Below are 135577 nucleotides of genomic sequence, written 5' to 3' on the forward strand. Positions count from 1 at the left end.
AGATAGGAATCCACCTCTGGAAGGAAGACAAGGGGGAAAGAGGAAAATAATATCAGTCATCTCTTCATGAGGGCTGGGTCTACCAGCCAACCCCCATTCCCCCCCTTTTTTGGCCAAAATTTGGCTAGAAGGGCTAATTTTTGTTTTCTTCCAAATGCCATTTTGTGGCAGCCATTAGGGGGAAATGCAGAGCTTTGACAGACCAACCATATAAACATTACACATCTCCAAAGATAGACAATGAGAAAGCCAGGATATTTGGTACAACACCCAGGCAATTAGGTTTTTTCTATAAAAATAGAATGCTTTTTTAAAAATACTAGCATAAAGCCTGGCATGACAGTTCACTCCTGTAATCCTAGCTACTCAGGAGGCTGAGATCTAAGGATCTCGGTTCAAAGCCAGCCAGGGCACTAAAGGACCTGAGACTCTTTTCTCCAATTAACCTCTAGAAAACCAGAAGTGGCATTGTAGCTCAAGAGGTAGAGTGGTAGCCTTGGGCTGAAGAGCCCAGGGACAACACCAGACCCTGGCATAGGGTAGTAGCCTTGAGCTGAAGAACTCTGGGACAGTGCCCAGGCCCAGAGTTCGAGGCCCAAAACTGGTCAAAAGAAAACAAGAAAGGATAAAAGAAATTCCAGACTTACTATTTATGCTATTATTATTATTATTATTATTCTGTTGGTCATAGGGCCTGGACTCTGGGCCTAGGCACTGTTCCTAAACTCCTTTTGCTCAAAGTTAGTACTCTACCACTTGAGCTACAGCACCACTTCCAGCTTTTTCTATGACTAATCGTAGATGAGTCTTCCAAACTTTCCTACATAGGCTGGCTTCAAAGTTCGATCCTCAGATCTCAGTCTACTGAGTAATTAGGATTACAGGAATGAACCACTAGCACTCAACAAGTCTGTAATTTCTATTCATAGCAATGTGATACATAATTTCAAAATATTTTTAGGAAGTACAAATATTTTGCTTTTTTCTTAACCAGTCCTGAGGCTTGAACTCAGTGCCTTGGGCACTGTCCCTGAGCATCTTTTGCTCAAAGCTAGCACTCATTTACCAACATATTAGAAATAAATCTCTTCTTTTTTTCCATATATTTTTATTGTAGTTAACAGAAGGGTTACATTATATTTACGAGACAGAAGGTGCATTACTTCACAAACATTGATACCCTTTCTCATGACATGGTCCCCATTTCCCTCCCCCCTAAATCTCTTCTTTTATCCAATACCCTCAATCTCCCTCCCCCCTACACACACACCTCATTGCACTTACACATAGAGTGTATACTACAAAGAGTATATGTTCCAGGGCCAGGAGTTTGGCCTAGTGGTTAAAAGTGCTTGCCTAGCATGCATGAAGACCTGGGTTCGATTCCTTGGTACCACATACATAGAAAAAAGCCGGAAGTGGTGCTGAGGCTCAAGTGGTAGAGCTCTAGCCTTGACAAAGTCCAAGGACATAGCTCAGGTCCTGAGCTCAAACCCAGGATTGGCAAAAAAAAAAAAAGAGTATATGTTCCAGAAATTGACCAGTCTCTTTAAATGTAGCTCCTCTACTTACCAGCTATTAGAGCTTATGCAAATTACTTGCCCTCTCTGTGCATTACCTTCCTCATCTGCAAACACCACCACCCAGGGTGTTGGGAGAATTCAATGAAATAACACATGAAAAAGCACCTGTTTCACATGTTTCACAAATGGTCTTCTTCCTTTCTTCCCTGTTCCCTGTTTCAGCCAAATCATAGCCACTGATCAGCATTCAAATTTTATCTACTAAAAGATTGTAGCAAATAACTTGGCATGAATTTACTTTCTCATCTGAACCTGAATTCTGGGGGCCCTACTCCTGCAACCAAAGCATTTCAGCTTTGTTTATTTCTTCTGCTCAGATTCCTTCAAAACAGACAAGCTAGCCATCAGTCCAAGTCTGCCTAAATGTGCTAATATGTGCCCCACCCACCCCAATCTACCATATCCACACTCAACTCTGTGCTGCTACACCCTTTCTGCTCTCTCATGATTAGTAAAGCCCTAGATTACCCAAACTGCTTTCATAGCTCCATCGCTGCTTTACTTTGATATCTAGACCTCTCTGGATTCCTGGACATTAACTCAGCCTGACAACCTTAACTTATTTTGTGGCCATTTTTCCAGCACAAATTGAAACCCCAGGCTCTGACCACAGTTTTAACTTTTGGATTCATAGCATCTCTATATGTCACTGGTTCTAAATTATTATCCAATCGTGAGTTTTGCTTTCATTGTTGCTGTCTGCCCACGGGGCTTATACTCAGTACCCACCAAGAAGAAAACAAGGTCATGGCACATTCTATAGTGCGAATGGCTACTTTTAACCATCTGACAATTCCTGGCATCTTCCACGTCTTTTTTTAAGAAATCATTACAGCAGAACTTCAAATCAACTCATTGAATGGGCTGGCGGCATGCGATGTCGACAGTGCACAGAGGGAGCAGGAAATAGTGAGGAAGTCAACGGGTAGACGTGAATTTCAGAATGAGCAGATGGAAGCCGGTGCCTAAGATGTGAAGGCACTGGGAAATGGAGTGGGAAGGCTAGGAGCAATGCAAGAGCCGCTTGGATGGGAGGTTGAAGACTTGAGCTGACGAGGGAAATGAAACTGACAGAAATCCTGGTGGGCAATCCAAGTGGGCAGTTAGAGTAGAATGGGGGGGGGGGAGAAGAAGAAATGAGAGGTTTAGACGTAAATGGGCTTTAGTGAAGGGAAATGAAGCAGAAAGGACTTGGAAATCGACAGCCTCTGGCAACCTCCCATGCCTTCCCTGGACTTCAGAATCTGAGGGATATGAAAAGCAGGTGCTGCAGAAGCAATGTGGGTGTGCCGTGGGAGCCGAGGATGGAGGCCCAGGGTGGGGATGGGATAAAGCAGCATCCAGTCAGGGTCTCCTCGGATCCCGGTGGGGCGTGGGCACCGCGGCACGCCCAGCGCGCTCCACCGAAGACCCCTCCACCACCACCACCACCACCACCACGGTGCAGCAGCTCGGGTTAGGAAGGCAGCTGCGGGCGGAACCTGAGCACGGTGCAAATACCTGAGGGCGAGGACAGCCAACCTTACCGGAGCAGGGAATGGAGGTTCTGGGCACCGAGCGGGGTACGTGGCCAGACACCGGGCCGCTCAGCACGGCCGCCAGCAGCAGCAGCGGGAAGGGCCAGGCCCGAGGCGACCCGCGGCCGGCGCGGAGCCGCGCGTGACGGGCCAGCATCTTTGGCTCCGCCTGGCTGCCGGGTGGGGCGCGTCCAGCCACCTCGGCCCAGGGCCCAGGCGCCGCTGGCTACAACCCCACTCACATCCCCGCGGCCTGCAGAAGCTGGATGAAAGCAACCAGGCTCCGCCCGCTAAAGAAAGGACCACGGAGGAGCGTCTCTTTCCACTGGCCAATCAGGATCGAGGAGAGGCGGGACGAGGAGAGGCCCCGCCCACGCGGAGGCGGCGCTAGATCCAGGTGTGAGGAGACCTTTCTACCCGGAAGTGGGAGGCAGGCCCTTAGGAGACAAGATTTGCTCTGCCTCCAAACTTGAATGTCTGGATCTGTATACATCAGATTTCTTAGAATCATCATGCCAGCTATGTCAGATTAGGTGGGCACGCTTGTGTCCACAAGGTCAGACTTTAATGAGTCACAAGAAATTCCCAAGCTATGTCAGTTTCATTGGCTTTTCTACCAGAAATTCTAATAATTTCACTTGATAGCAATTGGCAATCACAGGGTCTTTCATTCCAGTCTTAACTGATATGTTATAATAAGGTGTTTGTTGGGGGAAGGGCTAAGAAAGGATGAAAGAGATTGCAGAGTTCAGAGAGCTGTGGGAGAGGCACAGGCAGAGAGCTGATAGGAAGGCGAGGAAAAGTCCTTGTAGGGAATTAAATAAGAAGTATGGCCTTTAATGCACAGTTGATAAATGCAGAGTCTTTGCACAGTGTCATTAGTTCTAAGTGAGTTTTGTGCCATGGGCTCTCCAGCATGGGAGCAGAGTCTGAAGATAGAGGCAGGCTCTTCACTGTGGCCATTTGCTTCACTGTGGCTCATGGCTGTTTTTCTGACGATAGGGTCTGCGTGCCTGTCACCTCTCCATCTTGAGGTGTTCCTTGATATCTTTACAGGTATAATTCTGTGTTGGCACAAATCTCACGGTGTGCTGGCAAATGGTGGTTGGCCACTTTTCTAAGCAAAATGTAGAGTCATTCTATCTTCGCACTTATACTCAAAGTGTAACTTAGGTCAAACTATTGCTTAATGAAATAGTGCATTCGATAGGAGCTGGTAGCTCGTGCCTGTAATAGCTACTCAGAAGGCTGAGCAGAAAAGTCCATAAGACTCTTCACTCCCATTAACCACCAAAAAGCCAGTTCCCAGGCCCTGAGCTCAAGCCCCAGTACTGTCAAGCACACACACACACACACACACACACACACACACACACACACACACACACACACACACGGCCTGATATTGGCCTTTGCTATAACATATAACAAAATCTTCTGACTGAGATGTTTTTTTTCTTTCTCTTGCTAGCATAACATTTGGTTTGTTCATCTTTATTTGAGATGGAATAGTGCTTGTAGCCCAAGCCAGCCTTGAACTCAAGATCCTTCTGCCCCCACATTCTGTGTTATAGAATTAAAAGTTTGCACCATAACACTTAGCAGAGAATTGGGTTTTGAATTTGGGGATATTTGTTTGTTTCCTGGCTTACTTGCTTTTTGCCAGTCCTGGGGCTTGAATTCAAGGCCTGGGCACTGTCACTGAGCTGTCCCTGAGGTTAATGCTCAACTGCTTGAGCCACAGCTCCACTTCCAGGTTTTTTTTTTTCTTCTGTTTAATTGAAGATTGTGTGTATGTAGAAAAGCAATCAAGGCAAGAAGTGATTTTCTTGTTTATATCATTATGTTTTAAGAACAAAAAGACTAAGCCTCATTCGTAATTTTTTAAGGTTGACATCTTGAAATGCAAATGAAGCCCATCTAATTTCATTTATATAGACTTTGTTTAAAAACAGTTATGTAAAACAGCTTTCTTTTTAGTAGTACTTATTTTCCTTCCATTATAAACTATTTTGTCCTTAAAAAGACATAAAGGATGAAAAGACATTTAAAAAAAATCTCTCTATATACCTATCTAGCTTAAGAGAACATTGACAAATACTGTTGGGTATGATGGTGGGCATCTATAATCCTTGTTCAGGAGGATCATGAGTTCCAGGCCAGCCTGGGGAACATAGGAACCCTGGGAAAACCTGTCTCCACAACAACAAAATGCCATTCATATTTTCAATGTCCCCTTTCTCCAACTTATCTTTTTACTTCTCCTGTACTGAACCCTGCTCTTCAGTAAGATTTTGAATTTCATATAAATGGAATAATATGATGTATCTTTTTGAAAAATGCATTTTTCATTATTTTAGATCTTTGAGCTTCTATATAGGCAGTTTTAGTTTCTTTATTGCTATTCTAGTATCTAGTCTTCTGTGGGTAAGGCAATGCTCTGCTATTATGAACAATGACAAGGTATAATACCTATTATACAGGGTTTTACTATGGATTACATGAAGCAATGCTCATAAAGAGCTTAGGAGAATGTGTTATATGCACTCAATAACTGAAAATCATTGTTATAGTATAGCAAGAATTGATAGAACTCTCAGATTCATGAATTTACAGACTGATTAAAAGTTTCCTTGAAAGCTATTCTTGGGTGATATAGCTTACTATTTGGCTTACCTCAATTTTGGGGGTTGGGTCACTATGCAGGTTTGAATTCATGGCCTGTGCTTTCTCATCTTGCTTGCTTGGCTCAGATCTACCACTTGAGCCATGCCCCCAACCCTGAATTTTACTGATTAATCACTTTTACGGTTTTTAATTATTATCTTTAAATAGTTGTACATCAGGGTTTCAATTTAACATGCCTATTTATGTGTACAATGTGTCTTGATCAGAATCGCCCCTTCCATCGATCTTCCACACACACCATTTTGCTAGTTATTTGTGTTTGGTAGGGTTATGTACGAACAGCCTAAACCTCGTTAAATAAGATCTAACACCTACCATGTCATATTTCATCATACTATCATTGAGACCACAGCCCATAATAGATTTTTTATAGGCAAACAGCTGCAGAGCATCTTGCCTCATTTCTTGTGGCAAAATGTCTGATATCTGCCCATCTTTAGTTTAGATGATGCTCTAGACTTAGATTACAGAGTTGATGCTGAAATGAGTTAAAGCTTTGGGGATGGAATAAATGGAGCCTTTTGCATGGAAGAAGGACTGAACTCTGGTGATCAGGGGAAGAATGCTATGGCCTAAATACTTATTCTCTCCAAAATTCATATGCTGAAAATTATGAAATTTGGAGATAGTCGCTTTAGAAGGTAATTAGGTCATGAAGGTGGGCCCCTTATGAGCCCCCAGAAAGCGATCTGGGGACATGGAGAAAAGGCACCATCTGTGAACCAGAAAGCAGGCCCTCACTAGACACAGAATCTGCCAATGCTTTGATCTGTAACTTAAGCTCCAGAGCTGTAATATGTTTTTGTTCATTATAACAGTACAAATACATTGAGACAGCCATCATATCTTAGCTTGCTATAGTATATAATGGCCCTTTATTCCTTCCCTATTTTCCATGGCCTTGGCAGCCTTAAGAAGTACTTGTTAGATGTTTTGTTGGTAATACCTACATTCGGGTTTGTCTGGTTTTCTTGTGATTATACTGGGGTTTTAGATTTGGGAAAAGAATATCATAGCGACAAAGTGCCACTCTTTCCAGTCATCCCTGGTGATGTCAGCCTTCATCACTTGGCTAAAGTAGTGTTTGCCAGTTTTCTCCTCTGTGAAGTTACTGGGAAGGCAGACTATGATGTAAGTCTGACCTAAGTGAAGAAGAAACTGAAGGAAGCATCCTGGACTGTGGATATACAGCAAGTGTTGAATGATGGAGTCAGAGTGCCCATCTTAGAATTATTGTGTCTCCCAGGAGCAGATCTGCTGTAGTATCCCATCACACTCCTTCACTGGCTGGGAGCACCTTGTGAGAAAAGCAGCCTCCAGTGAACATGGTAGTGGATTTCTAAGCAACTGATGCTCTTTGCAAGATACTTTTTCATAACAATTACCATTACAATTCAAAGAATATCTTCAGGAAATATGTCACAGTCTCCCATATCTGGCACAGTCCTTTGAATATTAAAAAAAATCTATTTCATATGAATGGACTCTCTTACAGAGAGTCCAAAAGGAAATGTATTAGGGAAGGGGAAACAGTGCCAACAGGGCCATCCCCACACATCCCTGAAACTTCCCCTCCAAATCAACCCAAGTGAAGCCTAGATGATTCAGGGCCAATCTTGCCAGGGTTTTAATCTATGTTAACAATTGTTAATAGGTAAGGAGTAAGAGTTTCACAGTATTAAAAAAAAAAGAATCAATATATGGTTACTGGGAATAATGAGAACCATTTTAGAGTAAGGGTAGTGTTGAGGTTTGTCTGTTAAGGTAGGTGGATTACTTATAATAGACCCTTTATCCAAAAAAGAAACATAAACAAATTTTTAAGCCAAATAATAATTAAAATGCTTATTACAACAATAAATCTAGTACCAATGTAAAGGATAACCTGGAGATTACAGGCAGGAAGAAGAAATGGGAAAGAAGAACTGTTGAAAAGCTATCATTTAAAATGAAATGCTGACAGGGCCGGGAGTTTGGCCTAGTGGTAGAGTGCTTGCCTAGCATGCACAAAGACCCGGGTTTGATTCCTTGGTACCCCACATACACAGCAAAAAGCCGGAAGTGGTGCTGAGGCTCAAGTGGTAGAGTGCTAGCGCCTTGAGAAAATCCAAGGACAGTGCTCAGGCCCTGAGCTCAAGCCCAGGACTGGCAAAAAAAAAAAAAAAAAAAAAAAAAAAAAATGAAATGCTGACATTCTATTGCATATCAAACTTAAATATTTGGAATTTTGTGTTTGTGTTGTATGGTGTTGTTTTGCTGTGGTTTGGTTTGTTTGTTTTTTGGGGGTTTTTTTGTTTTGTTCTGTTTTTGCCAGTCCTGGGTTTGATCTCAGGGTCTGAGCACTGTCCTTGGACTTTCTCAAGGCTAGAGCTCTAGCCTCAGCACCACTCTGGCTTTTTTTTCTATATATGTGGTACCTAGGAATTGAACCTGGGTCTTTGTGCATGCTAGGCAAGCACTCTACCACTAGGCCAAACTCCCGGCCCAGGTTTATTTTCTTTGTGCAGGTACTAGGGCTTGAATTCAGGACCTTATCTTTTTTTCTCAGAGATGTGGAGCCCCAGGCCCAAGCCAGCTTTTTTTTTTTTTTTTTTTTTTTTTTGAGTAGTTTATTGGAGATCAGAGTCTCATGGACTTTCCTGCCTGGCTGGCTTCAAACTGGATACTCAGATCTCAGCGTCCTGAGTAGCTAGAATTACATGTGTGAGCCACCAGCACCTAACAGATTGAAGTGTTTTGTTTTGTTTTGTTTTGTTTTAGAAGTTAAACAGTTTTATTCTGTGCCTAGCATTGAGAAGCATACTGACCCGTGAGTGAGAGAGCTACCCCGCCTAATCTTTCAGGCTACTTTTTGAAGTGTTTTTTGTTGTTGTTTTGTTTTTTTGTTTTTAAGTATATTTACGATGTCAGGCATCACTGGATCACACTTGTGATCCTAGCTACTAAGGGAGGCTGAGTTCTGACAGTCACGGTTCAAAGCTAACCTGGGCTGGAAAATCTGTGAGACTTTTATCTTCCATTAACCACCAAAAAGCTGCAAGTAGAGCTGTGGCTCAAATGGTAGGGTGCCAGACCAAGCCGGAAAGTCCTATCTCCAATACATTACCAAAAGGCTGGAAGTGGAGGTGTGGCTCAAGTGGTAGAGCACTAGGGTTGAAGGGTCGGTGTCCAGGCCTCGAGTTCAAGCCCCAGGACTGGGACGTGCGGGCACACACACACACACACACACACACACACACACACACACACACACACACGCCCCAGTGGCTCATGCCCAGGCAGGTAAGCCCATAAGACTCTCCAACAAACTACTCAGAAAAAAAAAGAGGCTGAATGCTAGAGAGAAAATAGAGGATTGGCCCATTCCGGGCTGCGGCGGGGGTCGAGGGGGGTTGGCCCCCTTGGGGGGGGGACTCCCGCGGTGGTGGGAGGGGCGCTGACGTGCGGGGAGGGGGGCTGGGGGCGAGTCCTGAGGAGGACCAGGCAGCGCCTGAGGACTACCTCAGGGCGCCCGCCCGAAGGAGACTGGCTGGCGAGAGAGGTGCTTCGTCGTCGTCGTCGAGCAGGACGCCTGAGGGGCGAAGCCCGAGGCGGGGACCCATGACTTCCTCCACGGGAAGGCCTGGTGTCCAGGTAGGAAGCGCGGCCGGCCCCACGCCTCGCGGAAGGAGACTTGCTGGGGATCCGCTCTGTCAGTCGGCCCGCGGGGCAGGCCCGGGGGTCAGGCCAGGGCGCGGGCGGCGCAGGCCCGGGGGTCAGGCCAGGGCGCGGGCCGCGGGGCAGGCCCCACGCCAGGCCGAGGCACAGGGCGCGGTGCAGGCCGCTGTGCAGGCCCAGGGCCAGGCCCGCTCAGCATCCGCGTGCGCGCCCTCGGGGCTGAATGGCCCAGAGGCCCTGACACTGAGGAACACCGCCATCGCACTTACTTTACTCACAAGAAAAAAAAAAAAAAACAAAACATGGTGGTCCTCAACCCGTAACCTCACCACTCAGCCGAGGCCGGAGAGTCCCGAGTTCGAGGCCAGCTGGGCCTTGGGCAACAACAGAATAAGATGGTGGGGGAAAAAAAGCACACACCCAACACAAAACAAGTTTAAGTGGAAGAGAATGTTTTAATATTGCCCCCTTTCAGAAGAAAACTTGAAATTTTAGGACCAACAAAAAAAAAACTATTAATTTAATAATTAAAATGAAAGGGCCAGGAGTTTAGCCTAGTGGGAAAAGTACTTACCTAGCATGCATGAAGACCCGGGTTCGATTCCTTGGTACCACATACATAGAAAAAGCTGGAAGTGGTGCTGAGGCTCAAGTGGTAGAGCGCTAGCCTTGAGAAAACCCAAGGACAGAGCTCAGGCCTCAGTTCACGCCCCAGGACTGGCAAAGAAAAAAAAAGGGGGGGGGCAATACATGCTCTGGAGGTGCATTTTGTTCTGTTTTGTTTTGTGTGCGCTGGGGATGGGCCTGTCACTTGCTAGGTCAGCATTCTACTACCTAATTGTACCCCAAGCGCCCCGCTTAAAGGACTTCAGAGGGGCCTTGGAATGGAGCAGGAACCATCCAATCATATATTAATCATTTATTACTGGAAGAAGCCTAGGGACCATTAAAGGCGTGAGGGCCAAAAAGGATAGTGTTTTGTTGAGGGCAAGTAAAGGGGCCCTAACCTGTCCTTTTAAATGCAGATGGGAGAGGAGCAGAGTCCTGTTTGGGAACTGTGGGGCTGCAGTTGGGCAGCCTATAGCCTAGCCTGAAAATGGGCGGAAGACAGATACAGAACTTGGAGGCCAAGTTGAGAAGTACGGCCTGTGTTTCGGAGGTGTAGTCAGAAGTCTCTGGAGAGTTTTTAGTGCTGGAGTGACTGGGTTTTTCATGGTTCCAAGCCCAGTTCCAGATTTAACCAGTTTTGCAGGGAAGAACTACTCAGTGATTTTGGCAAAAGTAGAGAGTACTGGGTCAAAACTAAGGTCAGATCCTGTGTAGTATTAGTAGTATATCCAAGCATAACTGTCTTGCTTGATCCTGTTTGAGTACAGAAGGAAAATTACTGCCTATTTAGGGACTCTTCCATTTAAAGGAGTTTCACAATTACATATTAGTACTGAAACCACATAGAAATCCTAACCAAGGGGAAATTTTGAACACTGTCAAACATTGAAAGCCAGGGCATGTCATCATAGCTAGTCAGAAGGCTGAGATTCAGAGATGAAGTTTCAAAGCCAGCATGGGCAGGCAAGTGGGTGAGACTCTTACCTCCATCGAACCACCAAAAAGCCAGAGTGGAATTGTGACTCAAACTGTAGAGTGCTAGCCTTGGATGAAAAAGCTGGAGGACAGCTCCCAGAACCTAAGTTCAAGCGCAAGTAGGGACACAAAAAATAAGTTTCCAAGTATCAAATTGATTGTAACGGGCCGGGAGTTTGGCCTAGTGGTTAAGGTGCTTGCCTAGCACGCATGAAGACCCGGGTTCGATTCCTCGGTACCATATACATAGAAAAAAGCCGGAGTGGTGCTGAGGCTCAAGTGGTAGAGCTCTCACCTTGAGAAAGTCCAAGGACAGTGCTCAGGCCCTGAGTTCAAGCCCAGGACTGGCAAAAAAAAAATTGATTGTAACATGCAGAAATTGGTTCTATGCACTCGATGTAAAAATACCACAAGAGATTTTTATAGGAAGTGGAGGCATGGCTTATGACTGGAGGGTAGGACATAAACAAAAACAAACAGAAACAACAACAAAAAAGCAAGAGCTCAAGACCTGAGTTCAAGCCTCAGTACTGACAAAGAAAGAGAGAATTTATACTGTTGCTGTCTTGGTAAATAATTAGGTATTGATTGAATTTCTGGTTCAAGAATTCTTTCAACAAATTGCTATATTCATGTCTTGACCTTATGAAGGACCCTCTGTTATCTTTTTTTCTTTCTTTTGGGATGTGTGTATGCATTCAAAGTCAGTTGAATGAACTCAACTCGTGGCTTGCTAGGCAGGCACTTTGGCACTGAAGCTATACCCCAGCCCCTACAAATGATTCTTGAAGAGAGTTTAAATACTTTATATGAGATAGAAATCAATCCAAAATTCTCACCATGAGAGAAGTATAGTCATATTCTCACTTTTAAGGGTTACCGTTACCAATCAATATGCTAGACACTGAGAGAAAAGACTACATGGCAATTTTCCACCCATAAGAAGTTCATATGATGGGAGATATATCGTAGAAACAAATTACAATATAATACAATGACTACTAATCCAGAAACAAGGCTTCTGAAAACAGCTTACTTTGAAGTTTGGCTTTTATACAGCTTCTTTATTAATTCCACATAGCATCTCTAAGTATTCTCACATTTATAGTTAGACATCTGGATCCAGGGGCCACTGCTAATATGATAGCCTAGTTTAGTATCCAATCTCACTTCTTTCTGAACTTAACCCCCACAAATTGTGTCATTTCTTTCAACAAACATTTAATCCAGTTTCCTTAAAGCCAATGATTTCTCTTTCCTTTACCATAGGTATAGACAATATCCTTTTTCCAGATTCTGGCTACATCTCCACCTCTGGTTAGACTGTCATGCATCACAGGCGATCTCTTGGTTCAGGCTTCTCCGCTGCCACTAAGATTAACCAGCAACCTCCTCGGCTTCTCATTGTGCACATCCCCTTACCGTCCTGGGCTGACATCTGCTCCAACCTCTGTGAGGCTCTGCAGAACTTTTTCTCTCTAGCCTGTAGTTTGATGGGCCCCAGCCGCATGTCTCTGTTCAGCTTATACATGGTACAAAATCAGCATGAGTGTATCCTCCCTTTTGTGGTGAGTATATCTATATTTATTCAATTTCTCCTGAAAACAAATATGAGATTTCTGGATCAGAGATTACAAGTTTTTGTTTAAAGCGCTCACTCCTCATATCTAATAGGCCACAGATAATCCCCATATCATCCTGTCTGCATGAGAGCTGGGACTGCGCAAGAGAATTATTAAGAATTTTAATAGGGTGGGGATGGGGGGGAGAGGGAAATGGGGACCAAGACATGTGAAAGGGTATCAATGTATGGGAATTAATGCACCATCTATCTGGCAAATATCATGTAACCTTTCTATTAATTACAATAAAAAATATATGAAAAAAAGAATTTTAATAGGATATACTACTTCCCTGGACCTTGACATTTACAATTCTTTGAATAGTAATTCTTTTTGTCTCCTATGAATTGTAAATGCTAAGGCAGTAAGTCTCTAAATGTCTTCAGAGGTTTGTCAATTAAGTCATGGTTTTATTTCCTAGCTTATCTTTTGCAATTTCCTTTGCTCAGAAAATGCTGAGCTCAGGAACAGAGCTATAATACTATAGTCTGAGATTATTAGGAGGTGGAGATCCAAGACTCACAGTTCCAAGTCAGCCCAGGCAGGAAAATCCATGAGATTCTTATCTCCAATTAACTACCAAAAAAAAGAAGAAGAAGAAGAAGCCTGAAGTGGAGCTATGGCTCAAGGGGTAGGACATTATCCTTGAGCGGAAGAGCTCGAGCACAGCACTCTGACCCTGAGTTCAAGCTCCAGAATTGGCACCAAAATAATAGTAAACAAATAATTATCATCAGCATCAGCATCATAAAATAAAATTGCAGAATAGCTCAAAGGTAAGTATTAATATAAACACTAGAGAAAAGACAAAGGCAATACTAACAGAAATACTCATATACTTAAATTATGTTAATGTAATTTAAAATACATTTTTAAAAAGAAAGACAAAATAAATGAAGCAAAGAAGGCAATAAAAACATTTAAGGAAAGTGAAGAGATGAAATAATAAAGATTAAAATGCTGGGCACTCACAGTGGCTCATTCTGCAATCCTAGTTCAGAAGGCTGAGATCTGAGAGTCGAGACTCAAAGTCAGCCAACTAGGATTACAAGCCTGAACTGCTACACCCAGCAAAACATCATTATTAATAGAAAAATCTTAGTGAATGTCTGAGAAATTAAGATAATGTCTAATGCTAACCCTGCTAAGCAACCAGTTTGCAGATGACTAACGTAAAACTAAGTAGTCATAACTAGATTAGTATTAGGTGAGTGAATGAATGAGTTAAAACACTTTCTTGCGCCGGGAGTGTAGCCTAATGATATAGTGCTTGCCTAGCATGCATGAAGCCCTGGGTTCAATTCCCTAGTACCACATAAACAGAAAAGGCCATGAAGGTGCTATGGCTCAAGTGGTAGAGTGCTTGCCTTGAGAAAGCTCTGTGATGGTGCCCAGACCCTGAGTGCAAGCCCCAGGACTGGCAATGCAACATCAGACAAAAACTCTCTTTTGTATTTCTGAAAAAGCCACACAAATTTTCTTTCTTCTAGTACAGGGTAGTTTTAGTGTTTTCCTGGAACATATCTGGCAGTATACATTTGTCAACTCAATTTTCAAGAAAAGAAAGATCTAAAGAGTAATTGTTAATGAAATTAGACTGTCAATTAGTCTGAAACCCAATTCGAGCTTTATATCTTTGATTCATTTTTCTCTGCAGCAAGTGAAAGAGAACTTTGTTAGGTTACAAGCCTGCATCTCTGAGCTCCGCATGCTGCAGAGGGAAGGTTATTTCAGACCACAGAGCATTTCTCTGAAGTTGGCAGTAGAGGATGGGCTACAACAGTTCAAACAATACAGCAGACATGTGACAGGTGCCACTCTGCCTTATACTTTCCTGGAGGTAAGAAATGCTGGCCCTTAAGACTAAAAGCCGACTTCCCATTTCATCCCATATAGATGTTGCATTATTTATCCTTCTTACGTTATTCATGTTTCATATATGTTGAATATAATTTTCAAGGTTAAATTTATAGCTCCTTGAAGACAAAACAAATGTTTTTCTCCATGCTATAACCTAAGTAATTTTTTTTGCCAGTCTTGGGGCTTGAACTCAGAGCCTGAGCACTGTCCTTGGGCTTTTCTCAAGGCTAGCGCTCTACCACATGAGCCACAGCTCCACTGCCAACTTTTTCTATGTATGTGGTATCAAGGAGTCAAACATGGGTCTTCATGCATACTAGGCAAGCACTCTACCATCACTTGGCCAAATTCCTGGCCCCTCAAGTAATTCTTAAGATTTAAGTAGGTATGCAAAGAACCTGGAATAATAGGGACTGAGGAAGAAGAAGAAGAAGAAGAAGAAGAAGAAGAAGAAGAAGAAGAAGGAGGAGGAGGAGGAGGAGGAGGAGGAGGAGGAGGAGGAGGAGGAGGAGGAGGAGGAGGAGGAGGAGGAGGAGGAGGAGGAGGAGAAGGAGAAGGGAAAAAAAAGGCAGGAATAGCCAGACTCTGGTGGGTTAAGCCTATAATTGTAGCTACTCAGGAGGCAGAGATCTGAAGATCACCATTGGAGGGCAGCTCAGGCAGGAAAGTCTAAGAGTCTCTTATCTCCAATTAAGCACAAAAACAAAATAAGCTGTGACTCAAGTGGTAAATTGCTAGCCTTTAGCAAAAAAAAAACTTCACCCAGGCCCTGAGTTCAAGCTCCAGGACTTGGAAAAAGGAAGAGGAGGAGGAGGAGGAGGAAAGGAAAGAAGGAAATTGTCTTTAATCAAATCTTGCTATCAATTGAATAACTTTTTCTTAGAATTTACAAGTATAAAACCTGCTGCTCTCCCAGTACCAAACCATGACAATTTAAAAAATATGCGTAAGTCATGATTAGATGCTCCAGTTGCACTAGTTAATGTGAGTTAAAACACTTTCAGCGTCTCATAACCTCACATGAAAACAGATGTGTTGAAAGTAAACTTGTGACACTTCTGGCTTCTAGTTTCACATGTACAGAGTTTAGAAGTCTCTGAAACAACTGTTTGGATACCAAAGAGAAGTTAAATTACCGGGGAAACCACTGCCTCCAAAATTAGAGAGGACATCAAGCCTAAGCTTGTTAACTTGATAAATTGCTGAAGGCTATGTAGACAAGTCTAAAAGTTACAAACTCCAGAGGGAACCAGTCAACCTCCACACTTTTCTGAGTTTTGCCTCTAGTAGTTCAACTGATATTCACAATATATTTACAAGAAAGCCCAGGAAATTTCCTCAGGGAAAAGGAAAACATTTTATAATATATCAGAAAATTGTGTTGTTTTTGACAAGTTGTGTCCTCTGGAAAACTAGTTAAACAGAGTCTAGCCTGCTTGGGTTTCAAAAGAGCCTAACTGATCTGGGGGATAAGAAATACCATACTATAACTTTCTATCTGTGTGTGTGTGTGCGCGTGCACGCATGTATGCACAGTGGATGGACAGATACTAAGGTTTGAACTCAGGTCCTCATTCTCTCTCTCTTTTTTTTTTTTGCTCCTCTACCACCTGAACCATGCCTTTAGTTCCCTTAAATATTAATATTTTTCAAAAGTCAGAGGTCAGCAGTCAAATCTCAAAGGTCAGAGAGGGGTCAAGAGTCAAGGGTTAAGACAAGGTTAGTGTTTAGGGTCAGGGTGGAAGTTGGGGGTTAGGGTCAGGGTTAGGGCTAGAGTTCGGCCTACAGCTGGGGCTAGGATTAGAGTTAGTGCTGGGCTAGCATTAGTGCTGGGGCTAGGGTTAGGGCGAGGGTTGGGTTGGGGTCAGGGTGAGAGTGAGTAAGGGTTAGGGTGATAGGGTTAGGGTTAGAGTGGGTTAGGAAAGGTTGGAGTTGGGGTTAGGTTTAGAGTCAAGGTCAGGATGCAGTGGTCAAAGGTCAGGGGTTAATGGATCTTTTTTTAAAGGTCTCACCAGAATCTGCCAAATGAAATTTGATTTATATAATTCTTTAGCATTTTGGTTAAGATCAAATAAAATTAGATTTGTAAGTTGCAGTTAAATATTCCTCTTTGCATTGAGCACAATAACTACTAGTACAAATTTGTGTGTTTATCCTCTAGACACATTATGTACCTCACTCTACACATCATGGAGAATAGACCCAATAATTCTTGGATTTATTTTCAGATTACTGTCCTGACTTCTCATCCTGGAAAAGAAGTGGTCAAACAATTGGAGGAAGGGTTGAAAGATATTGACCTAGGTAGGGTCAGAAGGCTTCAGGTTGTTGAGGTCACGAAGGGAATCCTGGAGCAAATGGACTCTGAGTCTCCTGATGAGGCTGGCAGTGATGGTAAGATTTTTAAAAATTGAATCTCATTATGTTTTCGAGCTGGCTTTGAATTCAAAATCAAGTTGGCTAAAGAATTTCGTCTGTGTGTGTGTGTGTGTGTGTGTGTGTGTGTGTGTGTGTGTGTGTACACGTGTGTGCGTGTGCCAGTACTAGAGCTTGAACTCAGAGCCTGGGCACTGTCCTTGAGCCACAGCTCCACTTCTGGCATTTGGTGGCTAATTAGAAATAAGGGGCCTGCTCCGACTGACTTCAAAACACATCCTTCACATCTCAGACTCCTGAGTAGTTAAGATTACAGTCATGAGCCACTGATATCTGGTAAGAATTCTTTTAATATAAATTTGTTGTTACTATTAAGGTATTGTTGGGAGAGGGGTTACCATTTCATAAGTCAGGTAATGCATTTACCTGATAAAATTTTAAGTAAATATAGTTCGTTTTTTTAAATGAACATAAATTTATTTGACTCACAATTCTGAAATACTGAGAAGTCTAAGATTCAGGGGTTTTCTGCTGAGGGTCTTCCCACTGTGTCATAATATTGTGGCAGGTACCACAAGGTAAAAGAGTGAGACAGAGACAGAGATGAGAGGAAATGACTTCATGAGAAGGAATCAAACTTTGTCCTTTTACTTCTTTGTTTTCTTTGTACTAGTACTGAGACTTAAACTCAGGTCCTTGCATTATCACTTGGCTTTCTTACTTACAGCTGGCCTTCTCTTGAGCCATGCCTCCAGTCCATCATTTTGTTGGTAATTGGACATAGAGTCTTGTGGACTTTTCTGTCAGAAAATTTAAATACTTCAAGTCTAAGTAGCTAGGATTTCAGATGTGAGCCAAGAGGGCCTGTCAAACTGGGCCTTTTATAAGGATCCCACCTTATACTGTTTTTTGGCAATTTTTTTTGTCAGTCATGGGGCTTGAACTCTGGGCCTGCGCAATGTCCTTGAGATCTTCAGCTCAAGGCTACTGCTCTACCCCTTGAGCTACAGCACCACTCTTACACTTTTTGTGTGTGAAAGTTCTCTCACACAGAAGAAGTTTTCTACTTCAGTATTTGTCTTTAATGCTGAAGCTGTTTCTGTTGTTCTGGGCCTGTCATGAAGCAATATATCATCACAGCAAGACAGTAGAGCAATGCAACTCTACTCTTGATAGACAGGAAATAGAGCAAAAACAGTTTAAAATTTTTTTTGATCAGTTATGGGGCTTGAACTCAAGGCCTAGGCACTGTCCCTAAGCTTTTTTTGCTCAAAGATAGCATTCTACCACTCTGAGCCACAGCTCATTTCCAATTTTCTATTGGCTAATTGGAGATAAGAGTCTCACAGACTTTCCTGCCCAGACTGTCTTGGAGCCACAATCCTCAGATTTCAGCCTCCTGAGTAGTTAGGATTAGAGACATGAGCCAATGGCATCCGGCTTCCACTTATATTTTAATGGGATCATTATAGAACTAATTTTCTTTAATGTTCTTCCTTTATATGTGTTAAAAATTATTTACAGGTAGAACTAATTTTAATGGTTTTATGATTTTTTTATTGTATGGTTGAACTATAATCACTTACTAGGGACCATTTTATTTATTACATTTCACTATAATAATCAGTGCTCTGAGAGGATATTTAGATGAAGGAACTAATGATCAATGCAGTTACCCAGGGTCTGGGGTGCAAAAAGGTATCACACTTAAAGTTTAATGGTCTATGGCTATTGTCTTAAATTTCTTAGTAACTTTATCTATTGTGTATGCCTGTGTATGTGTCTATGCTCACACATATGCCAGTAGTAGAGTTTGAACTTAGAGCCTGATACTTTCACTCAGCATTTTCACTCATGACTCACACTACCACTTGAACCATGCTTCCAGCCCAACCCAGACCCATAGAGATCAGGTCTCTCAGGACTGGCAAAAAAAAAAAAAGAATGTTTCTTGTAGTTGTGTGCCAGTATTAGGGCTTAAACTCAGGACCTAGCACTATTTATTTATTTGTTTGTTTGTTTTTACTGTTCCTAGGGCTTGAACTCAGGGCCTGGGCACTGTCCTTGAGTTTTCTCAAAGCTAGTGCTCTGTCACTTGAGCCACAGCACCCCTTCCATCTTTTTCTGTGTACGTGGTACTGAGGAATTGAACCCAGGACTTTTGTACATGCTAGTAGGCAGGTACTCTACTGCTGGGCCACATTCCCAGCCATGTACCTAGCACTCTTACTGTTTAGTGCTCTTATTTGGCTTTTTTTTTTTTTGCCAGTCCTGGGCTTGAGCTCAGGGCCTGAGCACTGTCCTTGGACTTTCTCAAGGCTAGAGCTCTACCACTTGAGCCTCAGCACCACTTCCGGCTTTTTTCTATATATGTGGTACCAAGGAATCGAACCCGGGTCTTCATGCATGCTAGGCAAGCACTTTAACCACTAGGCCAAACTCCCGGCCCTTATTTGGCTTTTTTACTCAAGGTTGGTACTGTACCACTTGAGCTATTCCTCTACTGAACAAAAAAATTCATAAGTATTCATTTATTGTTTTATATATGTATATAGTTATATGTATTTCAGGCCTTCATTTATATAAAATGAAATTATTTTATCAAAAAACAGATATATTCAATGTTTACATTCTATTTGGGGTTATTTTTGACTTGATTAAAGATTCCACTAATTATGACATGTATTTTAATATATTAACTGTAAGTCACATTTATTGAATAAATAAAACATATTAGTCTTTGATCTTAGGTAAAAGAATTCAGAAACAGACATTTGCACAAAATAACATACCTTTAAATACAAAGAACTATCAAGAATGTCATAAAGGCCACCTAGATAATTTATAATAGAAAATAACCCTGTTGCAAAAGCAAAAAAGGCAGTATATTCTCAAGCATAGGGTCTTTCTTTTCTTTTACCACACTGCAAAAAAAAATTATATATATATATATATATAAAATAGCTTTCTACAGAATGAAATAAATTTACCCAAACTAAAACAGCCACAGTGATCACTATATTTTGTCATTCCGAGGCAGCTGACTGGGCTGATAAGAACATGTACTCCTTGAGTATGCAAGTCTATCAGCCCCTTACAAATCAACCTTACAATGCTATCAACGTGCCTACAATCCTCAGCCATGTACACAAAAATATCAGGTTTCTTTTCTAAGTGCCTCAAACCATCTGTTTAGTATTTCCTCCTAGAGTTTTCCAGAGATCAATGTCAAGATCCTTTAGAAAGGTATTTTGTCCATATGTGTTCTCAGGAAACACAAAATGTTAACAATCCAAACAAAGAAGGTAATTGCTTCTTAAAGAATTCCAGAGAGACCCAGAGATTGGAGGAAGCCTCTCCTATGCTTCTGTGCAATGTTAGACTCCAGATACTGATTTTTTTCCCCTCTTTTAGTGTCTTAGAAAATAGAGTAGAAAACAAAACTTCTCATTAATTTTGTCTTTGGTAGCTGCCTCAAAGTCATTTCTCTATGATATTAAGACCAAAGTAGAACCACTGTGGTGTTTATTACCTAAAGCTTTTTTTTTTTAGCATAAAGAAGTATTTGTTTAACTCATTACTAGCAGCTTGGTCTCAGAAAAATAATAACCTGTCTCTTCTTTATAAGTAAATATTTTTGCATAGTGACATAGTACATATTTTTGCATGTTTGTAATCCTAGCTATTCAGAAGGCTGAGATCTGATGATTTGCATGCAAGGCCAGCCCAAGTAGGAAAGTCTATGAGGTTCTTATCTCCAACTAGCCACCCAAAAACCTAGAAGATGAGCTGTGGCTCAAGTGGTAGAGGGCTGGCCTGAAGAGAGGAAAAAAAAAAAAGGCAAACACAAAAGCTGAGGGATAAAGCCCAAGCACTGTAGCACATGTTCATTCCATGAACATGCCATGGAATTTTACTCCTGTCTGAACCAAACTTTAATCCGTGTGTGTGTGCATGCGTGTGTGTGTGTGTGTGTGTGTGTGTGTGTGTGTGTGTGTGTATACGTATATATGGAAGTATTTCATTCTTTAATGTTTGAGTCTTTGTTCAGTCTATCTTCAGCTGTACTCTTTTGATGAGACACAAATAAGAACAAATAAGAAGACAGCTTCTTGGGCCGGGAGTTTGGCCTAGTGGTTAAAGTGCTTGCCTAGCATGCACAGAGACACGGGTTCGATTCCTCGGTACCACATACATAGAAAAAAGCTGGAAGTGGTGCTGAGGCTCAAGCGGAAGAGCTCTAGCCTTGAGAAAGTCCAAGGACAGTGCTCAGGCCCTGAGCTCAAGCCCAGGACTGGCAAAAAAAAAAAAAAAGAAGACAGCTTCTAATGGTAGAAATCCCTGCATGACTAGTCAGGGCTGGAAAAGAGGAGACTGCTTGAATGTTACCCATGGAACTACTAGACCCATTCCTCTATCCTTACTGCCTCCACTACCACACTCTGAAGAAGGGTGATGGGAAGGCAAGACTGAGTGAGACACTGGACACTCGTGGCACATCCCCAGATACTTTTAAAATATTAGAAATTCAAAGGATAAGTAGCCCTGGATCTGTTCTGTCCCAATCTTGGACATGTCCATATCCAAACCAAAGCCTCACAATGAGAAAACCACTCTTTTTTAAAGTAACAATAGTGACATGTAGCTACATGAACACATTCATCTAGAGGTCTCATCCTTCACTTTAGTAGCTCATTACCAAAGTCTTTTATTCAACTACCACCGTTTTAAAGAATTTTCCCTGGCCAGCCAAGCTACAAATTTATATACAAACACACATGTGCTTATAGTCACACATTACCCCTGCTTTTTTTCAGTACACAGGATCTGCAGTTGCACTGTTTCATTCAATAAGAAACTATCCTCTTTCTTTCTTTCCTTCTTTCTCTTCCTTTCTTTCTTCTTTGTACCAGTCCTAAAGCTTGTACTCAGGGCCTGGACTTTATCCCTGCGCTTTTTTTCCAGTCCTGGAGCTTGAACTCAGGGCCTGAGCACTGTCCTTGGATTTTCTCAAGGTTAGACCTCTAACACTCGAGCCTCAGCACCATTTCTGGCTTTTTTCTATGTATGTGGTACCAAGGAATCGAACCCAGGTCTTCCTGTATGCTAGGCAAGCACTCTATCACTAGGCCAAACTCCCGGCCCCCTAGTTAACTTCTTATAGCTACTTCTATAACTGAAGAGTAGACGATACTGATAGTAAACTGACTCAGGAAGGCTAACATTATGACCACATGCTCTTTGTAGTGGACCTTGACATTTGATGGGGTCACAAAGACCTTTTGCAAATCTGGTCGAAGCTAAGGGCCTATCATCTTCGCTGAACAATCAAAATGCAGCTATACACATACACATACAGATGAAACTACATACAATGTCAGATGCTTCTCACATTGCTCATCTCAGGACAGGCCAACTGAGGGTCATTTGCAAGTGAATGCGTCTGGCCTCTAAGCTAGGGATTTTGTGGAACTGGACCAATGTGCAAGACAGGGCAAGAGTTTTATTTCCTATTCCTTTGGACATTTTATGTTGAAAAGTACAGATATTATGTATACATGTAGAAAATTCTATTATAAACACATTTCAGTTGCATAACCCTATTTTAGGCTTCTTTCAGGAAGGGATTAGGCATTCCTTCTGCTTTAGGCAGAACTTGATTTTCTTCTTTCTTTCTTTCTTCCTTTCTTTTATTTTATTTTTGGTCAGTCATGGGTCTTGAACTCAGGGCCTAGGTGCTGTCCCTGAGCTATTTTGCTCAAGCTTAACACTCTACCACTTTGAACCACAGTTCCTCTTCTGATTTCTGGTGGTTAATTGGAGGTAAGAGTCTTAGAATGTCCTGCCTAGTCTGATTTTGAACCTTGATTCTCAGATCTCAGCCTCTGAGTTGCTAAGATTTCAGGTGGGCTAAGCCTGATTTTCAGTCATTTGAATTTCTTGGGTTTTGTCGTTATCATTGCCCTTTCAGAGGGGAGGGTTAAAAATTCTATGAAGAGGATCTATAGGTATGAGTCAAATGATAGAGCACCAGCCTTGAGCAAGAGCTTGTAGCCCTGAGTTAAAATCCTTTAGCAGCACTTTAAAAAAAGGATATTACTGCATATGGCCACAGGGAGGCAGGCTAAGTCCAAAAATGGACTGTGAATGTAGCCTGCCTCTAAGGTTGCAGTGGTAGAGGCCATTCTTAAGCTTCATAATGCAACTTCACTCCTTTACCCAGCTGTTAGCAGGACCTGTGACTTAGGGCCCACAATGCCCCCTCTCTTGGGCCACTGTGGGAATTACTCTTCATCTGAGAAGGGCAGAGTCTCCTCCTAAACCTCAGGTTTAGCAGATTTAGTTGTATTTTCAGTATTTTCAATAATAGATGTTGTTGTTCTTAGGTACAGTAGTGATAAGAAAAAATAGGTAGAGGCCATGATAAGTGACTGGAAGAAACTAATTTAAATGCCTTATCCTAAAGCAGCTAGCATTTTGCTGGTGAACGAGAAGGAAGAAACCTATTGCCTGCCACTTTTGGATAATTATATCACATTTTAATACCTCATGATAAATAGGAAGTAGTCTGTACTACTAGGAACTAATACAATTATATAATACAACTAGTATTTCACCTTGTGGTAACTATAACTAGGTGATACTATTCACTCAAAACCACTTTCCTAAGTTTCAAGGCACAATACAAATCCTGATCTTTTCATAAACTCCTACTACCTTTCATAAGCTCAGAAAAAAAAAGAAGAAACCATTTTAGAGGAGATAAAACTAACCAATGTGATTTAAATTGTCCAAATGAAGAGGTGAAACTGTGGCTCAAGTGGCAGAGCTCTACACTGAGCACAAAGAAGATTAGGCACAGTGTCCCAGGCCCTGAGTTCAAGTCCCAAGACTAGAAAAAAATAATAAATTTCCCAAATGAAGTTCACATATATCCAAGAAATGTGAATTAAAGCCAGATAAAGGAGGATATAGTTAAGAAAAAATAGACAAGTCAGAGCTGAATTGAATGCTGGAGGAGGGGCAGGCAGGCCATAAAGTGACAGAGTAATAAAAGCTCAAAGGAAGGAAGGAAGTAGGTCATATGACAAGAAGACTAACAGCTGAAGCAGAAGAGTTACAGGAAAAGTAATAAGAGCAGTTGTTTAACCCAACAAGCCTTTGCTTAGCTTCAGCTCTGTGCAGCACATTGAACTAAGGAATAGAGAAGGTTCATGTGAAAAGAAATTATTCCTATACTTGTCTGGTTTTATTAAAGTGAGAGAAATCAAATGGTAATATACTATTTATACATATATAACATATACTGTGAAGTACCAAGCACTACAAATTGACACATTCATCCTCTAGACACCAGTTCCATCAATAAGGCTTCAGACAAATCTTGCTATTCTCAATAACCACCATCCCCTCTTAAAGGAGTTGTTTTTCATTAGTCTCAATATCAGGGTCTTATTGTTTTAACTATCTGGAGAAACCCTCTTTTTCTTATTTCAGATTGTGTGTGTGTGTGTGTGTGTCCATCGTGGGGCTTGAACTCTGGGGCTGGGTGCTGTCCCTGAGCTCTTCTGCTCAAGGTTACCACTCTACCCCCTGAGCCACAGGGCCACTTCCGGTTTTCTAGTGGTTAATTGGAGAAAAGAGTCTCATCATCTTTAGTTCCCAGGCTGGCTTTGAACCTTGATCCTCAGATCTCAGCCTGCTGAGTAACTAGGATTACAGGTGTGAGCCACCGTGCCTGGCTTAAAAATCTTTTCTTTTTTTTTTTTTTTTTTTTTTTGGTCAGTCTTGGGGCTTGAACTCTGGGCCTGAGTGTTATTCCTGGCTTAAGCCTAGCACTCTACTGTTTGAGCCACAGAGCCACTTCCTTATTTCAGATTCTTTTTTTAAAAAAAAAAGATAACTGGGGCCAGGAGTTTGGCCTAGTAGTAAAGTGCTTGCCTAGCATGCACGACGACCCCAGTTCCATTCCTCGGTACCACATACTTAGAAAAAAGCCGTAAGTGGTGCTAAGGCTCAAGCAGTAGAGCTCTAGCCTTGAGCTCAAGCCCAGGACTGACAAAAAAAAAAAAAAAGTAACTAAGTTAGGCTCCGTGGCTTAGCTCCAATGCTCCAATTAATCTCTAGAACACTAGAAAATAGGAAATGGGGCTATGCCTCCAGGGGTCGGGTGGTAGCCTTGAGCTGAAGAGCTCAGAGATAGCACCCAGGCCCTGAGTTCAAGCCCCATGACCCACACACACAAAAAAAAAAACAACTATATTTTTCCTCTCACAGTGGTGGCAGTAGGAGTTTCTAATCTCTTACACTTTATACTTATTTGTCATGTCCAGAATTCTGTCACTGGGACTCAACAAATTACCTTCTCTACATTCTGAACTCCTTTACACATTCTATTGCTTCAGTTCTGTAACTGCACTCTTATGCTTTAATAACTGTTTTGCCCCATGGAAGAGAAGTTGTCCAGTCAGTTCTATACTTGTTACTCAAGTCAAAGTTCATAGGCTTGGAAAAATTAAATTACCTCTTGTTTTGGTAAAATAAAATTTATATTCTTTATATTTTTATTGGCATCAATTAGTTTTACAAGGCAATTTTTCCTTGACAAGTTTATTTATTTTTTTTTTTTTTTTGCCAGTCCTGGGCTTGAGCTTAGGGCCTGAGCACTGTCCTTGGATTTTCTCAAGGCTAGAGCTCTACCACTTGAGCCTCAGCACCACTTCAGGCTTTTTCTATATATGTGGTACCGAGGAATCGAACCCAGGTCTTCACGCATGCTAGGCAAGCACTTTAACCACTAGGCCAAACTCCAGGCCGGACAAGTTTATATATGCATACAATGTATCTTGACCTTGATCAGATTCATTCCTTCCATCACCTCCCTCATCTTTACTGCCCTTTTTTCCTAAGTATTCTAAGCAATCTTTATTGTTCCACCTCACACATGTAAAGTGTTTTGACCTTTTTCACATTCCTACATTTTTTTTGTGTGCGTCATGGGGCTTGAACTCAGCCTGGGCACTGTCTCTGAACCCTTCAATTCAAGGCTACCATCCTGTCCCTAGGCCTGGACGTTGTCTCTGAGCTCCTCAGCTCAAGGCTACCACCCTACCCTTGAGCCAAGCCCCACTTCCTGTTTTCTAGAGGTTAATTGGAGATAAGAGTCTCAGGTCCCTTTGTGCCCAGGCTGTCTTTGAACCTTGATCCTCAGGTCTCAGCCTCCTGAGAAGCTAGAATTACAGGCGTGAGCCACCACACCCAGCCCTATATTACTTTTTAAAGAATGTTTTGCTCACAAAGAATACTTCTTTAGAGATAACTTTGTATTTATCACTATAGTACTGTAAAGCATGATGTATAGGAATGATCCAAAATACTGCTCTTAGTAAAACCTTTAGTGCAATGCAGTTAGTACACATTAATAAAAATAATAACAGAAAAGTGAAATAGATTCTCACTGGAGTGCCAGTGAGAGGGAAAATGGATAATGAAGAGGGTAAATGAGGATGAATGTAATTGAAGTAGTTTATTTGCATGTATAAAAATAGAATATTAAGAGCCTGGAGTTTGGCCTAGTTATAGCGTGCTTGCCTAGCATATACAAAGTTTGATTCCTCAGTACCACATACATAGAAAAAAGCCAGAAATGGTGCTGTGGCTCAAGTGGTAGAGCACTAGTCTTGAGAGAGCCCAAGAACAGTGCTCAAGCCCTGAGTTCAAGGCTCAGGACTGGCAAAAAGAAATAGAAGGTTGAAACCTGTTAAAATTGTCTTAACAAAGGGAAATGAGTAAAAGTGATAGAGGAGGTGTGACTGATCAGGATATATGTGTGGAAATGTTACAATGAAACTTCCCATGTACAACTAACGGTGTGCTAATTTTAAAAAGTAAAAAGCATAATATTTTAAAAATTCCTTAAATATAGTATGAAAGCATATCTCAGCTGCCTAGCAAGTAGGAGACCTGAGTTCAAACCCCAGTCCTGGAGGGAAAAAAAATCCAAAAAAATAAAATAAGGGCTCAGAATCACACACACACTATAACTGAATGAATCCTCATGACTATCCATCAAAAATGGCAGCGTTCTAATCATCTGGCCAAAGAAGAAATGCAGTTGGTGCCAGGTTCAGCTGCAGGATGAGTGTTAACTATGATGTGAAGGCCTCTAACTCTCCCCATATACCTCCCTTGGGTCAGAGCCAATACCTTGGACTGAACCCCTTTTGTTTCTTGTGGAAAGTTTGCCACCTCTACCAACAGGTCTCCAGGAATGTAATTCTAGAAATAAACTTGCCTTCTCCCTGAGGTTCACGAGTTACACACAGAAGCTAATTCATTAGAGCAACTGGTTTTTCTTAGGCCCTTTGTAAAAGTATTTCAGAGAGTGCCTCACAGTGAGGGATCCTCGTGGGTTTCGGTCCAACTCTGGCCTCATTTCCTCTGTCTGTGCTTCATCCACCACCTGATATTTGACTTTCACTGACACTAGCCTGGGCTAGTGCTGCCTGAAGCCAGAACTACACTCGCAAAGCCATCTTACCCCACCCAGCCAATACCTCTCATTCAGATCACATCACAAAGATCATCTCCATCCTGTTTGCTTCCAACCACTAGCTTTAGTTAGTGTGAAATAGCATCAGTGACACTATTTCTGATCGTAAAATGGAACCTAATAGTTCATCGGGCTTTTTTTAGTTTTTTATGACAGAAGTGATAACATAAAGCTGAAGTCCTTCTTGTTAACTAAGTATTTAATTCACGTTGCTATAAAACATGTATGTGTGTGCACTGCATGCACTGATACTCGGGACCTCAGGACCTTGAGTTCCTGCTCAGCTTTTCATTTTTAATTGGTGCTCTACTACTTGAGTTCCACCTACAATTCCAGCTTTTTGCTGCTTAATTAGAGATAAGAGTCTCATATATCCTTCTGCCTGAGCTGGCTCTAAACCAGGAACCTCAGAGCTTACCTTTCCAAGTAGCTTGGATTACAGGGGTAAGCCACAGGCACCTAGTTCTAGAATATTTTTAAATATAAAAATATGAAACTGAAGGAAAATTCAAAGTCTGAGGATGTGACTTTGTTGTAGAGTGACTAACAGGCCTGAGCCCCTGAGTTTAATTCCCAAAAGCTTAAAAAAAAAAAAAAAAAAAAAACCAGAAACCAGTGGCTTGCACCTATAATTCTAACTACTCAGGAGGCTAAGATCTGAGGCTCACAGTTCAAAACCAGCCCAGGCAGGAAAGTCTATGAGACTCTTATCTCCAATAAACTACTCAAAAAAAGCTGGAAATGGTGCTGTGGCTCAAGTAATACAACACCAGCCTTGAGCCAAAAGAAACTCAGTAATAATGCCTAGGCCCTGAGCTTGAGCCCCAGAACTGGCACAAAACAGAGAGAGAGAGAATGGGGGGGGGAGAGGGAGAGAGAGAGAAAACAAATTCAAATAATAAAGCAGTATGAATTTTAAAAGAGAACCTTATCTCAGGAACTTGTCCCCTTTTCATCACTCTCTATTCATACCTTTTCAAATATATTTATGTGTATGTACATATACATATGAATATACATGTATATGAATAGGCATTCTTACTTGATGTTTGCACAAATAATCATACTTATTCTATAACTTAATTTATTCACTGTCTCCTAGCTTCCCATGACAGTACATTTAGCTGACTTTTGTTAGCACCTACTCCAAAGTTTCAATGTGCTGTAATTTATCTAAACATTCCCCTAGGTGAACTATGGCACATTTATTGTCCAAATACTAATGAATACTAGAATTGCTTTTTATTGGAGGTATTTGTTGTTACACCAATGCTGTCTGAATACCTTTGCATATGTTTCTCTGCAAGCTGCCCAAGAATGGCCCATGGATATATATCTACAGATGCAAATGATGAGTCCAAAAAAAGACAGATGCATTTAAACTTTTATAGCTCCAAACTTTATAACTAAAAATTGATGGCCAGGAGTTTGGCCTAGTGGTAGAGTGCTTGCCTAGCATGCACAAAGACCCCGGGTTCGATTCCTTGGTACCACATACATAGATAAAAGCCAGAAATGGTGCTGTGGCTCAAATGGTAGAGCTCCTGCCTTGGAAAGCCCAAGGATAGTGCCCAGGCCCTGAGTTCAAGGCCCAGGACTGGCAAAAAAAAAAAAAACAAAACTATATCTTTTGGGCCGGGAGTTTGGCCTAGTGGTAGAGTGCTTGCCTAGCATGCACAAAGACCTACGTTCAATTCCTCAGTACCACATACATAGAAAAAAAAACTGGAGGTGGTGCTGAGGCTCAAGTGGTAGAGCTCTAGCCTTGAGAAAGTCGAAGGACAGTGCTCAGGCCCTGAGCTCAAGCCCAGGAGTGGCAAATAAATATATAAATAAATAAATAAATAAAAATTGAGTACTTGACTGTTTTCCTTTCTTTTGCAGAGAATCCCATCCTGGGGACTGACATTGACCTTCAGACTATAGGCAATGATGTTATCGACATGGAGATTTTCTTCAAAGCCTGGCTACATAATAGTGAAACAGACCAAGAACACATCCACCTTCTTCTTCCTGCACAGACTTTCAGCAATATTTCTAGAGCTGGTGATAATCCAAGTACACAAAAAATATGTAGACTGAGACTATCATTGTCTAGGATTAAGACTTTAGATTGGCAAATCATCAGCCTACAAATTATTTGAGACCTAGAGATTGAATGAGACTGTCCAGTATTAGCTTGAGGTATAAGGAGCAAAGTTCTAAAAGGTACACCATTACAAAGCTGAACCTAATTAAGCCCTACCAGCAAAAGCCAATTGGTTTAGGGACAAATCTTAGACATTTCAATAATAGGATGCAGCTTCTCTCTATAAGAATGCAATCAAACATATTTTTCTCAATGTTTTTTAATATGATAGATATCAATGATATCAATATATCAATGATATCAATAGTGTTCCAGACGTGCCAGAAAGGTCCTGAATATTGTATTCGTCAGTAATGCTACTCTACCAGGTGGCAGGAAAAAGGCTCTTTCTGTTCTCCCATCCTTTCTGGAGATTGGCTTCAGATCTAGGGTAGCAGGATTGGGAGATGGGTCTTTAAGTAGTCGGCCACCCTGAGGTTTGAGAAGCCATTCTTTTTTTTTTGCCAGTCCTGGGTTTGATGAGCTCAGGGCCTGAGCACTGTCCTTGGACTTTCTCAAAGCTAGAGCTCTACTATTTGAGCCTCAGCACCACTTCGGCTTCTTTTTTTTTTTCTGTGTATGGAGTACCAAGGAATTGAACCCAGGTCTTCGTACATGCTAGGCAAGCACTCTACCACTAGGCCAAACTCCTAACCCAGAGAAGCCATTCTTTAAGGATCTAACTCCTAGGGGAAAGGACCAAGACATGTTTTCTCATTGAACAGAATACTGGTAGTATTTACGAAGTTCACTGAGTATTGGAGGCATATAGTACTTTCCAAAATCCTTTTTACAGGATCTGACTTACTATGTTTTCAACCTCCTCTGAGGACTTTTTCTTAGGCATTGGTAGTATATTTGAGGTCTCTTTTTTTTTTAGTTGTAATAGACTCGTGATATTGCCATTCCCCCCCCCCCCCAGGGAAGGGAAAACTCTTTGGAGGTATAATTAAATAGGACTATGATTCTTTTTTTTTTTTTTTTTTTTTTTTTTTTTGGTGGGTCATGGTGCTTAAACTCTGGGCCTGAGAGCTGTCCCTGAACTCTTCAACTCAAGGCTACCACCCTACCCATAAGCCACAGCCCCACTTCCTGTTTTCTAATGATTAATTGGAGATAAGAGTCTCAAGGTTTTGTAGTGCCTGGGCTGACTTTGAACCTCAATCTTTGGATCTCAGCCTTCTGAGTAGCTAAGATTATAGTCATGAGCCACCATGCCTGGTTAGGATTATGATTCTTTCTGTGGGGTAGCTGTCAAATCTATACTTCCCTTTCATTTAAATCTGACTTGGAATTTTTTTAACTTTTTAATTGTTATTATAAAAGTATTATACAGAGATGTTATAGTTACATAAGTCAAGTAATGAGTACTTTTAGGGGGCAATATCACAATGTCCTAACTTCCATAACTATCTCTCAGTTTTTGGAATGCTTTTTTACAACTTAACTTTCATCTGTCTTTTCTTTCTGTGTAATAATATTCCTAGGACCTCCTTTTTAAAAATCTATTTCAAGGGCTGGGAGTTTGGCCTAGTGGTAGAGTGCTTGCCTAGCATGAACGAAGACCCGGGGTTCGATTCCTAAGTACTGCATACATAGAAAAAAAGCCGGAAGTGGTGCTGAAGCTCAAGTGATAGAGCTCTAGCCTTGAGAAAGTCCAAGGACAGTGCTCAGGCCCTGAGCTCAAGCCCAGGACTGGCAAAAAAAAAATCTATTTCAAAGATAATTACATCTGTTTTCTGGAATTCATTTACAACTTTCCCATGAAAGGCAGCTTGCTCTTTCTTTCTTTCTTTCTTTCTTTCTTTCTTTCTTTCTTTATGTCTTTCTTTCTTTATGTCTTTCTTTCTTTATGTCTTTCTTTCTTTCTTTTGCCAGTACTGAGGCTTGAACTCAGGGCTTGGGCACTTTTTTGGGTTTTTGGCCAGTACTTGGGGCTTTTCTCAAGGCTAGAGCTCTACCACTTGAGCCACAGCACCACTTCCGGCTGTTTCTGTGCTAAAATTGACATTTAATTGGCCATTCTGTTTTTTCCATGATACTTCCTTTATTACCTTTGCTTTTACATCATATTGAGTTTACTCTTTTTTTTTTTTTTTTTGGCCAGTCCTGGGCTTGGGCTCAGGGCCTGAGCATTGTCCTTGGGTTTTGGGGTTTTTTTGTTGTTGTTTTTTTTTTTTCCTTCAAGGCTAGAGCTCTACAACTTGTACCACAGTACCACTTCCACTTCCAGCTTTTTTCTTTTTTTTTCCATATATTTTTTTATTGTAATTAATAGAAGGGTTACATTACATTCGCCAGGTGGAAGGTGCATTACTTCACATACATTGATACCCTTTTTCATGTCTTGGTCCCCACCACTTCCAGCTTTTTTCTATGTATGTGGTACTGAGGAATCGAACCTGGGTCATTGTTCATGCTAGGCTACTTAAAGGCCTTATTCTACCCATACCCCAAAATGTCTCTAGAAAGCCTGCAGAAAACAGTAGCAAGTCTTCTGACTGCTTGACTTCTGCTTTTCTGCTCCTCCTTCGTCTGACCTTCTGTCATGCCAAAGTATAGCCAAAGGGAAGCAACAGAGGGAAGATGTCCTTGTGTGGTTTCCAAAGGGCCTCTGTGTATTTTGGTATTTTCTGCTTGCTTCACACATGTTCCTCTTGGATTAGGCTAATAGCCAGATCTGTGGGTATAAGAGAATTGCTCAGCCAGGCCAGAAGTGAAATGGTAAAAATCATGTCAAACACAGAAAATAAGTGAACTACTGGGTAGAGTCATAGATACACTGTAAGTCACAAGCCTGCTTTATCTTCTCAAACCAATAGCATTTTTCTCTGCCTACTCCCTGCCTCTTCCATTCCCTTGCCTGATAGAGAGGAAATGGATAGCAGATGTCTCTTAATGGCATAGCCTGAGGTAACTTGTGACCTACAGTCTCTCCTCCAATGCCACTTTTATTGTAGTGTGCCTGAAATGTGATCTCCAAGAGCGGCTTCTCAGCCCATCCTTGCTTCCTGGTACAGCTGATGGCACCTTGAGAATGGATGACCCCAAAGGAGACATCAGTACACTCTACCAGATGGCTTCTCAGTCATCATCCTCTCACTATAAGCTCCAAGTGATCAAGTAGGTACAAGGAAACTTCCCCAGTCTGTGCACATGCTATTCTTTCTAGTTTCTGGCTAGGAAGTCTAGAGATGTAGGCTATATTTCTAAGCATGAATCAGGCAGAGTCAGTTCCAAGGTAGCAATTACTAGTATGGTATGAAAGATCAAGGTTAAACTATTCCACATGTGGAGACAGAAACAGAAGATGCTAGAGGTGCTGCAGCATGAGAATTAGAAATCCAGGATGTCTCTGGAGAAAAGCAAGATGAATTGAAAGGTGTTCAACCATTCAGTAAATATTTATTGAATGCCTACTGTATTTAGGTATCAGTCAGTACAAAGATCCAGCTTTCTAGGAACTAGCGGTCTACAGATTCTACTCCCACCCCTCCTGTTTCTCTTGATTCCAGAGAAACCACATATAAGTTAGAATTAACAATGTTGGCCAAGGCCATTTTTACTCCTTCCTAGTTCATAATCGTAGGACCTGTGTGTGGATTTCTGAGCTTTGAGAATCTGCTACATACCCGATCTCATGCTGATGTTGGCCATACAAAGATGAATAATTCATAAATGTTAATCCCCAAAGCTTTCATAATAAGGTCCTAAATTTAAGCTGAATTTACATGTATCAGTTGAGCTAGATGTCACTTATGAGCCCTTTATTACCTTTGTCTCTTTCTAGGGCTCTAAAATCTAGTGGTCTCTGTGAGTCGCTGACATATGGACTACCCTTCATCCTCAGACCCACGAGCTGTTGGCAGCTGGACTGGGACGAGCTGGAGACAAATCAGCAACATTTTCATGCTCTGTGTCACAGCCTGTTGGTGAGTACCAATGTTCCCATATAGGAAGAGAATTCTCAGATAGCAACCGTAGGACAGCAGCAAATAACCCTTCCCTAATCCCAGAACTGCCTCAACCCCCAAGAGGGGATAGAAAAGAAAAGATTCACTCCGAAATTTGAAACAAATAAGACCTGCCTTTGTTAGGTGACTCTAAAGGAGAGATCAGCACATTTTACCAGATGGTTTCCCATCATAATATGCCTCCTTCTACAAGATCTGAGTGATCACATGTGGTTTAAAGGAACTTCTCCAATACAGGCAAATACGATTCCTACTCATCTCATAGCTAGTAATTCCAGAGACTTAGGAAATATCTCCTAAGGGCTGGGAGCATACCCTGATGGTAAAGTGCTCACCTAACATGCACAAAGCACTGGGTTCAATTCCTTGGTAACACATTCACAGAAAAAGCCAGAAGTGATGTTCTGGCTCAAGTGGCAGAGGGCTAGCCTTGATAAAAAAAAAAAAAAAAAAAGAGACGTGTCCAAAGACAGTGTTAAATACCCAGGACTGGCAAAAAAAAAGAAAGAAAGAAAAGAAAGAAAGGAAGAAAGAAAAAGAAAATATCTTTTAGTGTAAGACAAAAATCAAATATATATATTGGGCTACTTAGCAGGTGAAGGAAACATTTGCTAAAGTCAGTTGTATAACGATAAGCCTTAAAATTCCCTGTTTTATAATAACTTAATATTTAAGTGGCAATAATGGTATTAATGGTATTCGTAAATTTTATTTATGGGGTACTGAGGAATTGAACCCAGGGCCTCATGCATGCTAGGCAAGCACTCCACTACTAAGCCGCATTCCCAGCCCAGTAATAGTAGACTTCTGAGTAGCTAGGATTATAGGCTTGAAACAGCACTGGCTAGTAAGACTCTTATCTCCAATTAACCACTAGAAAACTGGAAGTGGTACTATTGCTCAAGGGGTAGGGCATCAGGAACAATACCTAGGCCCAGAGTTCAAGCCCTACCACCGACCAAAAAAAAGAAAAAAAATATTTTAGCTATTGAATCATTAAAACTTGGTAAAATATTAGATATAGTGAGTTAGGTAAACTATCAAATTAGCAGTTTTTTTCTGACCTGAACAAGTTGGAGGTCATTCCCTGAAATGGAAACAAAAGAGCATGTATGCGTGCACATGTACACACACACAACACGCCTGACATAATACTTAGAAATTAAATAAAAGAACTAGAAATAGAAGAACCCAAGGGCAGATATAGAATGAAGAATATTGGTGAGCAGGACAGCATAGCTTTGTATCTTTCACTGTCAGAAGCAGACTTCTTTTCCTGTTTCAAAGCCCATATTCCCTTTCAGGGTCCACCCACTGAGTTCCTGTTTCCTATCTGAAGAATAACCACCTCCTGTCTTTGCAGAGCAAAGACAACAGACCAGTTATAACTGTTAGTGCCCAACAGCTCTGTTTATTATTTGCTTCACTCAGTTCCTCAGAAACTGGGAGATGATAGATACATCACTAGCAATGAATTTCTCCGAGTGGCTTGTAGTACATATTTTAGACATACTTTGGCATTTAAACATGCTGTTAGAGGAAGTGTAAGTTTTCTGGAAATTTATATTCTTGAACAATTTTGTTGAAATATTGCCCAAGAAAATAGTCCGAAAAGGAGGCAGAGCTTTTTGTACAGAATGTTCATTTCAGTGTTACATGCAGTGATTTTTTTTTTAATGGAGATAAGTTGCGAGCTGGTGACTCATGCCTGTAATCCTAGAAACTCATGAAGCTGAAATCTGAGTATCACAGCTCAAAGTTAGCCCAAGCAGGAAAGTTCATGAGACTCTTATCTCCAATTGATCACCAAAAAAAACTGGAAGAACTGTGTGGCACAGTGCCAGACTTGAGTAAAAAAGCTCAAGTCCTGAGCTCAAGTCTCAGAACTGGCACAAAAATCTATTTACAACCAGGTTCCGGTGGCTCACACCTCAGCTACTGAGGTGGCTGAGATCTTAGGATCATGGTTTGAAGCCAGACTGGGCAGGAAAGTCCATGAGGTTCCAATTAGTTGCAGAAAAAGGCAGGAGTGGAGCTGTGGTTCAAGTGGTAGAATGCTATCCTTGAGCAAAATAAGCGCAGGGACAATGCCCAAGTCCAGAGTTTAAGCCTCAGGACTGGCAGAGAGAGGCGGGGAGTGGGGGGTGGGGAGTCACTACCACTGAGTTTGTCTTTATTTGACAAATACTGATCACTGTGTACCAGGCTAGGGACAAGAAATTCACCTTCATCACTCCTTTCTTGGAAATTCACAAGTTTGTGGTTAATCCATCATTAATAAATATCCTTTTTGTTTGTGAGATGGAAACATTTACAATAGTAAGCTCTTAACCAAGTGCATGCTTTATCTTATATAATCGTCAATACTCTGTAAGGTCCAGATACTCCTGTTTGTAGTTGTTGTTTTGCCAGTCAGGATCTTGAACTCAGGGCCTGGGCACTGTCCTTGGGTTTTTCTCCAGGCTAGTGCTCTACCACCTGAGCCACAGCACCACTTCTGGCTTTTTTCTGTGTATGTGGTACTAAGGAATCAGTCTCAGGGTTTCATGCATGCTAGGCAAGTACTCTACCATTAGGCCATATTCTCAGCTCCACTTGCTCCTATTTTTACAGATAGAAAAAGCTAAGAGACCAAGTGACTTACCAAAGGTCACAGATCCACCAAAGTAGTCAAGTCAAAAAAGTTTTTTTTTGGTCATGGGCTTGAACTCTCTTCAGCTGAAAGCTACCACTCTGCCACTTGGACAACAGCACCATTTCCTCAAGTCAGAATTTGAACCCATACTTGCCATTGCTTTGCTAAATTCCCTACTCTATACATATCCAGATAATACAAACAACATCATTGAGGCTAACTTTTCCCTCATTTCCCATGCTACTATATTTCTTTGACTACTACTTAAACTAGCTTGGCACTCAATATTGCTCTCTATCTTTTATTTTGTTTTTTGGTCATGGGACTTGAACTCTGGCCTGGGTGCTGTCCCTAAGCTTCTTTTGCTCAAGGTGAGCACTCTACCACTTGAATACAGCACTACTTCTGGCTATTTTGAGTAGTTTATTGGAGATAAGTCTCACAGGCTCTCCTTCCAAAGGTGCCTTCGAACCACCATACTCAGATCTCAGCATCCTGAGTAGCTAGGATTGCAGGCTTGAGCCACTGGAACCTGCTCTTTGTCTTTCTTTTATTGTGTGTGGGGTTCATGAGGCTTAAACTCTGGGCCTGGGTGGTGTCCCTGAGCTCTTCAGCTCAAGGCTACCGCCCTACCCTTGTGCCTGGGTGCTGTCTCTGAGCTCTTCAGCTCAAGGCTACCATCCTACCCTCTGAGCCACAGGGCCACTTCTGGTTTTCTAGTGGTTAATTGGAGAAAAGAGTCTCATCATCTTTCGTTCCTAGGCTGGCTTTGAACCTTGATCCTCAGATCTCAGCTTCCTGAGTAGGATTGCCACAGGTGTGAGCCACTGGCACCTGGCTGCTCTTTGTCCTTCTTATGCTACTGTTCTCTCTTGTTCCATAACCAGATTGAAAATACATTTTCAGGTCTAGAAAAGAGAGAAAATAACTTGTTCATTCAACAAGTATATTTTTATATTTACTGAGTAACAAGACAGAATTTAAACCTCCCTGATCCATTTTCACACATTCTCTACACTTCTTTACTTTGTTTTGTCCTTTGTTCTGTGTTCTTCCTTATACTTTTTCAGATATTCTTTTAAAATCTTATGTCGTCAGCTTCCTGTGTCTTTCTCACTGTGATGTCTCCCTACTTCTCATTCTACTGTCTTCCTGTTAAGAGCCGCATTGCCATCGTCTGTTCGCCCAACCTTGAAACCTCAGCTGTTTTCAGCCATCTCATCACTCACCACTAAATCATGTGAATTTCGCTCTTGCTTTCCTGTTCTACCTCTAGTTCTTACTAAATCATATCCAGTAAACACCTAACTGGCTTGCCTACTCCAGTCTTTTCTTGCACACTGGCTCCATTTCAATCATCTTGAAGCATTCCGCTATTATCACTTGTTTTCTCATGTGCCCATATCCAGTCACTTAATAAGCCTTGATTGTTCTGTTCTACAACACCTACTACACTTGTTTTCTGTCCTTCCCCCCACCCCCACCCCCAGTCATAGAGCTTGAACTCTGGGCCTAGGCACTGTCCCCGAGCTCTTCAGCCCAAGGCTAGCAATCTACCACTGCAGCCACAGCTCCACTTCTTGTCCATTTTTTTTCTTTTTGTCGGTTGTGGGGCTTGAACTCTGGGGCTGGGTGCTGTCCTGAAGCTCTTCAGCTCAAGCCTACCACCCTACCCCTGGGACTGGGTGTTGTCCCTGAGCTCTTCAGCTCAAGGCTACGGCCTTACTCCTTGGGCCACAGCGCCATTTCCAGTTTTCCAGTGGTTAATTGGAAATATGAGTCTCAGGGACTTGAGTGCCTGGGCTGGCTTTGAACTGAGATCCTCATATCTCAGCCTCCTGAGTGGCTAGGATTATAGGCATCAGGCATCGCACCCAGCCCTGTCCATTATTTCTATCACTGTCTTATTCAAACCCATTTTACCTGCTCTTTAACATTCCAACAATCTATTTCTTTGTCTCAATGCCTCCATTTTACATACTGCTTATAATTTTATACTGAAATACTGCAATGTGTCTGCCACTCCTTGACTTAATATTTTGTGGACTGGGCACTAGTGCCTTAATCTTAGCTACTCAGGAGACTGAAATCTGAAGATCATGGTTCAAAGCAAGACTAGGCAGGAAAGTTCATGAGACTCTTATCTCCAATAAACTACTCACAAAAAGCTGGAAGTAGCACTGTGGCACAGTTGGTAGAGTACCAGCCTTGAGCACTAAGGGGCTTAGGGATAACACCTGAGTTCAAGCCCCAGGACCAGCCAAAAAAAAAAAAAAAAAAGAGGCTCTGTGTGGGTTTAATACCTAGCATCAAAAACATGTGTGTGTGTGTGTAGCAACAATGGGCCTTGAACTCAGGGCCTCACTCTCCCACGTGGCCTTTTTACTTGTGGCTGCCATTCTGCTACTTGAGCCACATTTCCACATCTGGCTTTTTGCTGATTAGCTGGAGATAAGAGTTTCTCAAATTTGTCTCCCTGAGGCTCACTCTTAATCAAGATCCTCAAATCTCAGCCTCCAGAGTAGCTAAAATTCTAAGCCTGTAAATTTGACTTGCTTCAAACTCTAGTACTTGAGGATTTGTTTTGTTTTGTTTTGTTTTTGCCAGTCCTGGGACTTGAACTCAGGGCCTGGGCATTGTCCTTGGGCTTTTTTATTTTCTCAAGCTATAGCTCTACTACTTGAGCCACGGCACCACTTCAGGCTTTTTTTCCCCCTATGTATGTGGTACCGAAGAATTGAACCCGGATCTTCAGGCATGCTAGGCAAGCACTCTTACCATTAGGCCATGCTCCTGGCCCAGTTGTGTTTTCTTATATTACCACTTTTTCCACTTTACCAACCAACTCATTAGTCTTAAGTCAAATTTGAGTTAAGACTAACAATTTACCTTTTAACTCCCTTTGTAAGGGAGTCAGAGCAAGGCAGTTTTCTAAAATGTTGTAGTAGAATGTAATATGTATGGTCCAGGAAAATTCTGGGTTTCAGAATTCCTGAGTTCCTGAGTATTGCCCTACCTTCCAGGGAAAAGTATCAGGAAACACACTTCTCTAAGCTTGGTTGCAGGTATCTATTTGTAATCCTAAGGAATCAAGTGGCCTGTGTGGCTTAGTATCTGTATAAATGCCATAATAAAGTAGCGCTATCCATAGACTCAAAAGTCATTTTTAAATTCCTTCCTTTGCACTTTCAAATAATACTAAAAAGAGCTGAAGGATGGGGGCTCATACTATAATCCTAGCCATTCAGGAGGCTGAGATCTGAAGACCAAGGTTTAAAGCTAGCCCAGGCTTTTTAGCCAGCCATTTTAGTCTCTCTCTTCGCCCCTCCTTTCTCTCTACCCATAGTCCTTTCCTGTTTTTCTCTCAGTCCTCCTCCCACTCAACCATGTTTTGTAAACTGATAGACCATGACATAACTTCCTCACTCTCAGATCCTGCATTTTCTACCTATTTATGATATCCAGCAATAAAACTGACAAGTCTTCTCCTTTCTTGAGGAGAAGTGGACTGGATGAGAAAGAAAAAAGGGAGAAGGCATGATATAAATACACACTAGTAATTCTGCTGTCACATGTAAAATATACTATATTTTATAGCTTTGGGTTTTGTTTTTTGTTGTTGTTTGTTTGTTTTTGTCAGTACTGGGACTTAAACTCTGGGCCTGGGCCTGAAGCTCTTCAGCTCAAGGCTACCACTCTACCTCTGTACCTGGGCATTGTCCTTGAGCTCTTTAGTTCAAGGCTACTGCCCTACCCCTTGGGCCACAGCATCACTTCCAATTTTCTAGTGGTTAATTGGAGATTAGAGGCTCATGGACTTTTGTGCCCAGGCTGGTTTTACACTGCGATCCTCAGATCTCAGCCTCCCGAGTAGGATTACAGGGGTGAGCCACCACGACCAGCTCCTGGGTTTTTTTTATTAATATAGCTTTGGTTTTGTTTTGAGACAGAGTCTTCTAACTAATCAAGAGTATCCTCCAAATTATTATTCTTTTGCCTCAGCCTTCCAAGTGCTGGGATTATAGAATGTATTTAATATTTAGTTTGGCCTAGTGGTAGAGCGCTTGCCTAGCATGCACAAAGACCCGGGTTCAATTCCTCAGTACCACATACATAGAAAAAAGCCAGAAATGGTGCTGAAGCTCAAGTGGTAGAGCGCTAACCTTAAGAAAAAGAACCCAAGGACAGTGCTCAGGCCCTGAGTCTGAGCACAGGACTTCCAAAATAAAATAAAAAGATTAAGAAATATGATTGCAGGGGACTGGGAGTTAGGCCTAACAGTAGAGTACTTGCCTAGCATGCGCCCAGGTTCAATTTTTCAGTACTATATACATAGAAACCGCTGGAAGTGGTGCTGTGGCTCATGTGGTAAAATGCTAACTTTGAGGAAAGCCCAAGGACAGTGCTCAGGCCATGAGTTCAAGCTCTAGGATTGACAACAAAGAAAAAAAGAAAAAAGAAATACAGTTGCAGGGACCAGGAGTTTGGCCGAGTGGTAGAGTGCTTGTTTAGCATGCACAAAGACCTGGGTTCAATACCTCAGTATCACATACCTCATTGAAAAAGTCCAAAGTGGAGGGGGTGGGGGAAGGAAACGACGACAAAAACTTGAGAAGGGGTATCAATGTGCAAGAAGTAATGTACCCACTACCTGACGAATGTAACTGTAATCCCTCTATACATTACCCTGACAATAAATTTTTTTTAAAAGCCAAAATTGGTGCTGTGGCTCAAGTGGTAGAGCTCTACCCTTGAGAAAGCCCAAGGCCAGTGCTCAGGCCCTGAGTTCAAGCCCTGAAACTGACAAAACCAAAAAGGAAAAAGAAAAAAAAGGAAAGAAAGAGAGTGAGAGTGAGAGAGCAAGAGAGAGAGAGAGAGAGAAAGAGAGAGACAGACAGACAGACAGACAGACAATTTCATGTGTAAAGCACCTGGCATTTATCTAGCATATGATTTGCATGCAGTCATTGGTTCTACAATTGTTACTTATTTTTTTATGCTACTTCCTTCTCTTCCTGTTCTTCCTTCTCCCCCTTCTTCTTTTTTCTAATTCTCTGAAGAAATTCTCTTTATTTTCAGGAACATACTAATTAGTTACTTCAATATTCTTCATGCCTTACCCCTATACCTGGTGGGTTTGATTCTATCTCTATTGTTTATTTTTCCTTTTGGTTTTCAGACATGTGATCCTAAACTTTCAGCACATCTAGTACCGTTTTAAAGAATGATGGCCGGGTACAGTGGCTCACTCCTGTAATCCTAGCTACTCTGCAGGCAGATCTGAGGATCGAAGTTCAGAGCCAACCCAGGCACTAAAGAATATTAGATTCCTATCTCCAATTAGCCACTAGAAAACCAGAAATGACGCTGTGGCCAAAGGGGTAGGGTGGTAGCTTTGAGCTGAAAAGCCCAGGGACAATGCCCAGTCCCTAGGGTAGCATGGTAGCCTTGAGCTGAAGGGCTCAGGGACAGTGTCCTGGCCTAGAGTCCAATCCCCAGGACTGATTTTTTTTAAATGACGTACACTGTCTATAAATAAATTATAGAGGCACCAGTGGTGTTGGCTTCCTCTGGAGAGAGCTAAACCTTCCCTGTTCCCAGCAGATAGCATAGTGGCTTATTCTACTCAGGAACTATGCTGACTCAAGGCTGGGCACTCTCCTGCTAAGGCTCAGTCTATGCATTCTTTTTCTGGCCTTCCAGAATTATCAACTCAAAGCCTAGTATATTGTGTATGCTCCCTCCCCCACTGTCACCAAAGTCTGATGAAACACTCACTTTTTTTGAGGAGGAGGGTTCCTTCTTAAGAGTTTTTGCCTCCTAGCCCACGCAGCCCTAGTATTTGGCATATGTGCTGAGTGGAAAATTGCCTTGAATCCTAGCATTTCCCCACCACCATGTCTCCACCAAAAGATCTGTAGATTCTCTGTGGCCTTATAACTGCCACACAGGTTAAATTCCTCCATTCTGAGCCCCACAAATCCCAGCTCCTACCATATCCTCAAGGTAAAAGAAGCTGAAATAATTCCCTCTTCTCTCCAATTTTTCCCTTTCTACAGACTGAGCTGCCTGTAGCTCTCATTTTCTCAGCAGCTCCTGTCTTCAAACATATGGTCTCTGAAAATTATCCAGCTTTTTTGGTTGCTCTAAGCAGGAAAGGCAGTCTGCTTCTGACCACTCCAACCCAGCCAGATGCAGCAGTAGATGCTTATTAAAAGCTCATTTATTTCCCTTCCCCATCCTAGACACATAGTACATTTTCTAATTTCCTTCAGCCAGTTGACTGGCTCCACCATATTTTTACTTTCAGGCGCTTAGATTTCCTTACAAGTAAAAGTATAACTCAGTTTATTTAATGTTCCTTGTGGAGCAGTTCTTCTGAACAAAGTCCACACTGCACTAGCTGAACTCTAGCCTCTAATGTCAACCCACCAGACTCATCAGCTCTACATGTTCTATAAGATTTCAAACGACACTTGATACATAACCCCAGGCCTTAGTCATCTGTAGCCTTAAACGTAGTTTGTATTTCTTGATTGTATTCTTTGAATTATTGTATTGCTGTCTTCCTAGGTGATTTATTTCATTTCCCTCAGAAAACAAGCTTTACATATGCTGGGAGCTAATGGCTCACACCTTTAATCCTAGCTGCTCAAGAGGCTGAGATCTAAAGATGGAAGCCAGCCCAGGCAGGAAAGTCTATGACTCTTATTTCCAATAAACTACCAAAAAAAGCCAGAAGTGCATCTGTGGCTCTAGTGGTAGAGTGCTAGCCTTGAGCAAAAGAAGCTCAAGAGAGCACCCAGGCCCTGAATTCAAGCCCGGGACCACCACCAAGAACAAAACTACAAAAATCTATATCTGAGAATTATTTAATTACTTTTTATGTTGGAAAAACTGAATAAAAATAAAACTCACAATCTCTTTTTGTGCTAGTCTAGAGCTTGAACTCAAGGCCAGGGTGCTGTCCCTGAGCTTTTTTTTTTTTTTTTTTTTTTTTTTTTTTTGCCAATCCTGGGGCTTGAACTCAGGGCCTGAACACTGTCCTTGGGCCACCACACCAGGTCTTTGTGCATGCTAGGCAAGTGCTCTACCTCTAGGCCACACTCCTGGCCCTCCCTGCACTGTTTTGCCCCTTGAGCCACACACAGCTCCACTTTTGACTGTTTGGTGGTAAATTGGAGAGTCTCAATAGACTTTCTTGTCAAAGTGGCTTCAAACTGAGATCTTCAGATCTCAGTCTCCTGAGTATCTAGGATTACAGACATGAGCCACAAGCACGGAGCACGTTTTGTTTTGTTTTTTAATTTATTTTGTATTTTAAAATGAACACTTTGTGGTTCTTACTCAATACCCGACACAGTTCTAAACACTTTATCACTATTTATTTTATCCTCTGATCCTATATGCATGAATTATTATCTCCACTCTACGGATGAGGAAACTGAGAGTAAATAGTAGAGCCAGAATGAACACAGAAAGGCTGGCTCCAGTTCCCAAACCACTTTACAGGCATGGGAAACTCATTTTCATGATTACAGGAGGTCTCTGAAATACATTCACTCAGTTAGGATCAGAAGATCTCCCAGACTTTGTTAGGAAAAGCTGGAGGGGAGCAGAAAGTGAACCCTTCTAGCAAAACTGGGTCTATTATATTTCTGAAAACTTATCTAATCCTGACTCTAATATTGCCCTCCCTTTGTTTTTCCTTTACCCAATCTCCTTAATTACTGATCTTTTTGTCCTGTTGCATTTTTTTCTAAATTGGCATCACAATTTTGTGGAATGTGATAAAGAAAAATGTAAATAAATAAAAATAAAGTTTTCAAGTCTTTATGAGCTGGATCTATCGATTGCCAGGAAAATAACATTTCAATTACCAAACCTAGTGTGTTGTCTAGTTATGTAGCTAGTGACTCACTTTCCACATCCTCATTTCTCTTACAAAGTCATGTCTGTGTAAACGAGAAAAAGAAATGAAAATACCACCTAGTTCTTTCAGCTTCCTACTTAAAATGTCAGCGTCTCTAGAGACACATTCCAGAGCTTTCCAGACCATGTCTGCCCTAATTGGCCACAGAAGTGACAGGATTCCAGCCAGGATACAGCCAGTAGGAATCTAAGTACACAGGCGATGAACTGGTTGGGCTATGAATGGGTGGGGAAATGGAAAGTCTTCGGTTATACAGGCAGAATCAAGACCAAGATTCCAAGCTGAGAGTGGGGTGATGGCAGGTCATTTTTTTCAATGAATAGCATGAGGATTGAAAGAAGGAGGGGAAAAATAGATGCTAGGACAGTGTACTGACATGGGGTCAGTGCGCTTCCTGTCATCTAGCTTTGTCTGGTTTTTTTATTGGGCACCAAGTTCCTTTTATTCTGTACCCCAGGCTCACTAATAAATTACTAAATGTTCCCCAAATATGCTAGACTGTTTCAAATGATCACATTTTTTTTTTGCCAGGCCTGGGGCTTGAACTCAGGACCTGAGCACTGTCCTTGGGCTTTTTTCCCTCAAGGCTAGTGGTCTGCCACTTGAGCCACAGCACCATTTCAAGCTTTTTTCTATGTATGTGGTACCAAGGAATCAAACCTGGGTCTTTGTGCATGCTAGGCAAGCACTCTACCACTAGGCCAAACTCCCAGCCTGATTGCATTTTTTATGCTATTCCCTTTCCCTTGCTTCTGTCCACCTGACAAAGAGCTATTCATTTTTTTTCCAGACTCTGCATAAACACCTTCACTACTAAGCCTTTCCTATTCCCACTGTATTCTTCCTCCACTCATTTTCTGCCCTTCCCTACCCATGCACCTATCACCACATGTTTCCTGACCTTCATGGCCTGACTGTATTATGAATTTGCATCATACCTGTATGATGTGAGAAATGTCACATTACTTTGTTTTTCTAAATCAAATTTAGAAAGTATCAGTTCCCAGGTACCAGGATATAAATATACTTAATAACCTTATGGATGCTTTTACCTCTAAAGTCATACCCCAAATCCTAATGTCCTCACACTGTTTAGAAAATGTGGGCAGTGGGCCTCTGACTTTCAACCCATGGGTCCATGTCATACACAAATTACTAGAACAAATATCTTTATCTTGTTCCATTACATACCATGTTACCATTACATATGAAATTAGCTGTGAGTTGGTGGGTTTTTGTTTTGTTTTGTTGTTGGTACTGGGGCTTGAACTCAAGGCCTCATACCCTTGCTCAGCTTTATTGTTCACAGTTGGCACACTACTATTTGAGCCACACTACTATTTGAGTACTTCCACCTTTGTTGTTGTTGTTGTCGTTTGGTTGGTCATGGGGCTTGACTCTGGGTCTAGGTGCTGTCCCTAAGCTCTTCAGCTCAAGGCTACTACCCTACCCCGTGAGCCACAAAGCCACTTCCGTTTTTCTGGTGGTTAATTGGAGATAAGAATCTCACGGACTTTAGTCCCTGGATTGGCTTTGAACCTAGATCCTCAGATCTCAGCTTCCTTAGCTAGGATTACAAGTGTGAGCCACCATAGGCTGCACTTCCAGATTTTTAGTGATTAATAGGGTTAAGTCACTCAGATTTGTCTGTCTGGACTGGCTCTGAACTTCAGTTCTCAGATCTAAACCTCCTAAGTAGATAGGATTATAGGTATGAAGCACCTTTATTAAGTAAGAAGTTATTATAGAAGCTTTTATTAAGAAGTTCCATTCTGTTCCTAGTTTGTTGAATGCTTTTATTATGAAAGGGTATTGGATATCATCCAATGCTTTTTTTATGTCAGTATCACTATGAGGTGTTGTTCTTTATTCTATTAATGTAGTGTTCTGCTTTGATTAATATTTTTTCAATACTAAAACAATTTTTCATTCACAGAAAAAATTTCATTTAGTTATGGAGTATAAATCTAAGTATAGCTGTATACTAGTATTGAGAGAGAGAGAATGAGAGAGAGAGAGAGAGAGAGAGAGAGAGAGAGAATACATAGGAATATTCATCTATCCTTTTATATATAGCCAAAGTAGGGTTTAGAAGGAATGGATAGCCTTAAAATCTTACATTAAAAAATAAGCTGGGTACATATGTACATAGGCATATTCATCTATAGTTTTTTGTGATGTCTGTCTCATTTTGATATCAAGGTAATATTTCTCTTATAGAATTAAGTTGGAAGTATTCCCTCATTCTCCTGTTTAAAAGAATTTGTGAAGGGTTAATGGTATTTCTCCCTTAAACATTTGGTAGAATTTACCAGTGAAGCTATGTGAGCCTTGTATTTTCTTGTGGGAAGTTTTCTGATTACCAATTCTAAATCTTTATTTGTTATAGATCATACAGTTAACAATTCATATAGTAGGCCTATGGCTCATGCTTAGAAAGAAAGTACTGTTCATAAGACTGAGTCACAACATGCATCTGGAAACTTGGATTTGGGGGTGTTGCTACCATTGCCTAAATATTAAGAGTAGCCTATGAGTCCCCAGGAAAAACACTGGACTTCAGTCTCTAAAAAGGATATTCCCCATAGATTATAATAATTTAGTGCTAAAGGAATTAGCACTCTCTTAATTCTTGATTAAGATAAACGATTCTTTGAAGCTTATATGTGCTTTCCTCTGGATTTTGCTTCATGAGCCTTTTTCCTTTTCTAATTCTACTTTGTTTTCTTTTGCTATAATAAATCATGTCCATGAGTATAACAATATGTTGATTTCTGTGAATCCCTCTAATGAATCACCAAAACAGGATGGATTTCATGCTTCTTTGATCTTTTTAGGAATATGTCCATTTAATCTAGGTTGACATATGATTGTTTATAATATTCTCTTATAATCCTTTTGATTTCTGTGAGATCAGTAGTTATTTTCCCTGCTTTATTTTATTTTATTTTTGCCAGTCCTGGAGCTTGAACTTGGCCTGAGCACTGTCCTTTGGCTTTCTCAAGGCTAGAGCTCTACCACTTGAGCCACAGCACCACTTCCGGCTTTTTTTTTTCCCTACTTATGTGGTCCCAAGGAATCAAACCCAGGTCTTCATGAAGACCTGGCAAGCACACTACCACGAGGCCAAATTCCTGGCTCCCCTGCTTTATTTCTAATGCTAATAATTGGAGTATTCTTTTTTTTTTTTCTTTGACCAATCCTGGGGCTTGAACTCAGGGCCTGAGTATTGTCCTTGTGCTTTCTCAAGGTTAGCGCTCTGCCACTTGAGCCATAGCACCACCTCCAGCTTTTTCCATGTATGTGGTACCCAGGAATTGAACCCAGGGATTTGTGCATGTTAGGCAAGCACTCTAGGACTGGACCAAACCCCTGGCTGAATATCCTTTTTTTTTTTCTTTGATCAGTTTAACTAAAAGTTTGGCAAATTATTGGTATTTTCAAAGAAGCACTTTCAGTTTTATTGACTTCATTATTTTTCTATTCCCTATTTCACTTATTCTCTAATTGTAAATTTTTCTTCTATATGCTTTAGGTTTAGTTTACTTCCTTCTTTTACTTTCTTTTCTGAGGCAGGGTTTGCTATATGGCTCCACCTGACCATTTTCTCTCCCTCCTTCCCTCCCTCCATCCCTCACTTCCCCCCCCCCCTCTGGATTACTAGTGCTAGGGCTTGAACTCTGGGCACTAAGCCCCCTTTATCATTTGGTTATTTTCAAGGTAGGATCTTCCTTTATATCTGGGCTGGCCCTGGCTATGATCCTGTTACTTGTTCTTCCTATGTCACTGGAGGTAACAGGCATGTACCACTCCACTCAGTTAGTTGTATTCCACACCCCCATACCTTAGATAACAAACCAAACCTCCATGCCCAGTCACTGGTTGAGAAAGACTCTTACAAACTACTTTTTGTCTGAGCTGGCCTCAAACTAAGATACCCAAATCTCTGCTTCCCAAGTAGCTAAGATTACAGACTTGAGCCACAACTCCCAGCTTTTCCTTTTCTTCCTCCTCCTCCTCCTCCTCCTCCTCCTCCTCCTCCTCCTCCTTCTCCTCCTCCTCCTCCTTCTTTTTGCCAGTCCTGGGGCTTGAACTCAGGGCCTGAGCACTGTCCTTGGACTTTTCTCAAAGCTAGGGCTCTACCACGTGAGCCACAGCACCACTTCCAGCTTTTTTTCTGTGTATGTGGTACCAAGGAATCGAACCCAGGACTTTGTGCATACTAGGCAAGCACTCTACCACTAGGCCATGTTCCCGGCCCTCCCAGCTTCTTTTTTTAATGTAGGAGATTTAGGCTCTAAACCTTACTTTTGCTATCTGTAATAAGTTTTTCTAGTATTTAGTTTTGGTTTTTTTGTTTGTTTGTTTGTTTGTTTTTGTTTCTTTGCCAGTCCTGGGCTTGAGCTCAGGGCCTGAGCACTGTCCTTGGACTTTCTCAAGGCTAGAACTCTACCACTTGAGCCTCAGCACCACTTCCGGCTTTTTCTATATATGTGATACCAAGGAATTGAACCCGGGTCTTCGTGCATGCTAGGCAAGCACTTTAACCACTAGGCCAAATTCCCAGCCTAGTATTTAGCTTTAACTCATTTTAAATGACAAGTCTAATTCTCTTGTGATTTCTTCTTTGGTCTATTATGTAGAATTATATTGTTTAATTTTCACATATTGGTATATATCCCAAATTATTTTCATTATTGATTTCTAATTTCATTTCATTGTTGTTGAGAAAAAACATCTTGGATGATTTCAATCTTTTTAAATGTATTAATGTTTGGTTTATGCCCAATGTGATCTCTCTAGAGAACATTCTATATTAACTGTTGTTTTGGTGGTTCATTAATTGCATCAGGCCTGAAATGGTCTTTCCCTAAACCTCTTGTTATATGAGAACAGCTCTTAATTATTTAATTCATAGTTGGAAAGTTTACTATTTTGTGCTACTTCTATGATCTAATGTGAAAACAATAACTACATTAGACTTGGGTGGAGGACTTATTGATGGATTGAGAGGCGTCAGGCCATAGCCCTTTTCTCTGGGCCCATAATGAGTCACCTTGATGGCAGGAGGTGCAGCCAAGGCTTTGTGTCACACAGCACAGCAGACAGATTAAGATGAGCCCTTCGGGGCCAGGAGTTTGGCCTAGTGGTAGAGTGCTTGCCTAGCATGCACGAAGACCAGGGTTCGATTCCTCGGTACCACATACATAGAAAAAAGCCGGAAGTGGTGCTGAGGCTCAAGTGGTAGAGCTCTAGCCTTGAGAAAGTCCAAGGACAGTGCTCAGGCCCTGAGCTCAAGCCTAGGACAGGCAAAAAAAAAAAAAAAGGAAGAAAAGTTGGTCCCCAATGTCTCACTGTGGATCCAGGATAAAAAAAAAAAAAAAAAAAAAAAAGATGAGCCCCAACAACACCCCATCAGTTCTCTTTCTGAGACGAGGTCCCACTACCGCAGCCAAAGAACCCACACAGTGCTACCACACGAGCACATGATAGTTCATATTCAAATATAACAAGAGCATCAGGCATTGTACCTTCTTCTCCCTCCCCAGCCCCAACTCCTACCTCTCTGGGATAAGAGAAGAAGCAAATGCCATATTAACCTAATTTCTTTCTCACATACTTCCATTTCCAAAGACCCCAAGTTACGGGCTGGAGACATGGATCAAGTAAGTGGCAGAAAGTCTATCTAGCAAGCGCAAGATCTTGAATTTCATATTCCAGCATCACCCCTTCCCCAATAGTAATCCCCCTTAAAAAAAAAAACTCCCTAATCCAAAGGCCTAACGTTACACTCATTTCTTCCTTAGGTAGCTGTACTTCACTTTCTGGGTTCATAATACTAACAAATTGCATCTTTCCCACAAGCAAAACCAAATAAGTGTTCTTCATTCTCCCTACACTCAGTGGCTACATCTGAAGCACCACTACAAAGGACTGGTTAATGTTTCTTCAATTGCGTTCTATGTAATCCCAAGTAATTGAGCACTGGCTTGATGAAATTAAAGCATCCATTTGCTATGCACATGAACTCCCACCTGCCCTCCTAGCACACTCTATACCAGTAGTAATCAAATTGTTCCTTTTATGCCTGTTTCGGCCATTTACCAGGAATGAGTAACCATGTTCTTTTCCTACCTCGTGGTATGTGTAATGAACCCACGAGGCTGGAATTAAAAGAAAACCAGTTCAACTGTAAATTAAATAATTAAGATGGGACTGGGAATGTGGCTTAGTGATAGAGTGCTTGCCTAGTATGCATGAAGCTCTGGGTTTGATTCCTTAGTACCACTAAACAGAAAAAAAAAACAAAAAACAGAAGTATACATGTGGATCAAGTGGTAGAGCCCTAGCCTTGATCACAGATAGGGTCAGGGACAGAGCCCAGGCCCTGAGTTCAAGCCCGGCCAACAAAATAGTAGTAATACTAATAACAATAATTAACAGTTGTTCTTAAGCTAGGCACTGGAGGCTCACACCTATAGTCCTAGTACTCAGGAGGCTAAGGTCTGAGGATCGTGGTTCAAAACCAGATGGGGCAGAAAAGTGCCTGAAAGTGTGTGTGTGTGTGTGTGTGTGTGTGTGTGTGTGTGTGTGTGTGTGTGTCTCTCTCTCTCTCTCTCTCTCTCTCTCTCTCTCTCTCTCTCTCTCTCTCTTTCTCTTTCTCTTTCTCTCTGTTTCATTGGTCATGGAATTTAAACTCTGGGCCTGGGCATTGTCCCTGAGCTCTTCAGCTCAAGGCTACTTCCCTACCCCTTACCTTAAGCCACAGTGGTTAACTGGAAGTAAGAGTCTCATGGACTCTGAATTTCAGAACTGATGTAGCTGATCAACAAAACCATCAAGGATTAGAACTAGACTCTTTCCATTTTTGTGTTCCAAAGCAAGTGGACAGCATCCTGTGTTTCATGGCCACAAGAAACAACACTATATCTTAAGACCAAATTCTATCCTAGCAAGAAAGATGGGACAGAGGACAGGTTTGTATTACAGGCTTTTCCAGAAGACTCAGCCAGTCACTTCTACTTATATCACTTTATTTAAATCCAGGTCACATGATCATCCTGAGATCAATGACTGAAGACTAAAAACTGGGTAGAGAGGAAGGAGTGAGAAACCAGTGTGGTGGCCAGCCAGCCATGACTGGGTGCTACACCTTGCTTGGCAGCTTTAGTAACTCGAAGTTTATGCCAGAGTGGGGGAAGGTGTGCGCTTGGAGTATGGCATGCCACTCTGCATATCCACACCTGCTCTAAAGAAAGTGAGCTGCAGCCAGCACTGGTGGTTCCTGCCTGAAATCCTAGCTATTCAGGTGGATGAGGCCAGCCACCCACCAAAGTCTATGGGACTTATTTCCAATTAACCACCAAAAAGCTGGTAGTGGAGCTGTGGCTCAAGTGGTAGAACAAACAAAACTCAAGGATAGACCCTGAGTTTGAGCCCCAGAACTGATACAAAAGAAAAAAGAAGTGAATTTCACTCAGTAAAGTATAAGCTTTCTTGCTTGGCACCTTCCATAACCAAACATAGACAAACACAAACATAGACATTATCTTACTTGCCATGTGATAAGTTTAGCATCTTACTCATGCTCCTTTCACAATGTCCAATGACTGAGTTAATCCCAAGAACCCTGTCGTACTAACTACCTTGTAATAACAAAGCTTCCATACTATAGAGGCTGTATCGAGGAGCATTAAACATTTTCTGAACATTCCAAGGGCATACCCCATTGTGCCCATTTTAACCTCTGTCAAGTAGCAGCAGATTTAATCAGCCTCAGAATAAATGCTGAGTTTCTATACTACCCTCTACAAGTCTAATTCAACACTCATTTTAAGAATTTTAAGCCTTACCAGGTACCAGTACCTGGGATGCTGAGATCTGAGATCACTATTTGAGGCCAGAAAACTCAGTGTGACTTTTTTTTCTTTTTTTGCCAGTCCTAGGGCTTGAACTCAGGCCCTGGACACTGTCTTTGATCTTTCTCAAGGCTAGAGCTCTATCACTGGAACCACAGCATCCACTTCCAGATTTTCTTGTGTGTTTATGTGGTACTGAAAAATTGAACCCAAGGCTTTGTGCATGCTAGGCAAGCACTGTACCACTAGACCATACTCTGGGCCTTGTGAGATTCTTATCTCCAGTTAACCAGTGAAAAAAACAGAAGTGGAGCTGTGGCTCAAGTGGTAGAACACTAGCTTTAAATGAAAAAGCTGAGAGTCAATGCCCAGGCCTTGGGTTAAGTCCCACTATTCACACACATATGCATGTACACACACACACACACAGAATTTTAACTTATTTAGAAGGTGTAACTTAGTAGTAGAGTGCTTTAGTGCATATAAGGTCCTGAATGTTATTTCTAGTACTAAGAGGAAAAAAACAATCCTAGTGTAGTCTGTTTGGGATGTACCAATTCTAAGGGCATTTCTTAGTTCGTGCTTCCATTGTTAGCCTTGTGATGTACTCTTTCTGGCTTATTATGGACCCTGGAAGAAGAGTGGTACCTTAGTGAATCAAGTAAAATGGCTCTGCCATCCCTGCAGCACTCCTAGAGGAATTTTAGGAAAGCCTCAGTTGGGATTGTCCTCAAAATGTGCCAAAGACTGAAGATGTATGTCCTTGTTTCAGAAAAGAGAATGGCTACTGCTGGCCAAAGGTGAACCCTTAAGCCCAGGACATGGCCAGAGAGTTCCTGCCAGCACCTTTTACGTGATTGTTCCATCATGTTCCCTCACACTGCTGGTGAAAGCGATAGCCACGCGGGAACTGCTGCTGCCCAATGTCTTCCCTCTGCTGCCTGAGGCCCCTCCTGAAGACAGCCTTAAGATTGTAGAGGCAAGTGGAGCCCGTTTCACGCAACAAAAATTGAAGTTCAAGAAAGGGATGGAGGAGCCTGGGGGTTTGGCCTAGTGGTACAGTGCTTACCTACCATGCACAAAGACCCAGGTTCGATTCCTTGGTACCACATACATAGAAAAACCAGAAGTGGTGCTTTGGCTTGAGTGGCAAAATGCCAGCCCTCAGGAAAAAGCCCAAGGGCAGTGCCCAGGCCCTGACTTGAAGCCCCAGGTCTGGCAAAAAGGAAAGAAGGAAGAAAGGAAGGGGAAGGGAGGGGAGGGAGAGAGAGGGGAAAGAAAGACAGGAAGGGAGGGAGGAAGGGAGGGAGGAGAGGAGAGGAGAGGAATGAGTCCATGGAGGAAAGAATAGATCCAAGAAGAATAGATCCAAGAATCTAAGCCAATGCTTAGATTATGGCAGTGAGATGAGAAATGGAGAAACAAAATAGGTTGAGATAAATGATGTTTGAAGAGAGAGAGAGAGAGAGCAAGAGAGTCATCTATATAAGCAAATGACTGGGATTAATGCCATCTAGAAAGAACACACATAAAATGGATGAACCTACACATCTGAAATCATTAAAGTGCATATGAATGGTTAGCTTTGGGGGGGTGGGGGAGAAGGGAAAGTGTCCCAGATGAGAAAGCTGATAGCAGGCAGAGATGGGGGAAGTAGTACAGGCAGATCCAGTGCTGGTACTGATACACTTGGTTTTCAGTTGCTTTGGTATAGTTTTCTCTCTGCACCAGCTAGCTATTCCATGCCTCTTCCTACTATTTATACTTCCCTATGAGCTGAAAAGAGGAGGGAAGGCAAGAATGTGGCTTTGGGGTAGAGTGATTGCCTAGAATACATGAAGTTCTTGGTTCCATACCTCAGTACCACATAAAAGAAAATGCCGGAGGTGGCATGTTGGCTCTAGTGATAGAGTGCTAGCCTTGAGCAAAAGAAGCTCAGGGACAGTGCCATGAGTTCAAGGCTCAGGACTGGCAGAAAAAGAAAAAAAAATGAGGGAGATGTATATTAGAGAAAAAAAGGGAAAGGAGACTGTAAGGCAGAAGAAAAAAGAAAGAAGGGAGTTTCCCGAGAAACAGGAACCTCTGAATGGCTTTTAATGCCTGTAGGTGTTTTCAGTGTGGGTGTGCTGCACCTCTAGACTGGAGATGTCATGTCTTGCCCTTAGTGCACAGCTCCATTTGTCCATGTCTGTGTGATGCTATGTTCTTATAACTCTAAGAATCTGTAGTAGTATATGTTGTGTGTTTGTGGGCATCTATTTCTGTTGGTTGAGAAATGCAATAAAAAGCAGCCAAAGCTGAGAGAGGAGAGAGTTGAGCTTAGTGCTAAAACACTTGCCTATCACAAACCAGACCCTGAGTTCAACTCCTGGGACCACAGGAAGGAAAATGGCAGCCAGTAGTAGCTGAATAGCCAAGGAAGAGTAGGGGGGGGGAATACTCAGAAACAATGACACAAACAGTCCTAAAGGCCATCTCTTCTAGCCCCTTCCCTCCCTCTCTTCCCTGCATGTGGATTCTGTATTTCCTCTGCCGGTCTCTCAGGCTGAAGGGGAGAAGGGAAGCTCTGTAGAAGGAGAACTGGACGTCCATCATTGGATGATGGCTGAGGTGCAGAAAGGACAGAGCCTGGGATTGTGCTCAGGGCTGGGCAGCCACAGGGATATAGAAAGAGGTGGGCACGAGTGGCTGTGGCTCACTCGGTGTCTCGCTTTAGAGCCAAGGGTTCCTGGCACAGTATGTTGTGGCCGGAAAACCTGACTGCTCAGGAATTTTGGGCTCCCATTTGCCTACTTCTATGCTCAGCTCACCTCAGGCCAGGAACTCCCTGTACTGGTGTACTTGCCTTGCAACCGTACCCTACCAGATAACCTGAGGACGCCTTTTCCCATACCACATCTCTCACATCCCTCACAGGCATTCTGACCCCTCTCTCAACTAAGTAGCACACCTTTCAGGACCAGTGTATTTGGCTAGGGTCCTAGCCACTCATGGGCACCTACTTCTGTACCCTTCCCTGACACTTCCCAGCCTGCAGACCCAGGGCAGAACATCCAGTGGGACTCATGTATATCTCCAAGCCGCAGCCTCAGCTAGGTCTTCACACTCCTCCAGCCTCTCCTACTCCAGTGTCTCTGTGGGACTTCTTGTTCCCTGGGTGAAGCTCCTTTATTCCACAGAGCACGCTGGACAGACTGGAGCTGGAGCCCACCTACAATCCCCTGCATGTTAAAAGTCACCTCTACTCATACCTGAGCAATGCTTTTGCCAAGCCTCAGGGGCGGTTTTACACAGGCTGGGAGACCCGGACCCCAAGAAAGGTATGTCTTCCTTTCTGTGCCCCCACTTGATACTCAGAGGCCAAAGGAGTCTTGCATCCCTTTCCCAAGGGAGAAGCCCAACTCCCATGTGAAGTTCTCCTAGGTAGAAGGAAGAACCAGGCCCAGGAAGGAAAAAGAAAAAGACAACTGATACTATAATCCTTCTTGAGTAGGGAGGCTTGCCTGCGTAGGCATGTACCTATGCTAGCATTTAGGTGGGTTGGCTTTGGGCTTTGTTATCGCTGCTGCTGTTTTTGTTGAGACAGAGTCTCACTGTGTAGCCCAGGCTGGCCTCAAACCCTCCATTCTCCATCCTCAGCCTTCCTAGTTCTAGGAGTATAGGCTTTTGAATCACTACCCCAGGCTTGGTTTAGGTGGTGTGTTGCTTTTTGTCTAAGACCAAGACTCAAAGTCACTCTCTGAAACGTGCTTTTGTCATTGGCTGGTGTTCTACTATCTAAGCCACGCCTCCATCCACTAGGTGTTTGAATTATAGTGTTTAGTCATTAGTTTATAGTTTATAGTCATTAAGTCATTTAATAGGCAATTATCCCACTAACTAAACTGGATACATTCTCACTATGAACACACCCCTTCCTTGAAAGAGAAAGCTGAAGGGAAGGTGGGAAAAGAACTGCCCAAGGGAAAGAAAAAAACCTTTGTAGGGCACCTCATTAGTCAGGCTTTATGATAAGTGCTTTCACACACATTCATCTTCACCTTAATCCTCCCTTCAGGGTAAATACTGCAGTCAGTTATGGCAGAGGAAAGGGAAGCTGATCAAGGTAGTAGCTTGGAGATAGGGTTCCCTAGAGTGACAAGAACTGAAGGCAGAAGAAAAACTGAAGGGAAAATATTTTCATGAAACACATATTCAGTAATATTTGGGGTTCCTTTTGGTCTACCAATTTTCCCTAGTTTTTCAAAAACAGTGCCTTTAGAAAAACTCATAGTGCCTTACCTAAAACTATAGGAGAAGGATGTTTCTGAACTCCAATCATTTAGAAGTGACAAAAATGACTTAGATGCACAGGACCAGAATCCATCACAGAATAGATTGATGGGAAAGCAGACGGGAAGGACTCTGGACCATCCGAGAGTACAGGAGAGCGGCAGCACAGGAGAGTCCACAGTCATTGCTCATGGCCTTGAAGTGGTCACTTCGGGGATGGGACAGAAAGAGTTAGAACAGAAGAGCTCAGAACTGTCTGATCCTCAGAGATAGACCTTTGTTACTCTCTTTACAGGCTGGGCAATCGCAGACCAACCGAGTTCGGGCCACAGTGGTTCCTCTGCCAGTGACCCCAGGCCCATGTGGAACCTCCAAGATGCGAGCAGCCAGAAATGCTTCCTTGGAAACTCGCCTGCCTTCCCAGCCAGAGGAAGAGTATTCTTCCCAGCCCTAAGTCATTTATGCCAAAGCAGAGCAGCCCTGCTTCCCCTGGTCCTGCCCCGGATATCCATGCCAAGGCTCCTAAATGGCTGCCTGTGGTCTGACCTATCTTCTATCCACCCAGGCTTCTATGAGCTCAAAGATGACTGAGAAACAGAGACTTCCCTCCCACTGTCCCCAGGGCTGCCACCACCCCACTTCCTTTTACCACCAAGCAACTCTTTTTCTTTTGGATCCTTTGATCCTGTTAACACAAGAGAAGATTAAACACCCAGTAAGCCTCCATCTTTATTAGGAGCATTTCCATCCAGAATTTCTCTTTGGAGCTCTGTGTAAGCAGGTGGATGACATCAGATCACCATTTGGAAACTGCAACTGGGGAGTAGAGATGAGGTTTACAAATCTCAAGATAAACCAGGAGAATTGGATGCAGCATTGTCACAGATCAAATGCCTTTCCCAGTATACCCAACCAAGAGCAGTTCCTTCAGCTCCAGAAAAACAAGTGCTTGGTGCCTGCATGCCAAGTATGTGTGTTGGGACAGGGGGCAGAGGGCAGGGGTAGTAACAAGCCAAGTACAGAAGAAAGGATGGTGAAATTCCCCTCCCCAACACCTGGCCCATTTTCCTGTCAGCTTCCTCCAGGCACAGAATAATAGCTATCATTTGTAAACCACTTTCCTTTCCCTGTGCTTCAGATTACGTTAAACACTTGAGAAATGTATCATTTGCATACAAACAACCTTGTGAAGTGGAGCCCATTGTTAGTTTTCTCACACTTTACAGAGTGGCAGCAGGTGAGACATTCAGTATAAAGTCCAGACCTTGTGGGCCTGAAATGACTAAGCTCTCAGCAACTATGCTATAGGCTTCCCTCCCTGTGGCTCTTTCCTCCCAAGGCCCCAAATACATTCCTGGGAGACCTCTTTATCTCCCCATCACCACTCAGCATATACTGCCCTGTGTCCCTTCTGTGTCTATTCACACACAGAGACCTCTTAAACTCAAGCTTTTAATTAGAATTTTTTAACATGTAAGAAATACATCTGTGGTAAAGAACAGTGCAGAGAATAGAATCCAGGCAACCTCTAAACAGGTCCCTCAAACTGCACCCACCCTGATCAAGTACCACTTTTCACAGACCTGGTCCTCCTTTGGAGGGATTTAGAGGTGCTAACCCTGTCCAGAGTCATCCCTCAGCCTGCCATCTGATCCACTTCCTAGGACTTCCTGGAACCCAGAGCCGACTCCTCTGGTTTCACATGAGTCCCCTCCCACCCTCTGCTTCCTGCTGGCTTTAACAAACTTCTTTGATTCCCCAGTGCCATTTCCCCATGTACTCTTTCAGGTGGAGCCCTGTGACTTGACCCCAGCCTCGTCAGTCTCTACTTTAGAAAGCCCACAGGCCCATCCTCCTGAGGCCCCACTTTTTTGGACCTTACTGTATAGGGCAGTGTCTAGGCTTTGGCTTTTGCTGCCACTGCTAGGTTCAGAAAAGGCCAAGCCCTGAGGCTTGGGGGCTGGGCGGGGCTTTGTGCTTCGAGGGGGTGGCACGGCATAATCATCGGTAGCTGGGTTGTAGGGGAGTTCATAGCCCTCCTCCTTCACCCGAGCCTGGCACCACCACGCATCCTTGGGCTCGTGAGGTAGATCATACAGGCCTCGGGGCTGGCTTGAGGCTAAGCCTTCGGGTTCATCATAGATGGGGTCATCTTTGGAGTGTGTCAGCTTGGCCTTCAGCAACTGCTGCTGCACATGCTCATACAAGTCCCAGTAGAGAGGTTTCCTTGGCTGTACTCCATCTTCTGCCTGAGCAGGTGTGCTGTCCACCGGGTCTGAGTATAGAGAGTCCTGGGAAGGACCTGCAGGAATGCGCAGGGAATCTAAGGGCTCTGCATATAGGGCTGGGGGGCTGCCCAGCCCCTGGGGACCAGAAGGGGAAGGCACTTTCCCTTCTGCCACCTCTCCTTCATGGGAGTCAGCTCTGTGGACATCATGTCCCTGTGCTGCCTTTCCCTGAGCTTTCTGCCGTTGAATAGCAATCTCCACTGCCTGGAAGATGTCATTCCCCTGGGTTGTCTGGAAAGTGAAGGTTCCAGGGCCCGAGGGGCAGCGCCGACCTGCCTCAAAGGAGAACATGACCTAAGGAGGGGGTGGAGGGAAATACATTACCAGAGGCACAACAGAGACCTGAACTAGTTACCTGTCCAATTCAAGAACTAGTTCTTCTACAAAGAAGAGAGTACCTAAGGGCCTTATTGTAGGCAGAAAAGGAAATCTAAAGGGCAGAATTTCTCACCTTTGGGTCTAGCCCCACCTCACCTAGAGCTGTCCAACCTGACAGTCCTCCCACAGGGGCCCGAACCTTGTCTCGGCCATAGCGCCGCAACAGAGTGTAGGGCCAGGAAAGGAGTGGCTCCAGGACCTGACTCTGAGTCCCCAAGGTGAGGAGAGTCAGTTTTTCAGCCTCTACCCTCAGCATGTAAGAACCGTGAAGATCACAGCGCTCAGAGGCCTCAGTCCTCTGCACAGTTACCCAGAACTGGGATCCTAAAAGGAAAACACAATTAGGAACCTGGGGAGAGGCTTCTGGGGCAGGGTGGAGAGACTCAAGAGAACTCCAGGACTCACCTGGAAGCCAGACCCAGAGTCTTCTTACTTCTCCATGGGTCCTCAGGCTCTCTAATCACACACCCCCTCCCCAGAACATCCCTTTCCCTCCATCCCTGCCCAGGCTTCTCTGACATCTACCTTCCCAGGTGGGGCTGTATAGAGAATTCTCCAGCATCTCCAAGGCTGAAAGCTTGGGTGGGTTCTTGGATGGGTTCTCACCCTGCGCCACAGCCCAGCCGCCTTTCTGTAACAGAGATCACGTCAGATGGGGGGGACCCTTTTAATTCTCTCAGTGCGGCTCCCGGGCTCAGGGGTGCAGGCTTAACTGCGAGTTTAACTGCCCAACTCACCACCACATAGACCCAGGCCCTCACCTGAAAGGCGTTACGACATAAGGTCTGCACCCAGGCGGCGCTGGACAGCGGGTCCGCCGCCAGCAGGTGTGATCGCTGGGCAGTGTCCAGGCGGAAGGCAGTGGCGCCGGGCTCGGGTGGACTCTCCACGGCCACGGGGACTACGCTCACACACTCAGCCAGACGGATCACCTTGCAGTCCAGGCGGCGCGAGCCCCCGCGGCCACCTCCGGAGCTCGACCCCTTGTGGTCAAAGAACTCGAGCCGCGCGACGCCGTGGGGACTGGCAGGGTAGAGCACGGCCCAGGTCTTCCTCCACCTCTGGAGACGGCGAGAGACGCGGGAGTGTGCGCGGGGCCCGGGGAGGGGGGACGGGGGCAGGCCGAGCTGCGGGTCCGGGGCTTCCCAAGTGAGCCTCAGTTTCCCCAGGGTCTCCCCCAGCACCAAGGAGGGCGTGCCAGGAAACGACACGCGCTACTCTCCCGGGCGAGCCCAGCAACTTCGAGGGGACGTCCCGGGGCTCTCCAGCGGCGGACGCCGCGCCGAAGCAACCTGCCCCCCGCCCTCCCGCTCTTGGGGCCCTTCCACCCAACTGCTAGCTGAGGCGGTCCTCCCCCGCCCCGCCGCCCCCGGGTCCCCGCTACCTTCGTCCCGAAGCGCTGGCTCTGCAAAAAGAGCGGCCCTTCCATCACAGCCCCGTCCATGGCCCCGGAGGTTCCTTCCGCGCTTCTTGGCCCCTAGGTCGGAGGGCGGAGCGGGGGTGGAGCCCCGTCTGCCGGAGGCGTTGCCGCCGCGCCGCGGGGCCCCGGGGGCCGCCCGGGGTGGGGTGGGGAGGAGGCCTGGGCGTGGGGGGGGAGAACGCGGGGGGGGGGAGCAGCCGCCGGGGGCGGGGGGGAGCACAGGGTCCCCAGATGAAGCCCAGCGGAGCTCCACCTCGGAGAGCGCAACAGGGGGCTCCACCCCGAGAAACTTCCGCGGTCTCAGCCCCGGGGCCCGGAGCTCCGGGGCCTGTGATGTCCACCGCTGAACGTGACCTCGGAGGGAAAGCCCTGCCGTCACCCGCGGGCACCCTAGGGTACCAGAGAGGCCAAGTGAACCCTAGGGACCGCAGTTCCTGTCGCCAGACCCTCCCGCAGCCCGGCTCGAGTTGGACTGGACTGTTTACACTAGCGGGGGGGGGGGAGGAGTGGAGGGGGAGATGTGGAGGAAGGGCTGGGGCGGGGGTGGGAAGTTTCCCCGCCGCCTCGGGCACTGTCGCCGGCCCTCGGTCGCTTGCAAGTCCAACTACCTGGCCACAGCTGCCTGGCCCCCCAGACTGCGGGAGAAGAAAGCCTCGAGGAGCCTGGAGGGTCAGAGGAACGACGAGGGGGAGGTGGCTCGGCCGCGGCCAGCTCCACCGGGGACGGGGGGAGACCCAGAGGAGGGAACTGGCCGGCTCGGAACGGAGGGAGAGCGTGGAATGTGGGAGGGCTCAAGGGGAGGTGGGAGGGCTCAACGAAAGGGGGGAGGAGGGGGGTCCAGTGTCCCCTGGCCGAGCACTTTTTTTTTTTCCTTGGAATCACTAAAACTAATCTCCACGATCGGGACTCTTCTCCCAGCCCCTAGGGCCCTGCCAAAGGTAGGGGACGACTGAGGACTGGAGGAAGGGGAGTTGGGATGGAGAGGATGGTGGAGAGACCAGAGAGGAGGGATGGTGTGAGTGAGATGGAGTCGGAGGCAAGCCCACCCAGCTGAGAGTTGTATTCTTGTCAAAGAGGAGTGATACCCAGGGAGAATGGGAACAAGCACATATTTGGAATAGGGGCTGCGTGGGGCTTCTGTGTGGGGCAGCTGGGAGGGCCCTAATGCCTCTGCTGAGAGGCCCTACACCAGGGCCCCCAAGCCAAAATGTGCCCCAGAACAAAGCTGTCTTGTAAGCTATCTGTCTGGGTCCGGGGAAGCACGTTGAGGAGGGCTGGCCGCTGTAGAGGGGCTGCTCTCAGCCCTGGACAGAGAAGGCCCTTGGCTGAGAACTAGCCAGCTCTGGCCGCTGGATTGCTGGGTGACAGAGGGCAGTTGTGTTGGCAGGAAGCTTGGATAACCGCACCCTAAAAGCTCTGGAGAATGAAGTCGGATGGTCCTGGCCAACCTTGATCATGCAGGGCATCCGTGAGCAGATGTTCTGGGAAAGGTGTGCTGGGAAATCTCCATGTATACTGGGCCCAGATACTGGGAATCTGCTAGGATTCCCATTCAGAGAATCAGAGATCTAAAGATCTTGTAGGCTGTCCTCTCCTACCTCTTTCCACAATCCCTACAGCTATCTGCATGTCTGGCTCAGTAGAGTCATCTGGTTGTGCCCCTGTTACCTGCTCCTGGACTCTTGTCGCTCCTTCTTCTATCCCCCCTTTTCTGCCTCTCTCCCTCACTCTGGGATACTGTGTGCTTAGTTCTCTCCCCACCACCTTCTTCATCTTCAACGTGTTTCTTTCTGTTTTCCTCCATTCCCACAGTCTTCTTCAGCACATCCTGTCTGTCCGGGTCTTCTTTCTGTGTACTGGTTCTCTTTATCTTGACCATCTCTGCTTCTCAGCCTCTAACATTGCTATTTTAATCTTGAGTCCCTCAGACTGGTGCTGGGGGTAAATGTAGATGATGACAGAAATAGAAAAGGCCATGTGGAATGTAAATGATAAAGGTTGTGTTATTTACAAAAGGAAAGGAGAGCCTCCCTCCCTTACCCCCAAGCTGGATCTCTAAGGTTGTGCATCTGTCAGCCCTCATTTAGTGTGTGTTCCTCTCTCCCTATCTTTTGAACCTGGAGGCTCCCTCCTCCTCTTCCTCCCTCTCCTCCTCTTCCTCCCTGCCCCCCCCCCACTGCTGTCCTCTCTGGTCCTCTCTCCCCCTCCTGTCTTCTTCCCTCTCTCCCTTCCAGGCCTCCCCGGCCATGCAACCTATCAATGTCTGGCAGTGGAGCCCATGGGGGCTGCTGCTGTGCCTGCTGTGCAGTGTGTGCTTGGGGTCTCCATCACCTTCCACTGTCCCAGAGAAGAAGGCAGGAAGCCAAGGGCTCAGGTTCCGGCTGGCTGGCTTCCCCAGGAAGCCCTATGAGGGCCGCGTGGAGATCCAGAGAGCTGGTGAATGGGGCACTATCTGCGATGATGACTTCACCCTGCAGGCTGCCCACGTCCTCTGCCGAGAGCTGGGTTTCACAGAGGCTACAGGCTGGACCCATAGTGCCAAATATGGTCCTGGAACAGGTGAGCAATGTTCTAGGCATTGCCTAGGCCACCTCTAAATACGGTCTAAGTGCAGAGAGAGAACATTAAGATGACACAAGCATGCGGACATTGAACACCAAGAACAACCCATGTCAAGTAAACCTACGGTGACAAGCACTCATATATTTACTGCAGAGCTTTGTGGCCTTAGGCTACTGAGAGCTTTCTCTAGGCTTCAGATGTGCCATATGCACAAAGGCTAGAGAGACCCAGTTCCTTTCTGTTACAGAAGTAGATGTCTGGATGTCCCCAAACCAGAAAGGACCAAAAATACTTTAGACAAAATCAGGCTACAAGCCTGAACTAAAGAGCCATTGAAATACATTGTAAACTTGTGTGGAAATGTCACAATGAAATTGATTTGATGCAACCAATGTCTGCTAATTAGTCAGGCATGGGTAGCTCAAGCCTGTAACCCTAGCTACTCAGGAGTCTGAGATCTGAGATTGAGGTTCAAAGTCAGCATAGGCAGAAAAGTCCGTGAGACTCTTACCTCTAATTAACCAGCAAAAAAGCCAAAAGTAGAAGTATGTCTCAAATGGTAAAGTATTATCCTTGAGTGAAAAAGCCAACCCGGCAAGAGCACCAGGTGCTGAGTTCAAACCCCAGCACCAACACAAAGGAAGGAGGAGGAGTTCTTTCAAACGTCGTTATATACCAGGAAGAGGGAGACAGGGAGGGAGGGAGGGAAGAAATATTTATGGCAAGTATATATGGAGATAGGTAAGGTAGTGTTTAGGAACAATTCTTATTAAGGCCTGGATATTGAAAGACCAAGAGAAATGCAACCTGCAGCGGATCTCCTAGTTCCCGGCAATTACCCCCACCTCTGGAATGAAGGGTTATTTGTAGCTGCTACATTTTGAGAACTGTAGAAAATAGAAATGCTTTCAGGGAAGCGCTGTCCAGATGTGAAAGAGCCAAAAGCCAAATTTCAAGAGAAATGGCGGAAGAAATCAAGCAGTTGGTGTAGAATCAAAAGGTCTTGAAAAGGCCAGGAGTGTATGTAACTCCTCGTGGTAAAACGCCTGCCTGGCAAGCATGAACCCTCCCCCCCATACACACAGTTTAAAACCTAGTGCTGCCACACACACAAAAGCCTTGGATAACATTTACATAATGGTTTCTTTTTCAAGTATGGGAAGGACTTTCATATGGCCAAGGGTTTTTTTTCTGGGTGGCATCAAAGGATTAAATGAGACTTGGTGGATAAAGTCGTAAAGATGAATGAGGACTTTCTGATGGCTGTTCCGTCTACCGGGATAGGAGTGTCAGTCCTTCCTTGCACATTCGCTGTGACAGTTTCCCCTGAGGCAGTACTCATCTGAGAAATCCGAGATATGTACTGTGGCACAGACAAGGAACACAAGGCACTATGTGGCAGCACAAGCAGGATATGACTTCCCTGTGTGGGAGAATGGGACGCTGAGGTGAAAGGATCAGTGTGACCAATAGACTAAAGTATTAAGAAGCCTCTGGGAAGCTTCTGATGGATGATCAGAACTGATCAGAACTTGGCTCTGTATTGATCCTAATACATTCTTGACCATCCCCAGATCACTTCCAACCATCCATAAACGTTATGCCCTTGTCCTGTTTCCCTCAGGGGGATCCTATCCTGTATTTTCCCCCTCCCAGTGAGGTGTAAGGCTATCCTGCTCCCTTTCCCAGCCTCCCCATCCCCCCACCCTTTCTTATTTCCCAGACTTCTCCATCTCTTCATCTTCTCTCCACAGGCCGAATCTGGCTGGACAACCTGAGCTGCAGTGGGACTGAGCAGAGTGTGGCAGAATGTACCTCTCGGGGCTGGGGGAACAGTGACTGTACCCACGATGAGGATGCAGGGGTTATCTGCAAGGACCAGCGCCTCCCTGGCTTCTCAGACTCCAATGTCATTGAGGTCTGCAGGGTACACACACAGACACACCCCAAGACGGCCAGTGTGTCAGTGTGGCTATCTATACGTGGTTATGGTGGATTTTAGAAGGTAGAGGCTCCCTTTGTCCCCAGTAAGATAATTTGGATTGAAAGAGGAAGGCAAAGAATAGAGGGAGACGAGGTACTATAAAATCCAAGTGGGTTTTGGTTGCTGTTGTTGTTATTATTGTTTTAGCATTCGCATTTAAGTTATGGAGCCTGGTGTCAGACTTCCCTACCCCCAGCCCTGGTCACCCCGCTCTTCTGTGCTCGCCCTCTCTTCACATCTTCCTGCTCTCTTGGAACACCCCCCCCTTCTTACTTTCTCCTCTTCCAAAGCCACTTCCCTTGTGAAGTTCCCTCCTGTTCCAGGCAGAGTCAGGTCCCCTCAAAGCCCTGAAGCACCCTTGACCCTGACACTCAGCCATGGGTTAAGTGAGAAGTACTACTGAGATGCCTGTCCCTGCTGTGGTCCCATCCCAGGTAGAGCATCACCTGCAAGTGGAGGAGGTGCGACTTCGTCCTGCTGTTGGGTGGGGCAGGCGACCCCTGCCCGTGACCGAGGGGCTGGTTGAAGTCAGGCTTCCAGATGGTTGGTCTCAAGTGTGTGACCAAGGCTGGAGCGCCCACAACAGCCACGTGGTGTGCGGGATGCTGGGCTTCCCCAGTGAGAAGAGGGTGAACATGGCCTTCTACAGGTAAGGGGTGGAGGGGGCTCTGTGTGAGGCGGGGATGGGGGAAAGGTCAGGGGTGGAGGAGGAAAGGTACTGAGAGACCTTTGAGAGGCCCCTAGGCCCTGGCGGCCAGGGGAAGGGGTGGGGGGGAGCCCAGGAAATTCTCCCCCAAGGGAGACCTGAAATGGGCAGAGTGATCGCTTGGGCAGAGCAAGTGTCAATGGCTTCTGTCTAGCAGGCAGATTTTGAGCACGAGGCCCCCTCGAGGTCAGTGAGGGCACGGCGGGCCTTGTGGGGAAGGCGAGTGTGAGGTCAGCCCGGTCCAGCCGGCCTGCCAAGGCAGCGCCTGGGTGTGTCCACGCAGGGCTGGGCCGCTGGGATCTAAGAGATCGTGGTTGGCTAGCGAGTCCCCACCTCTCAGCCCACACAGGAGGGGCTCCCGACACCCCAGAAACCGCACAGCACTGGCAGTTTGCCCACCCACCAGGAGAGTCTGGGACTCAGACTGGGGGTGAGGTGAGGTGGGGTGCAATGGGGGTCTCCCAGAGGCAGAAGTCTCTCCACCTGCCCTGGAGCCTGGTGCAGGCTTGGTGAATGGCTCTGTGCTTAGAGCGCCTTCCTCCCCTGGAACGTCTAATTTGGCCCTTGGGAGGGATGCCAGTATTTGGAAAGTGTTCTACTGTCTCTCTATAATCTTCCATCTTGCAGGACAAAAAAATGCTCATTTGATTCAGCTCTGTTTTCTGTCTTTTGTGTTGAAAGGCTTCTTGACATCTAGATACTTCCACAGAGCAGGCTGTGTCAGATGTGGTCTCAGCCAGGCAGGGCAGGGCAGAAATGTCCATCTTTGATGAAAGCATGTCTCCAGGTCGATGGCTTTTCTGTTGCCGGAGCACTCCACTGCTGGTATTGAACTTGGAATCAACTAAAACCAGCTCAGCCCTTCCTTTGTCCTCACTATTAAAAAAGCAGAATTTTTGAGCCCAAATATTTGTTGAGTTTACCCCTTTAAATCCCTTTGGGTACATCATCAAAAACCCAGTAGAAAGACAGGATGGTCTTAGGAGATAATCGTTTGAGTCCTGACATGACTTTTCGTGTGCCATCCCTCCCAGTCTCCTCTGGTGGACAGACATAACTATGCCTTCTGGCTTCATTTAAATAATTTTCAACATCATTGCTAAAATGATTAAAGCAAATATCCAACTTTCACTGCAAAAGTTACATTTAGATTTGTCCCAAACCTCTAATTATTTGACAAGGTTTTGTTGGTTATTTTTTCCTCCTAGGAATTGAGAAAAAAAGTAGAACCCTATAATGGTGTAATCACTATTTCACGGTCTTATCTATCATGAAGTCATGGATGATTTGGGTAGTCTTTGTTAAAAATCTAGATACAAAAATAAATGAATAAATAAATAAAAATCTAGATACAGGGCCCGGTAGTTTGGCCTAGTAGTAGAGTGCTTGCCTACCATGCACAAATACCTGGGTTCAATTCTTCAGTACCACATACATAGAAAATGCCGGAAGTGGTGCTGAGGCTCAAGTGGTAGAGCTCTAGACTACCACTAGAGCTCAGGCCTGGATTCCAAGCCCAGGACTGGCTTTAAAAAAAAAATCTAGGGGCTGGGAGTTTGGCCTAGTGGTAGAGTGCTTGCCTAGCATGCATGAAGACCCGGGTTCGATTCCTCGGTACCACATACATAGAAAAAAGCCAGAAATGGTGCTGAGGCTCAAGTGGTAGAGCTCTCTAACCTTGAGAAAGTCCAAGGACAGTGCTCAGGCCCTGAGCTCAAGCTCGTGACTGGCAAAAAAAAAAATCTAGCTATACTATGTTCTAGTCATCTCCATCTCCAACCTTCATATTTAGTAAACCTGTTACAAGAGGATATCCCAGTGGTTGAGTATATGTTTATTTAAATCTTTGTAGGTCTCTAAATTCACCATATGTTTCACCTAAATGCCAAGACTTTCTAATAACTTATTCTTGAATATTACTTCTCTATACATTGAGGCATCTTCTTTCTTTTCTCTTTTTCCTTCCTTTTACCCCCCAGCCCTGGGCATTATCTCAGGGCCTGGGCATTGTCCCTGTACTTCTCTTACTAGATGCTAGCACTCTACCACTTCAGCCACAGCACCACTTCTGGCTTTTTCTGTATGTGTGGGGTACTGATGAGTGGAACCCAGGGCTTTGTGCATGCCAGGCAAGCACTCTACTACCACATTCCCAGTTACCCTCCCCACACACGTACACACACACTTTAAAGTGAATACAAGCTCAGCATGATGTTATTTGATCCTAATTTCTTATGGAGCAGAGGCAGGAGACTTTATAATTCAAGACCAGCCCCTGAACAAAGTGAGCAAGACCCAGATCTCCAAAACAAAATACACAATAAAGGGAAAAATCAAGAAAAAAGTTAACCTATGAAATGTAGGGTAAAGAGTACAGTGAATAAAAACAAAGCAGGCAAGGGGTGAAACAGGGAGAGTGGGACTGCATTTCTAAATACAATGGATGAGGGAAGGCAGAAAAGGCATCTAGTCAGAAAGAACTTAAAAGAGCTGAAAACACAGCTATGCAGCACCTGTCTACAGACGTCTATCTAGATAAGCATTTCCAGGAAGAGAGACCTAAATGAAAAGACTCTGGGATGAGAATGGTAGGGAGAAGGCATTCTTTTTTTTTTTTTTTTGTCAGTCCTGGGACTTGAACTCAGGGTTTGGATACTGTCCTTGAACACTATTTTATTTTATTTTTGCTCAAGGCTAGCACTTTGCACTTGGGCCATAGAGCCACTTCCGGCTTTTTCAGTGTATATGGTACTGAGGAATCGAACCCAGGGCTTCGTGCATGCCAGGCAAGCACTCTACCACTAGGCTACACTCCAGGCCTGAGAAGACATTCTTATTGTTCTCCAGGAAGCCCTTGTGACTAAGCCTGATCGAACAAAGAAGAAAAATGGTAGAAAAGGGAGTATAGGATGGTATAAGGGAAAAAGGCAAACCAGATCAAGTAGAGCTGTTCAGGAACTATGGATTTAGCAGGGTGAAATAAGGAGCCATTGAAGGGTTTTGAATAGAGGTATGACATTTGACTTCCATTTTTAACCTATTACTTTGACTTATCTGTTAATGAACTATAGAAGGAAAGATAGAAAATAGAACATGCTCATGTCAAGCTTAGTGTCATATGACTGTACTCCAATCAACAGGAAGCTGAGGCAGGAAGATCAAGAGTTCAAGTTCTGCCTAGGCTACATAGACTATATCTCAAGAAAGTAGGGGGGCGGGGACTGGGGCTGTAGCTCAGTAGTAGAGTACTCTTACCTAGTATATTCAAGACCCTGAATTTGATCAAGTACAAAGAGAAGAGAAAGAGAAAGAAAATGGAGGAAGAGGAAGAAGGGAGAAAGGAAAGAAGGAAGAAGGGAAGGGAGGAAGGAAGGAAGGAAGGAAGGAAGGAAGGAAGGAAGGAAGGAAGGAAGGAAGGAAGGAAATTAGGCATTTCTAGGCTTCAAGTTACTATGGACAGCTTTACAGATGGGCCATGCTTGGGAAGTTAGAGACTGAATAGTTGTCTCTAAGTATACCCATTCTTTTTTTTCTTTTTTCTTTCTTTCTTTTTTTTTTTTGTGGGTCATGGGGCTTGAACTCAGCCTGATCGCTGTCCCTGAGCTCTTCAGCACTAGGCTACCACCCTATCCTCCAGCCAAGCTCCACTTCCCATTTGCTAGAGGCTAATTGGAGATAAGAGTCTGTCCTTTGTGCCCGGGGCTGGCTTTGAACCTTGATCCTAAGATCTCAGCCTCCTGAGTAGTTAGGATTACAGGCGTGAGCCACTGCATCAGCTAAGTATACCTGTTCTTAAATAATGTTTGTAGAGCAGTAATATTTACTGTGAATTTGCAATATAATGAATCTAAGATCTGACAGCTAGGGGAGAAGGTATATAAAGCACAGAGTCTTTCAGGGAGTCCCGAGAGATTCTGAGGCTCTGTGGTAGAATATGTTCTAGATCTTCTTTTATAGGTAATACAGTTATGATAGCTAGTCAAGATAGTTCTAGACAACTCCATTTTTCTTTTCTTTTTCTTTTTCTGCCCATCCTGGGCCTGGATACTGTCCCTGAGCTTCTTTTGCTCAGCACTAGTGCTCTACCACTTGAGCCACAGCGCCACTCCTGGCTTTTTCTGTTTCACGGACTTTCCTGCCCAGGCTAGCTTCAATCCCAGATTCTCAGATCTCAGCCTCTTGAGCTAGAGTTACAGGCATGTTCCACTGGCATGATTTTCTTCTATCTCTTGTAGAGATATAATTCAGGGAATAAGAAAATTGGGGAGCTGGGAATTTGGCATAACGATAGAGTGCTTGCGTAGATGCATGAAGCCCTGGGTTTGATTCCTCAGTACCACAGTAACCAGAGAAAAGCCAGAAGTGATACTGTAGCTCATGTGTTAGAGTACTAGCCTTGAGCAAAAGAAGCTCAGGGACAGTGCCAAGGCTCTGAGTTCATGCCCCCAGGACTGGAAAAAGAAAAGAGAAAACCAGAACCTGATGCTTTATACATTTTTAATGTGTTTTGGTAGCTCCAGTCTGGAACATGTTGTAGAATTTTATTTTATTTTTTATTTTTTTATTTATTTAGCTTTTGCCAGTCCTGGGCTTGAGCTCAGGGCCTGAGCACTGTCCTTGGACTTTCTCAAGGCTAGAGCTCTACCACTTGAGCCTCAGCACCACTTCTGGCTTTTTTCTATGTACGTGGTACCGAGGAATCGAACCCGGGTCTTCATACATGCTAGGCAAGCACTTTAACCACTAGGCCAAACTCCCGGCCATGTTGTAGAATTTTAAGAAAAGAATGTGTAGATCCTCAAATCATTTACTGCCTTTTTACAGACAGTGAAACAGATGCTCTAAGAAATTTGGTGCTAAGTAGTCAGTCTGAGCTAGGCATGTTGGCACTGACATATAATGCTAGCATCCAAGAGATTGAGCCAAGAGGATCTTTTGAGGTCAATTTAACCCATCTAATGGGTTCAAGAACAGCCAGAGATTCATAGTGACACTGACTCAAAAATAAATAAATAATGAATAAATAAATTAAATAATACCCAGGTACCAATAGTTTACTCCTGTAATCCTAGCTACTCAGAGGCTCAGGCATAAAAGTTAGAATTTCAAGGACAGCCTGAGAAGAAAATTTCATTAGATTCTACATCCAAAATAATCAACAGAAAGCAATGCTGGAGGTGTGGCTCAAGAGGTAGAGTACCTGTCAAAGGTAAGATCCTGACTTCAAGCCCCAGTTCCGCAAAATCACTCTTCTTTTTTTCGTGAGACAGAGTTTCTTTATATAGCCCAGGTTAGTCTCATATTCTCAGTCCTCCAGCCCCAGCCTTCTTGAGTGCTGGGATTATAGATGCAAGTCATCACACCCAATTGTAGAAGTCACTCTCCTGGTCGTGGTGGTACATGCCTATAACTCTGCTACCCAGGATGTGGAGGCAGGAAGAACATGGACTATGAGATCAGCTTGGGCAAAGTTAGAAAGATCTGTCTCAAAAACAAAATATAAAGCAATAGTGCTGGTAGAGTTGTTGCCTAGCCTGCCAATGTGCTAAATTCCATCCCTAGTACTGCAAAAAGAAAGTACTTTTTAGTCCAGTATCAATTAGTCATATTCTTACTGAACTCTTACTCTTTGCCAAGTTCAGTATAAGGTACTGAGACTACGAAGATGAATAAATAATGAGACAGATAAACAAGCATATTGTTATGGGAGACATGCTGGGGTCATGGCTCAAATGTTAGAGCACTTGCCAAGGAAGTTATGGGACTCTGAGCTCAACTTTCAATTTCACAAAGCAGCAGGAAGCCACTGAAGTAGTTCAGTAAAGTTGTGATGGTGCTGCATGCCTGTAATCCCAGGACTCAGAAGGCCAAAGCGAGAAGATGGACAGTTCTAAAATAGCTTGAGCCACACAATGAAACCCATTTTCAAAACAAGCGAGGAAGCCAGGTACTGGTGGCTCACACCTGTAATCCTAGCTAGTCAGGAGGCTGAGATCTGAGGATCATGGTTCAAAGCCAACCTGTGCAAGAAAGTTTGGGAGATATCTTCAGTTAGCCACTCCCCCCCAAAAAAAAGGCAAAAGTGGAGTTGTGGTTCAAGTGTAGAACAGCAGCCTTGAGTGAAAAAGCTAAAGGAAAGTGCATAAGCCCTGAGTTCCAGCCTTAGTACACGCGCGCACACACACACACACACACACACACACACACACACACACACACACACACAAATAATGGCACTTATTCTAAAAAGGGGATGTGAGTACTCTTTATTCCTTTGAATCTTATGTTATATATACATATAATATTTATAAGATGAAAAGTTCCAGTCTATGCCCACAAACTCACATAGACTTTGAGACTGCACCCAGGTTTTTTGTTTTTGTTTTTGTTTTTGTTCAACATGGGGCTTGAACTCAGAGCCTAGGCGCTATCTTTGTGTTTTTCTGCTCAAGGCTAACACTTTGAGCCACATCTCCACTTCAGGTTTTCTGGTGGTTAAGTGGAGATAGGGTCTCACACAGACTTTCCTGCCTGGGCTAGCTTTGAACCATAGTCCTCAGATCTTAGCCTCCTAACAAGCTAGGATTGCAGGCCTGAGCCACTGGCACCAGGCTAAACCCGAGGTTTTGTATGTATCTCTAGCTCATGAGACACTTTTAAATTTCTTTTCTTTCTTTTTTTGTGGATCATGGGGCTTGAACTCAGCCTAGGCACTGTCCCTGAGCTCTTCAGCTCAAGGCTACCACTCTACCCTTGAGCCAAGCCCCACTTCCTGTTCTAGTGGTTAATTGGAGATAAGAATCTCAGGTCTTTTTGTGCCCAGGCTGGCTTTGAACCGTAATCCTCAGATCTCAGCCTCCAGAGTAGCTAGGATTACAGGCATGAGCCACCGCACCCAGCTTACTATATGTCTTGACAAAGACTGACAAAGCATAGCTACAGGAAGAAGCTAGGGCAGGAAATACCAAACGGCTACTGACCTGCTTACCATCTCTTGACACAGAACACTATGTCAAAATGAGAAACTGCATAGCAAGAAAGAACATGGTCAAAGAAAGGACACCACAGATGATGATAATAAGCCTATAAGAACAGACAGATAGGACCTGCATTCATCTGTACAAAGTTGTACAGGACAAACTAGAGCTATAATTAAAGTCTTCAAAATTAAATAGAAAATGAGAGGCGAAACAGGCCTGGTTTCTGTTTCAGTTAAGACCTAAGGAAACTTCTTGGAGAATGAAACAAGTCAATTATTTAAGCCAATTAAAAAGAAATAAGATTTATTCTCTAGAAGTAAATTGGGAAGATGAGCTCAGCTTTTGAATGACCCGAGCATATGGGATTAGAACTGGAACCAAGTTAACCTTCTCAGATGTCCAGCCTTGATTCTGGTCCAGCAACCTCAGCCCTGAACAATACTAGAGCCGTTCCTAGAGGGAGAATCTAAGAGGAAAAAAATAAATTGAAAAGGTACAGTCTGCCTCCTTAGGCCTAGCCTGTCTAGTTCTGTTTCAGACTAGTCAGTAGAGCAGTCTGAGCAGTTCTAACACCCTCACCTTCAGCTCTCCCCAGAGGTTTACCTCCAACTTCTGGACCTAGGATTCTTCATTCTTCATTTGCCTTAGACTAATTTTCCAAGGACCTGGCATTAGCACACAATTACTTCTGAGCCTATAGCCTCTACTACTGCTCATCCACCTGGTCTTGAATTCTTGAGGCCAAGCAGCCTTGAAAGTAGGGCCTTGGTAATATCCGATGCCATATCCCGCCATCAGGAACTCTGCTGGAAAAGAAACCTTGCCTGTTGTCCTGGCTTCACCAGCACTTTCCACTTGTTTCTACACTGATCTGATTCCTATCGTCTTATCCTCACAGAAAGTTGAGGAAGCGAGCGGCCAAAGCCTCAGCCAGACGCCCCAAGTCCCTTGAAAGGTAATGGGGCAAGAGCCCCGGGACCTCCTGCTTGCCACTGAGGCCCCAGGAGGTGGATGGATGGATGGTAGCCTATTCATATCCATCCCGTAACCCCAGCTGAAGGATCAGGAATGTGAATGGAAATGGCCATTCCTGAGAGAGTCGGGGAGGAAAGCATGGGAATGAACAAGCTTTGATCTTGGGGAACCCAAAGAGGGAAAATGTAGGATGGTTGAGGAAAAGCCTTCCATCTTTACATTTCCCTGAAATAGTCTGGATGGTAGCCTTAGACACTGCCTTTCTCCTCTTCCTCATCCTCCTTCTCTTCCTCCTGCTCCTCCTCCTCCTCCTCCCCACCAACTCCTCACTTCCCTTAATTTACCCACATTCCCATTTTCTCTCCTCCCTTAAGCTTTGCCTTGACATCCTCGCTTCTCTCCTGTCTGGATTCCTCCAATTCCATTACCATGGGTGTTGTGGAATCCAGAGAGCAACATGAGTTGCTGAAGTATATTCTCATTCTCATAGTGTTCAGCAGTTGGTGTGTGCTGAAAATCCAGCCACCCTTCACTCTACCATCCTACACTTTGCATGAAGGGTCCTTCCAAGGAACAGAGGAAACAATCCTCTATTGCTCCTGGGCCAAATTCCTAATCTCTGCCTCCACCAATATCTTTCTCCTTTTTTCAGACCAGTCACGAAGTTTAAAGTCAAACCAAAGCCTCGAGTGGGTAGGGGGCCAAACAAGAGGTAAATAAAGTGGGGGTTGGACAGACAGGTGAAGGAGCAGAGGGGAGATCAGAACTGTGGCCCAGGAGGGATCCGTAAGAGGCCTCTTTGACAGAGAGAGCTGACCAAAAAATGGAGGAGGAGCCTCTTTCATAGTCACCTTCTAGATGTTTACAGGATCTGAAGTGAAATCAGCTCTATGTCAGTCTCTAGGGAACTCTGGTATCATAGAAGTTTTGTTCTTTTGTACAGGCTTATTTTCCCCCAATGAGTTCTAGAAGATAATCTGGCACTTTTCTCCTTCAAATGTTGTACTTGCCTCTCCTCCAAGAGGATAAGCGTGCCTAAACGATCAATGTCTCTGTCCTATGTTTTATTTGGTTAGTTGTTTGGGGCTATTTTGTTGTTTTCTAGTTTGTTTTTTAAATAAATGCTACCAGTTTACCTGAGAAACCATAAAATTCAGGATCCCCTTTGGACCAAAGGATAGAATGACATTCACAGTCCCTGACTCTTTTTCTGGGTTTATAGTCTCTTACCTCCATAATTTTCTTCCTGGGTTCATTCAGAACTCATGGGAGTGGGAAACTTCTGACTCTATCATTCTAACTTGTCTCTAAAGACAATTTGCACAGGAAAAGCCTCTCCCTGATTACTTATTCAGCATATTCACCCCTTTCTAAAAAATTGCTCCCTCCTCCCCTCAGCAAGTTCCAGGCTTATCCAGTGAAGCCTCTAGCTTCTCCCTCTGGTCACTGCAAGCAAACTTGACATTTGGGGTTGTTCTTTCACTGCCTTTCTAGCTTAAGGTTATCATTGCCCAATGTGGCCACACCCTGGCCTTCCCTGACTCCCACATTCAAGCATGCATTTTTAAATTGCATCATTTTTTTTCCTGTGATGACCTCTTTGACTCTTATTTTCAGCTAAATAGGAACTTTAAAATAGTACCTGATCTCTTTGATCTTCAGGATCTATTTCTTCTGAGCTTCCAAAGTTATTCTGTAGTCTTCAAGTTTCCCTGTTTTGAATTATAAACTTTTCCTCTTTCTTGTATTTTCCAATGGCCTATGTTACTTTTTTTCCTCTGATATCAAGAGCCAAATATTTATTGTAGTAATTCACCTCCAAATCATCCTCACAGGCCTTTTCAAATAAACACCAGCCTCGTCTGCTTCCCAGGAGTTCTCTCCACACCTCACTCAATCGCCCATCCATCAGTATCTATTTTAAAAAGCCCCTCTCCTCACTTCTCTCAACCATGTCTGCAGTATTTCCAAATATTTACATCTCTATTTAGTCCTATTTTCTTTTCTTCCTTCCTTTTCTTTCTTTCTTTTTCTTTGTCAGCTGTGGGGCTTGAACTCTGGGCCTGAACGCTGTCCCAGAGTTCTTCAGCTCAAAACCACCACTCTACCACTTGAGCCACAGCACCACTTCCAGTTTTCTGGTGGTTAATTGGAGATGAGTTTCATGGGCTGGCTTTGAACCACGATCCTAAGGCCTCAGCCTCCTGAGTAGCTTGGATTACAGGTGTGAGCCTCTAAGCCCGGCTTAGTCCTATTTTCTTGTTCAGATAGCTTGGGACAATATTATGTTGACATTACAGAAGCAGGGATGACCACATTAAAGACATCTATCTATAGCTTGGATCAGGCCCCAGGTTGTTTTTGCCATTTTGTTTTATTCCCATCCACCTTCCTTCTCTGGCCATGTGGCGCCTCCATCATTTGTCTGTGCTACATTTCTCCATCTTCTTTCCCTTCTTGTCTATGCCAGTACTGATCCTTCCTGTGGCCACCCGCTGTGCTCAACACAGCGTCAGTTTCTGGCCTAGAAATCCCTCAGCCTCTAAGAAACCATTCAGATTTAAGACTTCCTCAGTTCTGTGCATCTTGACTGATTTGATTATTCCAGTCTCAGTATTCTAGAAGGGTTTGCACCCTGATTTTTTAGGCTTCCTGTTTATGTCAGCCACTCCCTCCTGACCATCTCTTCTAGCTGGCAGTCCTGGCTTCCTATTTGATTTGCACAGCAGCATTAGTCTTGGACTCCCTTTGGGCCTGAAGCATGAAACCACTGATAACAAGCTTCTGTCAGGCAAATCAGGACCAGTCATTCTTGCCCTAGGGTGGTTCTGCTGCATAAGGTCCCCAAGGACCCTCCTATCTGGGTAGTGTGGGCGCTTTTGGCCTACACACTCAGCAATCCTGTTGTCCCTCCCAGAGGAAGTACAGAAAGGGAAGAATGACTGGGTGCAATTGACTCACTCTTTCTGTTTTTTGGGTTTTTATGGTGGGTCATGGGGCTTGAACTCTGGGCTTGGGCAGTGTCCCTGAGCTCGTCAGCTCAAGGCTACCACTTCCTGTTTTCTAGTGGGTTCCTGGGCTGGCTTTGAACCGCAATCTTCAGATCTCAGCCTCCTGAGTAGCTAGGATTACAGGTGTGAGCCACCATGCCCAGCTGCCTTTGACTCACTCTTATCAGCGTAGTTACTCAGGAGGCTGAGATGAAAAGAACATGGTTCAAAGCCAGCCTGGCGAAAAGGTTGTAAGACTCTTCAGTTAACCATTGAAATGTCAGAAGTGGAGCTGTGGCTCAAGGGGTAGAGTGCTAGCCTTGAGCCAAAAAGCACAAAGACAATGCCCGGGGTCTTGAGTAGTTCAAGCCCAATTTGTAGGAGGGAGGCGGGAGAACAACTGTTTTACCTTACACCTTCCTCCTGTCCTCCCAGGCTGCTGGCCCAGCGGCAGCAACATTCCTTTGGTCTACATGGGGTGACATGTGTGGGCACGGAAGCCCACCTCTCCCTCTGTTCCTTGGAGTTCTATCGTGCCAATGACACCACCAGGTGCCCGGGGGGTGCCCCTGTGGTAGTGAGCTGCGTGCCTGGCCCTCTCTACACAGCATCCCCTGGCCAGAAGAAACAACAACAGTCAAAGCTTCAGGGAGAGGTCTGTGAGCCAGTGATTGTTCTTATTGTTGTTTTGTGGTGAGGGTCTCATGGGTGCTAGGCAAGTGTTCTACCACGGAGCTACACATATCCCCAGCTCAAGAAAGTGACTGTGACCTTTCCTACTCCAGATGAAGAACCCGCCACCTCCAAACCCCCTGCTAAACACAGCCTTGGTCTTTGAGAGCAGACAGGAATTTTCCTAGGGGTGGCTAGACTACTAGCACCATTCTCTCCCACCACACTGGCATTCATCTCCCAAGTCTACTTAGCCATTTCAGGCTGATGTTTCTTCACTCTGTTGAGCATATCTTTCTCTTCTACAGGCCCGTGTGCGTTTAAAGGGCGGAGCCCACCCTGGCGAGGGTAGGGTAGAAGTCTTGAAAGCTGGTACCTGGGGTACAGTTTGTGATCGCAAGTGGGACCTCCAGGCAGCCAGTGTCGTGTGTCGGGAGTTGGGCTTTGGCACAGCTCGAGAGGCTCTAACTGGTGCTCGCATGGGACAGGGTGAGCGGGCAGGTGATGGGAAGGTGTGGGGAGACAGTTCTCACTCCTAGGGAAAGAGTCCCCTGGGCTGTGAAGTTATAACCTCCTGAGCCTCGACTTCTGATCCTAGGCATGGGTGCCATCCACTTGAGTGAAGTTCGATGTTCTGGCCAGGAGCCCTCCCTCTGGAAATGCCCCTACAAGAACATCACAGCTGAGGACTGTTCCCATAGCCAGGATGCTGCTGTCCGGTGCAACCTACCCTACACCGGGGTGGAGACCAAGGTCAGTCTTATTTGCCACCTTGGGTCAGGCCTCTCTCTCTCTCTCTCTCATTCTATCTGGTCCTGGCCTCCAACCACTTGGCCATTGCCCCCAAGGCCACCATCCCACAGCCCCCACCTGTCACCAGCGCTCGTATCCCTCTGACTCACTCATCCATCACATCTCTGCTCCAGATTCCCAATCTCCTCCTCCCCAAAACCCACATCTGTGCTTCTCCTCTGTATCACTACAGATCCGACTCAGTGGGGGCCGTAGCCGATATGAGGGGCGAGTCGAGGTGCAAACAGCAGGACCTGGGCATCTTCGCTGGGGTCTCATCTGTGGGGATGACTGGGGAACACTGGAGGCCATGGTAGCTTGTCGGCAACTTGGTCTGGGCTATGCCAATCATGGTCTACAGGTAAGGAGGAGAAGAGGAAAGCCAAAGCTATTGTCTCCAAAACCTGTTTAGGGGAAAAGGACTGGGGACATGAGTCCCTTGTCCCAGGAGGCCAGAGGCTGGGGTGTCACAGAAGCATCTGCCCATGTCCCCAGGAGACCTGGTACTGGGATTCAGGGAACATCACCGAGGTGGTGATGAGTGGAGTGCGTTGCACAGGGACCGAGCTGTCCCTGGACCAGTGCGCCCATCACAGCAGTCACATCACCTGCAAGAGGACAGGGACCCGCTTCACCGCTGGAGTCATCTGTTCTGAGAGTGAGTGCAGGTTGGGCGATTGCAATCCAGGGAAGCAAGTCTCTGGGTCATTCCTTTGGAGGGAGACAGGGGTTGTGAAGGAAGGGTATTCCTTCTCCACGGAAAACCAGTCTGTCTAGAGATAGGCGCACACTGCCTACCCTTCCATCAGAAGTAATTTCCGTTTCTCTCCTCCCTTTCTAATGCAGCTGCCTCGGATCTGCTGCTGCACTCGGCGCTGGTGCAGGAGACAGCTTACATCGAAGACCGGCCCCTGCACATGTTGTACTGTGCTGCTGAAGAGAACTGCCTGGCCAGCTCTGCCCGCTCCGCCAACTGGCCTTATGGTCATCGGCGTCTACTCCGATTCTCCTCTCAAATCCACAACTTGGGACGAGCTGATTTTAGGCCCAAGGCTGGACGCCACTCCTGGGTGTGGCATGAGTGTCATGGGTAAGAGGATGGAAGGGGTCCGCTTAAAAGGGTAAGCCATAAGGGCAAGCCTGCTGAGATGAGAGCAGAGTGTCCTTGTTCCCACAGGCATTACCACAGCATGGACATCTTCACTCACTATGATATCCTGACCCCCAATGGCACCAAAGTGGCTGAGGGCCACAAAGCTAGTTTCTGTCTGGAAGACACCGAGTGTCAGGAAGGTGAGTTGGGGCCTAGAGTAGGCTCCAGCATCTCCAAAGCACAGCCCCGCCTACCACTGACATGTCAATCTCTTCAGATGTCTCCAAGAGGTATGAATGTGCCAACTTTGGAGAACAAGGCATCACTGTGGGCTGCTGGGATCTCTACAGGCACGATATTGACTGCCAGTGGATTGACATCACAGATGTGAAGCCAGGAAACTACATTCTCCAGGTGCTTGGAATCTGGGGCTTCAGATTGCATTGGGAAAGAGGAGGGTGGTTTAACGAAATCTCTGGATTTGACTGTAGTTGGGTCAAGGGGTCCTTGTCCCTCATTCACAGGTGGTCATCAATCCAAATTTTGAAGTAGCAGAGAGTGACTTCACCAATAACGCAATGAAATGTAACTGCAAATACGACGGACACCGTATCTGGGTGCACAACTGCCACATTGGTATTTGATGGGATGGGGCAACCCAAAAAGATTGGGGGATGAGGACAATGCTTTCCCTAAGTGGTTTCCGTGCCTTCTCACCCACCTCTCTACATCTCAGTCCCCTCTTCTACTCACCCCTCTCCCAGTGGATCTGTCATCCTGGCTCCGCATAGAGTACCACCTACACACACTGCCTCTCCACTCTGCAGGTGATGCCTTCAGTGAAGAGGCCAACAGAAGGTTTGAGCGCTATCCTGGCCAGACCAGTAACCAGATCGTCTGAGTGCCACCTTCGTCCTCTGCAAATCACCACTGGTGCCCCAGTGGCACGGGTCTGCGGCTGCCTTTACCTCAGGAGCTTACTATGGAACCCCTGAAGTCAGCAGGCCCTTCACACTCATCACCTGCGCACTCTGGGTGTGGAACTCTCAAAAGTCATCATCCTCCTCCCCGGGCCAGCTGTCAGCAACTGTGGCCGAGCATGGGGCCCAGCATGGAGCCGAGCACACAGCAAAGAGCGGTACCTGAATCACTGCTCACAGCAATAGCTGGCAGCCGTTCATTTTCTTGAATAGAGCAGTCAGGACGGTCAGTTCCTTGTAGCTCTCCTAAGTTCAGGGGGAATACAGCTTTACCTCTAGCCTTCTGGTGGGGGAAAATATCCAGCTCCCACCCGCTACTTTTGACGATAACATGTTGCTAGGTATAATTTTATTTTATATAAAAAGTGTTCAATTCTTCAGAGCCTAGGGTTGGTGCTGGAGTTGGAGGGACCTGCCCCCAATGTTTTACTGACTCCTCTGCCCAGGTGCCCTCAGAACCTAGGCAGGAAGGAGATCAGTGCAGGAGCCCCATACACTTGTTAATCCAGTCATTCTGTGACCTCAGGGGTCACATATAACGTCAGTGTTTCTGATCCCCGTCGGATCCGCACGGCCAGCTGGGATTGAGTCCGAACAGCTTCATACACATCTTCAGCATTTTGTACCAGTTGCTCCCCAATGGCCAAGATCACATCACCAGGCCGCAGACCAGCTCTAGGGAGATGGGCAGGAAGGAGGAAATGGACAACTCCGTTCACATGCACTCCTCTCCACCCCACTTCACACTTCACACTTTTACCTGTGTGCAGGAGAGCCCAGGATGACTTTATGAATGAGAACGCCATGCTGAACATCAGGAAAACTTGGTTCTCGAAGCTGTAGCTCGGCAAGAATGCTGAAAGGGTACACATCACCCTATTAGCCACACTCAGGAACTCTCCTCGTGTTGCGTTCATTTCATCAACACACTGACACACACTGGGTAACCAGAGGCCTGAAGGAAACTCACTTTCTGCTTTCTAGCAGTTAGTGGGATATATACATAAGAGATAACAAATTCCAGATGATACACAGTGCTAAATTAATGGCACTAATATCATTTTGAATCTTGAGAAGCTTTAAGGAAGAAGTAGAACTTAAGCTGAGCCTAGGAATATGGGTTTGATATTAACTATATAGAACAAGATCAGCACAGGTAAAGAGGGGGAATAGGAAGCCAGGCACGGTGGCTCACGCCTGTAATCCTAGCTACCCAGGAGGTTGAGATCTGAAGATTGCAGTTCAAAGCCAGCCTGGGCACTAAAGAACATGAGACTCTTATCTCCAATTAACCACTAGAAAATGGGAAGTGGGTTGTGGTTCTAGGGGCAGGGCGGGTAGCCTTGAGCTGAAGAGCTCAGGGACAGCACCCAGTCCCAGAGTTCAAGCCCCATGACCCACCAAAAAAAAAGAGGGAGAATAGGAAATCAGAATTCCTACAAAAGTAACAATCCAGGACCAGGAGTTTGGCCTAGTGATAGTGTGCTTGCCTAGCATGCACAAAAACCCAGGTTCAATTCCTTGGTACCACATACACAGAAAAAGCCAGAAGTGGTGCTGGTTCAAGTGGTAGAGCTCTAGCCTTGAGAAAGTCCAAGGACAGTGTTCAGGCCCTGAGTTTAAGCCCAGGACTGGGGAAAAAAAAAAAAGGAACAATATAGGTTTAGGTTAATTTACAGGCATAAAAATAGTCCTTCAGGGGCCAGGACTAGTCTGGTAGAGTGCTTGCCTAGTATGCACGAAGACCCAGGTTCAATTCCTCAGTACCACATACATTGAAAAAAGCTAGAAGTGATGCTGAGGCTCAAGTGGTAGAGCTCTAGCCTTGAGAAAGTCCAAGGACAGTGCTCAGACCCTGAGCTTAAGCCCAGGACTAGCAAAAAAAAAAAGTCCTTCAGCTGGGTACAGTGGCTCAAGCCTGTAATCCTAGTTACTTAAAGAGGCTGAGATCCGAGGGTCACCAGCTCAGGTACTAAAAAGTCCATGAGACTTATCTCTTAACCACCAGAAAACTGGCTCAAGTGGTAGGGTGGTAGCCTTGAGCTGAAGAGCTCAGGGACAATGGCCAGGCCCAGAGTTGAAGTCCCATGATCACCACCAACAGCAAAATGTCCTTTAATGCTAGGATCATAGATTGAAGACGTTAAATTATGGCACTAGCAGAATGGAATAGAACTGATGGAACAGAGTAAGAGGAGAAGCTTTTGTGATAGTGGGAAGGAGCTCATTATCTAAGATAACGACAGAACTAAGAACAAAGCCTGATAAAAAGAGGAGCCAGTTATGAACCACTGATCATGCTAGTGGTCCTACAAGTCACTATACCTTACACTCGTACCTGGGAGTCAGAGTCAGCATCATCACCCCAATGTAGCGGCGCTGGGACCCACTGATTCCAAACCAGGAGCCTGCAGAAGCGGGACAAATGAGCTCTGTGTAGCTATGTGCTTCTCCCCCCCTCCCAAAAGACCCCCTCCATAAAGTCCCAATGAAAACCCCTCCCTTTTTGCCCATCCACCGTTTTACAGGAACCTCTTTCCCTCTAAGCCGGACTCACTTTTCTTTTCCCCTCGATGTAGAAATTCTCTAAGGCGATCAGAAGGGATGGCAAAGGAGATTCCAGCTGTGACCTTCATGGTGTTCACACCGATCACTTCCCCATCCTGCAGGGACACAGCCCCCAGTTCCCTAGCCCAAACAGACAGCAGGGGACAGGGACACAGAAACAAGAGCAGTAGGGATAGGATCTGGCTGGATACTGGAAGATAGGTAAGAGACTGCAGAAATGACCAAGCATCCTTAGTAGAGGGAAACCCACCCTTCCCACACTGACCTTGGAGTATGGATTCTTGGAAGAATATCACACTCACCAAGTTAACCAGGGGACCCCCAGAGTTTCCAAACTGTAGGCAGGACGAAGGTGAAAACATGAAAGAGATGGAATTCTAAGCCCCAGGGTCACCACCCAAATGGAGGCACATTCTTCAAATTATGTTTTGCTAGCCTGTGGAGTGGCCACACTTTTGGGGCCCAACTCCTGAACGTAAGACTCACTCACCATATGTCAGTTAGTGCTCATAATACCACACAGACTCTCTCTCCTACCCCAGGCAAGCTCGTCATTTCTATCACGTCAGGACTTACGTCAATAGCTGCATCGGTCTGAATGTATTCCACGTTTGTTTGGGGGAGTCCCAGGTCTCTGGCTGGACGCTGAGCAGAGCTGACAATGCCAGATGTGATCGTGTTCTGCAGTGCAAAGGGACTTCCCATAGCAACAACAAACTCTCCTTGCCGGACATCGGCTGAGCATCCCAGTGGCAGTGTGGGGAGAGGTTCCTAAGGGGGAGAGGGTAAGAAAGACTGTTAACATCCTGGTTATGGAAGTAAGTAAACGGCTCCGGCCAGAGCTGATGTATCCTCACCCCTACCTTAGTCGGAATCCTCAGCGTGGCAATGTCTGCCACGGGATCCACAGCTGTGACCATAGCCTCATATGTGTCTCCACTAGGTAGCCTCACTCGGACCCTGCGCCGATCAGCAACCACGTGGGCATTGGTAACGATCAGCCCATCCGAAGCCACCACAAATCCTGAGCCGTTTGAGATAGGGACTTCGCGGCCCGAGAAAGGGTGGCTGCAATGAGGAAAAACACTAACATGAGGAAGCAAGCCCCCAACCCCTCAGGCTCACCTGCTTTCCGGCCCGCGGCTTCTTTACCTCCCAGTCCACCCCACCATTACCGGTCCAGGATCTCAATATAGACCACGGCAGGTGCAGTCTTCTCCACCACATCGGCGATGAAGTTGTACTGGCTCCGAGGAGAGGTGGGCGGCGGGGCCGGGACGGCGGCCAGGACGGACGGAGGACCCCGCCCCCCGCCCCACAGCAACAGCAGCACTGCCCCCCCAGCACCCAGCGCCACCGCAAGCCACACTCGCCGGCGGGCTCCACGGGTCTCCGAGACCTCCGGGGTCTGGGGATCTGGGACCCCTGTAGTCAATAGTGCGCGGGAATCCGGGGTCTTGGACCTCAGGCATGGCCGTGGTTCAGGAACCCCCACAGACCACCGGGCCTGGAGACTGGGAATCCCACAAGTCAACCGGGCCCGGGGATTAGGAGTTCCTGACGTCAGCAAAGCCCGAAGGTCAGGGGTCAACCACGGTCCCTTTCCCCAGAGAAAGCCCCCCAAATCCCGCCATCCCCGGAGACTCCAGCCGCCACCCCGCCACCCCTGGAGGCTCCAGCCGGCACCCCGCCACGCCCTCAGTGCAGCCATGAGCTCCGCCTAGGTGCCTTCTCGCCCGCCCTGCTCAGAGGCGGTGCTCAGGCCTGGCACCGGAGGACGGCAGGACGCAAGGCACGCCGGTACTTGAAGTCCTCCAGAAGTGCACGCTGGGACCCAGGGTTCCCGCAGGCCGACTCCGCCCCGCCGCGTGGATGCTGGGAAATGTGGTCCCTACTGGACGTGAGTTCTGAGGCGGTTCCAGAACTCGCGAGGCATGCTGGGACCGCTAGCCCTTCCGGGGCGCCTTCCGGACTTGAGATGCCCAAAGACTCCACCTTCCCAGGAGCCCCTGCGGCCCGGAGTGAAGATGGCGGCGGCAGCTGGCCTTCCCTGAGGCAGCCGTGATGGAGCCTCCCCCGGCACCGGGGCCGGAGCGGCTCTTTGACTCGCACCGGTAAGAGCTCCGTAGGAAACAAGCCGGCCGAATCTCGTGTCCTCCAGCCCCTCATGTCCTCGTCTCTCGCCCTCAGGCTCCCATCGGACGGCTTCCTGCTCCTCGCGCTGCTGCTCTACGCGCCCGTCGGGTTCTGCCTCCTGATCTTGCGCCTCTTCCTTGGGATCCACGTCTTCCTGGTCAGCTGTGCGCTGCCGGACAGCATCCTTCGCAGGTTCCTGCTGCGGCGCCCCAGGGGTGTCTGGGCTGGGCCCGAGGAAGATCGCATAGTCACGGCCGCCTGTGTTCCCAGGTTCGTGGTACGGACCATGTGTGCGGTGCTGGGGCTCGTGGCCCGGCAGGAGGACCCCGGACTCCGCGATCACCGCGTCAGGGTCCTCATTTCCAACCATGTGACACCCTTTGACCACAACATAATCAACCTGCTCACCACCTGTAGCACCGTGAGTGGGGGGGGGGGGGGCGGGGAGGTCGAGGCCGAGAGCGCCCCCGGGTGGATCCGTGGCCTCACCTCCACTGGTTCTAGTTTCTCTTGGAGGATGTTGAGCCTTATCCCTAAATTCCATTTATTTACCTCCCCTGTCATTTCATCCTACTCTTTTCTTATTAGCCTCTACTCAATAGTCCTCCCAGCTTTGTGTGCTGGTCTCGGGGCTTCATGGAGATGGAGAGACAGGGGGAGTTGGTGGAATCACTCAAGAGATTCTGTGCTTCCACGAGGCTTCCCCCTACACCTCTGCTGCTTTTCCCAGAAGAAGAAGCCACCAATGGCAGAGAGGGGCTCCTACGCTTCAGGTGGGTAAGCACAGGTATCTGGCTCCAACTGATGAGGAGGTCAAGCCTGTGAATCGTTTCCACAATCTTCTTTAGCCCCTATCCTGCTCCCTCCCTAGTTCATTACCTGTCTGCCCACTTCCAGTGCTTCCTCAGATTTCCTAATTCCATATTTATCTGCTTATGCAGATAAATAAAGCAAGCTTTATCCTGTTCTCCTTTCTCTTCCAGTTCTTGGCCATTTTCCATCCAGGATGTTGTACAACCTCTTACCCTGCAAGTTCAGAGACCCCTGGTCTCTGTGGTGAGTATGTTTTGGACAAAGAATCTGAGGATTTGGGGAAGTTTTCCACCTGTGGCTCTGGCACAGTCTTCACTTCATGATCTCTCCTCAGACTGTGTCAGATGCCTCCTGGGTCTCAGAACTGCTGTGGTCACTTTTCGTCCCTTTCACGGTGTATCAAGTAAGGTACTAATTGTCCTCACTTCTTGGTGGTTTGGAAAGAGCTCACTTCAAGAAGTGGCCTCTTCTCTGTCCATTTATAGAAAGAATGTTCAGGTTCTACCACAGGCAATACTACTTATTAATCTTCCTACCCGTGGACATAGGTGCCAAAGTAGGAAGGGCCACTGTCCTGGATTGTTTTTTGCAGGTGGCTTCATCCTGTTCACCGCCAGCTGGGGGAAGGGAATGAGGAGTTTGCATCCCGTGTACAACAGGTGGTAGTCTACACAGGCAGGGTGGACGTGGGACCTCTCTTCTGGGAAAGGAGGGAGAGTAAAAAGTTTGAGATCCTGACACATAACCTCCCAATTCTCTATAGCTGGTGGCCAAGGAATTGGGCCAGATAGGGACACGACTTACTCCTGCAGACAAAGCAGAACACATGAAACGACAAAGACACCCTAGATTGCGCCCCCAGTCAGGTGTGTGGTTTCTGTACGCAATGTGGTTTTTGGTTTTTGTTTTTAATCCCTGCTCCTGTGCTAATAAGTCTCTCTCTAAGTTTTCTATTTACCCATATTCCTAATTTGACATTTTTTCTTTTCTTTTCGTTTTGCAGTCCAGTCTTCTTTCTCTCCCTCTCCTGGCCCTTCTCCTGATGTGCAGCTGGCAACTCTGGCTCAGAGAGTGAAGGAGGTTTTGCCCCATGTTCCACTAAGTGTTATCAAGAGAGACCTGGGTATGGGGAAGGGTGGACTCAGAATGACAAACCGGGAGGAAAAATGGGTTGTAAAGGAAGCAGATGAGCAGGGAATGGTTACTCCTCTTTTTTCCTGTCTTCCTAGCAAGGACTGGCTGTGTAGATTTGACCATCACTAATCTGCTTGAGGGGGCTGTAGCTTTCATGCCTGAAGATATCACCGAGGGAACTCAGTCCCTACCCACAGCCTCTGCCCCAAAGGTGAGACCCAGGAAGTAATCAAGTCCAAGACTTAGGGTAGGTTGGGGAAGTCTACAAAGTCCTTCTTCCCTGACTTCTCTTTTTGACCCTGAGACCCTAGCACAGTGCCTCTCTTGCAAAGTAGGCATTCGATGCGTGTTTAATGATGATGACTTCGCAAGCCCTCTGACATTGTGATCACCTCAGTTCCCCAGCTCTGGCCTGGTGACCCCTCAGCCCACAGCCCTAACATTTGCCAAGTCTTCCTGGGCCCGTCAAGAGAGCCTGCAGGAGCGCAAGCAGGCACTGTATGAATACGCACGAAGGTGAGGGGCTAAGAGGACAATGAATAGAAGGAAACAGCTTGGAGAAGAACTTTATGGAGCTAATTCAACAAAGCCTACACGATGTCTCTCCTCATATCCCACAGGAGATTCAGAGAGAGACAGGCCCAGGAGGCTGACTGAGCTCAAAGGAACACATGGCACCCAGAGCCGCAGGACCGGAGACTGGGGGCAGCCCTCACCCAACTCACAACAGGCCGGATGAGTGGGTGGTAAAAGGGAGGGATGGGGCTCCCCCAATCTCACATTAAATTCAGGGTTTTCACTCAAGGTCTCTGTTGCTTCTCTGGATTTCAAAAGTCTCTTGAATACGTTCCTTTTTCCATGGTTGGAAGGTGTGAGAGTAAGGGTTTCCTTTTAGGCTTTGAAGAAATGGTCAGAATGGGACCCTCTGGAAAGAACTCATCATGCTAAGAGATGAATGATGCTAAGGAAATGTTTTTGTTTGTTCATTTGTGCCAGTCCTGGGGCTTGATCTCGGGCTGGGCGCTATCCGAGTTTTTGTGCTCAAGGATAATATGCTACCACTTGAGCCACAGCTCTACTTGGGATTTTTGGGGGGGTGGTTAGAGATGATTTCCAGGGACTTTCCTTTCCTCAGATCTCATTCTCCTTAGTAGATAGGATTACAGGAATGAGCCTCTGGAGCCAAGCTATACTAAGCAAGTGTAACAACTGGAGGTAGCACTGGATCCCAGCTGGGGTGTTGAGCCAATGTTTGTGAAGCTGCCATTATAAAACTACAACTCCCACAATACCTTTACAAACACATGACTAACAAAAACTGACAGAAGCTTGTTATCTATAGGTTTTCTGGGTAAGTTAAATAAAGTAGGACAAATAGCTCCACCCTTAAACAAGCTTCAGGATTGGAGGTGGAGCCGGAATTTACCTTTGTACTTCTGGCAACTCTGGGTTGGTGTGGTGCCTGGCAGGGTGGGTCAAGAAGTGGCTGCCGTCCTGACTCAGCTCAGAGCTCCAATCAGGTTTGAATCCAGAATTCTTTTTACCTTTTTAGCCATGTCCTCCTGTTACTTTTTTATATTTTCATCTAGATCTTTCATTAGACTTTGTGTCTCATAATTCTTCTGGATTCCTGTAGTAGTCATAAGGCTTTTACCAACCAACTACAAACAGGGCAAAAGTCCATTTCTGAAGGTTCCTTTGAAACACCCCAAACTGTTTGCTGTCAGGCTAGAAATGAATGACCCCAGGGCATTAGCACCTAAGGGTAGTGGTTAAGGATAGAGCCAGTTGAAGATGTGAAGCCTTACTGACTGTCCTACCTTCTATAGGTCTTAAAGCCATCATGAGCTCTCAGCCTCTGAGGCTTGCAGAAGAATTTACCCCAAGGCCTGGAGAGTCTGAACTGGCTGTGAACCCCTTTGATGGGCTCCCCTTCTCTTCCCGCTACTATGAGCTCCTTGAGCAGCGCAGAGCCTTGCCCATTTGGGCTGCTCGCTTCATCTTCTTGGAGCATTTGGAGAGTAGCCCCAGTGGAGTGGTACTGGTATCTGGAGAGCCTGGCTCTGGCAAGAGCACCCAGGTGGAGGGAAATTCTATGAGTACTGGAAGGGAGGGAGTGAGGAATTGGTTTTTCCCTGGACAAGGGGTGGGCTATGTAGAGAAAGTAGACAAAGGGAGATGTGTTAAGCTGATGCCGGTATGCTGGTAGAAGACCAGGGGACTCCACAAGGAACTATAGTTCCCCCAGCTCTTCTGATTGGTTGTTCTTCCCTATCCTAGATCCCTCAGTGGTGTGCGGAGTTCGCTTTGGCCAGGGGATTCCAGAAGGGTCGGGTAACTGTTACTCAACCTTACCCTCTGGCAGCCCTGAGCCTGGCTTTTCGGGTTGCTGATGAGATGGACCTGACCCTGGGTCATGAGATTGGATATAGCATCTCTCAGGAGGACTGCACAGGGCCCAACACTATGCTGAGGTGGGGCCCTGCAAGCCTAGCCCAGATCTAATACCCAGATAGAAACCAAGACATTAGAAATCCCATGCGCCAGTGTGAAACAAGCCCAGTTGTCCATTATCTCACCATTCCCTCTTAACCTGCCCTTTAAATCATGATTACTATGAGTACCAAACCAAGCTACTGAACCCCAGTCAAAGGACTCAAAGGTTCACCCTCACTTTCACCATAAAAACCTTGCTTTCAAGCCAGGCACGGTGACTCACATCTATAATCCTAGCTACTCAGGCTGAGATCTGAGGAGCAAGGTTCAAAGCCAGCCTGGGCACAAAAGGACCTGAGACTCTTATCTCCAATTAACCTCTAGAAAACAGGAAGTGAGACTTGGCTCAAGGGTAGGTCGGTAGCCTTGAGCTGAAGGGCTCAGGGACAGCGCCCAGGCCAAGTTGAAGCCTCATGACCCATCAAAAAAAAAAATCTTGCTTCCCCAGCTGTAGTATAGTTTATGAACCAAAAAGGTTCCAGCCCAGCCTGGGGGTTGTGGGGTTAGAGTTATAAATCCACATCTCAGGAAGTCAGTTACAGTAATGTTTTCTGACTTATAAATATCTAGATCCCCTAGGGAGAAGATCCTGGAATGTTGGGGGTCTGTCAGTATTCCCACTGATGCCTCTGCCCACTACCAATGCCAACAGGTTCTGCTGGGACAGGCTACTTCTGCAGGAGGTGGCTTCCACCCGAGGCGCTGGAGACTGGGGTGTGCTAGTGCTGGATGAAGCCCAGGAACGATCAGTGGCCTCAGATTTACTCCAGGGGCTGCTGCGAGATGCCAAACTGGGACACCTTCCAGGCGAGCCTAGACTGGTTGTGGTTACCGACCCAGCCCTTGAACCTAAGCTCCAAGCCTTCTGGGGCAATCCACCAATTGTGCATGTACCCAGAGAGCCTGGTGGTAGTCCTGTCATCCCTGTCTACAGGGACACTGTCCCTATTGATCGTGTGGAAGCCACATGTCAAGCTGTGCTTGAGTTGTGTCAGAAGGGTGCTCCAGGAGATGTGCTAGTGTACCTGCCCAGTGAAGAGGTAAAAAAAAAAAAAAAGCAAAAGGGGATACCCATGTATACCATCTTCCTGTACCAGGACTGGGAGTGATGGAGGTTACCAATAGCTGAGTGATAATATTTACTCTCTTCTGGGGTCTTTGAGAAAATACCAAGGATTTCCAGATAAAGAAAACTACCACCCACCTTTTGATGCCTTGTTATGTGTAGATTTGTGGCTCAGTAAACTGTTGAAATTATACCATCCCCACCTTTATAAGTCTGCATATTACAGAAAAGTCATAGGTTTTATCAATTTTTCAGAGGTATGTATCTCCTTCCCCCAGACCTATAAAAAGGTAAGAATTGCCTAACACCCTAACCTTTCCTCAGGAAATTTCCCTGTGCTGTGAATCCCTGTCCAAGTTGCTGGAGACTCTCAATCTCCCAGGGCCTCCACCACAGGTGTTGCCACTTCACCCAGGCTGTGATCAAGCTGTTCGGGCTGTGTATGAAGACATAGGCATGGGTGCCCAGAAGGTCGTGGTCACTCACTGGCTGGCAGACTTCTCTTTCTCTCTCCCTTCCATCCGACATGTCATTGATTCAGGACTGGAGCTTCGCAGTGTGAGTGAGAGATGAGATGGTATGGGGCCTGAGATAGAAACAGCCCACTCTGATCTTGTCTTGACCTTTGTTGGGGATTGGAGAACAGGTTTACAATCCTCGAATCCGAGCTGAATCCCAAGTCTTAAGACCAATTAGCAAGTGTCAGGCAGAAGCACGAAGACTGCGGGCAAGAAGGTTCCCACAAGGTAAGAATCTTTGCTTTCAGATCCAACATTACAGGCTTTGCAGCATACAAGCCCTGAGAAAGCTACTTCCCTAGGTCTTTTTTTCCCTCAGGATCCTGCCTCTGCCTGTATCCTAAGTCCATGCTAGAACTGGAGGCTCCCCCCCTGCCCCACCCCAGAATATGTGAAGAGAATCTGAGTCCTCTAGTGTTACTACTAAAGAGAAGACAGATTGCAGAGCCAGGGCAGTGTCACTTCCTGGACCGGCCTGGTGAGCACCTGTCCTGCCCAAAAGCTGCCCTCCACCACCCAGCTCAGACTTCATGCCTTGTAAACCCTGTTTCCTCATCAGCTCCAGAAGCATTGATGCAGGCCCTGGAAGACTTAGACTATCTGGCAGCCCTAGATGACGATGGAGACCTGTCAGACCTGGGAGTCATCCTGTCCGAGTTCCCTCTACCCCCTGAGCTGGCCAAAGCTTTGCTGGCCTCATGCGAGTTTGATTGCGTGGATGAGATGCTCACTCTTGCCGCCATGCTCACTGGTATATTTATAGCTTTAAACTACAAGGGGGTTTGGAAACTGTAACACTTGTTATCAGGAGTTTTGGTTGGTGCTGAGGATCTTATCCAGGGTTTCCCATATTCTGTGTCAGTGGTCTGCCACTGAACTTTACCCTAACTCCTCATTGGTGTAATTCACTGCTATGAATCAATGACTCTTGCTGCCACTTTGACCCGCCCCTTGTATGCCTTATAATGAAAGGGTTTCAAGGCTAGCCTTTTCCTCTTTGCTCTAGTTCCTATCCTCACCATGCTTGGAGAAGCTCTCCCTCTTTCATCTTGGTAACATTAACTTTCCTTGCCCCTCAATGTTCATTATGCTTGTCCATCAGTTATTACTAAAGCCCATACATCTCTTCTCCTCAATACAACCTCCTCCCTTCAACTATGTCGTATATCTATCTTGTTCCATCCAATGCATTGTTGGCCCACTGTATCACAACTTCAAGCCCACCTACCACTGAAATGGCTTTCAGCTCACCTGTGACCTTCCAGGTATCTAATCCAATGGACGATTTCAAGCCTTTATTCATGAGTTTCATTTTGTTTTGTGGTTTTTGATTTTCAGTGCTAGGGCCTTGCCTTTTCTGGCAAATGCTCTACTACTTGAGTCACGCCCCTAGTCCTATACTTGACATTTTGAGGACTCATCACTCCCACTCTAAGACTGTGTCCTCCCTATGTATCTGTGATGTTTTTGTTTTGGGAAGGAAAGCAAGACAAGTTTTCACTATGTAGCCCAGATTGGTCTTGAACTTAAGACCCTCCTACCTTAGTCTCTCATGTAGTAGAATTATCAGCCTATGCCTTCATGCCTAGCCTACTTGTAATTTCCATCTTCTCTGGCTATTCTTTTCATCTCTTATTTCGAGTGCTCCTTCTCTGCTTTGCCATCGTAAATTGCTCCTCAGGGTTCTACTGTGGGCCTTTGTGTATTCTTTCATTCCCTAAACTCTCAGCACATTCATCCATAATCACAGGTTGAAGCAGTCTTTATATTTAAAATTCTCAAACTTTGGGGCCAGGAATTTGGCCTAGTGATAAGAGTGTTTGTTTGCCTAGCATGCATGAAGATCTAGGTTCGATTCCTTAGTACCACACATATAGAAAAAATCCAAAAGTGGTGCTGTGGCTCAAGTGGTAGAGTTCTAGCCTTAAGAAGGCCACAAAAAGTTCTCAGGCCCTGAGTTCAAGCCATAAGACTGGCAAAAAAAATTCTCAAAGTTTGTACTGGTAAAGATACGGTCTCTACCAGTACCATTCTTCTTATTCTTGGAAGAGAAAGAAGAGGGGCAAAAGAGAAAGAAAAGAGGGAGGGAGGAAACAGATCAGCTCTTGATTAATACTTGCCAGAATAGCCCACAGTATTTCTCCAGCTTATGACTTACACAGTACTCTATTGTCCTATTCATTTTCACAGAATCTTCCTCCTTCTTAGCTCTGTTCTAGAAATGAAAATCATCTCTGCTACATCATCACACAGTCATCATCTCATCATCACTACAGTCATTCTAATCTTTCCCTATGTTTTTAAGTCTTATCTATGTGTTTTTCTTTAATCCATCTATTCTTTTGTATATTTACTGCCAGTGCCAATGTTAGGTCCTTGTCATTGCTTATCTGAATTTCTTTGGTACTCTCCAAACCAGTCATGAAGATGTGAGGTTTTTCACTTTAAATCACCTTTTTTTTTTAATCAGTCCTAGGGCTTGAATTCTGGACCTGGGCATTGTCCCTGAGCTCTTCAGCTTAAGGTTACTGCTCTACCCCGTTAGCCACTGCACCACTTCTGGTTTTCTGGTAGTTAATTGGAGATAAGTAGTACCTCATGGACTTTCCTGCTCCCAGACAGCTTTGAACTGCATTCCTCAGATCTCAGCCTCCCGAGTAGTTAGGATTACAGGCATGAGCCACCAGCACCCAGCTTAACACTTCTTTTCAAAAGTTATTCTTGAGGCTGGGAGTGTGCCCTAGTGGTGGAGTGCTTGCCTAGCATGCATGAAGTTCTGGGTTCGATTCCTCGGTAAAAGCCAGAAGTGGTGCTGTGGCTCAAATGGTAGTGCACTAGCCTTGAGAAAGCCCAAGGGCAGTTCCCTGAGTTTAAGCCCCAGGACTGGCAAAAAAAAAAACAAAACAAGACAAAAGTTATTCTTCACAGACTGCAAACTCATTTACAAAACACATCCAGCGTCTTTCCTGGACCATACCTACCTCTAGCTTTATCTCCTACCATTTTACCATACTCCATTCACTCCCCCAAAACCAGGTGGCTTGTAATTGCTCAGATATGCCATACATTCCCTTTTTTTTTCTTTGCCAGGCCTGGGGCTAGCACTCAGGGCCTGGGCATTGTCCTTGAGTTTTCTCAAAGCCACACTCCCGGCACCTTGCATTCACTTCTATGCTATGCAATACCCCTTCTCTGATGAGCTAGTTCCTACTCAGACTTTAAAAAAACTAAATTAGGTCCAGGAGTTTAGCCTAATAGTAGAGTGCTTGCCTAGCATGCATGAAGCCTGGGTTCGAGTCCTTGGTACCACATACACAGAAAAAGCCAGAAGTGATGTTGTAGCTCAATTGGCAGGGTGCTAGCCTTGAGCAAAAAGTGTCCAAGGGGCCGGGAGTTTGGCCTAGTAGTAGAGTGTTTGCCTAGCATGCATGAAGACTCGGGTTCGATTCCTCAATACCACATACATAGAAAAAAAAAAAAAAGCCAGAATTGGTGCCCAGGCCCTAAGCTCAAACCCCAGAACTCGAAAAAAAAAAAAAAATGTTCTAGGAGGTGCTGGTAGCTCATGCCTCAAATCCTAGCTACTCAGAAGGCTGAGATCTGAGGATCATGGTTCCAAACCAGCCTGGAAAGGCAAGTCTATGAGACTTTTATCTCCAATTAACCACCAGAAAATCAGAAGTAGTGCTGAGGCTCAAAGTAATAGAGCACTAATCTTGAATACAAAAGTTCAGGGACAGTGCCCAGGTCCCAAGAATGACAAAACCAAAAACAAATATATATATATATATATGTATATATATGTATATATATATGTATATATGTATATATATATTTTTTTTTTTGGTAAGACTTGACCTCTGGGCCTGGGCATTGTCCTTGGGTTCTTCAGCTCAAGGCTACTGCCCTACCCATTGAACCACAGTGCCACTTCCAGTTTTCTGGTGGTTAACTGGAGATAAGCATCTCACTGACTTTAGTGCCCAGGCTGTCTTTGAACCGTGACCCTCAGATCTCAGCCTCCTGAGTAGCTAGGATTACAGGCATGAGCCACCACACCCAGCTTATTTATATATGTAATTTTTCTTGGTACCAGTACTTGGGCTTCAACTCAGGACCTGAGAGCTGCTCCTTAGCTTTTTTTTTTTTTTTCACTTAAGACTAGCACTCTACCACTTAAGCCACAGCTCTGCTTCCAGCTTTCTTGTGGCATAAGTGATTCTGAGATAAGTGTCTCTTGGACTTTCCCGCCCAGGCTTTGAACCATGATCATCAGATCTCAGCTTTCAGAGTAGCTAGGATTACTGGCTTGAGCCATCAGCACTTGGATATCCCATATTAATTTTTTGTTGTTGTTGTCGGTTGTGGGGCTTGAACTCTGGGCCTGGGCACTGTCCCTGAGCTCTATCAGCTCAAGGCTAGCACTCTACCACTTAAGCCACAGTGCCACTTCCCTTTTTTTTCCCCCTTGGTGCCAGTTCTGGAGCTTGAACTCAGAGCATTGCCCTTGAGATTCTTTTTCTCAAAGCTCGTACTTTACTGCTTCACGTACAACACCACTTCTGGCTTTTCTGTGTATGCAGTAACCCGGGTAATCAAACCCAGGGCTTCATGTATACTAGGCAAGCCAAGTTTTCAGCCTCCCATGATACTTATCCCTACTTCCCAAAGCCTGAATTAATTGTCCTCCTCTCGGCTTCCAGAGTACCATATCCACATATCTTTCTTCTTATCCAGTCTGTTTACTTGTTGGCCTCTCCTAATAGGCTCTAATTTCTTTGAGGGTAGAGATAGTCTTTGATTTGCAGCCATTTCTCAGTATCAATGGGAAATTGGTTCTAGAACACCCACCAAAATCTGTTGATACTTATGCATCTTATGAAAACTGATGCACTATCAAACTGATGCACTATCATATAAAATCCATGCATCTCATCTATACATCACTTGAATCATCTAGCTGTAGATTACTTGTAATGCCTAATGCACTGATATATATGGTATGTTTAAGGAACAATGACAAGAAAAAGTCTGTATATGTTTTCATCTGTATATAAGATACAATCTTTTTCTGAATAATTTCAATCCACAGTTGCTTGAGTCCATAGATGCAGAAAGAACCCACAGATACGAAGGGCTGGTTTTTACCCTCAGTGTCTAACAAAGTACACAGCACCTAGAATTTATCAATGCCTTTTGAATAAAGTCCTCACAGGAACTCACCTTTTTAAGTATTCCACCTGTGTTAGCATCCTTTCTCATTCTCCCCAAACCTGCTTCCTCTTCTGCCTCCAGCTGCCCCTGGGTTTACTCGTCCTCCGCTCTGTGCAGAAGAAGCTGCCCTGCGTAGGCAGCTGGAACATGCTGATGGTGACCACAGTTCTCTGATTCAGATTTATGACGGTTTTATACAAAGTAAGTGGCCCAATCTGTAGGATTTCCCCCAAAGTAAAGCATATGCTGACATGAGTCTGTACCAGGAAGACAAGACATTTGACCATAGGTCAAATTCTTTCGGGGGTCTCAAGCATTTTTGCTGTAGTTAGTCCCTTTCATCTCCTAGGTGGAGCAGATGAGGCTTGGTGCCAGGCTCGGGGTTTAAACTGGACATCATTGTGCCATGCCCGTAAACTTCGAGGAGAACTCTTAGAACTCATGCAACAAATTGAACTTCCCTTGTCACAGCCAGCCTTTGGATCTGAGCAAAATCGCAGAAACCTTCAAAAAGCACTGCTGTCAGGATACTTCCTTCAGGTTAGGGGACAGGGGTTGGAGAGAGGGTGATAAAATGAACAAATGGCAGAGGGGACAAATATAGCATGCTACCTCTAAAACTGAGATTCAGGTGGCCATTCAAAGGATTCTTTAGAACCAGGAGGAACTTTTCCTCTTTGAGAGAGACAGGGAGTTCTGGGTAATGCCATATGCTAGAGACCAGACAACACATACAGGTAATGCTTTAGTTACTTTTCCTTGCCCTCACTATTTCTCTCTCAGCTCCTCCTTTCTTTTCCACTCTCTACTTCCTTCTTCTACTTATTCTTTCAATATCTTCATCTTTCAATGAGGTGGCCCAAGATACAGATGGAAGTGGAAATTACCTGCTCCTAACCCACAAGCATGTGGCCCAGCTCTCTCCATACTGCTGCTACCGAAACCGCCAGGCTCCAGCCAGACCTCCACCATGGGTGCTATATCACAGTTTCTCCATATCCAAGGACAACTGCCTTTCCATTGTTTCTGAGATTCAACCTCAGATGTGAGTTCCCTGACCCACTCCCCATTCCTCTCCTTGGGACCTGGGAAATAGAGACATTTAAGAAGAGAGAATCTCAGTGGTTTTCCATGACATGGTTTCAGGAGAGAGGATTTGTGGAAGGGGTGGTGGAAAGCTCAAGCATCTGATGTACAAAAGGTGATATGATCATCTAATTACCACTGTCTTTGTCAGGCTGGTAGAGCTGGCCCCTCCATACTTCCTGAGCAACTTACCAGCCAGTGAGAGCAGAGACCTCCTGAACCAGTTAAGGGAAGGAATGGAAGCATCAGCAGCAGAGAGTGAATCATCCTCCCCAAAGGAGTTCAGAGATACTTGTGTCCTGCAGTGACTGCCTGCCTAAAGAACAGAGCTGAGGCTGAAGGTGTGCTCGGTGGTAGAGCACCAACCTCACAAACTTTGAAGGGCCTGAGTTCAAACCTCAGTACTGAAGAAAACAAAAATGGAGTTGGGCTCCTCTAGTGGCATTAGATCTCTCCTGAGATGCAAAGCAGCTAATCAGATTTAGAAGCATAAAAATGAAGGTAAAATGAAAATTCTAGATCCACAGTCCCAAGAAATGGTGGACTAAGAGAGGAAAAGTGACTGTCTAGGAGAGAACCCTTTCCTTATTCTTCCCCTAATTATTGGCATGAGAATAAAATGTTCTAATTCACCATTTTACACCAAATTCATGACTCTGTACTCCCTTTTGGTCTTTAAAAAAAAAAAGTATATAGCCTGTAATCCTAGCTACTCAAGAGGCTGAGATCTGAAGATCAAAGTTCAAAGCCAGCCCAGGCACAAAAATACCTGAAACTCTTATCTCCAACTAACCTCTAGAAAACAGAAGTGGGGCTTGGCTCAAGGGTAGGGCAGTAGTGTTGAGCTGTAGACAACACCCAAGCCCAGGGTAGGATGGTAGCCTTGAGCTGAAGAGCTAAGGGACAGGGCCTAGGCTGAGCTCAAGCCCCATCCATGATACACACACAAAAAAAATTATATAATGCCAAATTTGATTTTTGCTTCTACAATACCATGTTACAAGATACATAATGACACTCTATTAAAGGTCTAGGGCCTACTCCAGCAGCTATACGCTCCAGCTTCCATATCCAGTCAAGCCGCAGTGCTATGACTGACATAGCAGTTACTTAGCACAGTTGAACTACAGTTAATCTCTGGCCCTGCTTCTCTTCCCAGTGTCACAATGTTTCAGCTTCTAGGGAAGAAAGAACAAGAATACTAGGAGAATCAGACAAAAATCCTCCCTTCCTGGGGCCAGGAGAATGGCCTAGTGGTAGAGTACTCGCCTAGCATGCATGAAGCTCTGGGTTCAATTCCTTGGTGCCACATACATGGAGAAAGCCAGAAGTAGTACTCAAGGACAGTGCCAGGCCCTGAGTTCAAGCCCCAGGACCAAGCCCCAGGACTAGCAAAAAACAAAAAACAAAAAACACTTCTCTTCTGAAACTTAAATCTAAGCCAGACACTGTGGCTCACACCTGTAATACTAACTACTCAGGAGGCTGAGATCTGAGGATGGCGGTTCAAAGCCGGTCCAGGTACTAAAAACTCTAGAAGACTCTTATCTCCCGTTAACCACCAGAAAACCAGAAGCAGCACTGTGGCTTAAGGGGTAGAGTAGTAGCCTTCAGCTGAAGAACTCAAGGACAACACTCAGGCCCAGAATTCAAGTCCCATGAATGACAAAAAGAAAAAAATCTTTTTTTTCTTTTGGGGAGGGGGGGTCATGGAGCTTGAACTCTGGGCCTGGATGTTTCCCTGAGCTCTTCAGCCCTACCCCTGAGCCACAGCCCCACTGCCCGGGCTGGCTTTGAATCGTGATCTTCAGATCTCAGCCTCCTGAGTAGCTAGGATTACAGGCATGAGCTACTATGCCCAGCAAAACTTAAATCTCATTCCTTTTTAAACCTGAAGCTTATTGCAACCATTCCCCAGGTCATCATCAAGCAGCTTCCTAGCAGCCTCTGACCTAGTCACAAGCTGAAGTCTTTCTAATAACTTTTCTTCCTTCTTTCCTAATATGCTTTTCTTTCTTGCACATTGTAAATTTAGTGGAAAGGTTTAGTCTCTTCTTCTCAGAGTTCCCTCCTTTGGAGAGCCTTTTTTTTTTTCCATGAAGATTCTGGAGCTTGAACTTGGGACGTGGGTGCTGTCCCTGAACTTTTTTGCTCAAGGCTAGTGCTCTACCACTTGAGCCACATATGACTCCACTTTCAGTGTTTTTGGTAGCTAGTTTGAGATAAGAGTCTCACAGACTTTTCCAATGCTATCCTAAGATCTCAGCCTCCAGAGTGGCTAGGGTCATGGGTGTGAGGCACTGGCTTGGAGATCCTATCTTATCTGTTCTCATTACATCTATGTCACATCCACTCCTAAGTAGATGTCAGCTGATCTCCCTCAAAGGGACTTTTCCATAATTTATTCTGCATTTTTACCTACAGTTAATCTTACCACAATCTTCCTAATTTCTCCGTCATCCACAGTATCATCCACTAATTTTCTCATCAACACTTGCATTCTTTAAGTTATACCTTCGATTCTTAAGTTTGCCAATTCCAAAGTATTAGAAAGTTCTGCTCACCCTGAACTCCACTGGGCCCATTAACTTCATTATTTTCTCTTCTCTCTTCTCTGTCCCTTTGGGACATCAGGTTTCCTTCCTATATTTTCTTACGTCGGGTATATAATTACCACTAGCCAGTGGGGTAAAACACAAATGACAACATGAAACTCATTCAAGAAGGAATCAATAGCAATTATTTTACAGTTGAAGGAGGGATACCCAGCGTGGATAACCCTCTGGCCCTTCGCACAATCAGCTAGATTCACACATCCCAGCACCTCTTCCGTTGTCCTTGGCATCTTCACAACCTAAAAGTAGAGCCCGAGGGCACCAGCGGCAGTACCCCCTTCTCAGGAGGGCGCGCAAACGGCGGTGCCGAGGCTCCCGGGACCCAGCTCCGAGCCTCTAACCCAGAATCCAGGATTCTTGGGGCGGCCGCTTCCCACCGGCCCGCCCGTTCCCCTTGCGTGTCACCCGCTACCTTTCGAAGGTCCGGCCCTCCCGCGCCCAGCCTCCAGCCCCGGCCGAGCCGCAACTCTGGAAACTGGCGGGGAAGGCGTGGGTGCCACGCTGGGCTGGGCGGCCGAGGAGCTGCGGACCATAGTCCCAAGGCCTTCTGTTCCGCTTCCGCCCGGCTGCCCCTAGACGAGGGGCGCGGGCCGCCGCGCGCTCCCAGAGCCGCCGGGTCCGCGCGGGAGTAGCTCACACCACCGAGGCGAGCCCGGACACGGAAGCCACTTTGTTGTCCTCTGCCCAGGGCTGCAGGTTCTGCAGCGCGAAAAGGGACGAGTTGTGCAGGCACAGCGGGTCTGGGGGCAGCGGCGGCCGTAGAGGCCGGGGCAGCGCGTCCTGCTGCAGGTGCAGGAGCAGCCGCCCCGCGCGGTGCCGCTCCGCCTCGCGCTCCTCCGCGGTCTGGCGCCTGGGTGAGCGGAGACGGGGGTTCAGCGAGGTGTCCCCTGCCCGCCCCCTGACTCGCCGCCTCCGGGGCGGGCCTCGAGGGCCCCAGCCCGCCCGCGCCCGCGCCCCGACTCACCGCCACTTGGTGCGTCGATTCTGGAACCAGGTCTTGACCTGCGCGTCGGTCATCCGCAAGGCCTTGGCCAGCGCCGCCCGCTCGGCCGAGGCCAGGTACTTCTGGCGCAGGAAGCGCCGCTCCAGCTCCAGCACCTGCGAGCGGGAGAACGACGTGCGCGGCTTCTTCCGCTTCGGCGGAGTCCGGTTTTGGTAGGGGTGGCCTATGCGGCGCGTCCCGGAGAAGGGCGACAACGCCGCTGAGGAGAGGAGGAGCAGAGAACCGGGTGTGAGGGTGCCCCGAGGGTCGCTTTCCTGGAGCCCCGGGCTCGGAGCCAGTTCCCCAGCCTCCACTCCGCATCAGCAGAGGCTTCAAGACCTGAAAGGGAGACTGGAGCCCGAATCGGTGGCTCACTCCTCACGTCCCAGCTGCTCAGGAGGCTGGGATCTGAGGATGGCGGGTTAAAACCAGCGTGGGCAGACAGGTCCGTGAACTGCTTATCGGCAATAAACAACAACAACAACAACAACAACAACAACAAAAGGCCAGAGCTGAGGCTCAAGTGGCAGAGCGCTTGCCTTGAGCAAAAACGTCTCAGTGACAGCACCCAGGCCCTGAGCTCAAGCTCTAGGATGAAAGGAAGGAAGAAAGGAAAAGAAAGAAAGAAAAAAAGAAAGAAAGAAAGAAAGAAAGAGAAAGGAAGGAAGAAAGAAAAGAAAGAGGGAGGAAGGAAGAAAGAAAAGAAGGGAGGGAAGAGGCAGGCAGGCGTTCTGAATCAGGGCGCCAGTGGCTCAAGCTTGTAATCCTAGCTACTCAGAAGGCTGAGATCTGAGGTTGCAGACTTGAAGCTACCCCAGGGAGTGAAGTCCACAGCACCCTTATCTCCAATTAACCAGAAAAAAACAAACCTAGAAGTGGAGGTTTGGTTCAAGTGGTAGAGTGCCAGCTTTGAGCTGAAAAAGTTAAGGGGCAGCCCCAGAGTTCAAGCTCCAGTACTAGCACGAAGGAGAAGAAAGGGGAGAAGGAAAGGGGGGAGAGAAGAAAGGAGGGAGGGAGACAGAGAGGGAGGGAAAGAAGGAGGGGCAGGCGCTAAGGCTCACACCCGAGATCCTAGCTATGTGGGAGGCTGAGATGGAGCGGAGGATGGGGAGTCACAGGCAAAAGGTCGGGGCTCCATCTCGCCCAGGGAAAAGCTGGGTGTGACGGAGCGCACCTGTCACCCTAGCTGCGACGGGAGCGTAAACAGGATTGGCCCGGGCGACTTCTGAGATTAACCGGAGCTAATAGAGCTGGCTGGAAATTCAAAGAGGTGGACGGAGGTCGGGGCCCTGAGCTCAGGACCTAGAATGCCCGCATCCCCCCAAGACAAGACAAGGCCAGGTCTCCTTCTCCAAGGGGAACCGGGTGGAGGGGACACTGCCGTCCACGACCCACCCACCGCCCCCGCTCTCCGGAGCCGGGGCCGGGTCTCTCAGGACCCCCTCTCGGGGGAGGTATGGAAGGAAGGACTCAGAGGAGATTAAACCGGGTCCGGGCGGGACCTGACGCCGGAGGGGTCGGGCAACCTCACCGGTGAGTCGGTCCTTGGCAAAGCGGCGGCCGCCGTCCATCCAGGGGAAGGTGAGTCCCGCGAGGCCCCCGGCGCCGCCCAAGCCCGAGGGCCCGGGCACCGCAGGGGCGCCACCGGCTGGCGGCGGCACGGGCAGCGGGCGGTGCGCGGGGACGCGAATCACCCCGCCCGGGCCCACTCCTGAGCCGCCGGACAGAGGGGCCAGCGAGGCGGCGGGACCGTAGCCCGAGGTTCCGTGGAATCCCCCGGAGAACGCCGCAGTCTCCCCATGGCTCTGGCCCGCACGACCCGGGCCTAGGCCGACTGCCGGGGGTTCGGGGCCGCTCAGGATCTGATCGATGCCGAAGCTGATGGGTTCGTGGTGCGGAAGGTTGTGCGGAGCCAGAACCGCGGGCTCCATGGGTCCAAGCCAGGGAGGACCGCGGGAGGCTCCGGAACTAGGGAAGGATGCTCAGCTCCCGGCGGAGCGCAGCGGCTTCAGGGGCCCGCGGGTCTGGTCACAGCCGGGCGCCGGGGCCCCCGGAATACCAGCATCCCTGCGCCCCCGGAGCAGTCGCGCGGGCGGCCGCCCCTGCCGGGCGTCGGCGCGGGGACTGGCATCCCGGAGGCGCGTGGCCGGCCGGGGCCCCGGGAGCTCCCTGGCTTGGCTCTCAAGCGCAGGTGGACCCCAGGCTGCCGTAGCCGCCGCCTCGGTCCCGGGTGGAGAGGGTTGGCCAAGCTCGGGCCGGGGCAGTGACTGACGGATCGGCCTCGGGTGGGAAGTGGGGGGCTGAGGGTAGGGCAGGGGCGGGGCCCCGCTGTTAAAGGGGAAGGGACGCCTGTTTGCTCCGAGCTCGGGCGGGGAGGTGCGGGGCGGAGGCTGAGCAGGGCCGGGGTGTGAGGAACCAGGCTCGGCGCGGGAGGGGCCGGGGCGAGGGCCGCTGAGTCAGCCGAGCCCGAGCTGGGCGTCCGCCGAGGGGCCGCCTCCGCCCCCCGGCTTTTCTCCGCAGGTGCCCTTGTCCCCAGCCCCCACTCGCCGCCTCCCGATGGGTCTGGCTTTCCAACTCCCAGATTCGTTGTGGCCCCGACCCCTGTGCCCGCTAAGAGCAGATCTCGTTGTGGCTTCCCAGCTGCCTAAAGAAGCGGCCGGGGGAACGGCGCTCGGCGGTGTGAAGGCCCAGGAAGAGTGCAGGTGTGGGGAGGAGGTGGCGGGGCGCGTTCGGGGGGCTGAAGCCGGGGAGGGGGGGGTGGACCGCCAGTCTGGAAGGGGATCCTGATGCATTCCCCCGCCTCTCCTTCTGAAGGGGCCCAACCTCCTCCTTCTTCTTCTTCTCCTCCTCCTCCTCCTCCTCCTCCTCCTCCTCCTCCTCCTCCTCCTCCTCCTCCTCTCCTCCTCCTCCTCCTCCTCCTCTACTAAGAGCGCAGTAACTGCTGCCCCGTTTCTCAGAATTTCAGTGTTTAGACATCTCTATAAAATGGGACCCGCGGCTCCCCGGAAACAACTCCGGCCCGAGTACAGGATCCCCCGACGCAGGGCCCTGTCTCCCCAGTCTGCGCCTAGGAAGTCTGTTCTCCCTCTCCGGGGCCGGGCGGGGACGGCGACGCGTGGGATCCGCTAAGGTCTAGGGAGGGTCCCGGCCTCCCCAGCACCCTCCATCCCACTCCACCCAGGCCCCAGGAGATGCGCCTAGAGCCCGCCGGGAGAGCCAGGTGGGAAGAGGCCGAAGCCGCCGGGTGACCTCGCGGCCTGGGGCCGCGGACCCGGAGCTGGGAGTGTGTGAACTCGGCGTCTCACCCCGGGATGGGACCCCTGCCGGGCGGGCCCCGCAGCCGTAGGCCCGCCCCCGCCGCCACCCTGCCCGGTGCAGGCCGCCATAATCAGGTTAGCTGGGCCAGAATTACATTACCTTCCCCAGCCCGCCCCGGCCCTGGGGGGGGCCCTGGCGCCTCCGAGCCGGTGATACTGGGCGCCGGGAGGGGGGCGCTCCCACCATCCCGCTGCGGGTGGGCATCGGAGAGCAGCTCCAACACGTGGTGGCCAAAGGACCCCGCCCCGTGGTGCCAACCCTCGACCCTTACCCCTGGTCCACTCCAGCACCCAGCTCCACCCTGCTGCTTCCCCGTGTGGATCGAAATGCCCTTTACGTTGAGTAGATACATCTCCCTGCGCATACGGATCTTCCAACTGGTCTGCCAGGATCCCCAGGGAAGACTCGCCCCTCCTATTTTTTCCCCACCAGATGGACTGGCAGCCTGGCGCCTGGGGCAGGGTGAGGGGGTCTCTTCCCTCCTGGGAACCAGGAATGATATTTGGGCATCTGAGCAAGAATAGAAGAGTGGGTTTTCTCACTCAAAGCTACCCCCCCCAACACACACACGCCTCTCCCCCCCCCATTCTCAGAAGCCCCAGTCTGTAGAGGATGACCATGATATTACATGATAACCTCACTCACCTTGATCCAGTTTCTTCTTTACTCAGAGGTGCTCACAGCCCCTTCTGAAAAAGTGATTGGCTCCTGTCAATTTGGCAGTTGTATTTTTATGTGCTGGAGAAGACAGATATAATCATTATTTCAGGCTGGAGGAGTGGCTCAGGTGGTAGAGCACCACCAGTCAAACAAGCAAGCTGATTCAGTGAGAGAACCTGAGTTCAAACCCCACTACCATTCCCCCCAGAAAATCATCATCTGCCCTACCCCATCACCACAACCCCCTCCCCCTTCATCAGCAGCAAAGCTTTTAGAGCTAGCTAGGCTAGATTCTACCCTATGGGAATGGAGAGTTTAGGAAGACAGGAAAAAAAGAAAAAAAGAAAAGAAAAAGGAAGCTCTGAGGAGGGCTGGCCTGCAGGTTAGGAGTTAGCCAGCCCCTTCCTCTGCTTAGGAGAGCACTGGATGATGGAGAATAACAGTGAGTGTCCAACCCAAAATCTTTCTTGAATGAATCAGTGAACAAAGAAAGGCTAATACAGTAAGGACCCAGCTCATTGTGCAATCCTACCTTTTGCAGTCAGCATGGATGGTAGTGACACCAGAGATGGCATAACTGATTTTTTCAGAATGATCACTTAGTTTTACATACAGGTGTTAAAGAAATATATGTGTGTATGCGTGCGTGCATACATGCGTGTGTGTGTGTGTGTGTGTGTGTGTGTGTGTGTGTGTGTGTCCTGCTTCAAGAACTGAGGGAATCCAATTCTATTAGCCATAAGACTGAAGAATTTCTCTTCCTACCCTTACCTTTGATTATAGGGAAAGGATGACTTGTGCTAATTAAAGTTGAAAATGGAGACACTAGCTAGGGTGAGTACTTCTCATGCACAGCCCTTTGTATCTATCTTACCACATTCCATATATCTATGCCCCCCCCCCCAGCTTTCAGCCCTTCAAATGTGCAGCTTCACAGGAAAAAGCTATACTTCCAGCCTTGGTCCCTTTTCTTCCCCCTCCTTCCTGTTCTTTCACAATGTTCCCCAACTCCTCTAGCATTTCTCTAATCCATCTAGTCCTTTCTACCAACTGTCTCAGATCTTTAACATCGCTCCCTGACTGAACAGAAATGATCAGTTTTCTTCTTTTACTGTGTTTGCCCCATTTCCTCACCTTTTTTTGGCCATTGTGGAGCTTGAACTCAGGTCCGGGGCACTCTCTTTGAGCTCTTTTGCTTATGACTAGTACTCTACCTTTTTTTTTTTTGAGTAATTAATTAGGGCTTTTTTTCCCCAAGATTAGCTTTGAACTGCAATCCTCAGATCTCAGACTCTTGAGTAGCTAGGATTACAGGCGTGAAGCACAAAGGGTTCAGCTTCACAACCATTTTTCTTTTCTTTTCCTTTTTGGGTCATGGGGCTTGAACTCTGGGCCTGGGAATTGTCTTCAGCACAAGGCTACTACCCTTGATCCACAGCCCCACTTCCCCTTTTCTAGTGATTAACTGGTGATAAGAGCCTCTTGGTCTTTAGTGCCTGAGCTAGCTTTGAACCTTGATCATCAGATCTCAGCCTCCTGAGTAGCGAGGATTACAGGCATGAGCCACTGTTTCCGGCTTCACAACTATTTCTTGAAATGCCCTTCTTTTTGCTTTCTGTAATGTTGTCTTATTTTGCATTTTTGAACTTGAATGTTATTTTTCTGTCTTTCCTCCCCTGAGTTTGCTTCTACTGAAAACTGAAAATTCTTTAGAGCTTAGACTGTGGCTTTCTTTTTCTTTACGTCTGCTTGGGTCTCACCCATTCCAGTAGTCCTAACTCTCACATCCTCACAGACAAGTCAGACACCAGCTGTTCAGCACTACACTCTGAAATCCATCAATATCCTAGCATCTGGCCAGCTCCACTTGTCTTTCCTACAGTCACCTTAAATGTAACTGTAAATATGCTCACGATTGAAATTCCTCATTCACCTCTTACCCAGGCCTACAAAAGCAAGCTACTTCCTTCTATTATGCATTGCTTTGAAGTTTCAAATGTAACCCCTCATTTCCTTTGCTGAAGCTCTAATCTAGGTTGTCACCATCACCACTTGTATTCACTCATTTGGTCATCCAGAAAATTTTGACACTCACTATATGCCTAGCACTGAAGATACAGCTGTGAATAGGAAAGGAAAGGGAGGAAAACAAGCCTACCTTTGAAAAACTATGTTCTAGAGAGAAAGACATGAAAATCTAGCACAATTTGACAACTATAAAATGTGAATATACATATATATATATATATTAAAGCTAGGTATGGTAATACATGACTATAATCCTGGCAATTTGGAGTGCTGTGGCAGTATGATAGTATGTTTCAAGAGAACACAGCCAGAATCCATCTTAGAAAATGATACTGGGGGGGTGGAGGGGAGGGTAATGGGGACCAAAACATGTGAAAGGGTATCAATATATGTGAATTAATGCACCTTCTATCTGGCAAATATCATGTAACCCTTTTATTAATTACAATAAAAAAGAAAAAAAGAAAATGATACTAGGGGAAGTGGCACTGTGGTTCAAGTGGTAGAGCGATAGCCTTGAGCTGAAGAGCTCAGGGACAGCATCCATGCCCAGAGTTCAAGTCCCATGACCAACAAAGAAAAAAATGATACTAAGGGCTGGGAATATGGCTTAGTGGTAGAGTGCTTGCCTAGCATGCATGACGCCCCAGAAAAAGCTGGAAGTGGTACTGTGACTCAAATGGTAGAGTGCTAGCCTTGAGCAAAAGAAGCTCAGGGACACTGCCTAAACCCTGAATACTAATAAATAGCATATACTAAGAAAAATAAGCAAGGGGTTGGAGGCATGATTCAATTGGTACAGTGCTAGCCAGTGGCTGAAAGTGTCAGATACTGTGTTGGAGTCCTGGTCTTGGACCAAAAGAGAGGGAAGGGAAGAGGAGGGAGGAGAGAAGAGGGAGGGAGGAAGGGAGGGAGGAGGAGGCGGATGAAATAAAAGGGTGGGTGGACAATTTGTCCAGAATGATCAGGAAAGCCTGTGGAGACTGAGGAGGAGGAAAAGGTGTTTAATTTAGCATTTGGAGTTGGGGGGACAAAGCATGAAAACATTCTGGTGCCTGTGGAGCAATGAGTATTGCATATAGGCACAGAGACTATGCAGGGTGGTTCCAACCATTATAAGGATACAGAAGGAAAAGGGAAGCCATCAGGGATTTGTTTTAAATGTTTGCTTTTTGGTGCTGGGGTGAGCCTAGGAATTGGAGAAAAGGACACTTTTTACTACTAAGCTATAACCCCTCCCAGTCCTAACAAAAGATTTTACACAGAAGAAACAATGTGATATTTGTTTCCCAGTTTATTTTGAGCAGCTTTGTTAAAGTATATAACTGCAGATATTTAAAACTATAACTTAATTGTTCTTGACTTAAGTATATACCCATTAAACTGTTATAATAATCTAAGCAATAAACATATTCATCAAAACATATCTTTGCTCTATGCCTCTAAAGCAACAATAAAGTTAGAAAAAAAGTGTCTTTGTTTTGTGTGTGTGTGTGTGTGTGTGTGTGTGTGTGTGTGTGTGTGTGTGTGTGCTGGTCTCCATACTTGAACTCAGGGCCTGCACTTTGTCCCTAAGGTTTTGTACCACTTGAGTCACAGCTTCACTTCAGGCTTTTTGCTGATTAACTGGAGATAAGAGTCTCTTGGGCTGGCTTTGAACCACAATCCTCAGATTTCAGCCTTCTGAGTAGCTAGGATTATAGATGTAAGCCTCCAATGCTTAACTTCTTGTTTCTTTTTTGATTCAAGATTTATCAGAATCACTCTAAGTAGCTGTGGAGAATGGGCTAAAGAGGAACAAAGGCAGACACAGGTAGAGCAGTCAAGAAGATACTGCAGGGCCAGGAGTTTGGCCTAGTGGTAAGTGCTTGCCTAGCATCATGAAGACCTGGGTTCAATTCCTCAATACCACATATGTAGAAAAAGCCAGAAGTGGTACTGTGGCTCAAGTGGTAGAGTTCTAGCCTTGAAAAAGCCCAAGGACAGTGTGCTGAGGCTCAGAGTTAATCTCCAGGACTGAAAAAAAAAAAAAAAAAGATACAGCAATCATTCAGAGAAAAGATGATGATGGCTTGGACCAGAGAAGTTAAAAGTTCAGTGTAATAAGTTAATAAATTACTATTTTCATAACTTTTTGCTGTTTTATCCTCGTCAATTCATTCTGAAGAGAAATAGATATTTTGTTACATTTATGGAATCACACACACACACACTCGTTGTATCTGCCTATTCCAAAAATACCAACTCTAAAAATCACTCTTCAACCCACATTCTTGCCTGCTGCCTGTGTTCTAGTTGTTCCCCTCTACTCCTTTTTTTTTTTGATCACACTTCTCCCTGCTTTCTCAATTGTGCCCACTTTAACTCAATTGCGTCTTTGCAGGTTTGCACTGGTATTTCCTCCATTTCTTGAATCCTCAATATGTCATAGAGAACTTACTCTTTCTAATCCTCACTGTAAGGATCCAGGGATAGTAGCGTTCAAGCTCTCAGGATCCTCTGCAGGTGCGAGTCTGGGCCTATGCTACTGCAGGGTCCCCTGGCCTAAGTGTGTCTGTGCAACAGTGTCCTAGTCATCTCCCCTCCTCCTTAGGCATCTGCTCTGCATTAGTCTGTCCCAGGCCTCCGCAGGCGCCGATGATTAAATCATCATCATTAACTAGGGCCTGCCCCCCCCCGGGGCAGCAGGGGGAGACTGCGCAGGGGGGCGGGAAGAGCACGACCGAGTCCCTGGGGGTCTCTCCTTCTCCACCCCAACGTCCCGCACCCGCTCGGAGACTCTCCGCAAAGCCCCGAGAAACTCCCGCCGTGGAGCGGTCAGAAGGCCCGCTTCTGGGTAACGCTCCGGAGCCCCGACTCGTCGGCCGAGGCCGACGGCGTCACAAGAACAGGACCCGAGCGGGGCTTCTTCAGCGCAGTAATCACGCGAGCCCGACGTCCCCGCGCGGGAGCCGGTGGTGACCGCCGGGCCTTTGGGGATAGGAGGGGGACAGACTTTCACAGGCTCCAAAAGTTATTCCCGAGGTCGGGGAGGGTCTATTAGGAGGACCTCCACGGGAGGTCGAGGATGTAGGGCCCTTCCACCCACTCCCACTCCTAATTACCGACGGGGAGGGGGAGGGGCCAAAGGGGCTCAGGTGAGCACACCGGGAGAAAGGAATATGGGCGGGGCTTCTCAGGCGGTGAACGAATCCAAAAGGACCTTGGCCCTCGTTGCCAGGAGACAAGTCCCGCCTTGCAGGCGGCACCGGAAGTGGCAGGCCAGGATCAGCCTTTAAGATGGCGTCTCCTCAGGGGGGCCAGATTGCGATCGCGATGAGGCTTCGGAACCAGCTCCAGTCAGTGTACAAGATGGACCCGCTACGGAACGAGGTGCAGGGGCAGCAGGGTTATTGCTATGGTCCTCTAACAAAGCGAACTGGGAAGGGCTAGGGAACTGGCAGTAGCTGGCCAAGTGCCCAGTGCGCTTGCGCACCGACAGGGTGCCAGGTACGCATGCGCGGTAGTGGTTGAGTTGCCAAACTCCGCGCTAGGACGCTTGCGCACTGTGCTGCCAATGTCGCGTAGTCTCCCCCGGGAAAGGAAGATCGGGCCGAGTCCACGCAAAAGGAGCCCCCGCTGTGCGCGGAGCCCTCTGCTGGGCGGAGGGGGAGTGCCAACCCCTAGGAGTTTCTACCTGGTGGACGTTGCCTACGGGACTTGACAGTGGAGTCTGATGAAAGAGACAACTCCCAAGCTAGGAAGGTGCACAAGGTGGGTTAGGGTGGGGGAGTGACAGATGGTTGATTGGTGACAGAGGGTGTGTCCATAGGAGGAGGTCCGAGTGAAGATCAAAGACCTGAATGAGCATATTGTTTGCTGCCTGTGTGCTGGCTACTTCGTGGATGCCACCACCATCACAGAGTGTCTTCATACTTGTGAGTGCCCCAGATCCTGTCTGGTTTGTTCCTGGCCATAGTCCTGATCGAGCTGATTTCCAGCCTCTGCTATTTACTCCACCTGTTCTATGAGTTGGGTTCCCAAATAGCCTCAGAGTCTGCTTTTTTTCTCTTCTGGCAGTTTGCAAGAGTTGTATTGTGAAGTACCTCCAGACCAGCAAATACTGCCCCATGTGTAACATCAAGATCCACGAGACACAGCCACTACTAAACCTCAAACTGGACCGGGTCATGCAGGACATTGTGTACAAGCTAGTCCCTGGCTTGCAAGACAGTGAGTGGCTAGCTTGACTTCAGTGGGCTACTAGTGATGACAAGGGTTTAGATGGGATTCGTGTAGTTAACAGCCAAAGGAACAAAAGGGAGAAATAAATACTTTATTCCCATACCTCATCCCCCTTGTAGGTGAAGAGAAACGGATTCGGGAATTCTATCAGTCCCGCGGCTTGGACAGAGCCACCCAGCCCACTGGGGAAGGTATGTCCCTGGCAGAGGAGGGGTGAAGTAAAGCCTCCCTCTACCCAGTTTTGTTTTCTGGGAAAAGAGGGGTATGGAACCTGTACCTCAGTACCCTCATTCTTCTTAGAGCCAGCCCTCAGCAACCTTGGCCTCCCGTTCAGCAGCTTCGACCACTCGAAAGCCCACTACTATCGCTACGATGAACAGCTGAGCTTGTGCTTGGAGCGGCTGAGGTGAGGGGCAAGTCACTGGGTGTGTTAGGTACTGATGTCCTAAAACCTTGAGGAGAGGTCAAGTAGTGAGAGTGTATATAGCAAGACCCTAAAAGGATGAGAGAAAGAAAGCTAGAGCTTCCTAACGTGTGTCTGTTTCTCTCCAGTTCTGGCAAAGATAAGAATAAAAATGTCCTGCAGGTGAGAGGGGCTGAGGGGAGAACCTCTCTAAGAAGACTCATATCCCAGTAACACTTTCCTCATGCACCCTCTCTCCTTCCCCCTCCCTTTCCTGCCCCTAGAACAAGTACGTTCGATGTTCTGTTAGAGCTGAGGTACGCCATCTCCGGAGGGTCCTTTGTCAACGTCTGATGCTAAACCCACAAAATGTAAGTAATCCCACACTTGAGTGTGTGTGTGTGTGTATGTTATGAAGGATAAGGGGCTGAAGGGAATTTGGAACAAAATCTAGGGTGGTGCATAGTAGTTCTAGGACAATAGATTTCCTAAAACTACTTCTATCTCCTGTCTAGGTACAGCTCCTTTTTGACAATGAAGTTCTCCCTGATCACATGACAATGAAACAGATTTGGTTGTCCCGCTGGTTTGGCAAGGTAAGCCAGGGACAAGGCAGTCCTCTGGATAAGGGTATGTTGGGGACCCTTTATAATAACATTCCCTCACTGACTACTTCCCTTTGTTTTCTCCTTAGCCATCCCCTTTGCTTTTACAATACAGTGTAAAAGAGAAGAGGAGGTAGGGGCCAAGCCCCACCCAGTCCTCTCCCCTTCCCTCCCCAGATATTTATGTGAAATTAACTGTGGCTTTATTTTTTGAAATAAAAACTTTTTAAAAGCACTTCCTTCCTCCCTCACCTTCCTTCCACACAATCCAGCTTTGTCCTTAAAAATTCTCTGAGTCTGGGGGCTTGGAGCTGGTCTAGTGGTAGAGTGTTTGCCTAGCATAGACGTGGGTTCAATTCCTTGGTGCCACATACATAGAAAAAGCCAGAAGTGGTGCTGTGGCTCAATTGGTAGGGCTCTAGCCTTGAGAAAAGCCCAGGACCAGGATTGGCAAAAAAAAAAAAAAAAAAAAAAAAATTCTCTGAGTCTCAATATGAAGAAAGGTGTCTTCTCTACCACCATTTGCCCTCTCGATGTCTTACCAAAGAAATGGAGGACAGTTGTTTTGTTTTTTTTTTTACAGGGGGGGCCAATCCTGGGAGGCTTGAATTCATGACCTGGGCCCTGTCCTTGGGCTTTCTCAAGGCTAGTGCTCTACCACTAGGCCACACTTCCAGCCCCAGACGACACTCTTAAGTGAAACTCAGAAAGTGAACTGACTGAACCCTTGGCACACCCAGCAGTCCTTTCTGATAAAGAAAGGTTTTTTGGAGGGCAGCTCTTACTGATCTGCCTTATGAGTGGAGGAGTTCTAATTAAACCTGAAGAGAAGGGCCAGGTTTGGACCATGGCTGCTACCACTGAAGAACAGTGAAAAAAAATCTAAAAAATTGCACTTTGTTTTTATAACCCAGGAAACAAGACATAAGAGCAGGAGGTGTTGGGGTAGTCAGATTTGGAGGCCTGCCCGTCCACATAGGATTATAGGATTCTGCACACCTTGGGGACTGGGCCTAGGAAGGACAGTGAAAGAATAGTTGAAGGCGGGGATTGTTGATGTGGAGCACAAGGACCACATCAAAGAACAAGCAGCTAGTGACAGAGCGCTGGTCCACTGATTGATTTAGGAAGCATCCCTAGTCTTCAGTAAACTCAGGCCCTCCTGCTGGGCTCAGGCAATAAATCTAGCCAGAGTTCCTTGTTCTTTGGGCCTGTAAGTGAGGGATCTAGAAACTTGCACAACAGAGGCTCTAACAGAGGCCCAAGCAAAAACTTCATGGAAGAAGCAACAGAGAGGCAGTGGAATCCAACTAGCAGGACAGAGCTGACAATGTCAACAGTGTGAGCTAAATACCACACTGGCTGAAGGCTGGCTCTAGTTGTTCCAGAGGGTCATAGTGTACAACTGGTGGCAGCATGCAAGGATGGGGGCCGGGGCAAAGAATGCTACTGGACCTGGCTAAGAAAAAACCTAGGCTCAAGTATTGAGCTTTTTCATCTTATACTGGCTGGAATCTCACCTCTCCTTTGGAAGGAAGAATGCTGCTAAGGAAGGTTGCGGGGAGGGGATGGTGAAGAGACTGAAGGTACTGAGACCTTTGAGTAAGTGGGGCTGGTGTTAGGAACCCTCACCAAGGAGACTGGTTACAATTCCCAGCGCTTGTCTTGAATGTCCCTAAAACTTGAGATGCTCCTCCCACTGGCGAGGGGTGCTGCTTCCCTCACCTCCTCCAGGACCTCTCCTCCCTCACTCTCTTCCCTCACCTCCCAATGCTATCTGCTTCTGGCTTGCAGATTGTCTTGTCTCTAGCTTTTGGTGAATTACAAAATTCCAGAATTTTCCAGCCTCTTCTAGTCTGCCTCTGTGATCCACATTAAGACTATTCCCAAGGAGTTTGTGCATCAACAGGCAGTTCTTGGAAGCTGGGGAGAAGAGTAGAAGCTTTCTGCAGACTTTTCAGGGGCCCAGCCGCTGTAGGAGTTGGGGAGTAGTTCCATCTCTCCCTAAGTAGCCCAGAGCCTTCCAGATCTGACTGTCATGGTAGATGCTGGGAGAAGGGAGCTTTTGGCTTTGGGTTGAAGCCTTTAATCAAAAGTGCCTTGAGGCTAAAGAGCAGCTGAAGGTGGTCAGGTTAAGATCAGGTGTGTAAAGGGTCGCCTCCCTCCAGCCCCGCAGTGTCCTGCTGAGCGCTCCCCTGCTCCACACTGCGAGAGCCTGAGTTTAGTCCATCAGCACAGTGGCATCTTCCAGAGCAGCGCGTGTGAATCTGCTGCTGACCCAGGACGGGTTGCCCTGGCCTGCAGGTCCATTTTCCCTCCTCACTCTCCCCCAAGGCACTTGGGTCTTTGTGTCTGAATGGATGAAGCACGTCCACGATTCTCGTGGAGCTCAGCAGAGCTGGAGGAGGCGGGAGGCTTGGCCCATGGTCACAGGGCCTCTGTATTCACCTGCCGAGGGAGTAGACAGTAGAGGCCGCCCGGGTCAGCTCTGTCAGTCTCTCCCAAGGCCTTGGGGAGAGGGGAGGTACCTGGAAAGAGGGTTCCTCCTAGAACGTTGAGCTGGTAGGGCCTGTGTGTGTGCAGGGCTCCTCTGCTCCTAAGCCACCACACCCAAGTTTCACAGGGTGGACTGTGAGTAGGAAGAGCCCTTTGTGAACTACAGGACTGGCCAGAACAAATTCAAAACCGAAGTAAAAATAAGTGTCCTTGCAGGCCGCTCCGCAGTAACACCTCTTGAAAGAGGTAGTTTGACACCCTGCCCTCCTTTCTCTCCTAGATTTTCTTCACTAAATTCCCTCTTCCTCTCATTCTAATGCATAGATTTTATGTAAGAGTGAGATTTCCCTTGACCTTGAGGGCTACCCTATGGGTCTTCATTCTCCCCTTTTATACCTAGAATTAAGAGGACTGAGCCAGTTCAGTGGCTCATGCCTGTTATTGTAGCTACTTAGGTGGGTGAGATCTGAGAAAGCCAGCCCTGGTACAAAAGGAACTGAGACTCTTATCTCCAACCTCTAGAAAGCAGGAAGTGGGGCTTGGCTCAAGGGTAGGGTGGTAGCCTTGAGTTGAGCTCAGGGACAATGCCCAGGCCCAAGGGTAGGGTGGTAGACTTGAGCTAAAAAGCTCAGGAACAGTGCCTGGGTTGAGTTCAAGCCCCAAGACCCACCAAAAAACAAAACAAAACAAAAAACAAACAAAAAAAAAGTTGTTTATTGAGCAGACCAGGGGTGGAGCTAGGTGGGGTAAGGGAGGAGGTAATAGGAAGGGGGTTTGGGAGGAGAGGGGAAAAATAGGGAAGAGGTAACAAGGGGAGGGTTGAGAAAACGCCCTTAAAGGTCAGTATTTGAGGATGGTTGCAAAGAGTAGGGTTTCCAAACCTTGAAGTGTTTGAAGGGGGCAAATAGAGGGGAATGAGGAGGTTGGAGACATGAGCGATTATCCTAGATGGATAGGAAATGAAAACTTGAATCTGGGGGAGGTTGTAGTGAAACACTAGTCGGTAGATCTCAGGGAAAGGACCTATGACAGGGAAGGCTGAATCTGCCCGTGGGAGGTAGTGCAGAAAGAGGACTGATTGCCCAGGAGGAGCTGCTATGCTCCCCAGCTGGCCTTGGGGGATGGAGTCTATTAAATAGACAGCTGAGGGCCCCCCCTTTCAAACCCAGAACTGAAGTTTAATCTCTTAATCTCCCTCATTAATCACTCATGCTCCTCTACCCCTCTCTGCGGATCCAGTTTCGTCCTAGCTGATTCCAGACACTTTACTGAGGGGTGTGGGGGGGAAGCCCCCTTCTTTGGCCCCAGGGTAGTCTGAACGAGTCCCTGGCTGATGGAATGACCTTGGTAGGGCCTCTGTTGTCTGGGGCATCCTCCCTTTATTAGTTTCCACTTCCTTCTCCTCCCCCAAACCTCTGTCTGAAAACCATCCAATCCTATTTACCTGAGTCTGGTTGCAGAGAGAAGGTAGGTAGCCTAGGTGGAAGGGACAGAAGGCAGAGGCCCATTAGGTGAGCCAGGAGCTTCTCACAGGCAGTAATTGAGAGCAGAGGTAGAAATGCACATTAAAAAAGCCACATACTGGAAGCATGAGGAAAGATTGCAGTGTCTGTTTGGTGACATACATGCCAGGGAGGCAGTAGGGCTGTTCCTGCTGCCTCCTGGGATCTGCTTTAATTGCAGATTAACTGAAACCACAAGCATAGTGAGTGCTGAGGACTGAGGCCTGCAGGAGGACTATCTCCCCTGCCCTCCTCTTGCCCCTCACCATTAATAACCAATTAACAAGGTCCTGAGGCAGCTCAGCTCAGCTTTCCACAGTGGCCTGGCTCTGCTCTCTGACCCAGCAATGGCCCATCAAGTTTCAAGTATGTTGTACAGACTGCCATCAGGATAATGCTTGGTGGTTTCAGTATCTGGGAACTAGGGTGTTGCTACTAAAAAGACTCCCCACTATAAAGGTACCTTGTCAAAGAATGTTTGGACCTAGATACTTAGGATCTTCTAAGCCCTCTTTGGTGTACTATTACTGCTTCCACAGGACTAGACAGGTGGAAGACAGAAAGGCTCTAAACAAAATAGTGGGTGTGCAGAGATGAGTCTATAGGTTTAGTGACATAATGGATAATCCAGGAGTGACCTATTCCTGTAAGGCTGAAAAAGAAATTATTAAAAATTGATGAGGTGGGGAAGAGGCTAGGAGTGTAGCCTAGTGGTAGAGTGCCTGCCTAGCATGTGTGAAGACCTGGGTTCCATTCTTTGGTACCACATACACAGAAAAAGCTGGAAGTGATGCTGCAGCTCAAGTGGTACAGCGCTAGCCTTGAGAAAGCCCAAAGACAGTCAGACACGATGGCTCATGCCTGTAATCCTAGCTACTCAGGAAGCTAAGATCTGAGGATCCTGATTCAAAGCCAGCCAGGGCACAAAAGACCATGAAACTTATCTCCAATTAATCACTAGAAAATGAGAAGTGAGGCGGTGGCTCAAGGGGTAGGGCAGTAGCTTTGAGCTGAAGAGCTCAGAGACAATGCCCAGGCCTAGGGGTAGGGCGGTAGCCTTGAGCTGAAGAGCTGAAGAACAGCTCCCAGGCCCAGAGAGAGAGAGAGAGAGAGAGAGAGAGAGGAAGAGAGAGAGAGGGAGAGAGCGCCCAAGAACAGTATAAGCCCTAGAACTGGCAAAAAAAAAAAAAGTATACATTTTTAAAAAATTATTTTTGTCTTAACAGTGAAACAGTGCCTTCTTTCAAAGTGGTAGGGCTTCTCCACCTGTGACGCTTCCAGCTATCTGAGGTGGGATAGAAGAAGGAAGCCCACCTTATTGGGCTTCTGCTGCCCCTCCCTGATTGCACTGTCCCTGAGCTGCCTTTCCACATAGGAGGAGCTTGGGGTGCTCATCCTGTGGTGTAAGCTTAGGACCAGAGAAAGTGTGGGAGAAGGGGAAGAGAGATGGAACACAGCATAAAAACAAAAGACTAGGCCTCAGAAATTGTGCCTCAGCTGGTAGAGAGAAGTTTCTCCCAGGATCTAGTTGGTTCCCTTTGGCCTCCTCTGAGCTTTCTAGGGCTGAAGCAACTTCACCTGAACATATTGAACTCAATGAAAGATCCACGGATGGACCAATGGAGTGGGCAGGAGGCCCTCAGGGGAGACCAGTCCTCATTGGCAACAACCCCTCCTGAGCAGTTAGTGCCTTTAGGGCCCTCCATGTCACCTCTTCCGAGGCTAGATTTCTGGCAGTCTCAAGGTGTTCTTACTCTAAGGAGGGTAGGGCAGACTCCAGTCCACTTACCTTGCTTCCTGTGGTGCCTCCGTTTTTGCAGTCCATTTGCCTGGCTGGGTCTTCCCGGGTTTTTTGCTGCCCACCCCCACCCCCAGCCTCCCCAGACCTAATCACTTCCAGCCACCAGGATCCCTTTTAAGTGTGTTCCACAGAAGTTGATGGGGATGAGGGGAGCAGTTTAGGTCCTAACTGAGACTGGAAATTATAGCACCATCAGCCCTGATCCTATTCCTTAGGACGTTGCCCATCTCCAGCAGTTGAGGCCAAAGGAAAGCAATTTTACTCAGGAGTTGATTTGATGAGCTGCAATGGCCAGGCAGGGCCATCCTGGTATGGCTCATCCTCCGTGTGGCTAGGTAAGTGCCTAGGAGAACGGTCCCACTTTCTGTGTGCACCGAGCTACTTCTCACGGCAAAGAGCAACCGGCTTCTTTTTTCCATGCCTTTCCATCTCAGAGAAGGAAGACAACCCAGACTCACCGAGGCCCTTGGGGTGGGTGGGCGGTAGGAGTGTAGAAGGAGGGGCACACCGGTAGGGGCGGATCCGAAGGTAGGGGCCCAGATGGGGAGGAGAGCGTTGGGGGTCCAGGCTGTGAAGTCAAGCTCAGCGGGCAGCCGGACCACCACATCCAGGCGGGCCATGAGCTTGGGACGCCAGCCCCTGACGCCCTTCGGCATCGCAGACATTCTAGGCCCACGACTGGCCCCCGGTGCACCCTCTGCACCACAGCTCCCCGGGCCCTGCTCGGATCCCCAGCCCGGGTCACCGCTGTGGGCACTGGAAGAGCTGACTAGTAAAACTTTCCTCGGACCTGAAGGGCAGCGCGCTCCCCAGCCTTCTGAAGGTATAGCACAGGCAAGACCCCCAACTCTATAACTTGACGAAATCTCCCTTTCTCTTTCTTTGGTTCTCAGTCCCAAACCTCCTTCTCCCTCTGGCCAGGTCACCTTTATCCAACCCTGTCCTCAGACCACGCACCAAGAGTCACATCTCTGGCTCCCGGTTTATAACTCCCAGACGCACCAAGGACTCGACAGCGCCCCTCACCCCCCTCCCCCGGGCTAGGCTGTAGATAAATCAAGGACTGTTCGTCGTGGGGAGGGGACAGTCTCAACAGAAAATAGCCAGGGAGGAGACAAAAGGCTTGCCATCTGGTAAACGAGTGAGCGGGAGCAATGAGTAAGAAGACTGCAGGGAAGGCAAGGCAGGCTAATGCGTCCCATTTCTAGGCACTTTGCTCTTAAGGAGGATGCCAGGAGTATTGGGGGGGGGGGGCTTTTCAGTACATCTTTCCTTGTTCCCAGTATGGGCACTATCTCCCTTGTGAGTTCAGAGGGAGATGGCCTGAGTGTCACTTAAGGAAGTGCAGTTTGAATGTGTTCAGACAGCGAGATCCTGCACCTGATCTCCTCCCCTCCCGATCCGTCCCGCCTACCCTCTCCCCGCGCCGGCCGTCGTCCCTCCGCTCACTCCAGTGTCTGTACTGCATGCAGTGGGTGGCTGCGTTTCGTGTCCCCTGTCCACGCAATTGGCTCGTGCCTGTCCACTTCAGTGAAGCACACTGGTTCTTTCTGGTCCCCGTTTGCGCCCTCTTCTCTCACTGGCCTGACCCCAGGCTGCAGCTTGACTGATTCCCGCCTGGTTCCCACAGGCAGGGCGGTCCAGGAAGCCCTGAGGGCGGGCCCGGCCAGCCGGAGAAAGCGCAAGTCTCGCACTGCATTCACCGCGCAGCAGGTGTTGGAGCTGGAGCGGCGGTTTGTCTTCCAGAAGTACTTAGCACCCTCAGAACGGGATGGACTGGCTGCGAGACTTGGCTTGGCCAACGCGCAGGTCGTCACTTGGTTCCAGAACCGCCGTGCCAAGCTCAAGCGGGACGTGGAGGAAATGCGCGCCGACGTGGCCTCCCTGCGTTCGTTGTCCCCGGAAATCCTGTGCCACTTAGCATTGCCCAGAGGCGCTCCGAGCCTTAGTCCCGTCCCCACTGGGCCAGATTCTGGACCCCAACTATCAGAGGAAGAGATACAGGTGGACGATTGAAGATGGTGAAGGCGTCTGACAGCCAGCCCTCTGGGGTCCTTCTACCCAGGCCTATTCTGGCACAAGTCCAGGCTGTTGAGAATAAAGTTGATACTTTCCAGAAAGATGCCTCAGTTCTGGTGTTCTGAGCCCAAACCATCAAAATCTGCCTTTCCTGGGAAATTCAGTGCTGGCACTGTGCCCAGGGCTTAAAATGTGGTTTCATTTAACCCTCATTGCAAATCCACAAGGTAAGTGTATTCCCATTTGACAAAAGAAGAAGGAGGAGGTCAGGGATTCGACCTAAGGCACAAAGGTTGTTCCTGTTATCTTCATCAGATTGGGTCTCTGGCCCCTCCATCCCACTCCTACTTCTACCTAAGGAATGGCATCCAGCCGACCTTGTTCTCCTTAGGCTCTTACTGAGTGGAGAGGAAGAGGACAGGCCCAGCTTTCCTTTCTTCATCACCTTTTTTTTTTTTTTTTGCCAGTCGTGGGCTTGAGCTCAGGGCCTGGGCACTGTCCTTGGCCTTTCTCAAGGCTAGAGCTCTACCACTTGAGCCTCAGCACCATTTCTAGCTTTTTTTCTATGTATGTGGTGCCGAGGAATTGAACCCGGGTCTTCGTGCATGCTAGGCAGGCATTCTACCACTAGGCCAAATTCCCGGCCCCTCTTCATCACCTTTCAAAGACTGACTCTCTGGAACCTCCCTAGTAGGCCATTATCCTTCCTGTCTACCCCACACCTCTCTAGTTTCTGCACTGTGTGGAAGATCTACTGCAGGGGTGGGGGAGTCACCTACTCACTAGTTTTGAAGACTTGGGGCCTTAGGCTGATGGGTTAGAACCTTATTGGTGGGAAGTGTTGAGTGTAGGCAAAGTAGAGGTAAAGGTCAGGGCTCCTGTAGGTCTTGTTTGGACCATTCATGTCCAGATCAGACTAACAAGTGCTAGGGAAGAAATATTTATTGAGGAGGTTAGAAGAGCAAGGAGCCAGCTCAGTCTAAAAGCTATAATACTACACACATAGTAGTGGGAGGTTAGTCATTCTTTGAGGGCTCAAAAGCCCTAGTGATCCAGATTCTCCCCCCCTCTCTCCCCACCCCAAGAAAAACCAGGAAGACCAAAATGAGCACTGTTTTTGAGGAGGAATCACAATATTGTAATTACTCCTTAAACAAAAACAACTCACTATTCCCAAAGTCAATATCTCTCTATGTTGACTAAGTTGTGCCTCAACTGGGATTACAGGTATATGCTACCATGCCTGGGTAGTCTTGAGTCCTTAAGGCTATGGACACAATTCAAACTTTATATAATTCAAGCCTTATATAACAAAATGGAAGCATGAAATGAAATTAGGCATTGTGGTACTTGCTTGTGACTTCTAGCAAGGAGAATAAAGGCCAGTGTGGGCTACACACACACACACACACACACACACACACACACACACACATCTTCAATTAATGTACACTAACGTAACACAAGGGGAAGAAAAGAAAAACAACTATAACCTGAAACCTGTCTCACCCAAGTAGACTTACTCTGGTAAGAATAACACACATCATGACTACCTGGGAGACTTACTGAAATATAAATTGTTCGGCCCTACTCCCATGGTTTCCTGCTTGATTTAGAAGGCCTGCTGTCACAGGGATTGAGTGTTTGTACTTTACTTTCTCTTTTTTCTTTTTGTCAGTTCTGAGGTTTGAACTCGGGGCTTAGGTGCTGTTCCTGAGTTTCTTCTTTTTTTTAATTTAATTTAATTAATTAATTTATTTTTGCCAGTCCTGGGCTTGAGCTCAGGGCCTGACCATTGTCCTTGGACTTTCTCAAGGCTAGAGCTCTACCACTTGAGCCTCAGCACCACTTCCGGCTTTTTTTTTCTATGTATGTGGTACCGAGGAATCGAACCCGGGTCTTCATGTATGCTAGGCAAGCACTTAAACCACTAGGCCAAACTCCCGGCCCCTCCTGAGTTTCTTTTACTCAAGGCTAGCACTCTACCACTTGAGCCACAGTGCCATTCCAGCTTTTCTATATATGTGGTACTGCTGGATGGAAGCCAGGGCTTCATGCATGCTAGGTAGGCAAGCTCTCTACCACTAAGCCACCTTCCTAGCCCATTTGCACTTTTCATAGGTCCTGCGAATGCTGATGCTACTGGTCCAGAAACCATATTTGTGATATCTACAGTCCAAGAACTCTAGATTTTTCATTTTAAGCAGCGATTTACTCATACTTCTCTCACAGATATGTAGGAAAACAATAGGTAAAAATTTGTTTATTTGGCTCCTATATATACCAGACATTTTTTGGAATTTTCTCACTCATTTTTTTTCAGTCCTCATACCATCCTGTGAAGTGGGGTTCCTCATCCTGGATGAAGAAACTGAGGTTTATATGCTGAGAGATTTGCCAAGGTACCCAGCTATTAAGGGCAGACTTCATCCTGTAGTACAGTATTTAAGGGGTCTAAATCATAACAACAAAAACTATTTGGGGAAGTCCTATACAAGAGATGTTTCAACACTTCCTATCTTTAGGTGCAAACCATATTGTGTAAGATCCATTGTGCACCAAGAAGCATTTATCCCTTACATTGTAAATATGTGTGAAAATATCACAGTGGAATCCCCCCCATCTTGTATAACTAATGTATAATCATAGAAAATTCAAAAATTTAAAAAGAATCATTTCTCTTCATGACTGGTTCTTCTGAGGAGAGCACTGGAGTGAGGGTGGAGTTGGAGCTAAAAGTCCCCTACAGACCCACAGTTACCTGACCTGAGAGGCCAGGGAGGCCAGGGAGAACCTGGACAGGGGAAGCTACCAGGGTTTTAGAGAAAAAGCCAAAAGGAGATCATGACTCCTCCACAGAAGTAAAAGGGTTTTGTTTGGTTGTTTGTTTTTTGCACTCTTCCTTTGCTTTTCACTCAAGCTAATGCCCTACCATTTGAGTCACATCTCCACTTCTGGCTTTTTGGTGTTTAATTAGAAATAAAAGTCTTTCATGGATTTTCCTTCCCGGGCTGGCTTGGAACATTGCTCTTCAGATCTCAGACTCCTGAATAGTTAGGATTACAGGCATGAGCCACAGATGCCCCGCTTTTCTCACCATGTCTTGTCTCATCTGAAATGACCAGTTCAAATTCTATCACTCCTCAAAGCGGCCTCAGATCCTTCCATCTTTAATCATCACTGCCCTCTCACATAGTCTGGGTGGGTCCAGACACATGTAATTTAGAGCCTTATTATCCATTTATTTTTATTGTTCTCCTAACTGGCTAGGCAATATGGAACAGAAGAGTACTATGCTAGAGGGGAGCCAGTTGCATCTCAGTTTTGACTTGTCAGTAGCTAAGATGCTTTGTTTGTCTGATTTTCTGCTAGCGCTGAGGCTTGAACTCAGGAGCTCAGTGCTGTCTCTGATGTTGCTTTTGTTGTTGATTTGGATTTTGTTTTTCTTTTTGTTTCCCTCAAGGCTAGTGCTCTAGCACTTGAGCCAGGGCTGCACTTCTGTCTTTTTTGTCAGTTCTGGGTACCATCCCTGAGCTTCTTTTGGCTCAAGGCTAGCCTTCTCCCACTTGAACCACAGCACCACTTCCAGCCTTTTCTGTTTATATAGTACTGAGGGATTAAACCCAGGGCTTTGTGCATGTTAGGCAAGCACTCTACCACTAAAGCCACATCTCCAGCCCCTGGCTTCTACTTGTTTTTTTTGTTTTGTTTTGTTTTGTTTTTGTTAGTCCTGGGCTTGAGCTCAGGGCCTGAGCACTGTCCTTGAACTTTCTCAAGACTAGAGCTCTACCACTTGAGCCTCAGCACCACTTCCAGCTTTTTTCTATGCATGTGGTACCAAGGAATCAAACTCGGGTCTTTGTGCATGCTAGGCAAGCACTCTACTACTAGGCCAAACTCCCGGCCCCTTCTATCTTGTTTTATAAGTAATTGGAGACAAGAGTCTCACAGACTTCCGTGCCTGAGTTGGCTTTGGATAACAATTCTCAGATCTCAGCCTCCTTAGAAGCTAGGATTGAGGCCCTGAGTTCCATCTGCACTGCCAGAAAAAAAAAAAAAAAAGTAAAAAGCTAGGATTAAAAGAATGAGCCACCAGCACTCAGTGGGTTGTTTTATTTTGAAGAAGTCATTTAATTTCATTGGACTATGAACTTAGACATTCATAAATGAGGCAAGATTCCTTAACATATACATTATTTTTTTCTTTTCTGTTTTCTTCCTTTCTTTTCTCCTATATTCCCCCTTTTTCTCCCTCCCTTCTTTATCCTCTTCTTTTTTTTTTTTGCCAGTCCTGGGCTTGAGCTCAGGGCCTGAGCACTGTCCTTGGGTTTTCTCAATGCTAGAGCTCTACCACTTGAGCCTCAGCACCACTTCTGGCTTTTTTCTATGTATGTGGTACCGAGGAATCGAACCCGGGTCTTCATGCATGCTAGGCAAGCACTTTAACCACTAGGCCAAACTCCCGGCCCTATCCTCTTCTTTTTATGCTAAACTCAACTCAGGGGTTCACTCCTTCTTTTTTTCTTTTCTTTTCTTTTCTTTTTTTTTTTTTGGCCAGTCCTGGGCCTTGAACTCAGGGCCTGGGCACTGCCCTTGGGCTTCCTCGAGGCTAGAGCTCTACCACTTGAGCCACAGCAACATTTCTGACTTTTTTTTCTATGTATGTGGTATCGAGGGGCTTTACTCATTCTACCCTCCTGCCTCCGTACTCTGTGATTCTTTCTTTCTTTCTCTTTCCTTTCTTTCTTTCTTTCTTCCTTTCTTTCTTTCTTTCTTTCTTTCTTTCTTTTTTTCTTTCTTTCTTTCTTTCTGGCTTGCTTGTTTTTTGTCAGTCCAGAGGCTTGAACTTAGGGCCTGCGCACTGTCCTTGGGCTTTTTCAAGGCTAGAACTCTAACACTTGAGCCACAGCACCACTTCTGGCTTTTTAAATAAATGTGATACTGAGGAATCAAACCAGGTCCTTTGTGCATGCTAGGCAAGCACTCTACCACTAGGCTAAACTCCTGGCCATAGGTAATTTTTTCTGTCAGTCATGGGACTGGGTGCTGTCCCTGAGCTCTTCAGCTCAAGGCTATTGCCCTACCCCTTGAGCCACAGTGTCACTTCTGATTTTCTGGTGGTTAATTGGAGATAAGAGTCTCACGGACTTTAGTACCCAGGCTGGCTTTGAACTGCAATTCCCAGATCTCAGCCTCATGAGTAGCTATAATTATAGGCATGAGCCACCGCATCCAGCTCGTCAGTAATTTCTTTAGTGAGTATTAGCTTCAGAGGACACGAACATTTCCCTGAGTTGACAAAGGCCACATATAATCTGATCCTCTGATAACTTTGTGAGTTTTCCTAAGCCTTCTCCAACCACAGTAGTGTTTTTTGAAGTTCCTACAACTCACCAGCTGTGCTCTCACCTAAGTACTTTTGTACATTTTATTTCCTCTGCCTGGAATGCTGTTCCTCCTTAAGACATCTGCTTAAATGTCACTTTCTTAGGAAATCCTTCTCCAATACTTCTTTAACAAGAAGAAACTACCCAACTCCATTAAGTGCTCCTTATCCTTCATCTTGTTTTTCCTTTGCTTATTGGATATCTAACATGCTGTTTATCTGTTGCTTTGCTGCCTCCCACTAGATATTTCCAATTCATGGAATGGGATCTCCCCTCCCCCCTGTTAATTTTCATAAACCTAACTTCTGCTGGAGGCTATTCCAGTAGACACAAAGCTAGGACTCAGTCTGAAGAGCCTTATGGGTATGGGCTTTGTCATGAAAGAGTGAACTTGATCCGGGCAGTGATCCTAAATCACTGGAATGGAGATGATCTAGGTGTAAAATGTTTAGTTAGCAGATCATTATAAGTGTGCAGCTGGAAGAATAAGACTTTCAATGAAGCCTTTGGCCATGGTGTTAATGAGGGCCTTGTTTTAAGGGCTTGGGGGTAGATAGAGTTCAAGTGATAGAGCTAGATGTGAGGACCTAACTTCACTTCTTCCCCAAATATTAGTGACTAGGTGGGGTGAAATAAAGGAAGGATTACAAAAGTATTGGGTGCTTTTTTTGTTTGGTTTTCTTTTCTGCCGGTCCTGGGGCTTGAACTCAGGGCCTGGGTATTGTCCTTGGACATTTTTTGGTCAAGGCTAGCGATCCACTTGAGCCACAACACCACTTCTTTTTCCGGTGTATGTGGTACCAAAGAATTGAACCTAGGCTTTGTGCATGCTGGGCATGCACTCCACCACTAGGCTACGCGTCTGACCCAAGTACGGGGTTTTTAATTAAGCAACTAGATGGAAGTCTGTGTTATGAACTAAAATTGGGATTACAAGAAAAGCAACCAATTTGAAAAGATGATGAATTAAATTTTGGACTTGTTAAAGTCGAGTTTCTACACATGACTAAGAAGCAGTTGACGTTTAGTTCCTCGTGTTCCCAAATCCTGCCAAATGCCCTTTCTTCTAAACTCCAGCTGACATCCAAACTCCAGCTGAAGGAGGCCATGTCTGCAGTTGTCTCACGTTAGTGACATTCTCTTAGCTTGTGGTCACTGTAGTGCCCTCTTTCCCCCAAACACCCGCACCCATTCCTCAGTTCTCAACTCTGGCGCTCCTCGTCCCCTGGAGCATTTATAAGCTCTGCATTCTCCTCCGGGTCCTTCGCCCACGTCTGTCTGAAGATCCTCAAGAGTAATCCCGAAGCTACTCCTTTCCAGATCCCCCAGGGCCCTGTGTGGCACCAGCCCGAGAGGGTGTGGGTGTGGGGGGGGGACGAGAGCGTGACCCACCGGACCAGTGAGGAGGGCAGCTGGGAGTCTCATTTACCTCTTCTCCCCTAGTCGTGACGACCAAATTCCTCGCAGCGCCCCTTCACCTTCGCCCCCCCCACCCCGTTTACAGGGAAGGAGGGTGGGAGGTCTAGGGATGAGGACTTTAAATGGGGATGCTTGTCCTCCTGGGACCCCTGCAGCTCGATCTGGTATTTCCCTAGTTGGATTCGTTCCTCCGTCAAGAGTGGCCCGACACAAGAGAAGGCTCTGAAGACACTGAAAGCCTACAATTAGATACCCCAGGTGTGGGGTGGGGCGAGTGGGCGGGGCTAGAACCGGGACGGGGGCGGGGCTACAATCAGACCGGGCGGCCATCTTTGTTAGGGGCAGAAGCCGCGACTACGGAGCGCGAGAAAGTCCAAGACGATTCCGGAGTGGAGGGCTCTTGGGAGGGGGCGGAGTTCCGGGCTGCGGCGGGCGTGGAGCGGGGCGGGGGTCGGGCGAGCGGGAGTCGTTGAGGTTCCTTTCCAGCTCGCCCGTCCCATGGCCCAGGCATCTCGTCCGGGTAGCCTTCTGCCTCCGCTCGCTAACGCGCCCTCACTGTCGACCCGACCGGGAGGCGCCGGGGAACAGCCATGGGAAGGCAGGAAGGCGGGCGCCCTCCGCCCGGAGGTACGTGGCTGGCGGGGGCTGCCGGTGGCCGGGCGCGCCCCCCGCCTGGATCCTAGGCTAGGCGGAGCTGCCGGGGGGCAGCCGCGGTGGCCTACGCGGGTCTCCGCGGAGGAGGACCGCGGCGGGGAGCCCGCGGACTGGCGGGGAGAGCCCGCAGCGGGCGGCCCAGTGTCCCCGGCTCTGCAGCGGCTGCGGGCGGTGTTGCTGCGGTTGCACCGCGAGCGGGAGCAGCTCCTCCGGGCGCGGGACTGCGCTCGCCATCTCCAGGCGGTCGTACGTCTCCTGAGGACCTTGTCCCCCAGCACGCCTGCCCGCGGCCCGGGGCCTTTGCCTCAGCTGTGCCGGGACTTGCAGCTGCACCCTTTCCGAGGTACGGTCCCTAGAGTCGGCCTTCGGGACACTGTTGAGCCGCCACTCCTAGCGCGCCCTCTCGGACTAGCGGTCCAGCGCCTGGATGCTGTCATCGAAACGCAGCTTCGTGTTCTCGGTCGGGCACCCGCCTGCCTAGGCAGGACGTCCCAACTCACCGAACTGGAGCTGGCGCTTCCCGTCTACAACAGGCTACTGGAAGATGCCATGAGCCACCTCCCTGGGGCAGCGCGCCCGTTTCCCCAGACCCGTATGTTCTGCCTCCTGACCCAGGAGCGGGGTTGCCAGGTGGCTGGTCTGCTGGAGGAGGCCCTCAGGGGATCTGACTGGCAGAACAGGCTCCGCAGGTGGTGCCAGGAGGAACAGGAGCTGCTCCCAGGGCTTCTGAACTCAATAGGGAACCTGTCAGGTCTAGATAGCAGTGGACTGGGGCTTGGAGAGAAAAGGGTACCGTGGAGCCAATACTGGACACTACTGTGGGCAGCATGTGCTCAGAGTCTGGACCTAAATCTCGGACCCTGGAGGGACCCCAAAACTGTGGCACAACAGCTGAGTCAGGCCCTGGGTCAGGGTAAGTGATGGGCCTGGGTGGGCATTTGGGAGGGCTGGTGTCTCTCCCTCTTGAGTCAGCCTACTCACCTGCCAGCCTGACGGAAGAAGTAGGTCTTACAGATTGAATACTTCCTAGGATCAGACTACAGCCTTCTAGATTTTCAAGGCAAAGTCTTGCTTTCCACCACAGTCTTGAGTCCTGGAGGATCCATCAGTGAGTGGAAAGGGGCTGTGGAAAAGGAGTCCTTGTTTTCAAGCTCCAGAGTCCTTTCTCCCACTAGCGTATCTGCCTCAGGAATGTGAGAAGGATTTGGCTTCAGTGTGTCACAGACTACTTCATCAGTCTCTGATCCAGACCTGGGACCACGGTGAGAAGAGTGGGACACTGTTTGGAGAGGTGGGGGGGGGGATTACAAGTTACAAATTGCCCCTCTGCCATCAGACTCTATACCCTCTAATCCTCAGGTTTCTGCCAGGCTCTGGGATCAGCTTCTGGCACTGCTGAACAGTTGCAAAGGCTCTTTCCTCCTCTCTTGGATGTCCTTCAGGAATCTAGGTCAGGATTGGTCCTTCATCAATCTCCAGGTGAGATGGGGGCCTGACACGAGACAAAGGGGAACACAACAATTGAGGATATTCCATGACTCTGTTCTGAAGTCACCTCCTCTCTAAGGACCCCTAAGATGCTCTGCTGCTGCCCTCATAGGTCCTACACCGATTGGCCTGGGACTCTGTACCCTGCAGACCACCCTGCTCTGGTTTTTGGGCAGAGCTCAGCAGCACCTGACAGCATGGTCTCCTGGTTCCTTCCTGCTCCTGATCCAAAAGGACTTACCAGTGAGTGACTAGGTTGTGGGGAGAGGGACAGCCTACACTGGACTGAGCCCTCATTCTAAGTTTCCTTCAAAAGCCTCTATTGCATGAAGTGGAAGCTCTGTCTAACCTGACCTCAGAAGAAAGCATAGCTCTAGAAGTGGAGCAGCAACTGGGCCTGGAGATTCGGGAGCTAACTGAACAGATGAAGGTGAGAACAAGGCCCCTGACAATGGCAATTTAAGATCCTGCTCTATGCTAACTGAGAGAAGAGTTGGGATGGACAGAGTAGAACATCTCAGTGATTTGAATCAAATCTCTAGAGATTTATCTCTTCTTGCTCTATTAATTTTGTATTTGTAGGCTTTTCTGGAACTGGAGCTTGAATTCAGCAGGGCCTGGCTTTTTGTTGGTCAGGTGGAGATAAGAGTCTTATAAATCTGGCCAGGAGTTTGGCCTAGTGGTAGAGTGCTTGCCTAGAATGCATGAAGACCCAGGTTTGATTCCTCAGTATCATATACATAGAAAAAAAAGCCAGAAGTGGTACTAAGGCTCAAGTGGTAGAGCTCTATCCTTGAGAAAGTCCAAGGACAGTGCTCAGGCCCTGAGCTTAAGCCCAGGAATGGCCAAAAAAAAAAAAAAAAGAAAAAAGAAAAAAATTATTATAAATCCCAACAATAAAAAAAAAGAGCCCCTTTATAGAAGCTAGGCCCTGGGTGGCTCACACCTGTAATGCTATGCTCAGAGACAGCACCCAGGCCCTAAGTTCAAGCCCCACAGCTGACAAAAAAAATCTCATTATTTCCTGCCATGCTTCCTTTGAACCCTGGATAATCAGATCTCAGCCTTTTGAGTAGCTAGTATTACGGATGTGAGCCACCTACATCCAGCTGGAAAATACTTTTTTTTTTTTTTTGTCAGTTATAGGACTTGAACTCTGGGCCTGGGTGTTGACCCTGAGCTTTTTAGCTCAAGGCTACCACCCTACCCTGGAAAATACTTTTGAACTATTGTAGTAGATGGTTGTGTCAGGACATCTCTCCCCACCCTCCAAAGTCCCTCTATGATACAACTAATTTTATTAATTTATGGAGAATTTTCCATCCACTGTATCAAGCTGAGAAGAACAGGGTAATCATAAAGCAGTTGTTCATAATTTAGGTCAGAACACTTGGAAAACTCAAAACTGTGGTGTCTCTCTCTCGTAAGAAAATTCCCAAGCCCACACAATTAAGCTTATAATTCTAGGGTTTATGGACACCAAGTTGAATACCTCAAAGGAATTTTTTAAGTTACTAGGATTGGACATAGGAACTGGCACTTGCTAGACAACTGCTTTATTACTTGAGCCATGCCCTTAACTCTAGAAATGTATCATAAATTGACAAGTGTGTGGCGCTCTCTCTCTCTCTCTCTCTCTCTCTCTCTCTCTCTCTCTCTCTCTCCTCTCTCTCTCTCTCTCTCTCCCCCCCCCCCCAGTCCTGGGGCCAGAATTCAGGGCCTAAGCGCTGTGCTTGGGCTTTCTCAAGGCTAGAGGTCTACCACTTGAGCCACAGCATGACTTTCAACTTTTGTCTATGTATGTGGTGCCAAAGAATTAAACCTAGGTCTTCATGCATGTTAGGCGAGCACTCTACCACTACGCCAAACTCCCAGTACCAATAAGTCTCTTAACAGATAAAGTAAAATGACTTTCTTCCTATCCCCACAGCTCCTGCCTGAACAGTCATTAAGTATCTTTTTTCAAGAATGTCATAAACAAGCCACACAGGGCTTCAAACTCCACATGCCACGGGGCAGATACTGGAGACTTCATCCCAGTCCTGGTAACTTCTCATGGCAGATTTTCTGGATTCTGGGGGTGGGAGGAGAGTAACAGTAACTCAACCTCTCCAAGTCCTGCCTCCACATTACTGTCTCCATCCTTGACCTTACCTTCTGTGCCCTGCCCTCCTGATATCCTACTCTGGTCTCCAAACCCTCCATAGCCTCACTTCCTGTCCTTTTTCTTCTCTCACTCTAGAACTTCCCAGTGCTCCTAGTGAGTATGCTGGGCTGGTGGTCCGTTCTGTACTGGAACCTATATTGCAAGGATTGCAGGGATTGCCTCCACAAGCCCAGGCTCCTGCCCTCAGTCATGCACTGACAGCCATACTGGGTGCTTGGCTTGACTACATCCTCTCCCATGGGATTCGTTTCAGGTGGGGAGAAAAGAGGGATGAATGAAATTGGAAGATGGAGATTAGTGGATTTGGAGGCCAGGGGCAGGTGTTCACATTGTACTTGGTAATTCAGCCTGCAGGGGGCGCTGCAGCTCAGGCAAGACTTTGGAGTGGTCAGGGAGTTGCTGGAAGAGGAGAAGTGGGGCCTGTCTCTGGAGCTTCGCCAGAATCTGCTCATGCTCAGCATCTTCCAGCAGCTAGATGGGGCACTGCTGTGTTTATTGCAGCAGCCTCTGCCCAAGAATAGAGTCCACAGGAAGCACCCCTGTTGCTGTGAGTCATTCCCCTGCCCAGTCCACATTCTTCCCACCCCTCTTTTACTGTTTAAAGTGACCCAGATTCACCACTGCTCAGTCTTTAGCACCTCCCTACCATCCATCTGCTTTCTACTCCTGCCTTACCAGGTGTTTGTCATGAGGTCCAGACGGCAGAGTTGCCCCACAGCAGCCTCAACAACCTGGAGAGCTTGGAGCCCCCTCTACGGCTTGGAACTGCCACAGCCCACACAGCTCAGCTGTTAAGCAACTTGGGAGGAAGGGGACCTAGCCCTGAGGTTTACCTGGTGGGAAATCAGCAGGCTTGGCTGGCCCTGCGGCAACACCAGAACTCCCGTTGGCACCTGCCTTTTCTTTCCTGCCTGGGAGCAGGTGTGGAATCCTAACAAGCCTAGGTCCAAGAGTTCCACATCCTGGGTGGAAAAGCCCAGATCTCTGGAACTGAAGGACTCTAGAATTAGGAGCATGGAAGAAAACATATATAAACTACACTGAATCTAGACTTTTAAGAACCTACAGTCTTGAGTAAAGGGCAAAACCATAACCTGGAGCCTGAAAGGCCAGCATCTTTGGGAGGCACAAACTTGATTTCTCCTCAGTGACAGCATCTCAGATCTTAGTAATGGAGGAGGGATAGAAGATTGGGTCTTAGGAGGCAAAGAAAAAAGGGGGAAAAATGAATAAAAACCAGAGAGGCCAAATGCTGCTTTCTCTTAAGTCCTAAGAGCCAGGCTAAAAAGTTAATGTGTGGAATAAGCATATCTACATATACAACAGACTCCAGGCCTGTCTGATCCTAGTACTACCCTTCCCATTGCTTACTAGTTTTTTGTCAATTAATATTACGCATGGATCAACTTTCAGAGCATCTGCCTAACATATCCTAGGATCACAATAATAATCATTTAAAACAATATTAGACTGGAGCTGGGCACTAGTGACTCACACCTGTAATCTTTGCTACTGGCGAGGCTGAGACTTAAGGATCAAAGCCAACCCAAGCAAGTCTTTGGGACTTGTTAATTAACCAGCAGAAAGCTGGAAGTTGGCCTGGTGCTAGTGGCTCATCCCTGTCTGTAATCCTAGCTATTCAAGAGGCTGAGATTTTATCTCACAATCACTAGAAAACTGGAAGTGGAGCTGTTACTCAAAGTGGTAGAGGGCTAGCCTTGAGCAAAAGAGCTCAGAGACAGTGGCCAGGCCCAGAGGTCAAGACCCACCCCCAAAAAAAGAAAAAGAAAAAAAAAAACTGGAAGTGGAGATACGGCCAGCCTGAGTGAAAAAGCCAAGAAAGAGCACTAGCCCAGAGTTTGAGCTCCAGCACCAGTACATACACACACACAAGACTGGGCTGGGGGTGTGACTCAAGTGACTATGTCCATCATGCCTATCAAGGTCCCGGGTTCAGTCCACAGTACAGAAAATAGCAATATGGGGCTAGGAGTTTGGCCTAGTGGTAGAGTGCTTGCCTAGCATGCATGAAGACCCGGGTTCGATTCCTTGGTACCACATACATAGAAAAAAGCTGGAAGTGGTGCTGAGGCTCAAGTGGTAGAGCTCTAGCTTGAGAAAGTCCAAGGACAGTGCTCAGGCCCTGAGCTCAAGCCCAGGACTGGGAAAAAGAAAACAGCAGTAACCGAATGATGAAGACATGGCCCAGGTCCCTGCCTAGCACGTGGAAAGCCCTGGGTTCAACACCCGGGGTGTTAACCTAGATCCGACACGGAGGAGAAGGCTGCTGCGCGATTCCTGTCGTCCCCGCGGTGCAGGAGCATCCTGACGAGACTCCTGCCGGCGTAGGTGGGCCTCCGTGTCCCGCGAGAGAACGGCTTCTCCCTCCCTGCCCTCTTCCTCTCGGTTCTGCCGGCCTGGGGGCCGGACAGGCAAGCAACGGCTGGGAGGGTAGGAGAAGCCGCGTTTCTCGGGGCCGGAAAGGCCAGCCATCCCTAGGCTTCCGCGTCCGCCTCAGGGCCGTCCTGGGGCACTTCCGCCCGCGCCAGCGCTTCCGGGGCGGAGGTCACCATGGCGGCGGCCATGGCTCGGCTCGGGCTCCGGTCCGTCAAGCAGGTTCGGGTTCAGTTCTGCCCCTTCGAGAAGAACGTGGAGTCGACGAGGTAGGCGCGGGGGGGCGCGTGGGGTAGGCGCGGGGCGGGGGGCGTGCGCCGCGGCGCCCGCTGAGCCGGGCCCGACGCGGCTCTCCGCCCCAGGGTCTTCCTGCAGGCGGTGAGCAGCGAGCGGGTCCGCTCCACCAACCTCAACTGCGCGGTGACGGTGGACGTGCGGCACGACGGCTCCGAGCCCTGCGTGGACGTGCTGTTCGGTGGGTTTGCGGCGGGCTCCGGCGGGGGCCCGGGAGGGGTCGGCAGCCCCAGCCCCGCTGCACCCCCAGCCCCGCTGCACCCCCAGCCCCGCTGCACCCCTCTTGTCTGACCCTTCCCCCCCCCCTCCCCCGCCTGACCCTCTTGTCTGACCCTTCCCACCCCGCCTGACCCTCTTGTCTGACCCTTCCCCCAGGAGACGGGCATCGCCTCATCATGCGTGGCGCGCACCTCACCGCCCAGGAAATGTTCACGGCCTTCGCCTCCCACGTCCAGACCAGGAGCGCGGAGGACAGCAGTGACAAGCCGGACGCTGGTACCAGGCGCTGACCGCACCGACGATTTTAATCTGGGACGGTGCCTGTATGAGGACGGTGGTCTAAGAAAGACCTTGTTCATACCCATTTCCAGTCACTGGAGGCCCACGGAAGGTGAAGGGGGGAGAGAGTCCCTCTCCACTGTACTGCCTTTTGGACACTTCAGGACCAGGGGATGGAGGGAGAGGAGAGCGAGTCTAGACGAACTTGATTTTTCCCCCCCCACTTTATTACAATTACTTTCTGAATTTGGCTTCTTCCACCCTTCACCATACCTATTAACGTTGCTTACAAAAACAAAAAAATTGTTCTGTTTCCTATTTTATAGTTTTTCCTACTCTTAATCCACATACTTTTGTTTTTCTTAACCATTATCTGAGTTCAACCCTTAAATTTCTGTTTGGTTGTAACTCCAGCTTCTGTGGCACTACCAACTTCTGCCAGCAACCATCATTCTTTGTCAAAAATACTTACATACTCCCACCTCTACCCAGTGATTTCTTCCATTCCATTCAGTTCATTTGGCCGCGACCTTTGCTGATAAACACAGTATTACCTTTAATTCTGCCCTCTCCCTTACCCATCATGTTGAGCCTTTTTTAAAATGCTCTCAAAGTGATCTTGCTATTCCCATTTATTCTAGAGTATCACTGTTGAAGTGTCATGACTGGTCTCAAGTTTTGCTGCTGGTTAATTTTATCTTGCCAAAGTGCGTGACTCTGCTTATCTCCCATCACTGGGGAAAATGGGTTGCTGAAATACATATTCAGACCGTGTTACCATCCACTAGAGTGATTGTAAAATCAGTTTGGAAGATTACATCACAGCCATTTAAAAAGGAAACAAAAAGGGGCAGGGCACCCAGGGCTCACACCTGTAATCCTAGCTGCTCAGGAGGCTCAGATCCGAGGATCGTGGTTCATAGCCAGCCCAAGCACAAAAGTCCATGAGACTCTTAATCTTCAGTTAACCACCAGGAAACTGGAAATGGTGCTGTGTCTCAAGTGGTAGAGCTATAGCCTTGAGCTGAAGAGTTTAGGGGCAGAGTTTAAGTCCCAAGACCAACAAAAGAAAAGGAATAAAATCTTTTTTGTTTTTTAACTGTTATTAAGTGCTTATACAAAAGGGTTACAATTCCATAAGTCAAGATTATGAATATAAAGCTTCTTGGACAATGACAGACCCCTCTCCCCCCACTTTTTATCCCTACCCAAATTACATAGTTCATGTTTTACAGTGTACATTGAATACAGTGACTTCATTTGCTCACAGTACTTTAGTTGTTTAGACTACAGTTACACCTTTGGATAGGAAACTTTAAGCATCGTGTGTATGTGTGTGTGTAGTTTCTATCTCACAGTAAACAGGATTTCTTACCCTGAGTTATGGGGGAAAGCTGCTGCTACAGACTTTCATTATGTTGAACTAAGGTGCTCAAGGATTTCTTAGACAGTGATAGGTGTCTACTTTGCCAAATACATTTCATGTGATCCTCCGTAGCATTACTATGATCTCTGTCTACAAGGGCGTCTGT

General features: G+C 46.7%; 12 protein-coding genes across 22 annotated transcripts in view; 8 read left to right on the forward strand and 4 right to left on the reverse strand.

Moving 5' to 3' along the window:
- The window catches only part of Sema4f (ssemaphorin 4F), a 26651-nt gene extending 23308 nt beyond the window's left edge, over positions 1–3343 (reverse strand). For all 3 annotated transcript variants that reach the window (XM_090336610.1, XM_090336609.1, XM_090336608.1), the window contains exons 1-2: positions 3110–3343; positions 1–16 (exon numbers count right to left, since the gene is read on the reverse strand). The exon at positions 1–16 is cut by the window's left edge and continues 136 nt beyond it. In XM_090336610.1, coding sequence (XP_090192736.1) covers positions 1–16; positions 3110–3257 — 164 coding nt within the window. In that variant the 5' untranslated portion in view covers positions 3258–3343. The remainder of the gene's footprint in view (positions 17–3109) is intronic.
- A 6006-nt stretch (positions 3344–9349) lies between these two features.
- On the forward strand, positions 9350–56753 carry M1ap (meiosis 1 associated protein). Of its 4 annotated transcripts, none has more exons than XM_090336612.1 (10): positions 9350–9421; positions 12299–12597; positions 14309–14491; positions 16740–16905; positions 29324–29497; positions 32528–32690; positions 33358–33499; positions 52741–52947; positions 55148–55288; positions 56536–56753. In XM_090336612.1, exons 2-10 carry the CDS (start codon positions 12358–12360, stop codon positions 56692–56694), a joined length of 1575 nt encoding a protein of 524 aa, XP_090192738.1. In that variant the 5' UTR covers positions 9350–9421; positions 12299–12357; the 3' UTR covers positions 56695–56753. The 4 variants fall into 4 exon arrangements, with proteins under 4 accessions (XP_090192738.1, XP_090192740.1, XP_090192739.1 ...); XM_090336614.1 differs by having other exon boundaries at positions 33418–33499; XM_090336613.1 differs by having other exon boundaries at positions 29324–29485.
- Positions 56754–57398: 645 nt separating this feature from the next.
- Positions 57399–60370, reverse strand: Dok1 (docking protein 1). The gene is made up of 5 exons (XM_090336616.1): positions 60291–60370; positions 59668–59967; positions 59432–59537; positions 59046–59230; positions 57399–58822 (listed from the first exon to the last, which is right to left on the reverse strand). The coding sequence occupies exons 1-5, from the start codon at positions 60348–60350 to the stop codon at positions 58025–58027; spliced, it is 1449 nt and encodes a 482-aa protein (XP_090192742.1). The 5' UTR covers positions 60351–60370; the 3' UTR covers positions 57399–58024.
- A 777-nt stretch (positions 60371–61147) lies between these two features.
- Positions 61148–80425, forward strand: Loxl3 (lysyl oxidase like 3). Of its 3 annotated transcripts, none has more exons than XM_090336618.1 (14): positions 61148–61264; positions 62450–62885; positions 64643–64806; positions 65307–65521; positions 76959–77178; positions 77504–77684; positions 77794–77948; positions 78181–78348; positions 78483–78645; positions 78834–79077; positions 79165–79280; positions 79358–79494; positions 79605–79716; positions 79908–80425. In XM_090336618.1, the coding sequence occupies exons 2-14, from the start codon at positions 62573–62575 to the stop codon at positions 79979–79981; spliced, it is 2262 nt and encodes a 753-aa protein (XP_090192744.1). In that variant the 5' UTR covers positions 61148–61264; positions 62450–62572; the 3' UTR covers positions 79982–80425. The 3 variants fall into 3 exon arrangements, with proteins under 3 accessions (XP_090192744.1, XP_090192745.1, XP_090192746.1); XM_090336619.1 differs by having other exon boundaries at positions 62561–62885; XM_090336620.1 differs by having other exon boundaries at positions 62804–62885.
- On the reverse strand, positions 80375–84407 carry Htra2 (HtrA serine peptidase 2). Its single transcript, XM_090336621.1, has 8 exons — positions 83804–84407; positions 83492–83696; positions 83205–83399; positions 82931–82963; positions 82618–82723; positions 82399–82468; positions 80821–80916; positions 80375–80735 (listed from the first exon to the last, which is right to left on the reverse strand). The coding sequence occupies exons 1-8, from the start codon at positions 84337–84339 to the stop codon at positions 80570–80572; spliced, it is 1407 nt and encodes a 468-aa protein (XP_090192747.1). The 5' UTR covers positions 84340–84407; the 3' UTR covers positions 80375–80569.
- Positions 84408–84630: 223 nt separating this feature from the next.
- On the forward strand, positions 84631–87515 carry Aup1 (AUP1 lipid droplet regulating VLDL assembly factor). Of its 3 annotated transcripts, XM_090336622.1 has the most exons (12): positions 84633–84742; positions 84819–84956; positions 85035–85185; positions 85353–85537; positions 85748–85820; positions 85912–85985; positions 86170–86236; positions 86341–86443; positions 86581–86700; positions 86807–86922; positions 87109–87227; positions 87332–87515. In XM_090336622.1, the coding sequence occupies exons 1-12, from the start codon at positions 84693–84695 to the stop codon at positions 87366–87368; spliced, it is 1233 nt and encodes a 410-aa protein (XP_090192748.1). In that variant the 5' UTR covers positions 84633–84692; the 3' UTR covers positions 87369–87515. The 3 variants fall into 3 exon arrangements, with proteins under 3 accessions (XP_090192750.1, XP_090192749.1, XP_090192748.1); XM_090336624.1 differs by lacking the exon at positions 87109–87227 and having other exon boundaries at positions 84631–84742; XM_090336623.1 differs by lacking the exon at positions 87332–87515 and having other exon boundaries at positions 84631–84742; positions 87047–87133.
- Positions 87516–88515: 1000 nt separating this feature from the next.
- Positions 88516–97726, forward strand: Dqx1 (DEAQ-box RNA dependent ATPase 1). Its single transcript, XM_090336625.1, has 11 exons — positions 88516–88791; positions 88992–89185; positions 89860–90247; positions 90598–90831; positions 90920–91019; positions 91111–91269; positions 91351–91542; positions 96087–96206; positions 96355–96545; positions 96860–97050; positions 97243–97726. Exons 1-11 carry the CDS (start codon positions 88555–88557, stop codon positions 97397–97399), a joined length of 2163 nt encoding a protein of 720 aa, XP_090192751.1. The 5' UTR covers positions 88516–88554; the 3' UTR covers positions 97400–97726.
- A 2452-nt stretch (positions 97727–100178) lies between these two features.
- Tlx2 (T cell leukemia homeobox 2) lies at positions 100179–102619 on the reverse strand. Its single transcript, XM_090336124.1, has 3 exons — positions 102220–102619; positions 100671–100908; positions 100179–100556 (listed from the first exon to the last, which is right to left on the reverse strand). The coding sequence occupies exons 1-3, from the start codon at positions 102617–102619 to the stop codon at positions 100340–100342; spliced, it is 855 nt and encodes a 284-aa protein (XP_090192250.1). The 3' UTR covers positions 100179–100339.
- A 7279-nt stretch (positions 102620–109898) lies between these two features.
- Pcgf1 (polycomb group ring finger 1) lies at positions 109899–118060 on the forward strand. Of its 2 annotated transcripts, none has more exons than XM_090336627.1 (9): positions 109899–110066; positions 110506–110611; positions 110754–110906; positions 111038–111109; positions 111219–111324; positions 111471–111504; positions 111606–111692; positions 111837–111917; positions 117941–118060. In XM_090336627.1, exons 1-9 carry the CDS (start codon positions 109974–109976, stop codon positions 118001–118003), a joined length of 795 nt encoding a protein of 264 aa, XP_090192753.1. In that variant the 5' UTR covers positions 109899–109973; the 3' UTR covers positions 118004–118060. The 2 variants fall into 2 exon arrangements, with proteins under 2 accessions (XP_090192753.1, XP_090192754.1); XM_090336628.1 differs by lacking the exon at positions 117941–118060 and adding an exon at positions 112016–112161 and having other exon boundaries at positions 109909–110066.
- Positions 117977–119833, forward strand: Lbx2 (ladybird homeobox 2). Its single transcript, XM_090336629.1, has 3 exons — positions 117977–118060; positions 118387–118548; positions 119356–119833. Exons 1-3 carry the CDS (start codon positions 118003–118005, stop codon positions 119739–119741), a joined length of 606 nt encoding a protein of 201 aa, XP_090192755.1. The 5' UTR covers positions 117977–118002; the 3' UTR covers positions 119742–119833.
- A 7138-nt stretch (positions 119834–126971) lies between these two features.
- On the forward strand, positions 126972–132922 carry Ccdc142 (coiled-coil domain containing 142). The gene is made up of 9 exons (XM_090336632.1): positions 126972–128117; positions 128380–128466; positions 128564–128683; positions 128805–128935; positions 129009–129122; positions 130623–130737; positions 130935–131112; positions 131207–131406; positions 131538–132922. Exons 1-9 carry the CDS (start codon positions 127049–127051, stop codon positions 131792–131794), a joined length of 2271 nt encoding a protein of 756 aa, XP_090192758.1. The 5' UTR covers positions 126972–127048; the 3' UTR covers positions 131795–132922.
- A 29-nt stretch (positions 132923–132951) lies between these two features.
- Mrpl53 (mitochondrial ribosomal protein L53) lies at positions 132952–134464 on the forward strand. Its single transcript, XM_090336630.1, has 3 exons — positions 132952–133522; positions 133616–133728; positions 133923–134464. Exons 1-3 carry the CDS (start codon positions 133431–133433, stop codon positions 134054–134056), a joined length of 339 nt encoding a protein of 112 aa, XP_090192756.1. The 5' UTR covers positions 132952–133430; the 3' UTR covers positions 134057–134464.
- Positions 134465–135577: the final 1113 nt, after the last annotated feature.

Source organism: Megascapheus bottae, chromosome 7 (assembly GCF_031878675.1).
Source record: "Megascapheus bottae isolate mThoBot1 chromosome 7, mThoBot2.hap1, whole genome shotgun sequence".
Classification (NCBI taxonomy): Eukaryota; Metazoa; Chordata; class Mammalia; order Rodentia; family Geomyidae; genus Megascapheus; species Megascapheus bottae.

Coding starts and splice junctions, on each gene's coding strand:
- M1ap (XM_090336612.1), top strand. CDS start 12,358: ATGCATCACAGGCGATCTCTTGGTTCAGGCTTCTCCGCTGCCACTAAG. Junction 16,906..29,323: donor TGATGAGGCTGGCAGTGATG/GTAAGATTTTTA, acceptor TTTCTTTTGCAG/AGAATCCCATCCTGGGGACT. Junction 29,498..32,527: donor TAGAGCTGGTGATAATCCAA/GTACACAAAAAA, acceptor CTTTTATTGTAG/TGTGCCTGAAATGTGATCTC.
- Dok1 (XM_090336616.1), bottom strand. CDS start 60,350: ATGGACGGGGCTGTGATGGAAGGGCCGCTCTTTTTGCAGAGCCAGCGC. Junction 59,968..60,290: donor GCCAGCGCTTCGGGACGAAG/GTAGCGGGGACC, acceptor CGCCGTCTCCAG/AGGTGGAGGAAGACCTGGGC. Junction 59,538..59,667: donor TATGTCGTAACGCCTTTCAG/GTGAGGGCCTGG, acceptor TCTCTGTTACAG/AAAGGCGGCTGGGCTGTGGC.
- Loxl3 (XM_090336618.1), top strand. CDS start 62,573: ATGCAACCTATCAATGTCTGGCAGTGGAGCCCATGGGGGCTGCTGCTG. Junction 77,949..78,180: donor ACACCGGGGTGGAGACCAAG/GTCAGTCTTATT, acceptor GTATCACTACAG/ATCCGACTCAGTGGGGGCCG. Junction 79,281..79,357: donor AGACACCGAGTGTCAGGAAG/GTGAGTTGGGGC, acceptor CAATCTCTTCAG/ATGTCTCCAAGAGGTATGAA.
- Htra2 (XM_090336621.1), bottom strand. CDS start 84,339: ATGGCTGCACTGAGGGCGTGGCGGGGTGCCGGCTGGAGCCTCCAGGGG. Junction 83,400..83,491: donor CGCTGAGGATTCCGACTAAG/GTAGGGGTGAGG, acceptor TCTCCCCCTTAG/GAACCTCTCCCCACACTGCC. Junction 82,724..82,930: donor GGGGTCCCCTGGTTAACTTG/GTGAGTGTGATA, acceptor GTGTCCCTGCAG/GATGGGGAAGTGATCGGTGT.
- Aup1 (XM_090336622.1), top strand. CDS start 84,693: ATGGAGCCTCCCCCGGCACCGGGGCCGGAGCGGCTCTTTGACTCGCAC. Junction 84,743..84,818: donor CGGCTCTTTGACTCGCACCG/GTAAGAGCTCCG, acceptor TCTCGCCCTCAG/GCTCCCATCGGACGGCTTCC. Junction 86,237..86,340: donor TTGCATCCCGTGTACAACAG/GTGGTAGTCTAC, acceptor AATTCTCTATAG/CTGGTGGCCAAGGAATTGGG.
- Dqx1 (XM_090336625.1), top strand. CDS start 88,555: ATGAGCTCTCAGCCTCTGAGGCTTGCAGAAGAATTTACCCCAAGGCCT. Junction 91,270..91,350: donor TCACTTCCTGGACCGGCCTG/GTGAGCACCTGT, acceptor TTTCCTCATCAG/CTCCAGAAGCATTGATGCAG. Junction 97,051..97,242: donor TCTGAGATTCAACCTCAGAT/GTGAGTTCCCTG, acceptor TGTCTTTGTCAG/GCTGGTAGAGCTGGCCCCTC.
- Tlx2 (XM_090336124.1), bottom strand. CDS start 102,619: ATGGAGCCCGCGGTTCTGGCTCCGCACAACCTTCCGCACCACGAACCC. Junction 100,909..102,219: donor TGCCAAGGACCGACTCACCG/GTGAGGTTGCCC, acceptor TCCTCTCCTCAG/CGGCGTTGTCGCCCTTCTCC. Junction 100,557..100,670: donor AATCGACGCACCAAGTGGCG/GTGAGTCGGGGC, acceptor CCGCTCACCCAG/GCGCCAGACCGCGGAGGAGC.
- Pcgf1 (XM_090336627.1), top strand. CDS start 109,974: ATGGCGTCTCCTCAGGGGGGCCAGATTGCGATCGCGATGAGGCTTCGG. Junction 110,612..110,753: donor CACAGAGTGTCTTCATACTT/GTGAGTGCCCCA, acceptor CTCTTCTGGCAG/TTTGCAAGAGTTGTATTGTG. Junction 111,505..111,605: donor AGAATAAAAATGTCCTGCAG/GTGAGAGGGGCT, acceptor TCCTGCCCCTAG/AACAAGTACGTTCGATGTTC.
- Lbx2 (XM_090336629.1), top strand. CDS start 118,003: ATGAGCTGCAATGGCCAGGCAGGGCCATCCTGGTATGGCTCATCCTCC. Junction 118,061..118,386: donor CTCATCCTCCGTGTGGCTAG/GTAAGTGCCTAG, acceptor TCGGCATCGCAG/ACATTCTAGGCCCACGACTG. Junction 118,549..119,355: donor CGCTCCCCAGCCTTCTGAAG/GTATAGCACAGG, acceptor TGGTTCCCACAG/GCAGGGCGGTCCAGGAAGCC.
- Ccdc142 (XM_090336632.1), top strand. CDS start 127,049: ATGGCCCAGGCATCTCGTCCGGGTAGCCTTCTGCCTCCGCTCGCTAAC. Junction 128,118..128,379: donor GAGTCAGGCCCTGGGTCAGG/GTAAGTGATGGG, acceptor TTCTCCCACTAG/CGTATCTGCCTCAGGAATGT. Junction 128,467..128,563: donor GATCCAGACCTGGGACCACG/GTGAGAAGAGTG, acceptor TCTAATCCTCAG/GTTTCTGCCAGGCTCTGGGA.
- Mrpl53 (XM_090336630.1), top strand. CDS start 133,431: ATGGCGGCGGCCATGGCTCGGCTCGGGCTCCGGTCCGTCAAGCAGGTT. Junction 133,523..133,615: donor AAGAACGTGGAGTCGACGAG/GTAGGCGCGGGG, acceptor TCTCCGCCCCAG/GGTCTTCCTGCAGGCGGTGA. Junction 133,729..133,922: donor CTGCGTGGACGTGCTGTTCG/GTGGGTTTGCGG, acceptor CCCTTCCCCCAG/GAGACGGGCATCGCCTCATC.